Consider the following 110,884-nt stretch of genomic DNA (forward strand, 5'->3'; position numbering starts at 1 on the left):
CACCCGCCTCGGCCTCCCAAAATGCTGGAATTACAGGCGTGAGCCACCGCACCCGGCCATCCTTACCTATTATTGATATATCATTGTATTTCTTAAAGAAAACAAGAAAAACCAAGTGTGGATAGACCAGTTAGAAAGTTCTTGCCTTCCAGGACCGTGATGATTTGTTTGCACTGGAATTATCACAGCAGGAATTTCAGTAAATATGTGGATTTATGACTGGGAGGTAGGCTCAGAAGAAATGCTGATGGAAGTTTGGCTTCCAGAAATATCTGACTAGGTTGTTTTAGACTAAACTTCTCACCGTTAATTAAAAAACAAAACAAAACAAAACAAAACTTTAGGCCAGGCGCGGTGGCTCACGCCTGTAATCCCATCACCTTGGGAGGCCGAGGCAGGCAGATCATGAGGTCAAGAGATCGAGACCATCCTAGCCAACATGGTGAAACCCCTTCTCCACTAAAAATACAAAAATTAGCCAGGTGTGTTGGTGGGCGCCTGTAGTCCCAGCTACCCTGGAGGCTGAGGCAGGAGAATCACTTGAACCCGGGAGGTGGAGATTGTAGTGAGCCGAGATCGCGCCACTGCACTCCAGCCTGGGCAACAGAGCGAGACTCCATCTCAAAAAAAAAAAAAAAAAAACTGTAAAAGATGAACAAAAACCAAAGAACATCTGTCTGTAGAACTTGGCATGCTTCCAAGGCAGAGAGAATTTAGGGTTCCAAGACATAAAAGAGGAAGGAAACCAAGCAAGGGGACTTTATCCTTTGAGGTTAGTTTTATGTTAACGGTTTGCTGATTCTGAAACTAAAGGCAGCAGATGAGAGACCAAAAAGCTGAGTAGGAGCAGGATGAAGAATTTCAACAAAGAACTAGCAAATATAAGAACAAACACAGCCGGACGCGGTGGCTCACACCTGTAATCCCAGTACTTTGGGAGGCCACGGCGGTTGGATCACCTGAGGTTGGGGGTTTGAGATCAGCCTGACCAACAGGGAGAAACCCCATCTCTACTAAAAATACAAAATTAGCCGGACTCAGTGGCACATGCCTGTAATCCCAGCTACTCAGGAGGCTGAGGCAGGAGAATCGCTTGAACCCAGGAGGCGGAGGTTGCAGTGAGCCGAGATGGTGCCACTGCACTCCAGCGGGGCAACAGAGTGAGATTCCGTCTCAAAAAAGAAAAAGAAAAAAAAAGAAAATACGGGACGTGGTGAAAACACTTAACATATGTACAACTGGAATCCCATAAGGGGAAGAAAGACAGAGAAAGAGAATGAGGCAGACACAATATTGGAAGGGTTACTGAGCAATATTTCCTAAAATGAATCAAAAACATCAAGCCACACAGTAGATGTCCAGTAGGAACTTAAACCTCACATGTTTATAACATGTTATAATATAAGTTTCTTATATTCACCCCCAAATCTGCTCCTCCTAAGGTCTTTCCCATCTCAGTAAATGAGAATTCCAGCCACTAGTAATTGGGGCAAAAAAAAAAAAAAAAGTCTTATCCTTGACTCCATGTTTTTCCTCATATCCCACAGCTGTGAGTACATTATCAGACATTTCCCTTTGAAATATCTCCAGAATCGTATCATTTCTCTCCACCTCTTGGAGACCACCCGGGCCTGAACCACTGTCTGCTGTACCTGGATCATTGCAAGAGCTTCCTAACTAATCCTTCTTGCATCTAACATTCCTTCTCTGTTCTCCACACAGTAGCAGAGTTGTCTTGTAAAAAGATAACGATTCTCCCAAGGATCACAGCCAATAAGACACAGCAATGGCTGCTCCAAGCCACAGGGATGCCTGCTCACGCACCGTGCCAGCCAAGCTCGTTTCTGGAGTTTTGGGTGGGTTCGGATGAGAGAAGACAATAGCTAACTTTATGGCTGTCATTCTGGGAAATCATTCCCTTGAGAACAGAACTTTGTCAAAAGAAGGTGGATTCTACAAAAGATTAAGCAGTAAATGACTCAAAAGATGATCAGGCAATGGGGGAAAATTAGCCAAGAGCTGATTCCTATGAAATGTTTTATTATTCCTGTGAAATTTTTGCATCAATCAAGACCATGGCTTTGGAAGGAGCCCTTCTTGGAGAAGACCTCTTCGTTGGAAGCAATGGTCCCTGTACAGGTGGCTGAGAGGAACACAACAAAAGCAACGTCCAGGTAGAGCAGGAAGGATGCCCCTCAGGAGCAAGGAGTGGTCATCAGGTGAAACCCAAGGTGTCTTCTTAGAAAGTGAAGGTCCCGGGTACCTGCTGCCAGGTCCTAGTGACCAGCCCCCAGAGTGGAAGTACAAGGGTAATGCCCAGCTACTCACACCGGGGGGTGATGTCCTGGAGAAAGGGCTGACGGCAGCTTACCTGGATTGCTGGCATCACTACCACATGCATGCCACATGCCTTCATGAAAATCAAAGTCTCCCTCCAAAGTGCAAGTCCAATTCCATAAAATAAGGCATGCTGATCATAAAATACGATTTGGCAATAAAATGGCAGTATAGCAAAAGCACTGGCCACTTTGTGTCACTCCTTAGTATGGTTTGGATCTGTGTCCCCACCAAATCTCATGTCGAATTGTCATCTCCAGTGTTGGAGGTGGGGACTGGTGGGAGGTGATTGGCTCATGGGGGTGGCTCCTGCGTGAATGGTGGGGACTGGTGGGAGGTGACTGGCTCATGGGGGTGGCTCCGGTATGAATGGTGGGGACTGGTGGGAGGTGACTGGCTCATGGGGGTGGCTCCGGTATGAATGGTGGGGACTGGTGGGAGGTGACTGGCTCATGGGGGTGGCTCCAGTATGAATGGTGGGGACTGGTGGGAGGTGATTGGCTCATGGGGGTGGCTCCAGCATGGATGGTTTGTCACCATCCCCTTTGGTGCTGTTCTCACGATAGTGAGTGAGTTCTCATGAGATGTGGTTGTTTAAAAGTGTATGGCACCTCTCTCCTCTCTCTCTCTCCCTCCTGCTCCAGCCATGTAAAGTGTTTGCTCCTCCTTTGCCTTCCGCCGTGACTGAAAGCCTCCTGAGGCCTCCCCAGAAGCCGAGCAGAAGCCACTGTGCTTCCTGTACAGCTTGCAGAACCATGAGCCAATTAAACTTCTTTTCTTTGTAAGTTTCCCAGTGCCAGGTATTTCTTTACAGCAATACAAGAACGGACTAATACAGAAAATTGGCACCCGGGATGGACTAATACACTTTTATGCCCAAAAGCGTTCCAGGACTTCCCACCAAGGTCATATTGACAAGACTTTGCATCTTCTCTCCCCCACCCACCTCTTGGCTTAGCACTCTGATTGTATCTCCTCCCACTCTCCCCTTCGTGACTCTGATCCAGCCACATGGACATCCTTGCTGTTCCTAGAATACACCAAGCATGCATCTGCCTCAGGACCTTTGCATGTGCCATGCTTTCTGCCTGGAACACTCTTCCCCCAGAGATGCATGGGGCTCACTCTCTGCCTCCTTCACTCTTGACTCCAATATTCCCTTCTCCTTCAGGCCTTCTTGGACCATCCTGTCTAAAGTTGCAACACTCCCTCCAGATTTCATATCACCTCTCGCTGCCTTTTTTTCTTTCTTCAGCATATATCACTAATCTTGCATATATTTTATTTATTAATGTTGTTTATGATCTGCCTCCCCACTAGAATATATCCCCATGAAGTCACAGATTTTTTTTCTGCAGTGTTTCCTATAGTGTCCCTGCACCTAGGACCGTCCCTGGCACACAATAGATACTCAATAAATGTTTTTGAATGAATATTTGTTGAGTATCTAAAATCTCTAAACTTATGAATGAATAGACATATACAGTATATAGGAAGTACAAGGAAGGCTACAAGGGCATGATTACTGAGTACAATTCTAGAAGCCAGATCTCTAGCTTTTAATTACGGTTGTACCAGTTATAAGCTTTGTGACTTTAGAGTAAGTTTACAAACCTCTCTGTTCCTCTACTTCTTCCTCTGTAAAACAATTTTTTCAAAGTAATGGTACAGACCTCATAAAATTTTTGTGACTATTCGGTGAGTTACTATGTTAAAAGTAATCAGATTGGCTGAGGCAGGAGAATCGCTTGAACCCGGGAGGCAGAGGTTGCAGTGAGCCGAGATCACACCACTGCACTCCAGCCTGGGTGACAGAGCGAGACTCCATCACAAAAAAAAAAAAAAAAAAAAAAAATTATCTAACGGATACAATGTATGTCACTGAGTTAGTTGATCCCTGAAAGCCCTAACTTCATCATTCTGGAATCTATCCATGCAACAAAGTTACACTCGTACCCCATAAACGTATACAAATAAAAAATATTCGGCTGGGCATGGTGGCTTACAGCTGTAATCCCAGCACTTTGGGAGGCTGAGGAGGGCGGATCACCTGAGGTTGGGGGTTTGAGACCAGCCTGACCAACAGGGAGAAACCCTGTCTCTACTAAAAATACAAAATTAGCTGGGCGTGGTGGCACATACCTGTAATCCCAGCTACTCAGGAGGCTGAGGCAGGAGAATCACTTGAACCCGGGAGGCAGAGGTTGCAGTGAGCAGAGATCAAACCATTGCACTCCAGCCTGGGCAACGAGAGCAAAACTCCATCTCAAAAAATAATCATAATCATAATCATAAATATAAGGCAAAAGTAAGCATGCTTTCTTTAAAAAAAGTAGTCAGACTGAGCCTGTCATCTGGTAAGAGATCTAATGTTTATCGTTAATATGATTGTTGTTATCGCTGTTATATTTTCATTATTGGTGTTGTCATTATATGTACAAAACAGCATCAGCAGAGAATCCACATCCTTTTCAAGAACAAATGAAGCATTTACAAAAATTGGTGACTTATTAATCCACCCAGGAAGTCTCAAAATCTTCCAAAAACTTCATATAATACAAACCATGACTGGGCACAGTGGCTCATGCCTGTAATCCCTGCACTTTGGGAGACCGAGGAGGGCGGATCACCTGAGGTCAGGAGTTCGAGACCAGCCTGGCCAACATGGCAAAACCCCGTCTCTACTAAAAACACAAAATTAGGCGGGCGTAGTGGTGCATGCCTGTAATCCCAGCTACTCGGGAGGCTGAGGCAGGAGCATTGCTTGAACTTGGGAGGTGGAGGTTGCAGTGAGCCGAGATTGTGCCATTGCGATCCAGCCTGGGCAACAGGAGCAAAACTCCGTCTCAAAAAAAAAAAAAAAAAAAAGAAAGAAAAGAAAAAAGAAAGAAAAGAAAAAAAGAAATACAGACCATATTCTGTGACTACAAATTTATGTAAAAGATTAAATATTAAAAGATTTAAAAATACATTTTTAAAACTAAAAATTCAGTACAACTTATGAGTTCAGACTTAAAAAACACAGGAGATATAAAATATTTAGAAATGAGCAGAGACAGTGATTCATATCGAAACTTGCTGAATGCAATAAAAGTCCTACGTAGGGGAAAATGTACACTTTTTTTTTTTAGAAAACACGAAGTTTGGGAAATTACTTACTGAGCATGCAACTTGTGGAGCTGGAAGGAGAAAGGAAGTCAAGGGGAGGTGCGGGAAGGGTCCAGAAAAGCGGCAAACACAAGGGTAACAGAAGAAATGCCCCAGTAAGTGCCCAAGGAACTCACCCAGGTGCATTGTCACGACGCTTTCAGAAAACAAAAGAAAAAGAAAATAAACATATTCTAGGTGAGAGAAAACAGACAACTGTGCACTAAGTTTCTATTTTTTTTTTTTTTTTTTTTTGAGACGGAGTCTCGCTCTGTCGCCCAGGCTGGAGTGCAGTGGTGGGATCTCGGCTCACTGCAAGCTCCGCCTCCCGGGTTCTCGCCATTCTCCTGCCTCAGCCTCCCGAGTAGCTGGGACTACAGGCGCCCGCCACCACGCCCGGCTAATTTTTTGTATTTTTAGTAGAGATGGGGTTTCACCATGTTGGCCAGGATGGTCTCGATCTCCTGACCTCGTGATCCGCCCGCCTCGGCCTCCCAAAGTGCTGGGATTACAGGGTGAGCTACCGCGCCCGGCCGGTTTCTATTATTATAATCACATCAGACTTCTCATCAGTCACTCTGGAAGTTGACAAGGGAGAAATGCGTTTGAAAATAGCCTGTAGCCGGGTGCAGTGGCTCAGGGCTGTAATCCCAGCAAGTTGGGAGGCTGAGGTGGGCAGATCACAAGGTCAGGAGTTCGAGATCAGCCTGGCCAGCATGGTGAAACCCTGTCTCTATTAAAAATACAAAAAAATTAGCCGGGCATGTCTGTAGTCCCAGCCACTCCAAAAGCTGAGGCAGGAGAACTGCTTGAACCCGGGAGGTGGAGGTTGGAGTGAGCTGAGATTGCACCACTGTACTTCAGCCCAGGCAACAGAGTGAGACTCTGTCTCAAAAAATGAAAGAAAGAAAGGAGGGAGGGAGGGAGGAAGGAAGGAAGGAATGAAGGAAGGAAGGAAGGAAGAAAATAGCCTATGTATTCCTATGGAGAGATCCCAGAGTGTATTCTTAGAGATTAAACGACATCAGGATGTCATCTGTATTGTGCCAAGAATTGGGGGAATCAGAATATACATTCATATTGACTCCTATTCACCCAGAAACAAACACTGGAAGGATTAATATGAGAAAGTTAAAATTGTGGCTCTCCCACGTTTTCTTCCCCGTCCACCCACCTGAACAAGCTGCGGTCCTAGAAATCACCTCGACTGCTCCTCTTTCTCACCCTCTCCCCTTGTTCTACCTTCAGAATCTGTCCTCATGCAGACACGGCTTGCCAGCACCACGGCGCCAGGTTCACCCTCTCTCTCCTCGTCCAGGGAACGTTCCGTAAGTGGTGTCTCTGTGTTCATTTGCTGCTTCTTAGCTGTTCTCCTCATTGTAGCCAGGGTGATGTTTTCAAAGGGTCAGTCAAATCATGTCTCGCTACCATTGAAATCTCCAGTGATTCACGATGTACTTCGCCCAAAACCCAAACTCTGTGACCTAGGGGACACTCACTCACCTCTCCAGTATCACCGTTGGTCCCTGTGTCCCTCACTCCCTGCCCTCAGGCCACATGACATTCCTGCTGTTCCTTGAAGACACCAGGTCCCTCCCTGCCTTGGGCTCCGCGTCTCTGCCTGGATGCCCCGACCTCCTGCTTTGCACAACAGCCTCCAGGTCTCTGCTCAGCATCATCTTAGCAAGAAGGGCCTTCTCAGATCACTCTGTTGAAAGAAGTCCACTCCCCTGACACCCATCCCTTTGCTAAGAAGATTTGTCTTCATTCCCTCTTGACGTTCATCCTCCTTTCTAATTATCTAATCTTTGACTTGTATGCTGTCCCTCTCTCCCCATTAGAATGGAGACTTCACTTAGCCAGGGACGTTGTCTGTCTTGATCATCACTATCACCGGTACTTAGGGCCTGGCACTTCATAGATGCTCAGCAAATACTTGTAGAACGAATAGTGAATCAGAAACAATATTGGCCATTGTTTACTGGACATTTAAAGGTTAAATAATGGCACCCCTATGCAATGAAATACCGGATGAGCATTAAAAATGATGCTGCTGGCCGGGCACGGTGGCTCATGCCTATAATCCCAGCACTTTGGGAGGCCAAGGTGGGCGGATCACCTGAGGTCAGGAGTTTGAGACCAGCCTGACCAACAGGATGAAACCTCATCTCCACTAAAAACAAAAAAAATAGCTTGGCATGGTGGCGCACACCTGTAATCCCAGCTACTCAGGAGGCTGAGGCAGGAGAATCACTTGAACCCAGGAGGCGGAGGTTGCAGTGAGCTGAGATCGTGCCACTGCACTCCAGGCTGCCCCACACAGCGAAACTCTGTCTCAAAAAAAAAAAAAAAAAAAAAAAAGGATGATGCTGTTTTACTTTTATTGATATGAAAGATGTCAAGGGTATTGTTGAGTGAACAAAACAGGAAAAAAACATGTATGTAGAGGTTACATACATTAAGTTATATATGTACATTTACGCACATGTTTATGGAAGGAGAGATTTCTGAGAAAGTGTTAACAGAAATGTTTGCTGTGATTAACATGAGGTAATGAGGGTTTCAAATTCTCTCACTTCATTTTTTATGAGTTGTTTTATTTGGATTTTTTTTTTTTTTTTTTTTTTTTTGAGACGGAGTCTCACTCTGTCGCCCAGGCTGGAGTGCAGTGGTGCCATCTCGGCTCACTGCAAGCTCCGCCTTCCGGGTTCGTGCCATTCTCCTGCCTTGGCCTCCCAAGTAGCTGGGACCACAGGCGCCCGCCACCACGCCCGGCTAATTTTTTGTATTTTTAGTAGAGATGGGGTTTCACCGTGTTGACCGGGATGGTCTCAATCTCCTGACCTTGTGATCCACCAGCCTTGGCCTCCCAAAATGCTGGGATTACAGGCATGAGCCACTGCGCCTGGTCCCTGGACTTTTTTTTTTAAAGAAAGCGTCTTGCTCTTGTCACCCAGGCTGAAGTGCAGGACACGATCATAGCTCACTGCACTCTCAACCTCGCAGGGCTCAGGTCAACCTCCCAACTCAGCCTCCTGAGTAGCTGGGACTTCAGACGTGTGCCACCCACACCCAGCTAATTTTTGTATTTTGTATCTAACTCCTGGGCTCAAGCGATCCGCCTGCCTCTGCCTCCCAAAGTGCTTGGATTACAGGTGTGAGCCACCATGCCTGGCTGATTTTTTTTTTTTTTTTTTTTGAGATGGAGTTTCACTCTTGTTGCCCAGGCTGGAGTGCAATGGTGCAATCTCGGCTCACCACCACCTCCGCCTGCCGGGTTCAAGTGATTCTCCTGCCTCAGCCTCCCGAGTAGCTGGGATTAGAGGCATACGCCACCACGCCCAGCTAATTTTGTATTTTTAGTAGAGACGGGGTTTCCCCATGTTGGTCAGGCTGGTCTCAAACTCCCAACCTCAGGCGATCTGCCCACCTCAGCCTCCCAAAGTGCTGGGATTATAGGGGTGAGCCACCGTGCTGGCCGAATTTTTTTACATTAAGCGTGTGTCAGTTGTAACTAGGAAAAACAAAATTATTTTTAAGAAAATAAAACAAAATGGCCACCTATGAGGAGCTGGGAGTACAGGCTTAGGTGGAAACAGATAAGGTGTCAAGACCTCCTTCTGTGACTGACCCCTTCAGATTTTCTCCCTAGAGTTTCAGTCATGCAAGATGAGGAGGTCTCAGAGCCTCCTGTGCAGTGTAGTGCCAGCAGGTAACAATACAGTATTGTGTGCTTACACATTTGCTGAGAAGATAGATCTTTTGTTAAGTGCTCTTATCATCACAAATTGATATGTGGTCATAAAAATAGTATCAAACAATAATAATATACAAATAGACGGGAGGAACCTGTGAGAGGTGGTGGATGGGTTTATGTCGTAAACTGCGGTGTTGACACATAGGGCATACTCATCTCCAAACTCATCAAGTCGTATATGTTAAATACATACTGCTTTTTATATGTCAATTATTCCTCGATAGAGTAAGGTTTTTTTTTTTTTTTTTTTTTTTTTTTTTTTTTTTTTTTTTTTTTTTTTTTTTTTTTTGTAATTGCAAGTGTCTGCAGAGAGCTTCTATAGGTTTGGGGGTCCGGGAGACTCCCATAGGTGTGCCCCGTGAGCCTCAGCACCTAGGGTGTGTGTAGTGGCTATTCTGCCTTTATCTGTAGTAAATTTTTTTAAAATTATTTTCCCAGGCATTCCACAACCGCTCAACTTTTCGCCCAAGTTCAAGTTCCTGTTTTTTTCTTCACAGAAATCGATTGTGGGCGCCAGTTCCCACATTGCTCTCATCCTAAGTAGCAGCAACTTGCGGGCTGATGCCTGTGTCCAGCCCCAGAAGAGCCTCCGTACCTAGAAGAAAACCTCCCCTCCTGGGAGTCACGGCGCAAGGCTGGGCTCCCATCCTCGCAGGGAGGGGCGGATGCACCTGCCCCTGCAGATCTGCGCCCAGATCTGTGTTATCCACACCCACATCTGCGTCTGCAGGAAGAGGCTCCGCAGCAGGCAACAGCTTCCATCTGCGAGCCTCATTTAATCCCCACGAGGATCCTGTAGAGGGTTCCTATGTTCACCTCTGTTTTATAGACGAGGACGTTGGCTCTGGGAGGAGTAAAGCCGTGCAGCAGTAACTCCCGTGCAGCAGTAACTCCCGTGCAGCAGTAACTCCCGTGCAGCAGTAACTCCCGTGCAGCAGTAACTTCCGTGCAGCAGTAACTTCCGTGCAGCAGTAACTCCCGTGCAGCAGTAACTCCCGTGCAGCTGTAACTGCAGCCGTGCAGAGTAAACTCCCAGCACAGAACCCGGCCTCCCCGGTTCAGAAACAAAAGTGAGCTCCCTCCTCCCCGCTTGCGGGCGAAACTCTCGCTGCCTGTTGAACGTCTCCACCTGGATGCCACGGCTTCCCCAGACTCTCAGCGCCCCCGGGCAACGCCTTCCTCTCTCCCCACCTTTCCAAATTTTCTCTGCAGCAAGTTTCCCTCCTCCAAGTTTCTGCCCCTTCTCCAGCCTTCACGTTCAGTCCCGTGTCTCTGTGCCGTACAGGACTCAGCTGCCATAACAGCAGCTGACGTCTCAGCACCCCCGAAAGCTGAGACTTTCCAGGACAAGAACTGCTTTGGAGTCCTCTCGGGCCCCGGCATGACCTGCTACACTGCAAACTACTGCAAAGAACCTTTCAAGACTGGAGAGATGGAGCACCCCAAGTCTGTTTTACAGATGGAAAGGTGGTGGGTCATAGACGAGATACCACAATAACAGACAGTGGCCATGAAGCTCTCGCTTTGTCAAGATACAGTTCAAAGCACTGGGCATGCACTGACTCATCTCAAGACCCCTAAAACACTCACGTTGGATACTATTGTTACTCCTCTTACCAACACAGAAACGGCGTCACAGCAAAGTTAAGCAACTTGCCCAAAGATCCTCCGCTAGGAAGGGAAGAAGGTGGCCTTTGAACTTGAGCTCCCCATCCACAGTCTGCAGTCCTTCAGACTGGAGCACATTGTAGAAATTAACAATGTCATCCCAACAACCCTTATAAAACACTTCTGGGCCGGGCGCGGTGGCTCACGCCTGTCGTCCCAGCACTTCGGAAGGCCGAGGCAGGTGGATCACCTGAGGTGAGTTCGAAACCAGCCTTACCAACAAGGTGAAACCCTGTCCCTACTAAAAATACAAAAATTAGCCGGGCGTGGTGGCTGGCGCCTGTAGTCCCAGCTACTCGGGAGGCTAAGGCAGGAGAATTCCTTGAACCCGCGAGGTGGAGGTTGCAGTGAGCCGAGATCGTGCCACTGCACTCCAGCCTGGGCGATGGAGCGAGACTCCATCTCAAAAACAAAACAAAACAAAACAAAAAAACACTTTTGAGTTCTGACTTTATTTCTTGCTGTTTTCTTATTTTTCATGGAACTCATCTTAATGATTTCACGTTTACCGATCACGTATATTTGGACGTGATTACAGGGCCACAGGGCAACCTCCAGAAGCATGATTCCTTTCCTAAGAATGAGGAAGGATGTGGTCAGTGTGTTCCTAAAATTATGATACTGCTTTGTAAGATAACATGTTTTGTTCGTTTTATTTCGTCTTTTTATTTTGAAACAGGGTCTCACTCTGTCACCCAGGCTGGAGTGCAGTGGAGCAATCTCAATTCACTGCAGCCTCTGCCTCCTGGGCTCAAGCCATCCTCTCACCTTGGCCCCCCAAGTAGCTGGGACTATAGGCACACATCACCATACCCAGTTAATTTTTGTATTTTTTGTAGAGCTGGGGTTTCACCATGTTGCCCAGGCTGTTCTCAAACTCCCAAACACAAGCAATCCACCCACCTTGGCTTCCCAAAGTGCTGGGATTACAGGCGTGAGCCACTGCACCTGGCCCAATTTTATTTCTTATTATTTTGCATGCCATTGTGAATGTATGAACTGTTTCTCTCTTTATTTAGATCTTTAATTTCCCTCAGCAATCTTTTGTAGTTTTTAGTGTACACAACTTGCATTTCTTTATTAAATTTGTTTCTATTCATTTTATTATTTTTGAGGCTTTGTAAATAAAATTGCTCTCCTAATTTCATTATTGAATTATTTTTGTCAGTATATAGACATATGATTGATTTTAGTGAATATGTCTTCATCGTGCTAGGATTTTTGTTGTTGTTGCTGCTGTTATTGTTATTGTTGAGACAGAGTTTCACTCTTGTTGCCCAGGCTGGAGTGCAATGGTGCAATCTTGGCTCACTGCAACCTCCACCTCCCAAGTTCAAGCAATTCTCCTGCCTCAGCCTCCCGAGTAGCTGGGATTACAGGCATGCACCACCATGCCTGGCTAAGTTTTTGTATTTTTAGTAGAGATGGGGTTTCACCATGTTGGCCAGGCTGGTCTCAAACCCCTGACCTCAGGTGATCCACTCCCCTCAGTCTCCCAAAATGCTGGGATTACAGGCATGAGCCACCACATCTGGCCCTTGCTAGAAATTTATTGTACTTTTCAGCTTCATAATTTCCATTTAGCTTTATGCTTTAATAATTTCCCAAGGTAACATTATGGTCACTTTCTGTAACTAATATTTCTTACTCTGTTGATTTATCAGGGTCTGGATTACTCTCCTTCAAGTTTCCTGTGCTAGCCGAATGGCTTGGATGTTGTTGTTCAATGCAATTTTCCTTTATTTTTGTTCCATTTATTTTTAGCAGCTTTGTTTAGCTATAATTGTTCTACTAAAAAACCCTCTCACTTAATGTACACAATTAGATGAATTTGGACACATGCAATAACCCCTTAGAAGACATTCACGTGCATGCGTTGTTGGGTTTTTGCTTCTCACAAGAACGTATTTCAGGCATTTCCATCTCCACGCTACACATGGGGAAATAGAGGCTCACAGAGGAGAAAGGACGTGGTTCAGGTCACACCTGTCCCTGGTCCTCCAGGCTGAGGAGCAGAGACCACCCACCTTAGTGCTGGAAGGGTTTAACACATAGCTTGGGCTCCCTCTTGTGGCCACAGTGGAGAAACTCCCTGCTTAGTTCATTTTTATTTTTTCCATCTGGCATTCATTTTTTTCATTCAGTAAGTATTTGTTGGTCCTGTCCTGTGTGCCAGACACTGTTTGAGGCTCTAGAGGTCCACCAATATAGAAAACAAACACCCTTTCCATGGAAGAGCTTATATTCTTGCAGAAGGAGAGGGGCAGTAACCCACAGGCATTATACAGTCACAGTCAGCTAGAAGGTGAGAGTGATTTGGATAAATGAGAAAGTGCAGCGGTGGTCCCGGGGGTCTGAAGGGTGCAAAGCTCAGCAGGGGGAATAGTGTGGCAGTTGCAGACAGAGGGGTAGGAAGAGGGAAGTGGCAGGAAGAGAATGCAGAGGGATGAGGGTTGGGGCCACAGGTCCTGTGTAGAGCCCTGTTGGTCACCATGATTACCCTGAGTGAGCTGGGAAGTAACACAAATGACTCCAAATAGAAGCGCCTTCATGGAGCCTTCTTCTTCCCAGACTTCCACTAGAAACCTGAGCTGCCTGTCACAGCAGGGGACGTGTCATCCCATTAGACTTCAAACGTCCTCAGCAATTCCCTGCCCCCTTCTCTCTAGGAGTCAGGATTCCTCAGCCTTGCTCTAGACCTGCATCTGGTGACCCCTAGAAACCTGTCCTGGAAGCCTCACAAGGATCTTCACAGTCACAGTTTGTGATATGATGACCCCAGAGTTGTGCAGTGCACAACCTACACAGCTGGACATGATGGGCCTGGCACTCTTCCTCTGTGCTCCCACTGCACTCTGTGCTGACTATGTCATTCCACTAGGTGGTGCCATGTCAACTTCTCTCCTCTCCTCTCAATATCCTGTAAGGATAAGATAGGATCAAAGTTCTACCCACGTCCCTGGTACTCAGAAGAGGAGCTGAAACATTGGCGACCACTCATTAGCACTCTACTTAACAAAACAAATTGCCCAGGTAGTTATGATTAGATTTCTATAAAAGGCTGAATAATTACAGAAAGGCTCTAGAAACTAGTGTATAATTATGTACAGGTGCTGGCAGTGTGTAGAGTCATGGAAATCAGCTAAGGAATCACGGTGCAGTCTCAGGAACCAGCTGGATAATTGCACCAGGAGCTCCCAAAACCAGCTGGATAATTATAGTGGAGTCCCTGGAACTCAACGGGTAATTACCATGTACTCATGGAATCAGCAGTAATAATAGAAAGGTCCCAAATGCAGACACTAGGGAAAGTCTGGAGACACTTTTGATTGTCACAACCCAGAGGAGAGGGGGATGATTCTGGGTGGTGGTGGATGGAGGCGGGAGATGCACAGGACAGCTCCTCCCCCAAGGAATAACCTAGCCCCGAAAGTCAACAGTGTTACCCAGAAAAAAACAGGGTTCCTTTGCCTGTTGAGCAGCAAACAACTCTCCTGAGAATGCAGGTGATGTGGTTTGGCTCTGTGTCCCCACCCAAATCTCACCTGGTATTGTAATGATCCCCACGTGTCGATGGGGGGCAGTGACTCACGCCTGTAATCCAAGCACTTTGGGAGGTCGAGGTGGGCAGATCATGAGGTCAGGAGATCGAGACCATCCTGGATAACACAGTGAAACCCCGTCTCTACTAAAAATACAAAAAATTAGCCGAGCATGGTGGCGGGCACCTGTAGTCCCAGCTACTCGGGAGGCTGAGGCAGGAGAATTACTTGAACCTGGGAGGCGGAAGTTGCAGTGAGCTGAGATCACACCGTTGCACTCCAACCTGGGTGACAGAGCGAGACTCTGTCTCAAAATAATAATAATAATAATAATAATAATAATAATAATAATCCCCACGTGTCATGGGAGGTGACTGAATCAAGGGAGCAGGTTTTTCCCATTCTGTTCTCATGATAGTGAATAAGTCTCACGAGATCTGATGGTTTTATAAACGGGAGCGCCCCTGCACACTCTTTCTTGCCTGCTGCCATGTAAGACATGACTTTGCTCCTCCTTCATCTTCCGCCATGATTGTTAGCCCTCCCCAGCCAAGTGGAACTATGAGCGCATTAAACTTCTTTCCTTTGTAAATGAACCAGTCTCGGGTATGTCTTTATTAGCAGCATGAGAACAAACTAATACAGAGGTTTTGATCAAGAAGAGTTTCATGACTTGACACAAGTAAGGAAGGCACTGGGCGTATTCTTCAAAGCAGTGTCTCCCTGAGGAAAAGGGACAGGAGGGCTCTATGGGGTGAGGGAGCAGGGAGAGGGCGCGTCATTGTATGTGGAGGAGGGTCCCAGTCACGCAGATGCAGCGAGTCATCATACCAGCACATGGGTCTCATGTTACGGTAACGAGACTACAGCTCCTCCCGGGATGGAGACTTGAGCACAGCAGTGAAGAAAGTTCACTCGGGTTCATCTCTAAGTTGCCAGGGCCTGTCAGAAGCTGGTTCCAACCAACGAGTGGCCGCATTCCACACAGGGTTTGGAGAAAAACAGGCTGCAGGGCAGAAGGCTGTAAAACAGGCTGATTGCTCAAGTTGATTAAATTCCTATAATCCCTGGAGACCCTCCCTGTCTCCCTACAGTAGTGCTTGGGTTGAGAAATTTTCTTTAAAAGACTATTTTTAGCCGGGCGCGGTGGCTCACGCCTGTAATCCCAGCACTTTGGGAGGCCGAGGCGGGTGGATCACGAGGTCAGGAGATCGAGACCATACTGGCTAACACGGTGAGACCCTATCTGTACTAAAAATACAAAAGAAAAATTAGCCGGGCGCGGTGGCGGGCGCCTGTAGTCCCAGCTACTGGGGAGGCTGAGGCAGGAGAATGGCGTGAACCCGGGAGGTGGAGCTTGCAGTGAGCCGAGATGGTGCCACTGCACTCCAGCCTGGGCGACAGAGCGAGACTCCGTCTCAAAAAAAATAAAATAAAATAAGAATAAGAAGAAAGAAGAAAGAAGAAGAAGAGGAAGAGGAAGAGGAAGAAGAGGAAGAGGAGGAAGAGGAAGAAAAATTTTTTTGAAAGACTATTTTTAGAGCAGGTTCAGGTTCATAGTAAAATGAGGGGAAGGTAGAGATTTTCCATGTACTCCCTACGCTGACACCTACATAGCTTCCCCCATTACCAGCGTTCCCTACCAGAGCGGTATTTTTATTACAATTGATGAGCCTGCATTGACACATTGTAATCACCCAAAGTCATATTAGGGCTCGCTTACTCTTCCTGTTGTACATCCTATGAGTTCAGGCAAATGTCTAATGACAGGCATCCACCGTCACAGTGTTAGACGGAGGAGAGCCATTGCCCTAAAATTCCTCTGTGCACCACCTATTCATCCTTCCTTCGCCCGACTCCTGGCAGCCCTGATCTTTTCCTGTCTCCACACTTTGCCTTTTCCAGAATGTCATATTGTTGGAATCAGACAATGCGTAGCCTTTTCAGATGGGATTCTACCACTTGGTAATATGCATTTAAGGTTTCTCCGTGTCTTTTCATGGCTTGAGAGCTCATTTCTATTTATTTACTTATTTATTTATTTTTGAGATAGAGTCTTGCTCTGCTGCCCAGGCTGGAGTGCAGCGGCTGTGATCTCGGCTCACTGCAAGCTCCGTCTCCCAGGTTCAAGCGATTCTCCTGCCTCAGCCTCCCGAGCAGCTGGGATTATAGGCGCCTGCCACCACACCTGGCTAATTTTTGTATTTTTAGTAGATGGGGTTTCACCATGTTGGTCAGGCTGGTCTCGAACTCCTGACTTCAGATGATCCACCGCCTCGATCTCCCAAAGTGCTGGGATTATAGGCGTGAGCCACCATGCCTGGCATCATTTCTTTTTCTTTTCTTTTCTTTTCTTTTCTTTTTTTTTTTTTTGTTGTTGTTGTTATTGTTGAGGCAAAGTTTCAGTCTTGTCACCCAGGCTGGAGTGCAGTGGCACGATCTCAGCTCCCTGCAACTTCCGCCTCCCGGTTTCAAGTGACTTTCCTGCCTCAGCCTCCCAAGTAGCTGGGATTACAGGCGCCTGCCACCACACCTGGTTAATTTTTGTATTTTTAGTAGAGATGGGTTTCCCCATGTTGGCCAGTCTAGTCTCGAACTCCTGACCTTGTGATCTGGTTGCCTCGGCCTCCCAAAGTGCTGGGATTACAGGCGTGAGCCACCACACTTGGCTAATTTTTGTATTTTTAGTAGAGATGCGGTTTCGCCATTTTGGCCAGGCTGGTCTTGAACTCCTGACCCTGTGATCTGTGGGCCTTGGCCTCCCAAAGTGCTGGGATTACAGATGTGAGCCACCGTGACTGGCTAATTTTTGTATTTTTAGTAGAGATGGGGTTTCGCCATGTTGGCCAGGCTGGTCTCGAACTCCTGACCTTGTGATCTGCCCGCGTCGGCCTCCCAAAGTGCTGGGATTACAGGCATGAGCCACTAGAGTCTCTTTGTGAAAAGGAATGGAAGGATGTGGTGTGATGCAGCACACATCACCAGGTCCCTGTCATAAATTTGCTTTCGTGGCCGGGCGCGGTGGCTCACGCCTGTAATCCCAGCACTTTGGGAGGCTGAGGCTGGCGGATCACCAGGTCAGGAGATCGAGACCATCCTGGCTAACATGGTGAAACCCCATCTCTACTAAAAAATACAAAAAATTAATCAGACGTGGTGGCGGGCGCCTGTAGTCCCAGCTACTTGGGAGGCTGAGGCATGAGAATGGTGTGAACCCAGGAGGCGGAGCTTGCAGTGAGCCGAGATGGCACCACTGCACTCCAGCCTGGGTGACAGGGCGAGACTCCGTCTCAAAATAAATAAATAAATAAATAAATTTGCTTTCGTTGCTACCATTTTTCGGCCTGGGATAAGTTGTTTCAAATCCAGTTGTACTCCCATCACTCAGTTAAAACTTACCCTCTGGCTGGGTACGGTGGCTCACACCTGTAATCCCAGCACTTTGGGAGGCTGAGGCAGGCGGATCCCCTGAGGTCAGGAGATCGAGACCAGCCTGGCCAACATGGCGAAACCCCATCTCTACTAAAAATACAAAAAATTAGCCAGGCATGGTGGCAGGCACCTGTAGTCCCAGCCACTCGGGAGGCTGAGGCAGGAGAATCGTTTGAACCCGGGAGGCGGAGCTTGCAGTGAGCCGACATTGCTGCACTCCAGCCTGAGCGACAGAGCGAGACTCTGTCTCAAAACAAAACAAAAAAAAGCTTACCCTCCATGATGCAGCAATCCCACTATTGGGTATATGCCCAAAGAAACTGAAACCAGTGTGTGGAAGAGATGTCTGCACACCCATGTGTATTGCAGAGTTATTCACAATAGCCAACATATGGAATCACCTAAGTCTCCATCAGTGGACAATGGGTAAAGGAAATGTATATATACACAGTGGAAATACTATCCAGCCTTAGAAAGGAAGGAAACCCTGTCATTTACAGTATGGATGTAATTGTCAACCTTCAGGACATCATGCCACATGAAATAAGCCAGATACAGAAAGACAAATATCACACAACCTCACTTATACATGGAATATTAAAAATTTGAACTCAGGCCTTCGAGACTAGCCATGGCCAACATGGCGAAACCTACTCAGGAGGCTGGGCGTGGTGGCTCACGCCTGTCATCTCAGCACTTTGGGAGACCAAGGCGGGCAGATCACCTGAGGTTGGGAGTTCGAGACCAGCCTGACCAATATGGAGAAACCCCGTCTCCACTAAAAATTCAAAATTAGCCGGGCGTGGTGGTGCATGCCTGTAATCCCAGCTACTCGGGAGGCTGAGGCAGGAGAATGGCTTGAACCTGGGAGGTGGAAGTTGCAGTGAGCCGAGATTGCGCCACTGCACTCCAGCCTGGTGACAGAGTGAGACTCTGTCTCAAAAAAAAAAAAAAAAAAAAAAGAAGTTGAACTCACAGAAGCAGAGAGCGGAATGGTGGTGACCAGGGGCTTGGGAAGCGGAGTAGGGATTGGGAAGATCGTGGTCAGAGGGTACACAATTTTAGACAGAAAAAAATAAATTCAAGAGATCTGTTGTGCAACATGGCGACTAGTGAAAATGTATTATGTACTTACACATTGTTAGCAGAATAGATCATAAGGGCTCTCGCCACACACGCAAAAATGACAACTATGTGGCCACGAACGGTGGCTCACACCTATAATCCCAGCACTTTGGGAGGCTGAGGCAAGTGGATCACTTGAGGTCAGCAGTTCGAGACCAGCCTGGGCAACATGGCCAAACCCCATCTCTACAAAAAATACAAAAATTAGCCAGGCGTGGTGGCACACACCTGTAATCCCAGCTACTCGGGAGGCTGAGGCACAAGAATCACTTGACCTGGGAGGTGGAGGTTGCCGTGAGCCGAGATCGCACCACTGCACTCTAGGCTGAGTGACAGAATGAGACTCTGTCTCGGAAAAAAAAGTGAGGTGATGGATATGTTAAACATCTTGATTATGGTAATTATTTCACAATGTATACATATGTCAAAACATCGTGTTGTACACCTTAAATATATACACTTCTTTTTTTGAGACGGAGTCTCGCTCTGTCGCCCAGGCTGGAGTGCAGTGGCGCAATCTCGGCTCACTGCAATCTCCGCCTCCTGGCTTCACACCATTCTCCTGCCTCAGCCTCCCAAGTAGCTGGGACTACAGGCGCCTGGCTAATTTTTGTATTTTTTTTTTGGTAGAGACGGGGTTTCACCGTGTCAGCCAGGATGGTCTCGATCTCCTGACCTTGTGATCCACCCGCCTCGGCCTCCCAAAGTGCTGGGATTACAGGCATGAGCCACCGTGCCGGACCAAATATATACGCTTTTATTTGTCAATCATATCTCAATTAAGCCAGGAAAAAATTGGTAAGGCTACTTTTGGAAACACTTTGACACTATTTCAAAAAATTGAAACAACAATTGCTAACAATCCCTATAGCGCAATCATTCCATTCTTATATGTATACTCTTTAAAAATTCTTGCACATATGCACCAAGAAACATGTAAAAAATGTCTGTTACGTAATAGGGAAAGTAAAATAAATAGAAATAGAAAAGTAACTAAAATAAAAGAAGCCCATGTGTTCATCAACAGGTACAAAAATACAAAAACTGTGATATAGACCTATATTGGAAAGCTTCAAACTATGGCATTGAAAATGATTTCACGAATCATTTCAAAAAAAAATTCATGGTTTCTGTTGTCATTTTTACCAAGTTCATTCCAATATATGGTTTAGAGACACTATTTTAAACAAATAAGGGGCCAGGTGCAGTGGCTTACGCCTATAATCCCAGCACTTTGGGAGGCTGAGGCGGGCAGATCACCTGAGGTCAGGAGTTTGAGACCAGCCTGGACAACATGGTGAAACCCCGTCTCTACTAAAAATACAAGAATTAGCCAGGCGTGGTGGTGGGTGCCTGTAATCCCAGCTCTTCGGGAGGCTGAGACAGGAGAATTACTTGAACCTGGGAGGCAGAGTTTGCAGTGAGCCGAGATCATTCCTCTGCACTCCAGCCTGGGCAACAGTGTGAGACTCTGTCTCAGAACTTAAAGTAGAATAAAATAAAGTAATAAAATAAAACAAATAAGGGAACGACAAGCACAGTTACTTCTGCAGAGGAGGAAAGTGGAGGATGAGAATGGAAGGAGATTCCAGGTAGATGAGGTGGTCGGGATGAGATTGTAGCTCTTAATTGGATGGTGGGGTAAGTGAGGCCGTTTCGTTAATGTTTCATGGTTCAAGCTGTTTTATAAATTCTCTTTTATTTATGAAAAATACATAATACATGTTTGGTAAAGTGATCAAACTTTCTTGATCAAGATATCAAAAGAAAGACCCAAGATTTTATTTTCTATTTCTCTCTTTTTCTTTTTTTGAGACGGAGTCTCACCCTGTCGCCCAGGCTGGAGTGCAGTGGCTCGATCTCAGCTCACTGTAAGCTCCACCTCCCGGGTTCACGCCATTCTCCTGCCTCAGCCTCCTGAGTAGCTGGGACTACAGGCACCCGCCATCACGCCTGGCTAATTTTTTGTATTTTTAGTAGAGATGGGGTTTCACTGTGGTCTCAATCTCCTGACCTCCTGATCCACCCGCCTCGGCCTCCCAAAGTGCTGAGATTACAGGCGTGAGCCACTGCACCCGGCCTCTCTTTATTTCTATATGTATCAGTTAGCTATTGCTGTGTAACAAATCACCTCAAAGGGAGCAGCTTCAGACAACACACGTTTATTATCTTGCGATTTCCGTGAATCAGGGATCTGAGCACAGCCCGGCCGGGTCTCCAGCTTCAGGGTCTCTCCCGGGCTGCAGTCAAGGGGCCAGCAGCTTTGTGGCCATCTCAAGGTTCTGTTGATTTCATGGTGTTGCTGGCAGTTCAGTTCTTTGCTGACTTTTGGCCAGAAGCCACCCCTCAGTTCCTTGCCATGAAAGTTTTCTGCAACAGGATAGCTTTGTTTCATCAAAGTATGCAAACTAAGCAGGCAAAAAGAGTCTGCTAACAGAATGCAAGTCACACAATCATCCTTAAAAGGACGGGATTACATGACGCTATAAATACCAGGAGGTGAGGATTATTGGGGACCATCTGGGAGGCTGCCTACCACACCGCACAAGGCAAACCTGATGAATATGTATGGATTATATAGGTTGCTTTCAGGCTTCCACCAAAAATAGGATTGCCTTACAGCTCTACCAGCCTAGGACCCACCCCAGCAGGTGTGGCTTGCTTGTTTTAAGGGAGCAGAGACAGAGGGTTCCTTATATCCCACAGCCAAGCCCTACAGGCACAGCAGGGCAGCTGCTTAAGGTGGAGAGGGAGTCTAACCGGTTTTCTTACCATGCTTAGGGCAGAAAGCATGAGCTCTATTTTGCCATGTGAGACTCACCACTGAGCAGTCCCTCTCTTTCCTCTGTATTACACTGACACTTCACATAAACCTCTAAACCTCATATAACCTCTAAGCAGAGATAGGCTTCATACAGGAATTTAGCCAGAATGCCACATTATTTTTCCTTGTTGCAGAGAGTAGCATCTATCTTATGGGAAGAGTCATAGAAAGGCGCTGCAGAATTTGCTGTAAGAAAATAGTCAGGCCGGGCCAGGCGCCATGGCTCACGCCTGTAATCCCAGCACTTTGGGAGGCTGAGGCAGGTGGATCACAAGGTCAGGAGATCGAGACCATCCTGGCCAACATGGTGAAACCCCATCTCTACTAAAAATACAAAAAATTAGCCGGGTGTGTTGGCGGTTGCCTGTACTCTCAGCTACTCAGGAGGCTGAGGCAGGAGAGTGGCGTGAACTCGGGAGGTGGAGCTTGCAGTGAGCGGAGATCACACCACTGCGCTCCAGCCTGGGCCACAGAGCGAGACTCCATCTCAAAAAAGACAAAAAAAAAAGAAAAAAAAAAAAAAGAAAAGAAAATGGTCAGGCCGGGCGTGGTGGCTCATGCCTATAATCCCAGCACTTTAGGAGGCTGAGGCAGGTGGATCATGACGTCAGGAGTTCGAGACCAGCCTGGCCAACATGGTGAAACCCTGTCTCTACTAAAAATACAAAAAAAAATTAGCCAGGCATGGGGGCAGGCGCCTGTAATCCCAGCTACTTGGGAGGCTCAGGCAGGAGAATAGCTAAAACCTGAGAGGTGGAGATTGCAGTGAGCCGAGACCGCGCCACTGTACTCCAGCCTGAACAACAGAGGGAGACCCCATTTCAAAAAAAAAAAAAAAAAAAGGCCGGGTGCGGTAGCTCACGCCTGTAATCCCAGCACTTTGGGAGGCCGAGGCAGGCGGATCCCCTGAGGTCAGGAGATCGAGACCAGCCTGACCAACACGGAGAAACCCCATCTCTACTAAAAAATACAAAATTAGCTAGGCGTGGTGGTGCATGCCTGTAATCCCAGCTACTCGGGAGGCTGAGGCAGGAGAATCGCTTGAACCCGGGAGGCAGAGGCTGCAGTGAGCTGAGGTCGAGCCACTGCATTCCAGCCTGGGCGACAGAGCAAAACTCCATCTCAAAAAAAAAAAAAAAAAAAAAAGGCTGGGCGTGGTGACTCACGTCTGTAATCCCAGCACTTTCGGAGGCCGAGGTTGGCGGATCATGAGGTCAGGAGATCAAGACCATCCAGGCCAACATGATGCAACGCCATCTCTACTAAAAATACAAAAATTAACTGGGTGTGGTGGCGCATGCCTGTAATCCCAGCTACTTGGGAGGCTGAGGCGGGAGAATCACTTGAACCAGGGAGTCAGAGGTTGCAGAGACGGGAGATCTCACCACTGCACTCCAGCCTGGGCAACACAGCCAGACTCCATCTCTTTAAAAAAAAAAAAAAAAGGCCCACATGGGGCCGTGTGATGGGGGATCCCACTCTCCACCTCAAAGGATAGAATGGATTCCACCTTTCCCTCCACAGAGGAAGGCAGAACCAGACTTCCCACTAAGACTCAGACTGACAGGGACCTCTTTCCAAGTAGCAAAAAGGTTCATACACGGAAAGCGGAAAATGACAAATTATGACTTGCCACGGTGCATAGCAGCCAAGGTGGTTCCCAAAATAAAACCTCTTCCCACACACTTTGTGCCAGGTGCCCCACGTCTTTTTTTTTTTTTTTTTTTTTTTTGTAATTTAAGGAGATAGACAAATCTGGGGTGAGAAGGTTGGTAGAGGATGAGTTTTTCCTTCAACATCTTATTATAAAAATTTTTCAAGCATAGAGAAGAGTTGAAAGAATCTTAGAATGAATACCTCATCCACACCACCCAGACACCCAGACTCAACCATTCACGATTTTTTTTCTTTTTCGAGACAGAGTCCCGCTCTGTCGCCCAGACTAGAATGCAGTGGCATGATCTTGACTCACTGCAACCTCTGCCTCCCGGGTTCAAGCGATTCTCCTGCCTCAGCCTCCCACATAGCTGGGATTGCAGGTGTCTGCCACCATGCCCAGCTCATTTTTTTTTTTTTTATTTTTAGTAGAAACGGGGTTTCACCATGTTGGCCAGGCTAGTTTCGAACTCCTGACCTCAAGTGATCTGCCCGCCTCGGCCTCCCAAAGTGCTGGGATTCCAGGCATGAGCCAACATGCCCAGCTAATTTTTGTATTTTTAGTAGAAACAGGGTTTCATTATGTTGACCAGGCTGGTCTTGAACTCTTGACCTATTGATCTGCCCACCTCGGCCTCCCAAAGTGCTGGGATTTTCAGGTGTGAGCCACCACACCCAGCCGTTGCACACATCTTAAGTACACCATTAACTGTGTGGGTTTTTTTGTTTGTTTTATTTATTTATTATTTATTTATTTATTGAGCCGGAGTCTCGCTCTGTCACCAGGCTGGAGTGCAGTGGCACGATCTAGGCTCAAGCGATTCTCGGGTTCAAGCGATTCTCCTGCCTCAGTCTCCCGAGCAGTTGGGACTACAGGTGCCTGCCACCACGCCTGGCTAATTTTTGTATTTTTAGTAGAGACAGGGTTTCACCATGTTGGCCAAGATTGTCTCGATCTCTTGACCTCGTGATCCGCCTGCCTCGGCCTCCCAAAGTACTGGGATTACAGGCGTGAGCCACCATTCCCGGCCTAAGCGTGTTTTAAAATTATATACTGAAGCCCCTATGGAGACATAGAATATGGCCATTGTCACAGCAAGCTCCCAAATGCACCTGCCCAGTCACATCCTGCCTTTACTCCCCTGGAGGCCACCACTCTTCTGATATTATTATTATTTTTTCACTGTAGACTAATTTAGACTGTTCTGGGACTTCACGCAAGCAGAATCATAAACTCTCAGAAAACTGAACTCTCCTCTCTGGCTTCTTCCACGCAGCTCAATGTTTCTGAGATTCACCCGTGCTGCTGCGTGTGTCCACAGTCCGTTCATTTTCACTGCGGGGCAGGATTGCATTGTACGGGGTTCCGTGGTGTATTTATCCTTTCTTCCGCTGATGAACACCTGGCTGTTTCCAGTCTTGGGGGCTCTTGTGAACAAAGCTACTGTTAACATTTCTATTTATTTATTTATTTTTGAGACAAAGTCTTGCTCTCTCGCCCAGGCTGGAGTGCAGTGGTGCGATCTTGGCTCACTGCAACCTCCGCCTCATGGTGCAAGCGATTCTCTGCCTCAGCCTCCCGAGTAGCATTTGCCACTGCACCTGGCTAATTTTTTTTTTTTTTTTTTTTTTGTATTTTAGTAGAGACGGGGTTTCACCATGTTGGCCAGGCTGGTCTCCAACTCCTGACCTCAGGTGATCCACCCATCTCAGCCTCCCAAAGTGCTGGGATTAGAGGCGTGAGCCACTGCACCTGGCCAACAAGTCTTTCAATCACACCTTTCATGTGCAAACCAACCAGCCCAGAGCCCAGCCCCCAGCCACCTCCATTTCTGAGCTCTCACACTCAGGGCTGCTGTGCACCTGCCTTCATCACCCAGGGCCAGGACTCAGACCACTAGAGTAGGCCCAATGCCCCAGGCCCTGCTGAAATTATTCAAATTAGCTAATCATAAACCTGTTTACCCTGCCCCACCCACTCATTCCTGCAAAAACCAAATCAAGCTCTTGCCCTCTCTCCGCCCTCACTCCCTCTGCCTCGTGCTCCCCCGTGTGGCCTGCATGCTCCCTCGGCCCTGGTGCTCTCTGGGTGGCCTGCCTGGCCTGGCGTGTCCCTTCCTCTTGAGAACTGTGACAAACTGTCTTCTCAGTGGCCCATCTCATCTGCTGGGCCCCCCATACCTATGTATGAAAACATCTTGAAGCCGGGCGCGGTGGCTTATGCCTGTAATCCCAGCACTTTGGGAGGCTGAGGCAGGTGGATCATGAGGTTAGTGTCACGCGAGTCCGTGTGAAGAGTCCACCAAACAGGCTTTGTGTGAGCAACAAGGCTGTTTGTTTCACCTGGGTGCAGGCGGGCTGAGTCCGAAAACAGAGTCAGTAAAGGGTGGTGGGATTATCATTAGTTCTTACAGGTTTGGGGACAGGCGGTGGAGTTAGGAGCAATGCTTTGTGGGCAGGGGGTGGATCTCACAAAGTACATTCTCAAGGGTGGGGAGAATTACAAAAAACCTTCTTAAGGGTGGGAGAGATTACAAAGAACCTTCTTAAGGGTGGGGAAGATTAGAAAGTACATTGATCATTTAGGGTGGGGCAGAAACAAATCACAATGGTGGAATGTCGTCAGTTAAGGCTATTTTCCCTTCTTTTGTGGATCTTCGGTTGCTTCAGGCCATCTGGATGTATAGTTGCAGGTCACAGGGGATAGGATGGCTTAGCTTGGGCTCAGAGGCCTGACAGGAGTTCAAGAGCAGCCTGGCCAAGATGGTGAAACCTCATTTCTACTAAAAATACAAAGAATTAGCCAGGTGTGGTGGCATGCACCTGTAGTCCCAGCTACTCAGGAGGCTGAGGCAGGAGAATTGCTTGAACCCGGGAGGTGGAGGTTGCAGTGAGCTGAGATCGCACCATTGCACTCCAGCCTGGGCGACAGAGCGAGACTCTGTCTCAGAAAAAAAGAAAAGAAAGAAAGAAAGAAAAGAAAAGAAAAAAGAAATACATTGGGTTTGGAAGGCCGAGGAGGGCAGATCACAAGGTCAGGAGTTCAAAACCAGCCTGATCAACATGGTGAAACCCTGTCTATACTGAAAATACAAAAATTAGCCAGGCGTGGTAGCGCATGCCTGTAGTCCCAGCTACTCAGGAGGCTGAGGCAGGAGAATCGCTTGAACCCGGGAGGCGGAGGTTGCAGTGAGCCAAGATCATGCCATTGCACTCCAGCCTGGGCTACAGAGTGAGACTCTGTCTCAAAAAAAAAAAAAGAAAGAAATACATTGGTGTGGTTCAGAAAGGTGGAACAACACAAAGGGTGGGGTGAAAGGTGCAATTTAAACATTTTCTGATTGACAATTGGTTGAGTTTTCTCTGAAGACCTGGAATCAATAGAAAGGAAATGTTCAGGTTAAGCTAAAGGACTGTGGAGACCAAGTTTTATTGTGCAGAGGAAGCTGACTTCAGAGAGAGAGGGCAGGGTGTAAAATGCTTCTTACAGGACCTAAAAGAGTGCCTGGGCCGGCCACGGTGGCTCACACCTGTAATCCCAGCAACTTTGGGAGGTCGAGGCAGGTGGATCACCTGAGGTCGGGAGTTCAAAACCAGCCTGGCCAACATGGAGAAACCCTGTCTCTACTAAAAAATACAAAATTAGCTGGGCGTGGTGGTGCATGCCTGTAATCTCAGCTAGTTGGGAGGCTGAGGCAGGAGAATTGCTTGAACCCGGGAGGTGGAGGTTGCGGTAAGCCGAGATTGTGCCATTGCACTCCAGCCTGGGCAAAAAGAGTGAAACTCTGTCTCAAAAAAAAAAAAAAAAAAAAAAAAAAGACTGCCTGACTCTCCTGGGCCTGGAAAGGAAGAAGGGAAAACAAAGGGGAAAAGGGGTTCTGTAAAGAATGTGGATTTTTCCCACAAGAGACTTTGCAGGGCAATTTCAAAATATGGCAGAGAAACATGTTTTGGGGTAAAATATTTTTATTTTCTTCCTTGTGTTGTAATGCTATGCCAGAGTCAGATTGGAAAGTAAGTCACACCATAGAGGATTAAATACAACCCATCTGATGAGAATTTATGGTTTGTAAGGCATGACTCCTCAAATGCCTTAGGTAGGAATTTGGGCAAGATAAAAAAATCAGAGCTTAGTTCTCAGGGGTCATGACGGGACAACAGGAGAGAGCGTCTCACCCATATTTAAAAAAAAAAAAAGTGCAATGCAGGCTGGGCATGGTGCCTCACGCCTGTAATCCCAGCACTTTGGGAGGCCGAGGAGGGTGGATCACCTCAGGTCAGGAGTTCAAGATCAGCGTGGCCAACTTGACAAAACCCCATCTCTACTAAAAATACAAAAATTACCTGGGTGTGATGGCATGCACCTGTAGTCCCAGCTACTCGGGAGGCCGAGGCAGGAGAATTGCTTGAACCCAGGAGGCGGAGGTTGCAGTGAGCTGAGATGGTGCCATTGCACTCCAGCCAGGGTGACAAGAGTGAAAACTCTGCCTCAAAAAAAAAAAAAAAGAATATTACAGTGAAAACCTAGATAGTTATCACCTGGATTCCAGTCTACTGTTAATCTTTTCTCCTTCCTTCCTTCCTTCCTTCCTTCCTTCCTTCCTTCCTTCTCTCTCTCTTTTTCCTTCCCTTTCTTTCTTTCCTTCCTTTCTCTCTGTTTCTTTCCTTTCTCTCCCTTCTCTTTTTCTCTTTCTTTCTTTCTTTCCTTTCCTTTCCCTTCCCTTCCCTTCCACTCACTCACTCCCTCTCTCTCTCTCTCTTTCCTTTCTTTCTTTCTTTCTTTCTCTCTCTCTTTCTCTCTCTCTTTCTTTCTTTCTTTCTTTCTTTCTTTCTTTCTTTCTTTCTTTCTTTCTTTCAAGACAGGGTCTCGCTATGTTGTCCCGGCTACAGTGTAGTGGTTATTCACAGGTGCAATCATACCCACAGAGCAGCCTTGAACTTCTAGGCTCCAGTGATCCTCCTGCACCAGCCTCCTGAGTTGCTGGGAGCACAGACTCATGCCACTGTACCTTGCTTAATATTTATCTTCATTTGCCTTATTACCTATCCCTCCATCCATCCGTCTTATTTTCTTTTGTGATTAACTTCAAAAAGAGACTGCAGACACCACTACACTTTCTCCCAATACTAAGCATGCACCTCATTAACATTTTTCAGTAAAATTTTTATAGATTGGAGTGCACAAATCTTTTTTTTTTTTTTTTTTTTTGAGATGGAGTTTCACTCTTTCTCCCAGGCTAGAGTGCAGTGGTGTGATAGCTCACTACAACTTCCACCTCCTGGGTTCAAGCGATTTTCCTGCCTCAGCCTCCCAAGTAGCTGGGATTACAGGCATGCACCACCACAGCCGGCTAATTTTTGTATGTTTAGTAGAGACGGGGTTTCGTCATATTGGCCAGGCTGGTCTGGAACTCCTGACCTCAGGCGATCCACCTGCCTCGGCCTCCCAAAGTGCTGGGATTACAGGTGTGAGCCACCGCACCTGGCCAGAAATGCACAAATCTTAAGTGAGCGGCAAATGCAGACACTGGTACAAAACGAACCCTCATCAAGACACCGAACGAGGCCCTTTATCCCAGGAAGTTCCCCCAGCCCCCTTCCCAGTCACCCTGACCCTACTCACCCAGAGGCAACCACTGTTTTTATTATTTTTGCTACCATATGTTAATTCTGTCTGTTTCGAAAATCATCTAACTGAACTCATACAGTGCATCCTCCTTTGTGTCTGACACTCAGCACAATAATTTTGAGACCGACCCATATTGCTGCATGCATTATTAGCTTGTGCCTTTTCATTGCTACGTAGTATTCCATTCTGTGGCTATATTACCTATCTTGGTCCATTCCCCTGTTGATAGGCATACAGGATGTTTCTAGCCTGAGGCTATTATGAATAAAGCTGCTGTAAACAGTCTTGCAAAATTCTTGGTGTGGATAAATATTTTCTTTTCTTTTGGGTAAAAGTAGAATTGTTGGCCGGGCGTGGTGGCTCACGCCTGTAATCCCAGCAGTTTGGGAGGCCGAGGTGGGCAGATCACGTGAGGTCAGGAGTTTGAGACCAGCCTGGTCAACATGGTGAAACCCCGTCTCTACTAAAAATACAAAAATTAGCCAGGCATGGTGGTGTACACCTGTAGTCCCAGCTACTCGGGAGGCTGAGGCAGAATAATCACTTAAACCTGGGAGGCAGAGGTTGCAGTGAGCCGAGATCATGCCATTGCACTCCAGCTTGGTGACACAGTGAGACTCCGTCTAAAAAACAAACAAACAAAAAAGAGTAGAATTGTTGGGTCATGGGATAGGTGTGGGCTTAGATTTGTAAGAAGCTGCCAGGCCTTTTCCTACAGGGTTTGTACCCTTTACTCTCTCATCAATAATGTATAACACTCGGGTGCTTCATTCCTGGAATCTTTGGATCTCAGGCCTGCTTTGGGCTGTTGGTATTTCACTGTGGTTGAATGCAGCTCTATTAGTCAGATTTGTCCAAAGAAAGAAAACCAAAGAGATATATAAAGAGATACCAGCAGAGGTTTATTATGAGAACTTTTCTTACACAGTTCTGGAGGCTGAGGAGTCCCATGACACGCTGTCCATAAGCTGAAGAAGCAGGAAAGCTGGTGGTGTCATTCGGTCTGAGGCTAAAGGCATGAGGACCAGGAAGTTTGATGTCCTAGGGCAAGAGAAAATGGATGTGCCAGTTAAGAAAGCACAGTGAATTCGCCCTTCCTCTGCTTTTTGTTCTATTCGAGCCTCCAGCAGATTGGATGAGGCCCGCCCACATTGGTGAGGGAGAACTTCTTTACTCAGTCTACTGATTCAAATGCTCACCTCTTCCAGAAACACCCCCACAGACACATCCAGAAATAATGTCTTACCAGCTATCTGGGCATCCCTTAGGCCAGTCAAGTTGATGCATAAAATTAACCATGACATCAGCTTATTTAATAAACTGGCTATATCTGCATATTTGCTCATTTGCCTAATGAGTTATCTCTGTCATGCTCTGTGAAAGCAGAGATTTTCATTCCTTTAGTTCACTGCTGAATTCCCAGGGCCTAGAACAATGCCTGGCACCTAGTAGCTGTCCAATAAATAAATACTTGGGGAATGAACAAACCAATGAATGTACGGATTCTTTTTTATTATTAATAGATCCCAGGGCTTACTTAGCACAGCCTGGCAGCTATTAAACATGTAATCGAAAGAAAGGAGGGGAAAAGGAAGGAAGAAGGAAGGTAGCAATGAAGGAAGAAGGAAGGAGGGAAGAAAGGAAGGGAGAGAGAGAGGAAGGAAAGAAGGAAGAAAGGGAGGGAGGAAGGAGGGGAGGGAGGGAGGAAAGGAAGGAAGGAAGGAAGGTAAAAAGGAAGAGAGGGAGGAAGGAGGAAGGAAGGAAGGAGAAAGGAAGAGAGGGAGGCAGGGAGGGAGGGAGGAAGGAAGGAAGGAAGGGGGGAGGGAGGGAGGGAGGAAGGAAGGAAGGGAGGGAGAAGGAGGAAGGAAGGAAGGCCAGAAGTCAGGAAGGGGGAGAGAGGGAGGGAGGGAAAGAGGAAGGAAGGAAGAAAGGTAAAAAGGAAGAGAGGGAGGAAGGAGGAAGGAAGGAGAAAGGAAGGGAGGGAGGCAAGGAGGGAGGGAGGGAGGAAGGAAGGAAGGGGGGAGGGAGGGAGGGAGGAAGGAAAGAAGGGAGGGAGGGAGGGAGGAAGGAAGGCCAGAAGGCAGGAAGGGGGAGGGAGGGAGGGAAAGAGGAAAGAAGGAAGGAAGGAAGGAGGGAAGGAAGGAAGGGAGGCGGGGAGGGAGGGAAAGATCATAAGGATGACTGAACATCTGAAGGCTGAACAGCTTTACGTATTTATGCCTTTTCTGGTCATTTTCTTATGTACTTGTGAATTCATTCACTTACTTTGCTTTCCTCCTATTTGGGAGATGTCACTGTAGTCATTTTTCAAAATCAACAACTGTCACCCTCGTAATAATTCGCGAGCACTTGTTAAGCACTTTGTCAGCAAACACTTCCCGCGTGTTCACTCGATCTCCACAACAACCCTGTGGAATTAGTTAAGGTTGCTCTTTCTTTCTTTCTTTTTTTTTTTAAACAGAGTTTCACTCTTGTTGCCCAGGCTGGAGTGAAGTGGTGCGATCTTGGCTCACTGCAACCTCTGCCTCCCGAATTCAAGCGATTCTCCTGCCTCAGCCTCCTGAGTCGCTGGGATCACAGGCACGTGCCACCATGCTCAGCTAATTTTCGTTATTTTTAGTAGAGACTGGGTTTCGTCATGTTGGCCAGGCTGGTCTCGAACTCCTGATCTCAGCTGATCCCCCCCGCCTTGGTCTCTCAAAGTGCTGGGATTACAGGCGTGAGCCACTGGGCCTGGCCAAGGTTATTATTTTCATCCTATTTATGTGAACCAAAAGCACAGAGTTGAGAAAATTGTCTAAGGTCACCGAGCTAAGAAGGAGCCAAGCCAGGGTTGAAACCAGATAATGTGGCTGCAAAGCATGAACTCTTAGTCATGCCAATCATGAACTAAAGAGCGTCCTTCATTTGTGTCTCTGTTCAAATATCATCCAAATGGAGACAGAGACATTCCCTGAGCACCTTCTATTATATAAGTAGCAACCACCAGACATGGTGGCTCACGCCTGTAATCCCAGCACTTTGGGAGGCCGAGGCAGGTGGATCATGAGGTCAGGAGTTCAAGACAAGCCTGGCCAAGATGGTGAAACCCAGTCTCTACTAAAAATACAAAAAATTAGCTGGGTGTGATGGCAGGCACCTGTAATCCCAGCTACTTGGGAGGCTGAGGCAGATAATTGCTTGAACCAGGGAGGTGGAGGTTGCAGTGAACCAAGATCACGTCACTGCACTCCAGCCTGGGCAACAGAGCAAGACTCTGTCTCAAAAAAAAAAAAAAGTAGTGACCACCTCATCCCCACCACATCCACTCACATCTATGTGTTGCTTCCTCTTACCTGATAGTATAGACTCAGCTCACCTGTTCATTCCTCAATTTTCTACCTTCTGTACTCCAGCGGTTTTAGTTGTGCCAGCTGGAGACTTTGTCTTTTCTGCTTATGCCCATTTCTCCAGAACATGCAGCAGTGCCTGGGACATAGTAGGCACTCAATATGTGTGTGGGGAACAGATACATCATTGAAGCACAGCTGTTAGCACAGCACACATGGTCCTGATTTATTGAGAACCTACTATGTGCTAGGCACAGGACCAAGCAGTTGGAAATCTCTCCTGGCATTCTTACAGCCACTCAGTTAAGCAGGCAAGTCTCCCAAAGCTTAAGCCGTGGGAAGCACATGCTGAGTCCTTCAGCCAGGAGCTGTCCTTGCCTTCTGTCAGCTTCTAGAAGCTGGTCAGGAGGCCTTCCTGGAGGAGGCAGCATCACTGCCTCCCCCAATCTTCCCTCCCATCCCTGTGGCTGCTCCTTCTCAGTCTCATTTTGGGCCCCTCTTTCTACACTTGTCCCTTTCATGCCTGTACTACTCCATGTCTGGCTAGACCAGAGCTTATAAACCAGCCAGCTCCAACCCACAGACAGGTTTTATTTGGCCCACACAGCATTTTTTTTTCATTTGAATTAGTTTTAACATTTAAAAGCTGAGGGATTTTGCTTTTAAAAATATCCAGATTTCTGCCTTCTCTTGGAAATTTGGAACATCTGGTGGTGCCAGGTCCCTCTTCCCATATGGCAAGCGTTGGTTGAAATGAAATAGCAACAGCCATGTTCTCTGAGCTACCCTCTACCAGGGGGTTTGCATGCGTCCCAAGCCATGAATGAACACCTGTAGAGCTTCAGATGGTTTAGGTATTCAGCCAAGGGCTCTAGAAATACCCAAGGGCCACCTGGAATGACCGTTTGTTTCCCTCAGCAGAAACAGACCCAGGGAACCACGGCCGGAGAAGGTAGAGATAATACATTTCTGTCAGGCAGCATTGCAGATGTCCCATGCAGAAGGATGGATGTCCTGGGTTTAATCGATGCAGGCTAAGCCATTCTCTAAAGAGGCTTGCCTTCTGGGGCCCAAAACACATGTGAGGGAGACAGAGAGGTGGGGACAGAAACAGCCAGAGTAAAGCAGAGAGAGAGAGAGAAAGAGATAAAAAGAGAGAGAGAGAGACAGAGAGAGAGACAGAGAGAGAGACAAAGAGAGACAGACAAAGAGAGAGAGAGAGAAACAGAGAGAGACAAAGAGAGAGAGACAAAGACAGAGACAGAGAGAGACAAAGAGAGAGACAGAGAGAGAGAGAGACAAAGAGAGAGAGACAGAGAGAGACAGAGAGACAGAGAGAGAGACAAAGAGATGAGAGAGAGAGAAAGAGAGAGAGACAGAGAGAGATAGAGAGAGACAAAGACAGAGAGAGACAGAGAGACAAAGAGAGAGAGAAAGAGAGACAAAGAGAGAGAGACAGAGAGAGGGAGAGACAGAGAGAGTGAGAGAGAGAGAGAGAGAGAGAGTCCATCAATTTAAAGTCTTTTTCTAGGGGAATGAAGGGGAATGGCGTATGTGGTGACTATGGGGGGTGCGTGTGTGTGTGTGTGTATTTCATGTAAGAAAGCAGCATGCTGAGGACACAGCAGCAAGAACAAAGCAATGAGCTCCCCCTGGAAGCCAATATAACTTACTTCTACTTAGTAACATTTACCCGTTTTCTTTTTTAAGACAGAGTCTCACTCTGTCGCCCAGGCTGGAGTACAGTGGCACAATCTCAGCTCACCGCAACCTCTGCCTCCCAGGTTCAAGCTATTCTCATGCCTTGGCCTCCTGAGTAGCTGGGATTACAGGCACACATTGCCATGTCCAGATAATTTTTTTGTATTTTTAGTAGAGACAGGGTATTTTTTTTTTTTTTTTTGAGACAGAGTCTTGCTCTGTCACCCAGGCCGGAGTGCAATGACACAATCTTGGCTCACTGCAACCTCTGCCTCCCAGGTTCAAGCAATTCTCCTGTCTCAGCCTCCCGAGTAGCTGTGACTATGGGAGTGTGCCATCACACCCAGCTAATTTTTGTATTTTTACTAGAGATGGGGCTTCACCATGTTGGCCAGGCTGCTCTCGAACTCCTGACCTCAAGTGATCTGCCCACCTCCACCTCCCCAAGTGCTGGGATTACAGGCTCGAGCCACTGTGCCTGGCCCCCAGTTACCCCTTTTCTGACACCAACCCAGATTGTTCTCTGCAATTCAGGATTCATGTTTCTCAGGTGGCAATCCAAGATCCATTAGCCAGCTACAAAACAATTTAGAAGGTTGTGACCAGATTTGAATTATAAAATAGAAGTAACAGAGGATAGAAATTATCCAAGAGCATTGCACATAGTGGTCAGAAACTTTTTACTTCGTGTGTGTGTGTGTGTGTGTGTGTGTGTGTGTGTATACTAGATCATAATGTAAAATGTATTTCTCACTGTGGGTTGTGGCCCTATAAGTTGGAAACCACTCATCTAGAATATTATCCATATGGAGAGGGCTGAGGCAGGGCCAAATGATGGAGGGTATGAACTCAGGGCTGAGGGTGTGACTTGATTCTATGGGTAACGTGGAGCCACTGAGCTCTATTGGGTTGCACAGTCACCACCAGCACCTCACTGTCCTGCACTCTGATGTACACATGCCCAACTGTGCACATCATGACGTTTGGAATTCTTCCCACTAGCAAATCCTGCTGCTACAACAAACACTGGCTGTGGACACGATGCAAGAGATTGTCAGAACAAGAGTTTTAGAATATATTAATCTTAGCCCTAAAGGGTTAAGCCTTCATTTTACAGACAGAAAAAGAGAGACTCCAAGATGGAAATCTACTTTCCTAGAGTCACTTAATACGCCTCTAACTGCTCATCTCGGGATCTTCTTCATCCCCAAGCCCCATGTAGACCACCTGGTTGGGAATGATGGAGAACATGACTCTAGCCAGAACCAGAGAAAGCTGAAGAAAACCTAGGGTAGTGATGAGAGGGTGTGTGTGTGTGTGTGTGTGTGTGTGTGTGAGAGAGAGAGAGAGAGAGAGAGATAAGGCGCCTATTCTCACTCTCCCATTTCATCATCAATACCTTCACCAATATCACTATCCTCCTCCTCACCATCATCATCATCGTCCTCATCACCATCATCACCACCATCATCATCATCATTATCATCATGACATGTCAACATAATCTTGTCTTCACCATCATCATCATCATCACTATCATCATCATCATATCCTCATCTTCACCATCATCATCACCATCACCACCACCACCACCAGCATCACCACCACCACCACCACCATCACAACCATCACCATCACCAACATCATCACCACCATCACCACCACCATCACCATCACCACCACCATCACCAACATCATCACCACCATCACCACCATCACCACCACCAACATCATCACCACCATCACCACCACCACCATCACCGTCACCATCACCAACATCACCACCATCACCACCACCATCACCATCACCACCACCATCACCAACATCATCACCATCACCACCACCACCACCAACATCATCACCACCATCACCACCATCACCACCACCACCATCACCAACATCATCACCACCATCACCACCATCACCACCACCACCATCACCAACATCATCACCACCATCACCACCACCATCACCGTCACCATCACCAACATCAACACCATCACCACCATCACCATCATCACCACCGTCACCACCATCACCACCACCACCATCATCATCATCATTATCATCATGACATGTCAACATAATCATGTCTTCACCATCATCATCATCATCACCATCACCATCATCACCATCACCATCGTCAACACCACCACCACCATCACCATCACCACCATCACCATCATCACCATCATCATCACCACCACCACTATCATTTTCACCATCACCATCACCACCATCACCATCATCATGACATCATATCACCAACATAATCACCACCATCATTGTCATCACCACCACCTCCACTACCACCAGCATTCCTCTTTTCCCTAGCCCTTTCTTGCCAATCTGGAGCAAAATATGGAAATGGGGTAAGTGGAGAAATAATCTCCCTTTCTTCCACTCATCCCAATTCCCACAAGAGAGGCCACGTGTGTGGTTTCCAGATGGCAAAGTCTCACCCTGCCCTACAGCAAGAGGGGACCCCTGGGGCCAGATTCCTGAGCACCTAGTTTTGGCTGCAATAGTAACAGTCTGGGTGATGATGTCAGGGTGGCCAGGTCCCCTCCCAGGGTTGGCACTTCCCCATCTATCGGTGTGGCATCGGAGGATTCCAGTGAGATGTAACATGGGGAGTGGCTGGAAAAATACTCTGTAACTGTATGGCGAATGCCAAGGGGCAGGGGTCCTTGTATACACCGAAGTAATCCCGAGTCAGTTTACAGGATGGGAAGGGCCCCTATATAGATGACCAGGGTCCTTATGCAGGTAGAAGGGGTCCTTATGCAGTATGAAGGCTTGCTACACAGGCATGTGGATTTTTCCATGCATCCTGGAGTGGCCTCTACACATAGGAGGGTTTGTGCTTAGAAGCTGTGTCCTTATGCAGGCTAGGAATAAAAGTGGGACGGAGATTTTACACAAATACGGGCATCTTTTACAGGTGGGAGCACTTTCGTACACAGAGGACTTTTTATCCATGGAATTGGCCGTTCTTTGTAAAACGCTCTGTACTTACTATCAACCTTTACACAGACATGAAGTTTCTCCATAAGGATAAAGGGATCATTATGTTTTAGGGTGAAATAACAGTATGAGTGGCCTCGTATGGACAAGGAGGGCTGTTTTCAATCGCGATGCAAGCCAGCTGTCCGGATGCCGCCGACGCCAGCAGCGCGGTACCTGCGCGGGCAGCAGGTGGGAGCCGCGACCGGCGGGGGGCGGAGCGCTGGGGAATCTCCCGACTCCCGCAGTCCCCGCCGCGACCACCAGGGGCAGCACCGTCCCCGCCCGGCCCGCGCCTCCCTCCCCCCAATCTCCGCCCCCCACCCCCTGCCTCCCCCCCGCTCCCGCTCCCCTGAGCCCAGCCAGACCCCGCGCCGCCCGCGCCCCGCTCGACTCCGGAGGCTCCCGCAGCCCCGGCGTCCGCCCCGCTGCCCCCTCCCCCGGGGGCCATGGGGGCGCCCCCGGGCTACCGGCCCTCAGCTTGGGTGCATCTCCTCCACCAGCTGCCCCGCGCCGACTTCCAGCTCCGCCCGGTGCCCAGCGTTTTCGCGCCCCAAGAGCAGGAATACCAGCAGGTGGGACCGGGCGCCGGGGCCTGGGGGCCAGGGCTGGGGGCCGGAGCTCCTGGGTCCCGAGGGAGAAGGGGGCAGGGTCACAGATTTCCTGAGCTCCGCCGGAGGCTGGGGGCCGGCCCGGACTTTGGGGTTTCGGAGGGAGGAGGATCCTGGGGCGCCCATGCCTGGAGGTTCTCCTGGGACGCGCGCTGGGGGTCCAGACCTCGAGCTCTCTAAATAAGGGAAGGCTGGGGACCCGCACCCCTGAGTTCATGGAGAGGAGGGGAGGGGGGCCCGGATTCCCGGGTGTCTGATACCTGCCTGGGAAGCCGGCCTCCAGGGTCATCGGGAGGGTAGGTCTACTCTTCCTGCCCTAAAAGATGACCCAGCCCTACAGGATCAGAGCAGGTGAATATGTCCCAGATAAGGTGGGACCCAGGAGACAGCGGACCTGATAACGGTGGAGGGGAAAACGCTGGCTTCTGCGGTGCTGGGATGGGATTGAGAGTCTGAAATGGGGAAGGGGGCTCCAGGGGCTGAGGGCCAGGGCTGCAAAATGAAGGGGCTCTGGGAGAGGAAGCTTCTTGCCCGTCCCAAGAAAGAAGGGGTGGTCAGGGCGCTGCAGGGGTGAGGGCCGAGATGAGGCTGGGTTTGGGGAGCCTCGGGATGACAGACCCGGGTCCCGAGCGTGGGGCCGGTGTGGGAACCTCACAGAAGCCGGTGTCCCTGGGGAAGGGGCCCGGCTCGGGGCAGCTCCAATGGGCGAAAGAGCTGTCCCCTGACCCAGTTTAATTCAAGTCCTTGACTTCGAGATTAATGAGGAGAAAGGCTTGGCTGAGCTGGGGACGGGTGGGGGTGCTGGGAGTCCCGATGTGGCCCCAGGACGGGTCCTGGCCCTGCTGATGGGGCCTGAGCCCCTGGGCTCCGTCTTGGGTTGCTCCTGGGAAAAGGGGGCTGGGATTGGAGAGCTCAGGGGGCGTGGAGGGGGTCCCAGAAAAGCGCGGAGGGGATGAGTGCTGTGTTCTGAGCTATTTGGGTCACGGCTGGCACAGCCCTGAGCAGCTCTTCCCCGCCTGCTCCTCGCCGCCCCCTCTCCCCACACACGGGGACCGCCGTCCCCTCGCCCACAGCCTCGCGGTTACACAACGGCCACCTCCAACGCCGCCGCTCCACCGGCTCCGGCCTCGGCCCAGACTCACGCCCGCTCTGGCCCGGAGACCTCCCGAAGCCGCACGCGGGGATCCGCGGCCCCAGTCACCGCCAGAGGCACGGGTTTGGGGGAGCCTCACTCCGCCCCCACGGTCGGGGGTCAGGGTCAGGGTGGCAGGGATGCGCGGGCAGAGCCCCACAGCCGAGGAGAGCAAGGGGGACCCCTCCAGGGACGCGACCACCATGGGTACAGCTGCAGACACAGCCAGGGCCTCTGGGACACTGGCCCGGGGGAGGCACACAGCCACACGCACACACTCACCGGCATATGCACAGCACACACACACGTCCACTTACTCCCATTACACACTCACATGCAAACACATATGCACAGACACACACACACGCCCACTTATTCCAACACACTCACATGCACACATACATGCACAGACACACTCAGACACGCCCACTTACTCCAATTACATACATGCACACACACATGCACAGACACACTCAGACACGCCCACTTACTTTCATTACACACATGCACACACACACACATGCACAGGTACACACACACGCCCACTTACTCTCATTACACACTCACATATGCACACACACATACCCATTTACTACTCCCACTATGCACTCACACCCACATACAACACACGCATATAGACACATGCATACACTCACATGGATATACCCACTTACACATACACAATCACACATATGCACACACACATTGCACACAGTGACTCACAACACACACATACACATGTATAAGCATTTACTCCCATATACAAGCACACACTGCACTTATATATATATGCTTACACACTCATGCATGCACGTCACATACACGTTTATACTCCCATATACACACACACTCACACACACGTACATTCCACATTCACATCTACACACACATGCACACACATATTGACTATAGCATTCATGTGCACACACACACTCACATGCAGTCACGCATCCACACACACACTCATCCACACTGTTACACACACACAACCGGACCCACTCACAGACCCAAGGAACTGTGCCCAGAACACACAAATGCCCACAGATGTTCTCACTTGCAGACAGCAGTGCACCCAGGAGACACACTCAGGTGCAACCTCATCTCATGGAGACAGCCCAAAGATAAAAACATCCAGTCTCAACCAGAAACACAAACACTGCACACACTTGGGACACACACACATGCACCACTGTGCCACTGTGTGTGTGTACGTGTGTGGACAAAGGCAGAAACACCGTGGTTTAGGGGAAACAGCCTTGGCAAGTCCAGAGGTGTGACTCTGATCCCAATGTTGTCCCTCCATGCTCCGGGGCTCAGTGCAAACCCCCTGGGCCACTGTGGGCCTCTGGGCCTCTGGGACCGCACAGGTCAGCTGTGAAATCCCTGCCACGTGGAGAGCCCTGTTATTCTGCAAGGCTCTGCCCACCGCAGAACGTTTCCGCGGCCTGCCTCTGTCTTCCGGGCCTTGGCTCTCTCCGCCTCTCTGTCCTTGTGTGTCTCTCCTGTCTCCATAGTGTTCTCACGCTCTCTCTCCCTTACTCTGCTCTTCCTCTCTGATTTGATCCCTTTTGCTCTCTGCCTTTTTCTGACTCATGCCCGAACCTTGTCTTATCTTTGTCTCTTTTTTTGGTTGTGTCTTTCTGCCTGTGCCTCCCTCCATCTCTCTCTCTCTCTCTCTCTCTGTTCTGTCTTCACTCTTCCAGTTTCCATTTCTGAGTCTTGCATACACACACACACACACGTTGCCACACAGCCCCTCGCCCCGTCCCTGGGTGACAAGCTCAGGCGCTGTGGGGTGTGACGCTCAGCAGCAGGGGAGACAGTGAGCAGGGAGGAGAGGGGGAGGAAGCACGCCTCCCCCAGCCTGGCCCGAGGCACCAGGAACAGGTGCCCCCACACCCCCACCCGCCCCCTGATCCCACACGATTGTGGAGGGGCCTTGGCAGGTCCTTGGGAAAACCTCCATTCCAACTGCTGGCTGCAGAGAGAAGGAAACCCAGGCTCGGAGAAGGGGCGGTTCGTGCTAAAGACTGCACAGCCAATGGAGGGCAGAGCAGAACTGGGACCCAAGGCTTGGGGCCCCCAGTTGGAAGCTCCCTCCAGCAAGCTGGCCCTGACACCTGGAGCCCCAGCTGCCAGCCTGGGAGGGCCTGGGACCCAATCTCCCCCAAGATTAGGCCAGGGATGCCTCCCATCTTCACTCTGACATCCCAGACCCCGACCCCCCAGCCACGCAGGAAGGGGGATCTGAGTGTGGAACACACGGGTGCCCTCGGAGGTCTGATGTCGCCCCCTTCCCCAGGCCTTGTTGCTGGTGGCGGCCTTGGCGGGCCTGGGCTTGGGCCTGAGCCTCATTTTCATCGCTGTCTACCTCATCCGCTTCTGCTGCTGCCGGCCCCCCGAGCCCCCCGGGTCCAAGATCCCCTCGCCCGGGGGAGGCTGCGTCACCTGGAGCTGCATTGTCGCCCTTCTCGCCGGCTGGTAATGGGGCCCCAGGGTGGGTGGGCGGTGGGGACAGGGCTCCCCAAGCTCTTTGCTGGCCTTCCTGGGGGTGTCCTCCGGGGACATGGAGGAAGCAGACAGGAAGGAGGAAACTCCCTCGTTCCTGTCCCTGCCATTTGCAAGCCCACTTCAGCGCACAGCAGGAAGGACTGTCCCATTTGATGGATGGAGAAAGTGAGGTTCTGGAGAGGAAGTGAATCAAGGGCAGCCATCTGGTGAGAAGGCGCAGGGGCAGTCAGATGGCCTGGTTTTGGTGGCTCTCCCATTGAATAGCTGTGTGACCTAAGGGAGTGATAGTCTCCCTGGGCCTCAATTTCCACATCTGTAAACTGGGCATTATCATCTCGCCCACCTCCTGCAGGGGTAAGATGGAGAGAAAGCACAGTGTCTGACTTGCAGCTACTCTCAGCCAACATTAACTGGTGATGTCTGTCATTCCGTCATTCACCAGCTCATTCATTCGACAACTGTTTATTGAGTATTTACTATGTGCCAGATAGTGACCAAGCCAGGCAAGGAGCCCCTCGTGCAGCTTATGTTCTAATCAGGGAGACGGACGATAAATAGATATAATCACCCTCCAAGAGCACCTCATCTGTGCCCAGACCTGAGCTGGTCTAATTCCTTCTCACAATAACGCTGCTGGATTCCGGGGTGTCAGGCCCAGTTTCCAAAGAGGAAGGCTCAGGGACAGAGGGGAGGTCACCTTTCAAGGCCATGTGGCTTAAGAGGCAGCACAGAGATTCAGACCCAGGTTAGTAGGACCCCCTCACACCCCTCAAAGCGAGCTTAGGGGGCTTCCAATGTGAACACACCACCTACCAAGAACGAGCTCTGAGCACAGCCCCCTCCCCGGCAGGGCAGCACCCACAGGTTACAGACAGCTATCCTCTTCCACAGACGGGGGGTCCCAGAGGGCCAGACGCCTGCCCCGGACCCACAGCGGGCAAGGGGAGGGACCTGTAGGGGTGGCCTGTATTCAGGACGCTTCCTCCTCCGGCTCTCTGGTGTGGGGGGAGACAGGGGAGGTGGACAAAGGCCCAGTGGGGGAGAGACATGGCCCCAGCCCCCGCAGCCTGGGAACAAGAGGAGCTTTGTAGGACTCTGAACAATGGGGCGGGGACACTGGGCGTCCGACCCGAGGGATGGGGGTGGAGGCCCAGCCGGGGCTGGGAACCGGGAGGGTGTCAGGCTCCCGCCCCCTCCACTGCAGGACACCAGCCGGGGGTGGGGACGGGAGGGGTTGGGGCCCCACATTCAGGCCCCACAATGGAGCTCTGTGTGTCGGCAGGGCCGGGGCGGGGGCACGGCTTCTCGCCCATCCTCCAGCCTCCCTCCCACATTCCCTTACTTCCCTCCCAGCTGGCCAGACGCTTGGGTCCCGGGTGGGGGAAGGCCGAGAGCTCCAGGCTCAGCGTCCCCCCAGGAGATGGTGGCAGCTGCCCCCCTCGTACCCTTAGGAACCCCCAGGAGGTGGGGGCGGAGAACGTCTCAGCACTGAAGGGTCGGCACTGCAGGCCCCAAGGACCCTAGGGCACCCTAGGGCAGGTGCCAGGAGGGCTGCCTGCCTGGCAAAGGATGCGGGGGAAGGGTGTGGGGCAGACAGTCATAGGGAGGGGAAGACGGCCCATCCCGGAGCTGGGTGTGACTGGGGTTCTGCTCCAGGGAGGTGCGAGTTAAATCAGGGGCTCCCTCCCCCCCACCACTCCACCCACCATTAACATCACAATGACGTCCCTCCGCTGGGGGAGTGAGGCCTTCCCGTTCCCTTGGCAACCGACGGGGGCCAGGCTGAAGTCGCCCTTTTCCCACGGGCTGGACCAATGAGGTGGGGCTGAGAGATGGGAGGGGTGGATAAGAAGGCGAGGTGGAGGGGATGGGGTGGGAGGGGACGGTGGCCCCCGGGGTCCTGGGACCCGCTGAGATTCCTCTCCCTCCTCCTCCGCTCAGCACTGGCATTGGCATCGGTTTCTATGGCAACAGTGAGACCAGTGATGGGGTGTCCCAGCTCAGCTCCGCGCTGCTGCACGCCAACCACACACTCAGCACCATTGACCACCTGGTGAGGGGCCAGCAACCAGTGGGACCCCACACCCATACCTGGACGGGCTCCCCACACCCAAGGACAAAGGGATCCAAACTGAGAGCTAAGACCCCAGGCTTGAAGCTTAGGAACCCAGATTCAGAACTTCATCCTGCGACCCACAGACCTCAGACTATCCACCTAACTAACCCCCTACCCTGGCTGCAAATTGAGGACCTCACACCCAGGCCCAGCCCTGGACCTTACCTGGAACCCCCAAGCCACACAGAAACCAAGCACCAGCGACACCAGCCCCTGTCCACGGGCCAGATCCAGGGCCCCAGACCTGATTCTTGGCCCGTAAGCAAGCTCAGGGACCCCCGCCCTGAGGCCCAGGTGCCCGACTTGAGGCTTCAGCTCTGACGTCAGCTCCAGGATTCTGTGCCCTGGGGCTGAGGCCTGGCCCCATCTCATGCCTTAGATTCTATGTCCAGCTGCAGACTCTAGACCATGGGACCCAGACTTGAGACCCCAGATTCTGGAAGGCAGATGAAAACTTCAGACCTAAAGCTCCAGACTTAATCTCAGTCCTGGGGCTGGACTCACTACCCTGGGCTCAAGCTACCAACCATCCAGAGCTCTGGATAGAGGCCACAGAACTCCATGAACTTGATCTTGAAGCCCCTCCCCAACCCCTTCCCTTCCTCAATCCTCAGATGTCCCAGACTCCAGATCTCAGACACCCGCTACTATGCACCCCTCCTTCACTTCTAAAACCCCATGCCTCGACCGCGGGCTCCCCCCAGGATGTCCTTCCAGACCTCAGCCCCTGTCCTATCCCCAGGTGTTGGAGACGGTGGAGAGGCTGGGCGAGGCGGTGAGGACAGAGCTGACCACCCTGGAGGAGGTGCTCGAGCCGCGCACGGAGCTGGTGGCTGCCACCCGAGGGGCTCGACGGCAGGTGGAGGCTGTGGCCCAGCAGCTGCAGGGGCTGGCCTTCTGGCAGGGAGTGCCCCTGAGCCCCCTGCAGGTGGCTGAAAATGTGTCCTTCGTGGAGGAGTACAGGTGAGACGCTGCTCTTCTTGCTCTCTGTGCCGGCAGCTCTCAGGCGGAGTCCCCAGGGGGACAGTTGGCAATGCCTGGAGGCAGTTTTGGTTGTGACAGCTGGGGAGTGTGTGTGCACTGCTGGCATCCAGTGGGTAGAGCCCAGGGACTGTTCAACACCCTGCAATGCACAAGACCCCCCTCCCCACCCATTGGCAGGGAATGATCCAGCCACCATGACAATTATGACGAGGCTGGCCAGGCGCAGTGGCTCAGGCCTGTAATCCCAGCACTTTAGGAGGCCAAGGTGGGTGGATCACCTGAGGTCAGGAGTTTGAGACCAGCCTGGCCAACATGGAGAAACCCCGTCTCTACCAAAAATACAAAAATTAGCTGGGCGTGGTGGCAGATGTCCGTAATCCCAGCTACTCAGGAAGCTGAGGCAGGAGAATCCCTTGAACCCGGGAAATGGAGGTTGCGGTGAGCCGAGATTTCACCATTGCACTCCAGCCTGGGCGATAGAGTGAGACTCCATCTCAAAAAAAAAAAAAAAAAAAAAAAAAAAGATGAGGTTGAGAAACCTACTGTGGAGGGACAGATCACCAGACCCCATGGCCATCCTGACACCCATGTCCTCACCCATTCACTCACTCACCCCCTCCACGTCACTCCACTCACTTATTCACACATGCATTCATTCCTTGACTCACTCATTCAGCAAGTCACTCTTGGACTCAGTCACTCCTGGACTAACCCAGAAGGCCACTCACTCACTCGTTCATCCGTGTGACATGTGTATTTGTTCAGCACTATTTTTTTTTTTTTTTTGAGATGGAGTCTCACTCTGTCGCCCAGGCTGGAGTGCAGTGGCGCGATCTCGACTCACTGCAACCTCCGCCTCCTGGATTCAAGCGATTCTCCTGCCACAGCCTCCCAAGTAGCTGGCATTACAGGCACGCGCCACCACGCCCGGCTAATTTTTGTATTTTTAGTAGAAACGGGGTTTCCCCATGTTAGCCAGGCTGGTCTCAAACTCCTGACCTTGTGATCTGCCCACCTTGGCCTCTCAAGGTGTTGTTCAGCACTATTTATTTAGCACCCTCTGGTGAAAGAGGCAGCGTACCTATAGATCAGGAACCTGAGCTCGAAAGCCAGCCAGCCCCTCCCTAACCACGCGGCCGCAATCAAGTTACTTTGCAGGCCTCTGCCTTGGTTTCCCCATCTGTGAAATGGGAATCGGGGCAGCGTCCCCCTTGTTGAATTGGTTCGAGTTGTTGAGTTGGCATCTGAATGCTGAGAAGGACGATTAGCACAGGGAGAGCACCGCAGAGGTATGAGTGTAGTCGCCCCGGTGGCAGGCAGGGCAGTGAGCAAGTGGCAGAAATCCCTGCCACGTGGCTGCATCCTCCAGGGGGAACCAGTAAGGGACAAACGCAGAGAAAAACATTGTAAGGTGTTGGGCCATGAGAACTTTGGAGAAAATTACAGAGGGGACCGGGCACGGTGGTTCACGCCTGTAATCCCAGCACTTTGGGAAGCCGAGGCAGGTGGATCATGAGGTCAAGAGATCGAGACCATCCTGGCTAACACGGTGAAATCCCGTCTCTACTAAAAATACAAAAATTAGCCGGGCGTGGTGGTGGGCGCCTGTAGTCCCAGCTACTTGGGAGGCTGAGACAGGAGAATCGCTTGAACCCGGGAAGTGGAGCTTGCAGTGAGCAGAGATCGTGCCACTGCACTCCAGCCTGGGTGACGGAGCGAGAATCCGTCTTAAAAAAAAAAAAAAGAAAATTATAGAGGGAGATGAGGTGGGACAGAGTCTGGCAGTTCATCAGGGGGACTGAGAAGGTGGCATTTGGAGGAGAGGAGGCAGTGAGCTGTGCAGTGTCCAGGCAGCCACCCTTCCCAGCGGCCACCATGACGGTGTCCTCATTGCTTTGACCATTAGTAACCATTCATTCATTCATTCATTCATCCGACGTCAGCTGGGGACCCTGCCCGCGGGCATGGGCTGAGATTTGGGAGGCCTTCCGGGATGCTGCGCTCCAGCGGGGAAGGCCGACTGGGGCTGAAAAAACTGGAGGTCAGGACACACCCGCAGGGCAGCAGGTGCAAGAGACAGACAGGCCTGGGTTTGAAGAAGTCCGGGTTCTGCATTGTGGTCAGGCCCAGGGGCTGCACAAGCCGGGCCTCAGCTCCTTCTCCTGGGGGAGGGCAGGGAAGTGGGGGGAGCCATAAGGGTGATGCCAGGGTGAGGCAGACCCACCATCGCTAGAAAATATCTTCCGGGTGCACCACTGCGAAAGCACCCCACACTTGGGAGTCCCTCGACAGACAAATCAGGGGCCTCCAAGGGAGTCTTGCTGGAGGGGGCACTTGCGAGGCTGGGTGGAAGCAGCCAGAGACCAGGGTAAGGAGTGAAGCCCAAGCTTGCGGGGCCTGCAGAGAATGGCAGGAGGATTAACTGAGCACTTACTATGTGCCGGGCACTGTGCTGTTGTTAGGGCGGGTCCTTGCTCCCGGAGCTCCCAAGATCGTGGTGGCCACTTCCAAGATGGCGGCAAGCCTCGTGTTCTCTGACCTGGGGTTCTTGGCCTCACGGATTCCAAGGAATGGAATCTTGGGCCCTGCGGTGAGTGTTTTAGCTCTATTAGAAGCTGTGGGTCACGGAAGAGAACCGTGGAACCCAGCGACCAGTATTCAGCTCGATCAGGACGAACCCAGGCAGTTAGCTGTGCAGGAACAATGGCGAGCCTCTAGCCCGACTGGGAGCGGCAATGGGTGCCTCCCTGGATCACGCGCACAGCGGACACCCTGACGGATCCGGAGGGTGGAAGTCAGCGGCGGATCTGCGACGGCGGCTAACAGCAGTGATGGACGGCGAGCGAAAGCTCAGCTCAAGCCGTAACAGACACGGACCAGAAGAGTGTGCAGTTTCAAGTTTTAATAGAGTGAAAACAGAGCTCCCATACAACGGGAGGGGACCCAAAGGGGGTAGTCGTTGCTGGCTGGAATGCCTGGGTTTCTATCCCGATCATTGTCCCTCCCCCTGTGCTCTCAGGTGATAGATGATTGGCTATTTCTTTACCTCCTATTTTTGCCTAACTAGCACTTTAGTGAGCTCTCTTTACTACCTGATTGGTTGGGTGTGAGCTAAGTTGCAAGCCCCGTGTTTAAAGGTGGATGCGGTCACCTTCCCAGCTAGGCTTAGGGATTATTAGTCGGCCTTGGACATCCAGCTAGTCCTGTCTCTCACTGTGGCTTGCATGCTTGCACCTCCTGAATCATGGTGGTGGGCCCTTCACTGATATTTAAGTATTAACTTTTTTTTTTTTTTTTCATTTTTGAGACTAAGTCTCACTCTTGTCGCCCAGGCTGGAGCGCAGTGGCGCAATCTTGGCTCACTGCAACCTCCGCCTCATGGGTTCAAAGGATTCTCCTGCCTCAGCCTCCCAAGTAGCTGGGATTACAGGCGTGCACCACCACGCCTGGCTAATTGTTGTATTTTTAGTAAAGACGGGGTTTCACCATGTTGGCCAGGCTGGTCTCAAACTCCTGACCTCAAGTGATCCACCTGCCTCAGCCTCCCAAAGTGCACGGATTACAGGCGTGAGCCACCTCGCCCGGCCAAGTATTAACTATTAAATAACATCTCAGTTTCCTCGTTCACGCTCAGGCTAACCTCTAAGTGTGTCCACGTGCTTGGCACTCTCCTAAGCACTTCTAGTCACGCAGCCCACTCGAGGCAACATTCTCAAGCCAGTGTTGTTGTGCTCCCCACGTTACATGTAGGGAAACTGAGGAACGAGAGGCTAAGGTTACTGAGACAGAGTTACCCGGCCAGTTAAGCAGAGGGGCTGGGGTTGAGACCAGGCAGCCTCTGCCTCCAGACGTCATGCCCTCCGGGGATGCGATGGGATCTTTGTTGCAGTCTTGGGAACGAGTATCTCCACTCTGCAGGGGGGGTCGGGGATGGGGAACTCGGAGAGGACACATCACGTGTCCCTGGTCACAGGGCACGTGCGTGCGGCCCGGCCAGGGGATAGTCCCAGGTGCTCAGGACTTGTATTCTAAACTGCTCCAGTGTCCTGTCTCACGATAACACTATTTCACAGAGGACCTGGGCTGTGGCCCAGACACAGTAAACAGCAGGAGGCTGAACTTGGAGGGTGGTGAATGTGAGGCTGAGCTGGCGGGCAGGGTGAATGTTGGTGGGGGGCTGCTGTTCCACCGGGGTGCCTGGAGGCAGGTTTGTGGTTTCAGCCCTACCCTCTCCCCTCCCAGGTGGCTGGCCTACGTCCTCCTGCTGCTCCTGGAGCTGCTGGTCTGCCTCTTCACCCTCCTGGGCCTGGCGAAGCAGAGCAAGTGGCTTGTGATCGTGTAAGTGCAGGCAGTAGGGGGACCCAGTGCTTGCCTGGCACTCTCCTGGCAGGCAGGACCTCAGTCTTACAACTCTCCTACACGGAAGACCGTGGTCCTTCAGGGCCGGGTACACACGAAGAAAAGAGAGTCAGAGCAGCCCAAGAGGGAGGCGGGGACAGACCTGAAAACAGGCAGCCCTAACAGTATGAAGTATGCTGGAATCATGGCAGAAATAATCATTGTGTTTGCAATAAAGATGAGGATGAGACCAGGCGCGGTGGCTCACGCCTGTAATCCCAGCACTTTAGGAGGCCGAGGTGGGTGGATCATGAGGTCAGGAGTTCGAGACCAGCCTGACCAACATGGAGAAACCCTGTCTCTATTAAAAATACAAAAATTAGCTGGGTGTGGTGGCATGCGCCTGTAGTCCCAGCTACTCAGGAGGCTTAGGCAGGAGAATCGCTTGAACCCGGGAGGTGGAGGTTGTGGTGAGCCAAGATCACACCATTGCACTCCAGCCTGGGTGACAGAGTGACACTCCATCTCAAAAAAAAAAAGGCTGGGTGCGGTGGCTCACCCCTGTAATCCCTTTGGGAGGCTGAGGCGGACGGATCACGAGGTCAGGAGATTGAGACCATCCTGGCTAACACGGTGAAACCCCGTCTCTACTAAAAATACAAAAATTAGCCGGGTGTGGTGGCGCGCGCCTGTAATCCCAGCTACTTGGGAGGCTGAGGCAGGAGAATCGCTTGAACCCGGGAGGCGGAGGTTGCAGTGAGCTGAGATTGCACCACTGCACTCCAGCCTGGGCGACACAGTGAGACTCCATCTCAAAAAAAAAAAAACAACAACAACAAAGAAAACAGATGGGGATGATGATCTATTGAGGGTCATGCATGCTGAGTCCTTCAGTTGCCTCCACCCCATGAAGGAGCTACCATAAGGCTCCATGTGGCCGGTCAGGGACCTGACGCAGAGCGCAGAGGGTGGCCAAGTCCAAGACTGAGCCGTCCTTAAGTGTCGTGGCAAAGCCGCAGGACCACACTGATTTCACAGCTCGCTCTACGCGCCTGACACTCTTGTCTGCACTCCCTGGAGCACCTCATGCCCCCTGTGAGGAAGGTGCTTCCTTCTGCCTGTTTTTTATTTTTGTTTTTTATTTTGAGAAGGTCTTGCTTTGTTGCCCAGACCGGAGTGCAGTGGCATGATCACGGCTCACTACAGCCTCTGTCCCCTGAGGCTCAAGTGATTCCCCCCACCTCAGCCTCCAGAGTAGCTGGGACCATTGGCTTACGCCACCACTCCCAGCTAAGTTTGTTTGTTTTTTTTTTTTGGAGCTGCAGTTTGGCTCTTGTTGTCCAGGCTGGAGTTCAGTGGCGCGATCTTGGCTCACTGCAACCTCTGCCTCCTGGGTTCAGGCGATTCTCCTGCTTCAGCCTCCCAAGTAGCTGGGATTACAGGCGTATGCCACCAAACCTGTCTAATTTTGTATTTTTAGTAGAGATGGGGTTTCTCCATGTTGGTCAGGATGGTCTCAAACTCCTGACCTAAGGTGATCCGCCCGCCTCAGCCTCCCAAAGTGCCTGGATTACAGGCATGAGCCACCATGCCTGGCCTAAGTTTTGTATATTTTTGTAGAGATGGAGTCTTGCTATGTTGCCCAGGCTGGTCTCGAACTCCTGGCCTCAAGTGATCAGCCTGCCTCAGCCTTCCAAAGTACTGGGTTTACAGGCATGAGCTACCACGCCCGGCCCTTCTCCCTGTTTAACAGAGAGAGAGACTGAAGATCAGAGAGGTTGGGCCACTTGCTCAGGGCCACACAGCTAGAAGTGCTAGAGCTGGGATTTGAACCAGACAGGCCATTCTCATTGGAGGAGTCCCTGAATTCTCTCTGGCCCTGGTGGGGTGAGGCGGAGTTGAACCTGTACCTCCATTGCCCCTGAGAGAGTGGGAGAGATCCCGCGAAGGCTTGCAGACCCATAAACCTAGCCAACACAGGGCAGGTCTGGGACTGGAAGCCAGGCCTTCAGTTTGGGGACCCCTGGGTGCCCTTCTTGCTTATTGGTCACCCTACCAATGCTGACATGCCCCCTGCACCCCTCCCCATCCGGAAAGTCCAGAGACTTTCAGATTTCAGCCCTGGCACTGTCTCCCATTCTCAGAGGAGACAGGACAGAGCCAGAAGCTGATCAGGCTGTGGGTGGACTTGGGGGAGCCTTCGGGAGAAGTGAGCCCAGAGGTGAGCAGTCACCGTCCCAGGGTCCTGGAGCTGGGATCCAAGCTGCGACCACCCAGCCCAGGGCCCTGCTCATACCCCACACCCTGCTCATCTGGGCAGGAGCCAGATGTCCAGCTGGACATCAGCAGCCACTGGCCTATCCCCAACCACTGAACTTGTGTGTCCCTAATTCTGATCCTCCAGGCTGCAGAGGTGGGTGGAGGTGGGGGGCGGCTGTGATGGGATTTGGGGTGTGGAAAGAGGCTAGGCTAGGAGATTAAGAACCCCGGGCTGATCCTCCCTCCCCCACTCTAGGATGACAGTCATGAGTCTCCTGGTTCTCGTCCTGAGCTGGGGCTCCATGGGCCTGGAGGCAGCCACGGCCGTGGTGAGTGCCAGGGCCGGGCCATTGGGCTCTGGGACTCAGGGGGCCTGGAGACTTCGACTTCTGGATCTCGGGATGGCATGGCTTAGTAGAGAAAGGAATTGGGGGGCACGATCACAGCTCTGAGGTTTAGGGCTTGTTTCCTGGGTCCTGAGTGGGTACAGATTGGTGTCCTGGACGTTTGAGCTGTAATGGAGGAGGGGCTGGAAACCTGGATTCCTAGGTCTGAGGGAGGAGGGGCTGGGGGTCAGGACTCCTGGGTGTGAGGGAGGAGGAGCTGGGGGCCTGGACTCCTGAGTCTGAGGGAGAAAGGGCTGGAGAGTCTGAACCCCTGAGTCTCAGGGACGAGGGGCCTGGGGCCTGGACTCCTGAGTCTGAGGGAAGAGGGGCTGGGACCTGGACCCCTGGGTGGGGAGGGGAGCTGGGGAGCCAGGCACTGGGTGCTGTGGGAGTGTGGAATCGGGGCAGTTTTGGGTTTGAGCCCCTTTTCTGCTGCCTCACGCAGGGCCTCAGTGACTTCTGCTCCAATCCAGACCCTTATGTTCTGAACCTGACCCAGGAGGAGACAGGGCTCAGCTCAGGTGATTTCCAAGGGCCCGGTGGGTCCGCCGGGTTGGGCAGTGCAGGCCCTGGCTTCCTCAGGCCTCCTCTGTGCCCCGTCCTGCCCAGGGTGGGGTGGGGGTGCAGCCCGCCAGGCGAGACCCAGCCCTCTGGAAAGGAAGCAGGGCTCCTGGCCACTCCCCAGCTCGGAGCCCTCCTGGAGCCCCGCCACCCGCTAGACCCTCATCCCTTCTGCTCCAGCTGGCAGCGCCTCTCCTGGTGGGCTGGAAAAGAGGGCAGGATAAAGATGCTGGTGCCAGGAAGAGAGAGGAGGGTCAGGAGAGGGTGCTCCTGGGCGTCAGGAATGGGGAGTTTGGCCCCCTGGAGAAAACTGGGGAGCACCATTTAGTCAGAGGTTCCCAGGGAGTATAGGGATGCCCACCAGCGCCTGCTCTGGCTGTGGCAGGAGCAGAAGGGACGCGGGGCTGGCGGGTCTCTGAAGGTAAGGCCATCGGGCTCCAGGAGGGCTCCAGGGCTGGGCTGAGGCCCCTAACCCTGCTAACCCCCCAGTGCCCGGCCTTCCCCCGGGAGATCCCTGGGGGCCCAGGCTCATGGCCTCCTCCCCTCTCCTCCTCCCACTTCAGACATCCTGAGCTATTATTTCCTCTGCAACCAGGCCGTCTCCAACCCCTTCCAACAGGTTAGGGCTGCGGGCAAGGGACACGGGTGTTGAGGGAGCCAGAAATCTGGACTCTGAAGGGAGGGGGCGGGGCTGGGGCTGGGGCCTGGACTCCTGGGTTCCGGGGAGGATGCAGGCCAGGGGCCCGAGTGCTGTGTCCGGAGGAGAGGAGAGAGGGCCGGGGGCGTATACTCCTGGGTCCTCCTCCCTCCCTTTCTCTTTCTGCAGAGGCTGACTCTGTCCCAGCGAGCTCTGGCCAACATCCACTCCCAGCTGCTGGGCCTGGAGCGAGAAGCTGTGCCTCAGTTCCCTTCAGCGCAGGTCGGTGGGTGGGCGCTCCCCAGACACGCGGACCCCACAGGGAAGGCGGACGGGGCGGGATGGAGCTGTGGGGCGTGGGCGGGGCTGCAGAGCTAGGCGGGGCCTTGTGCTGTGGGCGGGGTCGCAGGGCGGGGCCAGGGCGATGGGCGGGCCTGAAGAGTTCGTGGGAAAACGACCCCTCCTCGCCCCGCAGAAGCCTCTGCTGTCCTTGGAGGAGACTCTGAATGTGACAGAAGGAAATTTCCACCAGTTGGTGGCACTGCTACACTGCCGCGGCCTGCACAAGGTGAACCCCTTCCCCCTCCCAATTTCTTCTCCCACGGGGAGCCTCCGCCTCGGCCCACGGAACTACCTCCTCCTTCTCCTTGGACCCCTGCCATTGCGCCTGAGGATATCTCTGTATCCTCTGTTTATATGATTTATCTGTCCTATATCTATTCTCTACCTATTTATAACCTGTCGTCTACCTACCTATCAAGCATTATCCATATTCCTTCCCTCCTCCCTCCCTTTCCCCCCAACTCCCGCACTCCCCGCTGGGTCCCCATCTCACCCTCCCCGTCCATTCCTGCCACCGTTTCCTTCCTTGTCTTCTCTCCTCTCTCCGTCCTCCTGCCTCTCCCTCCCTCCTAGAGGCTGCCGCTTAGTGAGTTCTGGAGCAAGACTGCCTGGGTTCCAGTCCTACCTCTTGACCAAGGGCAAGTCACCTAACTTCTCTGTACCTCAGTTAGTTCCCTCACTTATAAACCTGGGATTGCAAGAGTGGGCACCTGTCCAGCTCCCCTGCGGCGTGTGCTGTTCATACACTGGACATGCAGGGGCGGGCAGGGCGCCCAGGAGGAAAGATATCTGGTGTCCTGCGGGCTCCAGTTTGGGCTCTGCCGCAGGCTGCACGGCCATAGGCAGGTGAGCATGGCTGACTCTGCTTCCCACCCGTACCGTGAGGAAGGACGAGTTTTTTTTTTTTTTTTTTTTTCCACTGGATGGCTGTGAGGATTGAAAAAAAAAATCCCCTTATAAAACAGTAGGAGCTGGCCGGGCGCGGAGGCTCACACCTGTAATCCCAGCACTTTGGGAGGCCCAGGCGGGTGGATCACCTGAGGTCAGGAGTTCAAGACCAGTCTGGCCAACATGGTGATACCCCGTCTCTACTAAAAATAGAAAAAGTTAGCCGGGCATGGTGGTGGGCGCCTATAATCCCAACTACTCGGGAGGCTGAGGCAGGAGAATCGCTTGAATCCACGAGGCAGAGGTTGCAGTGAGCCGAGATTGTGCCACTGCACTCCAGCCTGGGCAACAAGAGCGAAACTCTGTCACAAACAAAACAAACAAAACCAGTAAGAGCTGTTCTAAAACACACACCCGAGGATGCCTTTCCCCGGCCAGTCTTCCCATCAAAGACCTCACATGTGCATAGCTTCACCAAGTACCTGACCCTGTTGCATTTCACAGATGGTAACTCATCGATGCCTCATAACAATGCTATGAAGAAGGAACTATGATTATCCCACCTAACAGGTTAGAAGATGACGAGCAGAGTTGAGGGACCTTCCCAAGGTCACACGGCCAGCCAGCCCGTGCACACTGAGGAGAGAGGGACCTTCCGGAGGGCCCCGCCCTCTGCCCCCCACAGCCAGGCAGTTGCCCAGTTTTGTCCTTTCTGCTTCTGGAATGTCTTCATCCATCTACTCTCAATGCCCAATGCCCAATGCCCAATGCCCCCGCTGCAGCTGAGGTCTCGTTCTCTCGCCTGCAGAAGGAAGCATGGCCCCCTCCCCATCTGTCCCCCCATGGACCCTAGAATAGGGCTGCCAGATTCAGCAAACAGCAAACCACTCTGCTATAAGTACGCCCGGTGCAATGCTGGGGAGATACTTATACTAGAAAATTATGTATTGGGCATCCGATATTCAAATGTAACTGGAAGTCCTGAATTTGATCTGGCAACCCTAACCAAGAGGGATTTGTCTACACCATCGCATGGATCTGAGCTTTCCCTGGTCCGGCTCAGACAGACCCCTTCTGTGGCTCCCACTGCCCCCCACCCTTCTGGAACTGGCATTCCAAAAAGGGAGTGGGGAGTAAGCACTGAAGCCATGCTCAGAATTGCTGACTATTGAGCTGAGAAAGGCTGGGCCCCCACCCAGCCCAGGGCTGCCCTGATCTTTTGCATAAGGATAAACTGGGGTTCAGGCACTTTTCTGTGGCCTAGGCAGAAACTGGGCTGGAATACAGGCCCCCAGACTCCTTTGTGGAGGGAGGGAAGGGAAGGAAGAGGACAGATCACTCTACCCTTCCCTACTACTGCACCATGAGATCCTGGGTCTCCATCTCCCCTGTCAGGGTGTCAGGGTCCTCACAGATGAAAATCAAGAATAAGCAGCGGGGCGGGCACGGTGGCTCACGCCTGTAATCCCAGCACTTTGGGAGACCAAGGTGGGCGGATCACCAGACGTCAGGAGTTTGAGACCAGCCTGGCCAGCATGGTGAAATCCCATCTCTACTAAAAATACAAAAAAACTAGCTGGGCGTGGTGGCGCACCCCTGTATTCCTAGCTACTCAGGAGGCTGAGGCACGAGAATTGCTTGAACCTGGGCGGTGGAGGTTGCAGTGAGCTGAGATCGAGCCACTGCACTCCAGCCAGGGTGACAGAGCGAGAATCCGTCTCAAAAAAAAAAAAAAAAAAAAAAAAATAGAAGGGGGCTGGGGATGGGTGCCTCGTGCCTATAAACCCAGCACTTTGGGAGGCCCAGTGGGGCAGATCAGAACTCCTTGAGCTCAGGAGTTCAAGACCAGCCTGGCCAACATGGTGAAACCCCATCTCTATTAAAAAAAAAAAAAAATCAACAATAAGGGACATCAGGGTTGAGGAGGAAGGAGGGTGGGCGCTGGAGCCTAAGAGAATCAGCTCCAATATCACTTCTGCCCCTTCCAGACAGTGTGACTCTGGGCAAGTAGCTTGCCTTCTCTGGGCTGCAACTTCTTTCCACCATTGCAAGAGGCGGCAGCGTGAGAGGGTCAGTGTCTGCCTGGCAGGGCTGTTGTGAGGATGAAGGACAGTGTGCATGTACCAATACTCTCAAAACAGAGCCTCCATTGCCCCGACAGGTCCCTACCCCCACCCTCACTGGCTTAGTAACAGACACCCCACCTCAACCAGGTGCTCCTGCCAGAAACTCAGGCTCTTAGCTCCCACAACCATTCTCAGAACAAGTTCTGTTGGCCCTTCCTCTGAAACCTATATGGACTCCCACCGCTGCTCCTACCACCATTGCTGTGCCCCGGTCCCCGCATCCTAGCCACCATGACCACAGGGGCCTCTTCCCTGTCCCCCCTCGCCTACCCCCGTCTGTCCTCCATGCAGCAGCCAGCCAGCCGGGTGATCCTTTTAAAACACAATCCGATCAAGTTCTTCCTCTGCTTAAAACGCTCAGTGATTCCCCTTAGACATGGATTAAAATCCCTGTTCCTCGCCCTGACCTACAAGGGCCTGGGTGGTCAGTCCTGGATATGTCTGCCTCTGGCCTCAGCCCCTCCCAGCTTCCTCTGCACAGCCCTCTGCCTGGCTCTTTCCTGGAGGACCCATCCCTGCTAGTGGGGTCACCCGACCTACCCCTGCCCTGCACTGACCCCCGCCCTCCTACCTCGTTGCACACCAGCCTCTGAGATGACCTTCTCGGTCCTGTTTACCAAAGTTTCCTGGTACTGGGGGCAGCGCCTGGGGCAGAGCAGGCTCTGTCAACCCCCACTGAATACATACGCTGTGCAGGTGCTTAGCACTCGGTGAAGGCCGTTTCTGCTGATTTCTTGGGACGACAGTCATCAGAGCCAGCATTTGTTGGCATGTTGAGTGTGTATTGTGTGTGCGGTGTCATCTTGAGCCACTGGTTGGTTCTCCTACGTGCTGTTCCACGTGCTTTAGGCCAGTGATTCTGCCCCCAGGGACACCTGGCCGGGTGAGGAGTTCTGCCCCCAGGGACACCTGGCCGGGTGACGAGTTCTGCCCCCAGGGACACCTGGCCGGGTGACGAGTTCTGCCCCCAGGGACACCTGGCCGGGTGAGGAGTTCTGCCCCCAGGGACACCTGGCCGGGTGAGGAGTTCTGCCCCCAGGGACACCTGGCCGGGTGAAGAGTTCTGCTCCCAGGGACACTTGGCCGGGTGAGGAGTTCTGCCCCCAGGGACACTTGGCTGGGTGCCGAGTTGCTGTTGGTTGTCACACTGCGGGAGGGGGTGCTCCTGGCATCTGGTGGGTGGAGCTGAGTGGGGCTGCTCAGCACCCCACAACACACAGGGCAGCGCCGTCACCACAGAGAATGATCTGGCTCGAAATGTCAGCAGGGCCCAGGTTATGAAGCCCTCGCCCCTGGACCAAGGCGGAGCTGGCGGTGGCTGGCCTGTGGGCGCTTGGTACAGGGGAGGATGCTCTTGCAGGAGGTGCCGCTGCCGGGAGGGAGAAGGGAAACGGGAGTAGCAGTTCTCAGGTTCCTGGGTAGATGAAGATGGAGGAGAGGGCCCAGGGCTGGTGGGAGATGCTGGACTGGTTCTGGATGTGGGGTGCTGACTGGGGAGGACCCCATGTGAAAGGGAGATAGGGGCCTGCAATGACAAGGGCGGGTGCAGCTCAGGAGAAGCCAAGTCTGGAGGCTGGGCAAGTAATTCCTGAGTGCCAGGCCTATCACACCAAAGACCCCACTGTACCCACTGTATTCTCAGAACTGCCCTTTGACAGGGGAAACTGAGGCACAGAGTGGTCAGTTGACGTGTGCAGTACCACAGCTGGGAGGACAGTCAGACTGGTGTGCACAGTGTGTGCCGATGGGGGAGGGGGTGGGGGCGCATGGCCTGATGACGCCCTCCCCTCAGGACTATGGTGCAGCCCTGCGGGGCCTGTGCGAAGACGCCCTGGAAGGCCTGCTCTTCCTGCTGCTCTTCTCCCTGCTGTCCGCAGGAGCGCTGGCCACTGCCCTCTGCAGCCTGCCCCGAGCCTGGGCCCTCTTCCCACCCAGGTCAGGAGCGGGGGAGGGGAGGGTCCTGGGGAGGGAAGAGGAGGGGCAGCACCTGGGGACCACGGTGGCAGTGGGGGTGGGGGGTGCAGCCTCCTGATGGGTCCCCATCCCGCCTCTCTGCCATGCCCCGCATCAAACCCCAGTGACGACTACGATGACACAGACGATGACGACCCTTTCAACCCTCAGGTACTGGATGCCTGGGTCTGAGGGAGGAGGGGCCAGGGGCCTGGATGCCTGGGTCTGAGGGAGGAGGGGCTGGGGTCCTGAACTCCTTGGTCTGAGGGAGGAGGGGCTGGGGCCCGGACTCCTGGGTCTGAGGTCCCACAGTACAAAGCCAATTCCCACTCCATTCCCTCCTCTCCCCGCTACCCCGAATCTCCTAGCAGGAATCCAAGCGCTTTGTGCAGTGGCAGTCGTCTATCTGAGCCCCTCCTCCCGGCTGGACTGGAGCCTGGCTCCCCTCTTCGGTGAGCTTCCAAGGGCCACCCCAGCTCCTGCAGCTGGGCCTCTGCCCCTCTCCCGCCCTCCGAGCTGCTCCAGGCATGGGCTGCGTGCCTCCTGCTGGGTGGATCGCACCGGGCAGGCCCTCCAGCCTGCATCACTGCCCTGTCTCTCCCTCTCTCCGCAGTTCCTTCCCTGGCTGCCGGAGGAGACCCCACTAACCCAGCCTGCCTGGGCTCTGACCACTAACACTCTTGGCCATGGACAGCCTGCACAGGACCGCCTCCCTGCTCTTGGCCACTGTGCTCCCATTTCTGTCCTTGGCCTTGGGAGTAGCTGAGGGGGCAGACTAGGGAGTAGGGCTGGCAGGGGACGGGGCAGACAGCCTCGCACCCTTCATCCCTGGCTGCCGGTCCCATCCTTGGAGGGACTAAGCTGGGGGCGGGGGACATGAGTTCCCCTGCTGCCCCTGCCACATCCCAGTGGGCTCTGACCCCCTGATCTCAACTCGTGGCACTAACTTGGAAAAGGGTTGATTTAAAATAAAAGGGAAGACTATTTTACAAGCAGCTGGGTCCCCCTTATTTCTCCTCTCCCTTGATTCGGCCTCCTGGCCAGGGCTGGGACATCCTCCCTGCTGTCCTCTCTCCCCTGGCCTCCCAGCTGCCAGGAATTTCTGCACCTGTCCAGGCTCAGCAAGGGGTCCAAAGACATTGTTCTTTTTTAAAAAAAAAAAAAAAATCAAAAAACAAAACGCTTTCTTCTGATTCTAAAAGTAATACACGTGTCCTGACACAGGAAGACACAGGCATCTCTGGCACAGAATAGATGGCCTAGAAATAGATCTAACTCTGTGTGTGTGTGTGTGTGTGTGTGTGTGTATATATATATACACACGCATGACAGAAGACAGATTTCAAGTCAGTGTGGAAAGGACGGTTGGTTTAGCAGCAGTAGTGACATATCGGCTCTCCATCTGGCCAAAAACTTCTATAGATAAGATGGGTGGAAGATCTAGATGCATGCAAGTAAAGGCACAGAAGAATTTCTAGAGAAATTAGGAGGGTGGGCATGGTGGTGCATGCCTGTGGTTCCAGCTACTCGGGAGGCTGAGACTCCTTGCTTGAGCCCGTTTCGAGGTGGCAGTGAGCTGTGATCGTGCCACTGCACTCCAGCCTGGGCAACACAGCAAGACCTTGCCTCTTGAAAAAAAAAAAAAAAGACAAAAAACAGAGAGAGGCTGGCTGCGGCGGCTCATGACTGTAATCCCAGCGTTTTGAGAGGCCAAGGTGGGTGGATCCCTTGAGGCCAGGAGTTTGAGAGCAGAGTGGCCAACATGGTGAAACCCCATCTCTACTTAAAAAAAAAGAAAAAAAAAATTAGCCGGGCATGGTGGCACAGGCCTGTAAGCCCAGCTACTCGGGAGGCTGAGGCAGGAGAATTGCTTGAACCCGGGAGGTGGAGGTTGCGCCACTGCACTCCAGCCTGGGAGATCAAGTGAGACTCCATCTCAGAAAAAAACAAAACAAAACAAAAAAAAACCAGACAAATTAGGAGAATATTTGTATATTGTCTGCACGTCGTGTATCTGGGTAGGGAAAATGGGGAGGGAGGAGTTTAAGCAGGAGATCATAAAACCAGAAAGGAAAAGATAGCTTAGTTGGCAAATTATAGATTGAAAAAAATACCGTAAAGTCAAATGGCAAATTGATAGACTGGGGAACAGTGAGTGTGTGCGTGCATGTGTGTGTGTGTGTGTGTGTGTGTGTGTGTTAACAGTTATGATGCAGAAATATGTTATTCTTAAAAGATATAATCTACAAAAGCTTTCATAAACTAAGAAAAAGACAACCCATTTAAAAGTAATCAACTGAGTTGAATATTCAATAAAGTAAAAATTCCAACATCAGTAAACAGACAAAAAGATTCAAACTCTAATAATTGGGAAATGCAATTTGAAAGAATGAGAATCTACACTTTTTCACTACCTAGATACAATGAAATTAACAAGAGTGGTGACGTCCTGGGCGGGCGAGGACCTGGAGGAACAGGCACTCAAAACACTTCTCCTGAGGCTGTGAACTGCCACCATCCCTTGGAAAAAAAAAAAAATGCGCTTGTATGTGATCAGATCAAAACTGCATACACCCCATGCCCCAACAATCCTGCTTTTGGGAACTGATTTACAGAAAAAGACACACAGGCTTCTGAAGACTTATATTTAGAGCTGCCTGTTACAACGATACCACTTTGATCAGCTAAACCCTGAAAACAAACATCCAAAAAAAGAGAAGTCCAATAACTCACTGCACAGCAGGGCTCTCTGGAAGAAACCAGCTCTTGGCTGAGCTGAGGATGTGAGGGAAAAGCCTGGCAGAGAGGAGCTATCAGAGCAGGGTGTGGCAGACAGCAGCGGCAGAGAGGACTGAAGGAGAGGGGCCTGCACAGTGAAGGGCCCAGCTTATCATTCAAGACACCCCAGGCCACCATCCTGGTCCTGCTTCTCACGACCTTCACGGATATGGGAAAGTCACTTGACCCATTAGACTTTGGTTGCCTCTTTGATCAAATGGGTATCACAGATCCAAAATTCCAAAATCCACAGATCCAAAGAGCTCCAAAGTCAAGCCATCCCCAAGCTCATTGGGCAGGAAAACCTGACCTGTGTTGGTGGGAGATGACTTACAGACATGACTGACCCGCTTGGTGTGAATGTTCACATACTTCCCTGCAGAAAAGTTAACCAGGCTGCTGCACACTGCTGTGCTGAGCACTGAGGGTGTCGTGTGCCCTATGGAGTAGAGATCATATTGCCTTTGCAGCTGAAAAATCCTGACTCTCAACACACACCTGGCTCCGAGGGGATCGAGTTGGTGCTTGGTGACCCACAGTGCCAGATGCTGGTGTACAGCGTGGGGCCTGCCGCTGCTCTGTGCCTGTCAATCATTTCTATTTTGTGCACTGCAAGGAGCGTTCAGAGGAAGCTTTAGATATGTGGGCCTGACGGTGGGAATAAAAATCAACTGCAATTTCAGGGAGGGGTTCTGGGGGCCACATGCGTTCACTTTTTCCTGACCATGTGGGCTGTCTGCCCCAGGCCCGACCCTGCTGCTATGCTGACTTCTTTCCTCTCAAACACTGCCCTCTAGTGCCCCTGAGCCCATTTCCCAAGCACAGGCATCCGCTGACTGTTGCGCGGCTGCAAAGTACCTTGAGACTCAGCTGCTTGATCTCCCATGCCAATGAGCCTGGGGGTGATCTCTCATCAAGAAGTTGGCCAGGCGCCATGGCTCACGCCTGTAATCCCAGCACTGTGGGAGGCTGAGGCAGGCGATCACCTGAGGTCAGGAGTTTGAGACCAGCCTGGCCAACACGGTGAAACCCCGTCTCTACTAAAAACACAAAAATTAGCTGGGCATGGTGGCGGGCGCCTGCAATCCCAGCTACTCAGGAGGCTGAGGCAGGAGAATCACCTGAACCTGGGATGTGGAGGTTGCAGTAAGCCGGGATCGCACCACTGCACTCCAGCGTGGGCAACAGAGTGAGACTCTGTCTTAAAAAAAAAAAAAAAAAAAAAGGCATTTTACCCAACCTTTACAAAAGGAAAATCCAGTGTTATTTTTGGAATGTTACCTATGGGGGCTTCCACTGCGACCAGGATGGAGTCACAGAGACTGGACTTGACCCCCCAAAAATAGAGTAAATACAAGAAAACAACAGTGGTCAAGACTCTACCAAGAAAGTGATCCCTGAGGGGCGGGAAACATCAAGGCAAGCCCTAAAATTGCCGCTGGGTCCTGTTACAAGTTTCTAGACCACGGGACAGGGAGGGAAGACTGAGGCAGAGCTGGGAGGACTCTGTGAGCAGAGGAGACAAAGCAGTAAGTCTGAGCTTTGTTCTTGAGCTTTGTTTTGAGAATGCGGTTAAGGGCCGGGCGCAATGGCTCACGCCTGTAATCCCAGCACTTTGGGAGGCCGAGGTGGGCAGATCACCCGAGGTTAGGCGTTCAAGACCAGCCTGACCAACATGGTGAAACCCCGTCTCTACTAAAAATACAAAAAATTTCCACGGGCGTGGTGGCTCACGCCTGTAATCCCAGCAATCCCAGCACTTTGGGAGACTGAGGTGGGTAGATCACCTGAACTCAGGTGTTCGAGACCAGCTTTGCCAACATGGTGAAACCCTGTCTCTACTAAATATACACAAATTCCCCGGGTGTAGATGTGGGTGCCTGTAGTCCCAGCTACTCGGGAGCCTGAGGCAGGGGAATCTCTTGAACCTGGGAGGCGAAGGTTGTAGTGAGCCAAGATCGCGCCATTGCACTCCAGCCTGGGCAGCAGAGCGAGACTCCATCTCAAAAAATAAATAAATAAAAATAAAAATAAATTATCTTGGACTTCCCGCCTCCAGAACTGTGAGAAATAAGTGTTTGTTGTTTTTGAGCCACCGGTCCATGGTTCTCTGTTACTGCAGACTAGAATGCCAGGGAAAGAACCACCTGGAGGGACTGAAGGAAATAGCGCCCGAGTTCTGGGGACTCACACAGGGCTTGACAAGGCGCTGTTCCTGCCAGAAGAACCTCATAACTGAAGGAACACTGGGTAGAACACGGAGAGGGGAATAAGCAGCCCTAACCTGTTAAACACAGTTCTGGTCCTGCCTGAGGAATCTTAAAAGCAAAACCTGAAAGGATCAAGCTGCTTCCAAGTAAGGTGACTGCATTCTCAAACAAAGCTCAAGAATATTTACAGGCGTACAAAAGTAACGAGTGCTCGACAAGGTAATACTGACATTGTCTAGTATCCAATAACAAAGTCACCAAATATGCAAAAAGCAGGAAAATAGGGCACATCGTGAGGATAAAAATCATTCAACTGAAATGGACCCAGGAGTTAGAATTAGTAGGTAAGAACATTAGAACAACTATTATACTGTACTCCACACGTTCAAAAAGTTCTTTACAGATACGGAAGATATAAAAAAAACCCAAATTGGATATCGACAGATAGAAATTACAATGTCTGAAATAAATAATGTACTGGCTAGAACAGCAGATTTTTGTTTTTGTTTTTTTGGGGAGAGTCTTGCTCTGTTGCCCAGGCTGTAGTGCAGTGGTGTGATCTCAGCTCACTGCAACTTCCACCTCCCAGGTTCAAGCAATTCTCATGCCTCAGCCTCCCAAGTAGCTGGGACTACAGGCACCTGCCACCACATCCAGCTAATTTTTGTATTTTTAGTAGAGACGGGCTTTCACCATGTTGGCCAGGCTGGTCTCAAACTCCTGACCTCAAATGATCTGCCAGCCTCAGCCTCCCAAAGTGCTGGGATTACAGGTGCGAGCCACTGCACCCAGCCCTAGAACAGCGGATTAGACATTGCAGAAAAAAAAAAAAAATTCTGGAAGACAACATTAGAAACTGTCCAAATGAAACATTTAAAAAAATGATTTATTTATTTTATTTTTTAGACAGGGTCTCACTCTGTCACCTAGGCTGGAGTGCACTGGCGTGATCATGAGTCACTGCAGCCTCAACCTCTCTGGCTCAAGCAATCCTCCCACTTTAGCCTCTCGAGTAGCTGGGACTACAGGTGCACACCACCATGCTTGGCTAATTTTTAAAAATTTTCTGTAGAGATGAGGTCTCACCATGTTGCCCAGGGTGGTCTCAAACTCCTGGGCTCAAGTGATCCTACTGCCTTGGCCTCCCAAAGTGCTGGGATTACAGGCATGAGCCACCATGCCCTGCCCCAGAGGGAATGAATATTTCTTTTTTTAATGGAAAGAACACTGGTGAGCTGTGGGACATTCTAATATATGTGTACCTGGAGGCCCATAAGGAGAGAGAAAGAAAGGAACAGAGAAAGTGTTTAAAGAAATAATAACCCCAAATTTCCCAAATTTGATACAAACTATAAAACCAAAGATACAAGAAACTCAACACACCCCAAGCAGAAGAAACACAAAGATAAACCAAGATACATCATAATCAAATTTCTTAAGACCAGTAACAAAGAGAAAATCTTGAGAACAGCCAGATGAAAAACAAAAAGATTTTATAAACAGAGGAACAAAAATTAGGATGACACCAGATTTCTGACTGGAAACAATGTGAGAAAGCAGTGTAAGAAAATTCTTAAAGTAGCAAAAGAAAAAAGTAGTCAACCTAGAATTCGATACTCACTGAAACTGTTTTTCAAAAGTGGGCCGGGCGCGGTGGCTCACACCTGTAATCCCAGCACTTTGGGAGTCAGAGGCGGGCGGATCACGAGGTCAGGAGATCGAGACCATCCTGGCTAACACAGTGAAACCCTGTCTCTACTAAAAATACAAAAAATTAGCCGGGCGTGGTGGCGGGCGCCTGTAGTCCCAGCTACTCAGGAGGCTGAGGCAGGAGAATGGCATGAACCCGGGAGGCGGAGCTTGCAGTGAGCTGAGATCGCGCCACTGCACTCCAGACTGGGCGACTGAGCAAGACTCCCTCTCAAAAAAAAAAAAAAAAAAAAGTGAAGACAAGGCCAGGCACAGTGGCTCACACCTGTAATCCCAGCACTTTGGGAGGCCAAGGCGGTTGGATCACGAGGTCAGGAGATCGAGACCATCCTGGCTAACACGGTGAAGCCCCGTCTCCACTAAAAATACAAAAAATTAGCCGGGCGTGGTGGCGGGCACCTGTAGTCCCAGCTACTCAGGAGGCTGAGGCAGGAGAATGGCGTGAATCCAGGAGGTGGAGCTTGCAGTGAGCCGAGATCACGCCACTGTACTCCAGACTGGGGGCAACAGAGCGAGACACCATCTCAAAAAAACAAAACAAAACAAAACCCTCTGCTCTTTGAAAAACATTTTTAATATAATGAGAAAAGCTGCGGCCTGGGAGAAACTATTTGCAAGAGACCTATCTCATGAAGGACTGCTATCCAAGATTTACAAAGGGCTCTTAAAACTCAGTTAACGGGAAAACAATCTGATTAAAAAACAGGAAAAGGGGCCAGGCATGGTGGCTTACACCTGTAATCCCAGCACTTTGGGAGGCCAAGACGGGCAGGAATTTGAGACCAGCCTGGCCAATATGGTGAAACCCTGTCTGTACTAAAAATACAAAAATTAGCCAGCGTGATGGCACGTGCCTGTAATCCCAGCTACTCGGGAGGCTGAGGCAGAAGAATTGCTTGAACCCGGGAGGCGGAGGTTGGAGTGAGCCGAGATGGTGCCACTGCCCTCCAGCCTGGGTGACAGAGGGAGACTTGGTCTCAAAAAAAAAAAAAAAAAGAGGATTGTTTCTGGGTGTGTCTGTGAGGGTGTTGCCAGGGGAGACTGACACTTGAGTCAGTGGACTGGGAGAGGAAGACCCACTCTCAGTGTGGGCGGGCACCAGCCAGTCAGCGCCAGTGCGGCTAGAACAGGCAGAAGGTGGGAGGGGCTGGCTTGCTGAGTCTTCTGGCCTTCATCTTTCTCCTGTGCTGGATACTTCCTGTCTTTGGAGATTAGACTCCAGGTTCTTTGGCCTTTGGACTCTTGAACTTCCACCAGTGGTTTGTCGGGGACTCTTGGGCCTTCCGCCACAGACTGAAGCCTGCGCCGTTGGCTTCCCTACTTTTGAGGCTTTTGGACTTTGAGACATGACTAGCTTCTTCCTTCCTCAGCTTGCAGATGGCCTATAGTGGGACTTTGCCTGATGATCCTGTGAGCCAGTTCTCCCTAATATACTCCCTTTCAATATATACATATATCCTCTTAGTTCTGGCTCTCTGGAGAACCCTAATACAGATGGCAAAAAAACACAGGAAAAGATGTTCACCGTATGTCATTAGGGAACTGTCCGTTAAAACAAGACACCACTGGCCGGACGCGGTGGCTCACACCTGTAATCCCAGCACTTTGGAAGGCCAAGGCAGGTGGATCACGAGGTCAAGAGATCGAGACTATCCTGGCCAACATGGTGAAACCCCGTTTCTACTAAAAATACAAAAATTAGCTGGGCATGGTGGCGCACGCCTGTAGTCCCAGATACTCGGGAGGCTGAGGCACGAGAATCGCTTGAACCCAGGAGGCGGAGGTTGCAGTGAGCCGAGACCATGCCACTGCGCTCCAGCCTGGAAGACAGAGTGAGACTCTGTCTCAAAAAAAAAAAAACCAAAAACCAGACACCACTACATACCTATTAGAATGCCAAATCCAAAATGCTGGCACCACCAAATGCTGGCAGAAATGTGGAGCAACAGAAACTCTCCTTCATTGGTGCTGGCAATGCAGAATGGTACAGCTACTTTGGAGGACAGTGTGGCGGTCTCTCATAATCCTAAACATACTCTTAGAATATGTGCTCCCAGCAACAGTGCTCCCCAGGATTTACACAGATGGGTTGAAAACTTCTGCCCACAAAGAAATCTGCACGTGCACGTTTATGGCAGCTTTCTTTATCACTGCCAAAAACTTGGAAGGAACTAAGATATCCTTCAATAAATGTCTTACTACATTCTGGTTGTTGTAACAAAATACCATACACTGCGTAGCTGAGGCAGGAAGATCACTTGAGCCTGGGAGGTTGAAGCTGCTGTGGGCTGAGACAGAGATCACGTCGTTGCACTCCAGCCTGGGTGACAGAATGAGAGACCCTGTCTCCAAAAAAAAAAGTACAGTTTTGGTTTTTGCTGTGACTGGGCTCCTGGAGTGAGAGCTCTGGATCCTAGCTGCAAGATGAGGAATCTGGAGCCGAGAGAAGGGAAACGAGTTTTCCAAGTCATACGGCTGGTTAAGTAAAAGAGCCGGGATTATGACTTAGGTTTCCTGCCACCCAAGATTATTATTTTTTGAAACAGAGTTTTGCTCTGTCTCCCAGGCTGGAGTGCAGTGGCATGATCTGGGCTCACTGCAACCTCCGCCCCCAGGGTTCTAGCGATTCTCCTGCCTCAGCCTCCTGAGTAGCTGGGATTACAGGCATGCGCCACCACGCCCGGCTAATTTTTTTGTATTTTTAGTAGAGACGGGGTTTCGCCATGTTGGCCAGGCTGGTCTTGAACTCCTGACCTCAGATGATCCACATGCCTCGGCCTCCCAAAGTGCTAGGATCACACGCATGAGCCACCGCGCCTGGGCCACCCAAGATTATTAAAATAAGTTTTCAGAAGCAACCCCCTACCGGCCAGGCACAGTGGCTCATGCCTGTAATCCCAGCACTTTGGGAGGCAGAGGCGGGCGGGTCACCCGAGGTCCGGAATTCCAGATACTGTGAAACCCTGTCTTCACTAAAAACACAAAAATTAGCTGGGCGTGGTGGTGCACGCCTGTAGAGAGAATTGCTTGAACCTGGGAGGCAAAGGTTGCAGTGAGCTGAGATCGTGCTACTGCACTCCAGCCTGGGCGACAGAGCCGTCTCAAAAAATAATAATAGATTTTTTAAGAAAAGCAACCCCCTAGTGACTTCTTAGAGCAAATCATCAGACAGTTGGGGTAAAATTCTGAAGTGGGTTAAGGGAGGGGTGCTGGTTTGCCTGGATGGCTACATGAACATAGCCCTGGAACCAACCAAATACGTAACTGGACAACAGAAAAATAAGTACAGGGTGCATTAATCAGAGGCAACAATGTTTTGTACTTAAGTACACAGAAGACACGATGTGAAGACACCAAGAGAACAGTACTTTTCATGGTTAGACACATTTCTTAGGTATTTTTTCTACTTTGGGGTTCTTTTGTGATATAATTTGTCCTGTTTTCATAATTTTTTTTTTCCTGACATGTAAGATAAATGTATCTAATTGTGGGCTTACTTGTAAAGAGTTTTCACATTTAAGTTCCAGTCATTTCATTTTGTCGCTGTATCTGTGTACAGAATGCTAAAGAATAAGACATAAAAAATAAAAGTACAGTTATAAACACCTCTTTTAAAAGGCAGAGACTGTTCGCTTGGGCAAAAAAAAGCAAGATCCAACTACATGCTATCTACAAGAAACCCGCCCTAAATACAACAGGTAAAAGGAAGCTAAATGGAACGTGGGTCCTGGCTTGTACTCTGGCATGTAAAGAAAACATTGGAGGAAAAGGTGGTGAAATCCCAGTAAAGTCTGGGTTTTAGTTACAGTAATGCATCATGTCAGTATCTACAACAAACCACTTTTGTTGGTGCTTGTGATGACTGCATCAGAAGAAACTGGGCATAAAACATGCTGGACCGCGTATGATCTTTGCAACTTTTCTTTTTTTTTTTTTTTTGAGACAAGAGTTTCACTCTTGTTGCCCAGGCTGGAGTGCAATGGTGTAACCTCGGCTCACTGCAACCTTGGCCTCCTGGGTTCAAGCGATTTTCCTGCCTCAGCCTCCCGAGTAGCCGGGATTACAGGTGCACGCGCCACCACGCCCTGCTAATTTCTGTATTTTTAGTAGAGACGGGACTTCACCATGTTGGCCAGGCTGATCTTGAACTCCTGACCCCAGGTGATCCACCCATCTCGGCCTCCCAAAGTGTTGGGATTACAGGCGTGAGCCAGCGCGCCCGGTCTTTGCAACGTTTTGAATAAATCCAAAATTATTCCAGAACAAAAAGTTTAGTACCAAAAAGAAAACAAAAAACAAAACAAAACAAAACAAACCCCCACCCCACACAGTAAAATAACGGAAAAAGATCTACTATGCTAGCACTAACAAAATAATACGTAGTTATGAAAATGGTATGTATTTTTCAAGCTAAAAGTTCATAATGGTAGAACATGAGGAGGAAAACTGCCTCTTAAATCCCACCACTTACTGTGACACAGTGACCGGTCCCTGCAGCGGACTGGATAGTTGTATCAGAGTCCTGGACGGAAACAGATGGCACTCAAAAGGTGGCGCGCAGTTCAGAGAAATGCCTATGTACGGATTTGGTCCAATGCCTCAGCCTGACCTCAGGGACCTTCGGGGGTCTGCTCCGCGCCCACCCTTACACATCTGTGACCCCACACACTTCCACCCCAGCGCCACTGCCAACTGCTACACCCATCCCCCTCCAACCGCGTCAGCTTCCAGCCTCGGTCCATCTGAACTCGCCGTGCCCCCTCCACTGCGCCCTTGCAGATTCATTTGCTAGGGAAGCCCGCTCTTCCGGGTGGAGCTGTTCCTCACCCCCTTTCTTTAACTTTATCATTCTCTCCCCAGGGCTTCCACATCACCGTGCTGTGGACAATCCCGGAACTCCTGTCACGCCAGTTTACATTTAGGAACAGTAATGGCTCCCACTGACTCAGTCAAAACAAGGCTGCGGCCGGGCACGGTGGCTCACGCCCGTAATCCCAGCACTTTGGGAAGCCGAGACGGAGGGATCACGAGGTCAGGAGTTCGAGACCAGCCTGGCCAACATGGTGAAACCCCGTCTTCACTAAAAACACAAAAATTAGCCGGGCATAGTGGCGCGCGCCTGTAATCCCAGCTACTCCGGAGGCTGAGGCAGAATTGTTTGAACCCAGGAGGCGGAGGTTGCAGTGAGCAGAGATCACGCCACTGTACTCTATCGTGGGCGACGACAGAGCAAGAGCAAGACTCCGTCTCCGAGAACAACAACAACAGCAACAAGAAAACAACAATAAAAAAATAAGGCTGCGTGGGAGGCAGAAAGAGCTAATGCGGCCACGCTTGTCCCCTCGGGGCCACCGTCCCCACCCAGACTTCCGGCCTGCCTTAAAATGCTCATGCGTAAGTGCGTGGGCAGGAGGGCGGGCTCAAGCTTAGCTCGTGGCGTTCATTGGCTGTGCAGGGCCGAGGGAGGCGGTGCAAAGCCGCCGCGTGACGTCAGGACGCCGCGGTCAGGACGACGAAGCCAAAGAAGACCAGAGCCAGCCGGGTGGCACAGCGGTGTCGTTTCCGTGTTCCTGATCGCCTGGGTGGTTGTTGGCGTGTCCCTGCAGTGAAGGGTCCTGGTTGGTAAGGGGAGCGGCGGGCGAGCAGGCGGGCGGGGATAGCATCTCCTTTTGGTGTTGCACCCCGTGAGCCCCGAGGCCTTCTCGGCCGTCGCAGCAGCAGACGCCGCGCGCGAGCGTCGACAGGGTGTGGCGGCGCAGGGGCAGCCACTGCGCCTGCGCACCGGGCCTGGGGCCGCGCGTTCGGGCACTAGCGCGCGTGCGCCGTCGTCTTCTACTTTCCGTTCCTCTCCCTTGGAGTTCTGGGGGCCGCGGGGCGCCCCTCACTCGCCGTTGACCGGGTGTTGCCCCGGGCGACGGGCGGCTCCTGCGCGTCTTTCTGGGGCGTGGTGCGCAGGCGCGGCCTGGGCAGTGGCTCCGTGGCTAGTCGTGGGGATCCGGGCGGCCTCCTCCACCCGGCGTCCTCCTTTGCCTTCGCCCAGCCTGCGGGACGGCCAGGTGCTCCCGGGACCTCAGGCCTCGCGTCTGATGCCTGTCTCTGTTCTTGAGACCCGTCCGGGAGTCCTCTGTCCAGCCCCCAACTGCTGACCTTACCTCTAATCTCCCTTCTGCCCTGGGGCTCCTCTTCCTGTGTCCCCGCCACGATCCCTCGTCTCCACCCACGCCCTGTGTCCTGTTTAAGTTAAGCCTTTGCGTTTCTAGCGTTTCTAGGGCTTTTCCCCAGCTCCAGACTCCCGTTCCTATCCCGTCAACTCGTGAGAAATCCGGTTTTCCTGCGGGATGAATTATCCTACTTATCAGTTACTCCCTCTCGGGAGTTTAGGCTCCTGAATCCTTGCTCCGGAGACACTCCGCGTTTCTTCCAGTTCTCTCTGTACCCCACTCTTAATTCGTTGAACATGTTTTGGGTCTTCTTTGGCATTCCCAAAGCTTTATGTCCAGACACCCAACCAAGGTGATCCCTTTTCTTTCCCAGCCCTACCCCGGCTTCCGGGAACCTCCCGTGGAAGGAAGCAGGTAGGGGTAGTCCCACTGAGGACTCCCACGTAGGTCTCTTTACTGCCCTTCGGAGACCTTTTTGAAATCAGTCTGTCAGTGCTAAGAACCCATTTCTTCACGTTGGGGTTCACGTTGGCATTCTCAGGAAAGCTCAACGACCACTTGCTTCTACGGTTAACTTCCGGAAAATCCCCTTTTCCTCTCAAAATTTTCTTCTCTTCTCCAATATTCTTCCAGCCCCCTCGATGCTCCCTGAAAGGCCTCCCTTTTCACAGAGTTCTCGGAAACCTTTCCACCCTCTCAGCCTTAAGGGTTCCCTCAGACTCTTCTGATTATAGCATCCATTCTCTTGGTTCAGGTTCCTTTCACAACCCGTATTCCCTAGCTTTTTTTTTTGAGACAGAGTTTCGTTCTTGTTGCCCAGGCTGGAGAGCAATGGCGCAGTCTCAGCTCACCGCCCTCTGCCTCCCGTGTTCAAGCGATTCTCCTGCCTCGGCCTCCCTAGTAGCTGGGATTACAGGCATATGCCACCATGCCCAGCTAATTTTGTATTTTTAGTAGAGACGTGGTTACTCCATGTTGGTTAGGCTGGTCTCGAACTCCCGACCTCAGGTGACCTGCCCGCCTTGGCCTCTCAAAGTGCTGGGATTACAGGCGTGAGCCACCGCGGCTGGCCCCTAGAATTTTTTTTAGACTTTTTCCCCTTGATGGAGGCACCCCTACCCTCTGGACCTTTCATCACACCCTCTCTTTGCTCACATGGGTTTCAGACCCTTCTCCTTCCCTTTGGGAAGTCTGCTCTGGCTTCCCTGTTTCCAAATCCTTCGTTTTCCACCTGCAGCTCTACAAAGGGGCCAGGGGCTTCCCCTCACTCCAGCCTTTCTAGTCCACACCCAGAACTCTTCAGATCTTTGACCCCAGTGGCTTTTCAGTCAGCTTCCCCTTTTCTGCCCGGCTTCTCTTGAGTCCGTCTACTTTTCTTCCCCACTTTGTGACGTGTTTTTAGCTCCCCCCTTAAGTCTCCCTAACTCATTCTTTTTCTCATAGACAGTGAAAAAGCAGTCTGGCTCCCGAGGTCCACCCCTTATACCCCAAGGTCCAGATGGCGGCCAACGTGGGTGATCAACGTAGCACAGATTGGTTAGTGAGGCGAGAGGGACGGAGGCCAGTCGGGAGGGAAAGAGGAAGCAAGACCCAGTGCTGTCCTCTGGGGTGGGACCTCCCGTGGCCTTAGAGGAAGTGATGCCACAATCCCTGTGGGTGGGGGTGGTGGTGAGGCAAACACAGAGGGAAGCATTTGGTTGTGGTGTGGAGAGGGGCAAGCCTTCACCTCTCTGAGCTTTCGTTTTTCACAGTACAGCGCTTGCTTTGCAGAATTGTGATGATTCATTCAAGCAAGTGTAATTAGGAGGCAGCTTCCCAACACTCAATACACAGTCATTTATTTGTTTTTCTGCTGATTCCTTATTTTTTCTCAAAATAGTGTGATAACCTGCCGACTGGGGTGATGTCAGACAGAATTCATTGATTCATGAAAGACATAGCCCTAGGAGGTGCCAGGGCCTGTGTTCAGTTCTGTGGGTTCTGTTAATTGTTTTGTTTGTTTGGTTTTAACAACTGCTGTGTGCCAGGCTCTGGGATAAGTACCTTAAGTAGGTGATCTCATTTATCCCTCCCAGCAGACTCTGAAGCAGAAACCCTTTATCAGCATAGTACAGATTAGAAAACTTAGACTTAGACTGGTAGTAACAGTTAGATATGGGATCCAGGGGCTGGAATTTGCCTCCCAACTTGCCCACCTGTGTACAGTGGGGAGAACAGGTGTGACTTGATGTCCTCTCTCTCTGCAGGTCTTCTCAGTACAGCATGGTGGCTGGGGCAGGCCGAGAGAATGGCATGGAGACGCCGATGCACGAGAACCCGGAGTGGGAGAAGGCCCGCCAGGCCCTGGCCAGCATCAGCAAGTCAGGAGCTGCTGGCAGCTCTGCCAAGTCCAGCAGCAATGGGCCTGTGGCCAGTGCACAGGTGAGAAGGCCTTATGGGGCTGGGGTACCCTGAGCCAGAGGTTGTGGGAGGGACACAGTCTGGCGTCCTGTTGTATCACTCAGACGGGGTGCTCTGAGGGGAAACATAAAAAGACGTTCCAGGGTATCTAAATCTGAACGGGAAAAAGTTCTGTTTCCTTGAGGAAATTAGGGCGTGATGTGGTTCTGAAGAGGGAGGCCATGCCCATGCCCCTGGTCTCTAACGTGCGTGAGTCTCATGGTAGAGACAGTGGCTCACTTTGCAGATACATGGACCCAGTTTCATCCCTTGGCAATTGGCCGCCAGTAAACAGGCCGTGTGCCTGTGGATTTGGGCTGCTGACGGCACATGTGCCTCTCTACTTCCACAGTACGTGTCCCAGGCAGAAGCCTCAGCTTTGCAGCAGCAGCAGTACTACCAGTGGTACCAGCAGTACAACTATGCCTACCCCTACAGCTACTACTATCCCATGGTGAGTGCCCAGCCGGCGGGGCGGGGCGGGGTGAGGTGGAATCTGCTGGGGTGGGGCGAGGTGAAGTGGAGTCTGCCGGGATGGGGCCGGGTGGTGGATGGACTGGAGATCGCAGTGATAACTGCTCAGAAACCCTCTAACTTGCCCAGGAGGTAAATTCCTAGGTCCCCGCCATGAGCCACAAGGTCCTACATACCCGGTTCTGGTCCCTTCTCTCCTCCTGCTCATTCTGCCGTGGCCATCGAAGCAGAGACCTCCTTGATGCCCGCACCCGCCAGGCCCGCTATCACTTTGCCCTGGCTGCAGTGCTCCCTGTGTTGCCGCCTCTTGGAGGTCTCTGCTCAGATGCCGCCTTCAGAGAGCCTCTACCTGATGCACTGATTGAAAGTAGCATTCCTGCCTCGCAGCCTGTCCCTCTCCCTTTCTTTGCCATCTTACTGTTTCATGATCCTTATTGCTGGATGTATTACATGTTGATGTCTCCAGCCGGACATGTAATTCCAGCACAAGCTTCATTACAGCATGGGTTTTCCTTTTGTTCTGTCATAGTGCTTAGAAGAGTTGGCACTCAGTATCGTTGATTATATTCTTCCGAGAACTAGCTAAGTGAGATGTGGGATTGATAGAGGTTTTTCTTTTCCTAATATATGAGAGGATGTGGTGCATTAATATAGTGGAGAGAGAAAGGGGTGAGGGATTGGTAGAGGGTCATGGCTGGTGTAGTTCCTGAGCAGGCTGGGGAAGCGGAAAGGGTAGGCCTCCCACTAAACCCTCCCTCCCTGCACCTTTGCAGAGCATGTACCAGAGCTACGGCTCCCCTTCCCAGTATGGGATGGCCGGCTCCTATGGCTCAGCCACACCCCAGCAGCCATCCGCACCCCAACACCAAGGGACTCTGAACCAGGTAACATCCTAGCCCAGCTCCCATACCCTGCTCAAGCAGAGGAAGCGTAGATTTTTGAATGAGCTGTCAATGAGGAATGGCTTGTACTCCTTAAGCTGCTTTTTTCCTTCCAAGCAACTCCTGATCTGAAAATGAGGAGGACAGAGCATAGTGTTTGAACCTGGGGTGGGTTTAAGGCTGAGCCAAGGCCAGGGCCGAGATGTTGAAAGACATCTCATCTTTTTCCCTAGCATGGTCACCCACAGGCGTGCACACACGGGCTGGGTTTTGCATTGAAGGTGCAGCTTGGAGGAATGGCCGGGCTGGTGCACAGGAGGCAGGTAGACCTGGGTTTGAATCCCAGCTGTCCCACCCCTGGTGTAATTATGCATCTCAGTCAGCTCTCGAAAGCGGGAAGGATGGTAGCTTCATCCTCGGGCTCCGTGAGTGTGTGTGCTCACGGGTGTCTTGTGCTCAGATGGTAGCGCTGGGGCGGGTGTGTTGTCGGTGGCTGTTACTCCAGCATTGAAACGCTGCCGGCTGCCGCTTCATAGCTTAGGGCCCTGGGAAGTTGCTTAGTCTCTGAGCTGGAGCCTTGTCAGCTGTGAAAAGAGCTGTTAACAAATGTTAACCTCACAGAGTTACTGAGGACTCGGATGAGCACATTTGGGAAGGTCACGGGAGGGTTGAGTGCTGAGTGCTGTGACCACCACGTCCTCACAGTGAGGGCTGAGTGCCACTCGCCAGCCCCAGAATCTGCCTCCCGTGCTCAGCGCCTGCTTCCTTCTGCAGCCCCCAGTCCCCGGCATGGATGAGAGCATGTCCTACCAGGCTCCCCCTCAGCAGCTGCCGTCGGCTCAGCCCCCTCAGCCCTCAAATCCCCCACATGGGGCTCACACGCTGAACAGTGGCCCTCAGCCTGGGACAGCTCCAGCCACACAGCACAGCCAGGCGGGGCCCGCCACGGGCCAGGCCTATGGGCCACACACCTACACCGAACCTGCCAAGCCCAAGAAGGGCCAACAGCTGTGGAACCGCATGAAGCGTAAGTTGGCAGAGCTACGTGGAGGTCCGAGCGGTTGGGCCCTCACAGAGCTCCTGGGTGTGAGGCCCATGGTGTGTGCTGCTCCTTGTTTCTGGGTGTTGTGATCACCAGGCTGGGGGTGGGGCTGCTCTGGACCAGGCACATGTGTGCTGGAGCCCTCCTCTAGAACCTGACCGCTCCTCCCTGCATTTCCACTTCCTCCCGTCCCCTGGGGACCCCTGGATGTGCTGGGGAAGGGCCTAACCATAGCTTTCGCTGCCCTCACAGCAGCCCCTGGGACTGGAGGTCTCAAGTTCAACATCCAGAAGCGACCCTTTGCTGTTACCACCCAGAGCTTTGGCTCCAACACAGAGGGCCAGCACAGCGGTTTTGGCCCCCAGCCCAACCCTGAGAAAGCTCAGAACCACAGGTGACGTCTGCCCCCTTGCCCTGTCGCAGCCCCACACTCTGCACTCAGCGTCTATGGTCCAGTCCCACTGGCCAGCTGCCCACCCTGAGCCTCAGTGTGCGCCTCTGAAAAGGGCAGAAGGACCCTCTCTTGGGGGTTGCTGTGAGCACTGAAGGAGACAGAAGGAAAACTTGGGGACTGTGTCCCGCTGTGTCAGCTCAGAGTGGTGGTGGGGATGGTCTTTTGAGTTTGGGATCCTCTCCAACTGAGCCCCTCATCTGTCCTCCCGCAGCGGATCCTCTGCCCGGGGGAACCTGTCTGGGAAACCCGATGACTGGCCCCAGGACATGAAAGAGTATGTGGAGCGCTGCTTCACCGCCTGTGAGTCGGAGGAGGACAAGGACCGCACGGAAAAGCTGCTCAAGGAGGTGCTGCAGGCGCGGCTGCAGGACGGCTCGGCCTATACCATTGACTGGAGCCGGGAGCCCTTGCCGGGGTTAGTCTGGGTGGGGGACATAGGTGGGAGGGTGGTGCTGTGAGAGGCATGGGCTGGGTATGGAGGTAGGAGAGTTGCGGGTCCCAGGTACCAGGAGCTCCAAAGAGAAATGAACCGGAAAGTTGGATCCTGGGGGAATGAAGTCCTGGTTGGAGGGAGGCCGGTGGGGTGGGGTGGGGACCATGGATGCTGGAGAGGTGTGCATTGCTCAGTGGTTAAGCGCACCCTCTGGAGACGGAAAACCTGGGTTTGCGTCTCATTTCTGCACTATAATAGCTGAGCCGCCTGGGGTAAGTGCCTTTCCTTTCGGAGGTGGGTCGGTACATTGAGGGAGGTGGTGGTGGCTGTCCTGCCAGTGTCTGGCGGGGTTGGTGACGCCCTGCCCTGCTGTATTCTCAGGCTGACCCGGGAGCCTGTGGCTGAGAGCCCTAAGAAGAAGCGGTGGGAGGCCGCTAGCAGCCTTCACCCTCCTAGAGGGGCAGGCTCGGCAACAAGGGGCGGGGGTGCCCCGTCCCAGCGAGGGACGCCCGGGGCTGGGGGTGCCGGTCGAGCCCGGGGCAACAGCTTCACCAAGTTTGGCAACCGCAACGTCTTCATGAAGGACAACAGCTCTTCTTCCAGCACAGACTCCCGCTCCCGCTCCTCCTCCAGGTCCCCGACGCGCCACTTCCGCAGAAGGTACTGAGGCTCCCGGCTGGGGGGGTGTGTGAGGGAGGGGAGAGGCGTTTCAGGCCTGACCCTCCTGCTTCTTCCTGCAGTGACTCCCACTCAGACTCCGACAGCTCCTACTCAGGGAATGAGTGTCACCCTGTGGGCCGCAGGAACCCGCCCCCTAAGGGCCGGGGCGGTCGAGGGGCCCATATGGATCGGGGCCGAGGCAGGGCGCAGCGTGGGAAGAGGTGAGACTGTGTGAGGGCTTGACACACAGGCCAGGGTGGAGGAGGGTACTGGGGGCCCATGGGAGAAGGAGGAAAAGGGCCGGACAGGTGGACAGCCAGCTGCCAAAGAGGCAGGGCTGGAGGGTGGCTGGAGACGCCTGTCGCGCTCACTGCCCCTCCTCCCTTCCTAGGCACGATCTGGCGCCCACCAAGCGCAGTCGAAAGAAGATGGCGGCGCTGGAGTGTGAGGACCCGGAGCGAGAGCTGAAGAAGCAGAAGCGGGCAGCCCGCTTCCAGCACGGACACTCCCGCCGCCTGCGCCTCGAGCCCCTGGTGCTGCAGATGAGCAGCCTGGAGAGCAGTGGGGCTGACCCTGACTGGCAGGAGCTGCAGATCGTGGGCACCTGCCCTGACATCACCAAGCACTACCTGCGCCTCACCTGTGCCCCCGACCCGTCCACCGTGCGCCCTGTGGCAGTAAGTGCCCAGCAGGGCAGTTCTGCTCTGTGACGCTGTGCTGGCTCAGGACTTGGAGAGCCAACCCAGGGAGGGTGGCAGAGGCCACACGGGGGCTCTGGTATGGCAGGGGAAGCTCGGCCAGATACGCCTCAGCTGGTCGGCGTTCTGAGAGGAGCGCAAAGGCACTCTGCTGCCCTGGAGCCCCGCGTGGTGGGTGTGCAGCTTGGCCGGCGAATCGCTTGACCTCTGGGCCGTGGTTCCTGGCTTAGGTGACACGGAGCATAAAGCCTTCTCCCAGGCCCGTGGGCTGTGGGGCGTGGGGGGCTGTGCTTCCAGTGTTTGGCGTAGTCACTGTTCTGCTGCAGAACCTGTGAACAGCCATGTGCTTATAGGGAAATGGGTGTGGAGGTGGCCACTCTTAACCCATGTCTTGTGGGGTTTTTTTCTCTTTTTTTGGGAGAGAGTCTGGCTCTGTCGCCCAAGCTGGAGTGCAATGGCGTGATCTTGGCTCACCGCAGCCTCCGCTCCCCGGCTTCCAGCGATTCTCCTGCGTCAGCCTCCCTAGTGGCTGGGATTACAGGCGTCTGCCACTACGCCTGGCTGATTTTTGTATTTTTAGTAGAGACGGGGTTTCACCATGTTGGCCAGGTTGGTCTCAAACTCCTGACCTCAGATGATCCACACGCCTCGGCCTCCCAAAGTGCTGGGATTACAGGCGTGAGCCACTGCGCCTGGCCTTTTTTTTTTTTTTTTTAATGTTGCAACTCTCCCACCAAATAAGTGGAAGCCGTTGGCCACGCTACCTGAGTTGTACTCCGAGTGTGAATTCAGTTCCCTTTTTCAGGTTTTGAAAAAGTCGCTGTGCATGGTCAAGTGCCACTGGAAAGAGAAGCAGGACTACGCGTTTGCCTGCGAGCAGATGAAGTCGATCCGGCAGGATCTGACGGTGAGGCTCACGCTGGGAGGGGCCTGGCCTCAGCCAGTCCTGCCTCCCGCTCCTTGTGACTCTTGTTCTCGCCCCGCTGCCGCAGGTGCAGGGCATCCGCACCGAGTTCACGGTGGAGGTGTACGAGACCCATGCCCGGATCGCCTTGGAGAAGGTGAGCTGGCCTCTGTGGGCCTCCCCAGCCCCTTTCCTGCTGCCGTTCTGCCCTCAGCACCCTCACTCTGCTCTCCTCCCTCCGTGCCTCTGCCTTCCAGGGTGACCATGAAGAGTTTAACCAGTGCCAGACGCAGCTCAAGTCGCTGTACGCCGAGAACTTGCCTGGCAATGTGGGCGAGTTTACTGCCTACCGAATCCTCTACTACATCTTCACCAAGAACTCGGGAGGTGAGGCCCAGTCCCCACGACAGAGGCCATGGTACCCAGGGTTGAGCCCGGCTGACTTCACCCTCTTTGTCTTGGTGCTAGACATCACCACGGAGCTGGCATACCTCACACGAGAACTGAAGGCAGATCCTTGCGTGGCCCACGCCTTGGCATTAAGGACAGCCTGGGCCCTGGGCAACTACCACCGCTTTTTCCGGCTCTACTGCCATGCACCCTGCATGTCTGGCTACCTCGTGGACAAGTTTGCAGATCGGGAGCGCAAGGTCGCCCTCAAGGCCATGATCAAAACGTATGTGGTGCCAAGCTCCCTTTCTGCCTTTGCTCTTCCCATCCTTCCGCCTTGCACCGCCCCTCAGACCAGCTCCTGGCCGCAGGCCTCCCCCAGCCCCCAACCCTTGTCCTGGTCCTTGCTTCCCCATCATCTTTCTCCATTCAGCCCTCCCCTCTCCAGTTCCTCTTGCTCTCCTTGTTGGTCACCTCTGTGTTCCGGGTCACTCCTCTCCCTCTCCCCACTGTTCCCAGCTCACTGCCTCTGGGGCCTCTTCTCCACCCCATCTGTGTGTCTCTTCCTCCTGTTCTCTCCTGCCTGGACCCCCTAGTTCACTCCTTGCCCTGGGCTTCCTCAGAACCCTGAGGTCTCTGCTTTCTCAGCTTGTCGCTCTAGACAGCCTCTGGTCCAACAGGACAAGGCCCAGTCCCACTCAGCTCCTTTGAGAGCACCAGAAACGCTTAGGGAGACACCTGTGTTGAGGCCACACTGGGCACGGTGCCAGAGGCCCCTGGTCAGGCCATGCCCCTGCAGTGTCCTTCGTTCACTAGACATTGTGCCTGGCTTGCTGTGGGTGGGGTTGAGTTGCTTGACTCATGTTTAGACGCATGGTTCTGTCTGGTGATTGAGGTGCCCAGGCGACGTTGGGCAATGTCAAGAGAGGTTTTTGGTTGTCACAGCAAGGGGATGCTCTTGGCATCTAGTGAGTGGAGGCCAGGGATGCTGCTCTGCCACTGCCATTGGGCCTCAGAGCTCAGTCTTGTCAAGGTGGAGAAATTCTGGTCGAAGAGGTTGACCGGTAGACTGAAGAGGCCTTGAGAGCCTGGCCAGGTGGCTGTCCACGTGAGGTCATAGTCACAGCATGGGGGCCTTGAGTGCCTGGCCAGGTGGCCCTCCACGTGAGGTCATGGTCACAGCATGGGGGCCTTGAGAGCCTGGCCAGGTGGCCCTCCACGTGAGGTCATGGTCACAGCATGGGGGCCTTGAGAGCCTGGCCAGGTGGCCCTCCACGTGAGGTCATAGTCACAGCATGGAGGCCTTGAGAGCTTGGCCAGGTGGCCCTCCACGTGAGGTCATGGTCACAGCATGGAGGCCTTGAGAGCCTGGCCAGGTGGCCCTCCACGTGAGGTCGTAGTCACAGCATGGAGGCCTTGAGAGCCTGGCCAGGTGGCCCTCTGTGTGAGGTCATAGTCACAGCATAGTTTGGAGCTAGGGGAGGGATCGTCAGCCTGGAGGTTAGGAGACTCATTCTGGAATCTAGTGTGGGTCAAGCCAACTTCAGGGAGAGGCTGAGCCAGGGTAGGAGTCACAGGAGCAGATGAGGATGTGGGGTGCCGTGCACAGAGCTCCATGACCGGCTTGGGAAGTTAGAAGGAAGGGGAGGCAGGAGGCTGCTTAGTCTGCTGCCATGATGGGCCCCATGAATGGCGGCTCTCAGGCTTCTGTGCTACACAGGGGTGTGTGGTTGGGCGAGTGTCCTTGTTAATTGATACCTAATTGGCCTTGGTTGGGAACATAGCCATGAGTGCCCCTCGTGAGTGGGGCACTAGTCTGTCATTGACCTCATTGTGTCAGCACCTTCCCCCCAAGGAGGCTGACCCTGCCCTGCCAGCTGAGACTGGGAGATGGTGTGGGCTCTGATCCCAGGGCCTCCATGAAAGCTCTGGCTTTGGAGCAGAAGCGGGTTCTAGGACTTAGTGCCCCTCACTCGGTGCCTGGGTTCCTGTGTGTGTGGAAAGGGTAGGGCTGCGCCCTGTGGAAGAGGGTTCAGGGAGCTCTGAGGACCTGGCTCGTGCTAGATGCTCAGTCAGTAGTGTCTTTTAGCAGCAGCCGGAAGTGACTGCTTTCAGTGTGTAGTGGTGAGTGCTAGCTGGCACCCCTGTGCCTGGCTTCCCAAAGACACTGTAATGCAGGGCAGGGGAAGCAGCGAGGGCTGGGTCCCCACGGTGGCCCTGGCAGCCCTGCCATCCCCATCCCCTGCCGCGTGCTGCTCCCTCCATCTGGCCCCTGCCCCTCAGCCAGTGGAGGAGCCCGCTGGGCCCTTCCCTGCCTGTCCCCTCTCCTCCCTGGCCCCCTGCACAGGTAAGTGAGGGTGAGGGGGGGCACAGCTGGGGACTGGGGCCACTAACCCCACCCCGGGCCCCCCCGAGCCCCTGAGGTGGGGAGGCTGGGAGGCGGGTGGGGAAGCCAGCAGGTACTGTGCTGAGGAAATCCTGTGGGTACCCGAATGGGGGGGCCTCCCCGCTCGTGGGGCCCTCCCCTGCCCTCCTGCCCGCCCGCCTCATCACCTTCTCCTCTTGTCTCCATAGCTTCCGCCCTGCGCTGCCAGTCTCCTACCTGCAGGCCGAGCTGGCCTTCGAGGGCGAGGCCGCCTGCCGGGCCTTCCTAGAGCCCCTGGGCCTGGCCTACACGGGCCCGGACAACTCCAGCATCGACTGCCGCCTCAGCCTGGCGCAGCTGTCAGCCTTCTGAGCACCCAGCGAGGAGGGGCGGGGGCAGGGGCTGCAGCCCCCAGCGCTGCCTTTGCGGATTCTGTTTTTGAGCCGTGGACTTGGGTTGTAAATTTATTTGTGGGGAGTGCGCTCCAGGAAGAGCCACCATCCCTGCCCCCGTTTTCCCACCGGGGAGTCTGTACAGAGATTTTTCTACGTTTTTATTTTTTGCCTCAGAGGGATGGGATTGGGGAGGAGGGGATGGGCAGCGGAGGGTTGGGGGCATGGTCTGCAGGCTCATCTGTGTCCGCCTTTCACTCCACTAATGCTGTCTCAGTGTTTTCTCTCTCTCTCTTTCGAGCTTGCACTCCGGTACCCGACCCGGCGCCCTGGCCCATCCCATGCCGGGGGGGCCAGTGGAAAGAAGACAGGCCGTCCAGCCCGTGCCCGCCTGCGGCGGGGGCACCCAGCAAGCCCGCCCACCGCCCGCTGCCTCACCTGCTTCGCCACAGACTCTTGTTCCCAGCCCCTTGGGGCCTCCGTGTTTGGGGTGAGGGGAGCTGCTTAGAGACTGTGCCCGTCCTCGGCCCCCCACCCTGAAGTGCCAGCACCACCAGCACCAGATCCTCCGCCGCCACACCGCACTGAGGACACGCCGGCCGGGCCGCCTCGTCTCAAGTTGTATAAAGTTGTCTCCGTGTCCCCTCCTCCCTCTGCCCCCAATGTTTCTTCTGATTTTTTTTTCCCCTTTCCCTCCCTCCCTCTCCGCATTCTTCCCTTGGTTCAGCACAGGTAAAATGGTTCCCCTCCCTCCCTGCCTTCATGGATCACCAGCTCACGTCATGTTGCCTTCTCTTTTCTTTGTGTGTGTGTTTATTTAAGTTATTTTTCTTCCTCCTCTCCCTTTTCTTTTTGGCCCTCCCTCCCTCCCTCTTCTGCCATGTAACTGGAGGATGTGCTATGAGTTTGCAAACAGCTGGACTGTCAGGCTGCTTTTTTTCCAGATGTTCCTCCTCTGCCTCCCCTTCCCCTCCTCTCCCCTCCCTTTCCTTCCTTCCTTCCTTTCCTTGGAGCACTGAGCACCATTTGGAAGCTTGAGAGAAACCAAAATTAAAGAGAGAAAGAGAGAGCGTGCACGTTCCTGCTTTGTCTTTCCTGTGTGGGCTGTTTGCATCCATTGTCTCCTCCAGAGGTCTGGGGGTGTCACTCCAGGGGGATCTCAGCCACGGGCTGGAAAGGCCCCCCTGTCCTCCCTATACGGCACAGCCAGAGTGTCTGCAGGGGCTGGCACCCCACTTCCTGGCTGAGGGTGAACTCCAGCTTGGGGAGGTGGACCTGGGAACCATGGGGCACCTTGGCCACGGTGAGGTGGGGGTGCAGCTGCCCTGGAGACTGTAGCGTACTCAGCCCCTCGGCTTCCAGCCTCTGGCTCAGCACTTGTGCCATGCTTTCCAGTGTGGGAGAGGGTGGGGCACACAGCACATGCGGGCCCAGGAGGACCAGCTTTCTAAAGCTCAGCCGAGGGGGTGCATTTAGCCCCGGGGCCAAGAGGGCCCGTCTCAGAGCTCCAATGGCAGCAGCCTCCTCCCCAGCTCCTGCCAGTCGCAGCAGGGCCAGGGTCAGGTGTAGGTTCTGAGAGGGCACTAGGAAGTTGGCGCAGTGTGGGGCCACGTGGACCAGGTATTCCTGGGCCTTGGTCACTTCTGCTTGTAGCCCAGGCTCGGTCACCATGAGGGCCACAAAATGTGTGGGGCGGGGTTGGCAAGGGGCTGCAACACTAAGGCGGGCCCTTTTGTCCTCGGGCCAGGCCCCAGGACCCCACTCGGCTTCTGTCGTCTCAGCGGAGCCCCCCGGGACTCCCAGGGCCTGTGCTTCCTGGCCCCCCAGCAATGTGGTCCTGGTGGCTGCTGTTGGCTTCAGTGCCCCTTCAGTCACTCCGGCGAGGCGTCCTCTTGGGGCCAGTGTTCCCAAATCAGCAGCTGTGCCCAGCGCCCTCTCCTGGGCCGCCTCCAGCTCTCCGGGTTCCTCCACTCCTGGTTCCTGGTGCCCTGTGCAGAGAGGCCTTGTGCTCCCTCGCTTGGGGGCAGCCTGGGCCTCCTGACCTGTCCCCGCCAGTGTCCACTCGGCATCCTCCGCCCCTTGGGCGCCCTCGGTGTTCGGTGCGTCCAGGATGGTGGGCCCGCGTCCCGCCGCCGAGCCAGAGCCAAAGACGAGGTCGGTGCGCGAGGCGCGGTCCCACACAAGGCGGCCACGGAAGCGGAAGAAGCGCACGCGGTGCTGGGGCACTGCCAGCACGCCCGGCCCGAGCGCCGCCAGCGGCGGGTCCCAGCAAAAGGCGCTGAAGGGCTCCTCGCGCACACCCAGAAAGCGGTCGACGTAGCCCACCGAGAAGTCGGCGGGGTCGAGGCGCGGGTCCCAGCGGATGCGCTGGATGACGTCCGCGGCTGTGCGCAGCGGCGGCTTCTTGGCCCCGGCCTCCGGCTGCGCCTCGCGGCCAGGCGGCGCCGGCGCCCCAGGGTGGGGCTGGCGGCAGCGGGCGCCGAAGCGGCAGCGGCCTTCCAGGAAGAAGCGGCAGGCCGGCGGGGGCGCGGGTTCCGTGGCGGGGGCTTCCTGCGGCAACTCCGGCTCTCTGGCCGCTGCCATGGGTGCGGGGAACTGGCACGCCCGCCGCGCAGACCAGGTCGCCCCGCACGGAGGGCGGCTCCCCTTGGATGCACCGAGCCTCACCCGACAGTGGCGTCAACGGCCCGCGCTCCGGCCCAGCTCTGGGGACCACGCCGCGTGCCCTCGCGAGGACTCTGGCCCAGTCCCTCCTTGGTGGAGAGCCTGACACCGCTGCTCTGGGACTTCCCGGCTGCGCCCTCCCCCAGCGCCAGGAAAGCAAGCTGCGTAAAGGCTGCGGCGGTCTCGGTCTCCTGGAGCTCTTGGGAGCCTGGCCCCGCCCCTTTCCCGGTGATTGATGTGTGCTGCCTCTTTCTGGGTGATTTACATGTAATGCCCCGCCCCTTTCAGGATGATTACGTGTGCCTCGACCTTTAGGTGATTTACATGTAGTGCCCCGCCCCGCTCCCGGTGATTTACATGTGGTGCCCCACCCCTTTCCTGGTGATTTTTTTTTTTTCATGTGCCTCTCCCCTTCCCAAGTGATTTACATGTGTTCCCAGCTCCTTTCAGGGTAATTTACATGTAATGCCCCGCCCCTTTCCTGGTGATTTACGAGTGCCTCTCCCCTTCTCAAGTGATTTACATGTGTCCCGCCCCTTTCCGGGTGATTTACATGCGTGCCCTGGCCCTTTCCCAGTGATACTTTTGTGCTGCCTCTTTCCGGGTGATTTACGTGTGTGCCTCTCCCCAAGTGATTTACATGTGTGCCCTGTCCGTTTTAAGGTGATTTACATGTGGTGCCCCGCCCCTTTCCGGGTGATTTACCTGTGTCCCATCCCTTTCCCGGTGATTTACATGTGGTGCCCCGTCCCTTTCCCGGTGATACCTGTGTGCCCCGCCCATGAGGGGACGTCTTTAAAGAACCTGGACCCGCCCTCAGTCCAAGTGATTTACATTTGCGGCCCCGCCCCTCTGGGAAACTTACGAGAACCTGGCCCCTCAGTCCAAATCATTTACATGTTCGGCCCCATCCCTCTGGGGCCTTAAAGAACCAAGATGCCTGCGGACCCTTCCCCCATGGAGACCAGGCCCCTACTGCTCTAACAGTGTTCTCAGACACTTCCCTCTGCAGCCGCTCCCAGAGTAAACGGCGGCTCCGCCCGGTCGGAGTCCACCTGAGGCGTTCAGGGCCAGAAGAACTCCTGGGGCTGCAGCACTCTACAGCTCCGCCTCGGCTGGCCCCGCGGTGGCTGAGTCTGGCCCGGTCCCAGGACCACGTCCGGCCGGCGGTGGCGCTCAGTATTTGATGAACGGGACTGCGGGAGCGGCCTCCTCTGCAAGGGGCACCGCCTGGCCACGCCCTCGGGCTCTCTTAAAGGAGCCGCACCCCCACCCCAGGGCAATCATCGGACCCGGACCAGGCCTCCGGGTGACACTTCCGGCTCTCAGAGGCGCCAGGACCCTATCATTCATCCCTTTCCACGTGCAAAGTGAAAAGTCAGAGCCCGGGCACACACCTTGGCCGTTTATGTATACAGAAGTAGGGTGCCGGGCGGGAAGGGCGCGGGGAATGAGGGAACCTAGAGGCCGATGACGTCGTCCAGCTCGAGGTCCGCGTTGGGGCGGCAGCGGGCCTGGGGGGGCTGCGTCCCGGGGCGGGGTTCCGCGTCGGGCTTGGCGGCAGCCGCCTCCGGGCGCGCCGCGTCCATGACGCCCAGCACCGCGTCCAGCATGGAGGGCCCCAGATCCAGGTGGAAGGACAGCAGCGGGTCGGCAGAAGAGGGCGCTGCGGACTGCGGGACGGCGGGCGGCGGCGGGGAGCGCGGGGCCCCCGCGGGAGGCGCCCGGGGCTCGGGGGGCGGCCCGCCGCCGTGGCGGCTCAGGAACGAGGTGTCCCCGAAGGCGTCGCCGCCGCGCCCCACGTGCAGCGTGTGCCGGAAGTCGCCGAGCGGCGCGGAGATGGACAGGGCGCCGCGATCAGGCCGCTTCTTGGGCTGCGCGGGGCCCAGCTGCTTCAGCACGGGCATCTGCGAGGGGCACGGGAGGGTCAGCGCGGCCCCAGCCCGGGGCTCGCAGCCACGCGAACTGCTCAAAGGACGATGGGGGACGGTTCCCGTTTTTTTGTTTTTTGTTTTTGAGACGGAGTCTCGCTCTGTCGCCCATGCTGGAGTTCAATGGCGCCATCCCGGCTCACCGCAACCTCCGCCTCCCGGGTTCAGGCGATTCTTCCTCCTCAGTCTCCCGAGTAGCTGGGATTACAGGCACCCGCCACCATACCCAGCCAATTTTTGTATTTTTGTAGAGACGGGGTTTCACAATGTTGGCCAGGCTGGTCTTGAACTCCTGACCTCAGGTGATCAACCCGCCTCAGTCTCCCAAAGTGTTGGGATTACAGGCGTGAGCCACCGCGCCCAGCCTCCCGTTTCACAGATGGGGTAAGATGAGATTCCAGGAGGTCCCATGCGCACAGCTGCTGAGCTCACATTTGGATCGAGGTTTGCCTAACCTGACTCCAGAATGCCTATGAACACCACGCTATGCCGATCCTCCTGAGAGCGAATACTTGAGCCTTCCTAGAGGCCAAGTAAATATTTCACAAACCCTTCAGAGTGCTTCCCAGACTTGACTGATAGAAAACTCCAGCTTGTTGGCCCGGGTGCGGTGGCTCACTCCTGCAATCCCAGCACCTTGGGAGGCCGAGGCGGGCGGATCGCTTGAGGCCAGGAGTTCGAGACCAGCCTGAGCAACATGGCGAAACCCCATCTCTATAAAAAATGCAAAAATTAGCGGGGCATGGTGGCGCATGCCTGTAATCCCAGCTAAAGTAGGAGAATCGCTTGAACCCCGGAGGCGGAGGTTGCAGGGAGCTGAGATCGTGTCACTGTACCGGCCACTGCACTCCAGCCTGGGCAACAGGAGTGAAACCCTCTCCCAATAAAAAGAAAAACAAAACTCCAGCTTGTCAAAGATGGAAATTCGCAGGCTCCTGTTCTGAAGACAGGGCTGACTCTGTCCATTAAGCAAAGCAGATCCTGCCTAGAGCCCACCACGCACACGAGGAAGAGGCCCAGGTGGGCTTTGCCTAGGGTGCATTTTATGATTTGAATTACAGTCCTTGGTATCTGTGGGTTCCACATCAGCAGATTCAATCAACTGCTGATAAAAAATACTGGGGAAAAAATACAGTAATAAAAAACGAGTACAAGTTTCAAACAATATAACAATTATTTGCAAAGCATTTACATTGTATTATGCATTATAAGTAATCTAGAGATGATTTAAAGTGTAGGAGAGGATGTACATAGGTTATATGCAAATACTAGGGCATTTATATAAGAGACTTAAACATCTGCATATCTGGGTATCCATAGGGGTCCCAGAACCAATCCCATCACTGCTACCAAGAGGCAACTGTACCTGATCTTTTTTTTTTTTTTTTTGAGACGCTAATTTTTGTATTTTTAGTAGAGACAGGGTTCACCATGTTGGTCAGGCTGGTCTCGAACTCCTGACCTCGTGATCTGCCCGCCTCGGCCTCCCAAAGTGCTGGGATTACAGGCATGAGCCACCATGCCTGGCCAACTGTACCTGATCTTGAAAGACTACAACCTAACAATATGATGTCTTATGTTTTCTAAAATAATAATAATATAAATTCCCTAGCCAGGCATGGTGGCTCACACCTGTAATCCCAGCACTTTCGGAGGCCGAAGCGGGTGGATCACCTGAGGTCAGGACTTCGAGACCAGCCTGACCAACATGGTGAAACTCCATCTCTACTAAAAAAAAAATACAAAATTAGCTGGTTGTGGTGGTGCATGCCTGTAATCCCAGCTACTTGAGAGGCTGAGGCAGGAGAATCGCTTGAACTTGGGAGGCAGAGGTTGCAGTGAGCTGAGATCACGCCATTGCATTCCAGCCTGGGTGACAGAGTATGACTCTGTCTCAAAAAAAAAAAAAAAAAAAAAAGCCCTATGTTAAAAAAATGGGAAGAATTGCATGAATTTGAAGCTGGCAGCATCTGCATTGTAAACTAGGTGCTTTATTGCCCATAGCTGCACCAAATTCTTTTTTTTTTCTTTTTTTGAGATGGAGTCTTGTTCTGTTGCCCAGGCTGGGGTTCAAGCGATTCTCCTGCCTCAGCCTCCTGAGTGGCTGGAATTACAGGTGTGCGCTGCCATGCCCGGCAAATTTTTGTATTTTTAGTAGAGATGAGGTTTCACTATGTTGGCCAGGCTGGACTCAAACTCATGACTTCAGGTGATCCGCCTGCCTTGGCCTCCCAAAGTGTTGGGAATACAGGCATGAGCCACCACGCCCGGCCTAAATTCAATGTGAAATAGAAACGCAGCCACAGAGTCTGCCCATATCCTGGTCATTGCGTGTTTTGTATGGAACTTCTGGGAGGGACTTTGATGACCTTGTACTTTTGTTTTAACAGTCACTGTTATCGCAATAATAAAAACCTATTTCAGTTGAAGCCCTACCCTTTGCCAGCTGTATGAACTGGAATAAATTACTTTATTTCCCTGTCTACTCTTCTATCTGTAAGATAAATAAAATAACACTACCTTCCTTTCAGGATACATAGAAAAGTCTGATCAAAGAAAACTATACTTGTAATAGTGCTAACCAATGGGTAATGCTAGCATTGGGGGGAAAATATTTCCCTAACAATAATTGTGGAACAAAAATTAGGTTGGATAGAACACTATGAGAAAGACAAAGCCGCTGACATTGTTTTCACCGTAACAGGCACCCTGGGAAGTATTGGTGATAATATGGAGGGAAATGAAAGCCAAAGGGATTTAAAATAATTGTAGATGGCTAGATTCTGAAGACTGGCCTACACACACACACACACACACACACACACACACACACACACACACACACACACACACACTCTTTACATTGATTTCCATGGGGAAACCAGTTTTGATTTACTACCTCTGCAGCATTTATCAAATTTCTCTGACCTCAACCTAGATGAATAAATATATTTTTATCATTACCTAGCACACAATCTCCACTCTCTCCTTCCCCATAATGGAAACAAAAATTTTAAGAAACAAGATTTGTCTTGTTTTGAGACAGGGTCTCACTCTGTCACCCAGCTGGAGTGCGGTGGTGAGATCTTGGCTCACTGCAACCTCCGCCTCCCGGACTCAAGCGATCCTCCCACCTCAGACTCCTGAGTAGCTGGGACTACAGGCTCATGCTACCATGTAGTGTTATTTTTGTATTTTTTTTTTTTGTAGAGATGGGGTTTCACCATGTTGCCCAGGCTGGTCTCAAACTCCTGAGCTCAAGCAATCTGCCCGCCTTGGCCTCCCAAAGTGCTGAGATTACAGGTGTGTGCCAGTAAGCCCGGCCAATACTTGTCTTACAACGTGGTAGATACTCTGATTCCTTCCTTCCTTCCTCCTTCCTTCCTTCCTTTCTTTCCTTCCTCCCTCCCTCCCTCCTTCCTTCCTTCCTTTCTTTTCTTTCTTTCTCCTTCCTTCCTTCCTTTCTTTCCTTCCTCCCTCCCTCCTTCCTTCCTTCCTTTTCTTTCTTTCTCCTTCCTTCCTTCCTTCTTTCTTTTCTTTTTTGATGGAGTCTTGCTCTGTCACCCAGACAAGAGTGCAATGGCGCGATCTCGGCTCACTGCAACCTCCGCCTCCCAGGTTCAAGTGATTCTCCTGCCTCAGCCTCCCAAGTAGCTGGGATTATAGGTGTACACCACCATGCTTGGCTAATTTTTGTATTTTATAGTAGAGATGGGTTTTCACCATGTTGGCCAGGCTGGTCTCGAACTCCTGATCTCGTGATCTGCCCGCCTCAGCCTCCCAAAGTGCTGGGATTAAAGGCATGAGCCACCGCACCCAGCCCCTACTCTGATATTTTCTGTTGTAATCTCTTTTATTTTTAAATGTTGAGCTCAGCTCATTAATGTATCTTCTGGATCCACAGTTTTAAAAAAAATCCTCTCTAGCTGCTAACAGAGCCTATGATCTCAGCACTTGCTCTGCTGTGAGTCAGAGGTGAAAAAGTGGAATTCAGAAAGTCCATTGCACAGGTTTGAATCTGGCTGTGCTGATCGCTCTGTGGCTTTGAGCAACTTACTTGACCTGTCTGACCTCATTTCCTTATCTTGAAAATGGCATGATATTAATCGAATACTTCCCAGTCCTTTTGCAAGAATTGGTGGAGTGATATGTCCCTGCAAGTCTTGGTACAGTGCCCAGCGCACAGGGAACGTTCAATTAACATATGCTCAATGGAGTCACACCTCGGATCATTCTCCCAGTGTTCCAGAGAAGGAAATGGGTGATCCGAGACAGGACGTGACTGACCAAGATCACAAAGCCAGCTCTAGGGAACTCCAGTGTCTACAGCTGGCTCCCTCCACTCTCTGCTGCCTCTTGACTCGTGGACAGCTCTCAGCCCCTGCCTCTGGTCAGACCCAGCTCCCAGCATGCATCTCGCATCCCCCTTCCATTGCCCTATCCGTTGCCACCACTTTTCAGCACCTGGCAACACACATAAAGTCTTGGTTTCTGACATCAAACACATCTGGGCTCAAATTTTGCCATTTCCTTCTTGTGCGATCCCAAACTGGCTTCCTCAACCTAAAGCTCAGTTTACTCCTCAAAAAACAGGGGTTGGAACTCTTGTTTGTGGCTGGGCGCCGTGGCTCACACCTACAATGCCAGCTCTTTGGGAGGCTGAGACAGCAGGATCACTTGAGCCCAGGAGTTTGAGACCAGAATGGGCAACAAAGTGAGATGACCTCTCTACAAAAATAAAAATAAAAAATTAGCCAGGTGCTGTGTCATGCATCTGCAGTTCCAGCTACCTGGGAGGCTGAAAAGGGAAGATCCCTTGAGCCCAGGAGTTTGAGGCTGCAGTGAGCTATGATCGTCCCACCGCACTTCAGCCTGGGCAACAGAAAGAGACCCTGTCTCAAGAAGAAAAGAAAAGAAAAGGAGAGAGAGAGAAAAAAAAGAGAGAGAGAAGGAAAGGAGGGAGGGGAGGGAGGGAAGAAAGGAAAAAAGGAAGGAAGGAAGGAAAGAGAAAGAAAAAGAAAGGAAAGGAAGGAAGGAGAAAGAAAGGAAGGAAGGAAGGAAAGAAGGAAGGAAAAAGAAAGAAAAAAAGAAGGAAAGAAAGGGAAGAAAGAAAGAAAGACTACACTGAGGGTGCCGAAATTTTATTTCCCAAGTGCTTATCCTGGGCCAGGCACCAGCCTGAGTGCCTCCCCATGAATGAACTAATTTATTTAATCTTCAGGACAACCCCATTTTACAGATGTGCGATGGCTGAGACACAGAGAGGTTAAGTCACTTGCCCTGGGTCACACAGTAGCAAATGCTGCGCGCCAGATCTGGAATCCAGACGAACTCTTAGCTCCCCACAGGAGACTACGGGCACGCCACTCCATGGAAAAAAAAAATAATAATGTTCTGATTTGATATGAAGGCGAGAGATTTCCTGACACCCTTGATTGTCTTTTTTCCTCTCCAGTCCAGACCAGAACAACGAGTTGGAAGTCGTTTTCGAATGCCACCTCTGCACCCTAGCTCTGAGACCCTGGGTAAGTCGCTTCACTTCTGCCAGCCTGGGTGTCCTCTTAAATAGAAGCCTCTGACCTCCCTCTGGTTGAATTGTGTTTAAAGCAATGAGGTCATGCTCGGAAAAAGTCCCTCACGCTGCCAGGGCTCGGGACAGAGGGGCTGTTGTTTGTGACAACGTGGAACAGGCAGAAAGCGGGGCGCGACCGTGGAGCCCGGGGAGGCCCGGGCCGCGCGTTCTCCCCCCGCCTCCGCCCACCCCTCTCTTTCCTGCTGGGGCAGGGCCACGGCTCCAGCTGCAGGGTGGCGGGCACAGCTGGTTCACCTCTGTCCTCTCTCAGTCCCGGCCCCGCCAGGACGGAAATAACAACCCACTCTAGATCCGGCCCGACTGGTTCTCAGACCCGTGGGAGCTGCGGTGCAGCGGGGTCGGGGGACCCCAGATGGGGAGACCCCCGGCCCGGCGAGGGCTTCACTGCGCGCTTCCTGCAGCCACGTGGCTGCGGCCGGGAATTCAGCGGCCCTTTTCCCTCCCGACCGGGACCCAGGACCCCTGTCCCCCACCGCGCCTTACCTCGCGGTCCTCCCAGAGCGGGGCAGGCGCGCGCTCACGACTCCGGCTCTAGCCCGGACCCCTGGTTCCCTGGCTCCGAGTCCGCCTCCGTCTCCTAATCCCCGGCCCGCGCCTTCCTTCTTCCTCCGGGCGGGTTCTCACCTGGTAAGGAAAGTGTCACGTGGAACCCGGAGGGAGATTCAGGAGCCAGGCATCCGGGTCCGTAGAGCCACCTCCTCCTTCGCCCTCAGGTCCTAGGCGTCCTAGCTCTTAGCTTTCTTAATCCCACCCCAGACCCGACAGTCAGGGGCCCCCAGCCCCTTCTTCCTCAGACCCAAAAGCCAAGGGCCCAGCCCCTCCTCCCTCAGACCCAGGAGTCCAGGCCCCAGCCCCTCCTCCCTCAGACCCAGGAGTCCAGACCCCCAGCCCCTCCTCCCTCAGACCCAGGAGTCCAGACCCCCAGCCCCTCCTCCCTCAGACCCAGGAGTCCAGGCCCCCAGCCCCTCCTCCCTCAGACCCAGGAGTCCAGACCCCCAGCCCCTCCTCCCTCAGACCCAGGAGTCCAGACCCCCAGCCCCTCCTCCCTCAGACCCAGGAGTCCAGACCCCCAGCCCCTCCTCCCTCAGACCCAGGAGTCCAGACCCCCAGCCCCTCCTCCCTCAGACCCAGGAGTCCAGGCCCCCAGCCCCTCCTCCCTCAGACCCAGGAGTCCAGGCCCCACCCCTGGCAAGCCCTGGCATAAGGTCCCTTTACCTGCACCGGGAGCTAAAGTGTCAGCCCCTCTCGGGGGCCATGGCAGGAGCCCAGGCAGAAGCGGGATCACCGCCCAGTCCCCAGGCAGAGAGGGTTTTGGCACAGGCCCCTCCCAGCCTTTCTTATCCCCCAAAAGTTTGCCTCTAGGAGTTAAAGGACTAGAAAGCAGTGGTGGAAAAGCTGAGGCCCCTCTGGGCGGAGTGTGGGGGCGGGAGGAGGCCAGGACTAAGTGTGCAGGGGAAACTGGCAGAGGGGGTGGGGCTGGACAGGGCGCGCCCCCAGCCTGGCCCCTCCCCTGCACAGCTTGGAATTTCCTGAAACTGGGGAAGTCTGGCTGTTTAGAAGAGTAATTTCTTCCAGATTGCAGCTGTATGGAGAGAGAGAGAGGGAGAGAGAGAAAGAGAGAGAGAAGAGAGGGAGGTCAGACAGTGAAGGCAGCAGGAGGATGAAGAGCATGGAGGGTGTCTGAGAGGGGCAGCTCTGGCTTTGCTGCGGCGTCCCCTAGATGAACCTCCCTGCCTGGAGCCACTCCGTCATAGAAAGCTAATATCTCATTCTAAGCACCAGTGTCTATTGATGACAAGAGAGTGAGGTTTGAGTGTTAGGGCAATTCCTTCAGGGCGGTGCGGGCAGGGAGAGAGAGCGGAGGGGGAGAGCAGAGTCCCAAGGCAGGATGCAGCTCAGTGGGAAGAAGGTGGGAAGCCCAGGTGGGAGTCTAGGTCTGTGGGAGGGAGGTGGAGGCCCAGGTGGGAGGCTGGGTCAGCGGGAGGGAGGTGGAGATCCAGGTTGGAGCCTGGGTCAGCATCAGAGGGAGAGGGAAGCCCAAGTAGGAGGCAGCTCAGTGAGAGAAAGGGGAGGCCCAGGTGGGAGGCTAGGTCAGTGGTTTTACCCCTAGCTGGGGCTGGGGTTGTAGTGCTGGAGAGAAGATAGTCAATTTGCGATAACAGGAAGCAGCCTTGAGCTGGGTCTTAAGGATGAGTGAGAGTTGATGGAGCCCAGGAGAGGAGGATGGATATCGGAGCAGAGTGGGGAAGCTGGGTGGGGCAGAGGGTTCTCAGACGCCAGGTGGAGTTTGATTTGCCTGGAGAAGCCAGCTTGAAAGCCACTGGGAGCTTCAGTTTGCCCTGCAGGCGTGGGGGAACCGCAGAGGAATGGCAGGGAAAGATCCAGGTGTTAGAAAGTTCCCACTGGGGTCCCTGCAGGGGATGGAGTGAAGCAGGTCAGGACTCAGCACCCACAGCAAAATTTAAGGGGGGAGGGGGCAGTGGTCACCAGAAACTCAGTAATCAGAAAAACTATATATATATATATATTTATATATATGTTACACTTTTATTGTTTTTTTATTGATGTAAAATTCACATAACATAAAATTAACCATCTTTTTTTTTTTTTTTTAATTGAGACGGAGTTTTGTTCTTGTTGCCCAGGCTGGAGTGCAATGGCGCGATCTCCACTCACTGCAACCTCCACCTCCCGGGTTCAAGCGATTCTCCTGCCTCAGCCTGTTGAGTAGCCGGGATTACCGGTGCTTGCCACCACGCCCAGCTAATTTTGTATTTTTAGTAGAGATGGGGTTTCTCCACGTTGGTCAGGCTGGTCTCGAACTCCCGACCTCAGGTTATCCGCCTGCCTCGGCTTCCAAAGTGCTGGGATTATAGGTGTGAGCCACTGCATCGGGCCAGAATTAACCATCTTAAGGTGTACAGTTCAGTGACATTTAGTACATTCCCAATGGAACGTACCTAATTGGTACACTGGTAATTGTGTAGCCATCCTTTCTATCAAATTCCCAAACATTTTCATCACCCCTAAAGAAAACCCTATTAAGCGGTCACTCCCATGCCCCACTCTCTGCAGCGCCTGGAAACCACTCCCCTGTTTTCTGATTCATGGATTACCTCTTCTGGACATTTGCATAAATGGAATCACACATCCTACAGCCTTACCGATCTGACTTCCTTCACATAAGCAGGTTCATCCGTGTGTAGCATGTGCCAGTGGTTCATTACACGTATTATGTACATACGTTAAGATATATATAAAGGCCAAGTGCAGTGGCTCACGCCTGTAATCCCAGCACTTTGGGAGGCCAAGGCGGGTGGATCACTTGAGGTCAGAAGCTCAAGACCAGCCTGGCCAACTTGGTGAAAGGCTCACTCTACTAAAAAAAATACAAAAATCAGCTGGGCTCAGTGGTGTGTAGTCTCAGGTACTCGGGAGGCTGAGGCAGGACACTCGCTTGAACGCAGGAGGCAGAGGTTGCAGTGAGCCCAGATCGAGCCACTGCACTCCAGCCTGGACAACAGAGCAAGACTCGCTCTAAAAAAAAAAAAAACGAAAGAAAGAAAAAGAGATATGTATATAAGAGATCTATTTGTCACGTGTGTAATCCCAGCACCAGCACTTTGGGAGGCTGAAGCGGGCAGATCACGAGGTCAGGAGATCGAGACCATCCTGGCTAACACGGTGAAACCTCGTCTCTACTAAAAATACAAAAAATTAGCCGGGCGCGGTGGCGGGCGCCTGTAGTCCCAGCTACTCGGGAGGCCGAGGCAGGAGAATGGCGTGAACCCGGGAGGCGGAGCTTGCAGCGAGCTGAGATCTCGCCATTGCACTCCAGCCTCGGCGATAGAGCGAGACCCAAAAAACAAACAAACAAACCAAAACAACAACAACAACTAACCATCACGCCAGGATAATCTGCCTGACGTAAGATCCACAATTTTAAGTGCATCTGCAGACCTATTCACGGGTCGCAGGGATTTGTGCGTGGACATCTTGCATGTGCGGGGTTGGGTGGGGCTATTCTGCTACCACAGTGCCCCTCAGAGGTCAGGTCCTGGGAGGGGGCGGGGCCAAAGCTGGGCCAGCTTCGTGGGTTGCCCAGTGACCATGCTCGGAGGGCCCTGCATTTTTCTTTTTTTGTTTGTTTTTGAGACAAAGCCTTACTCAGTTGCTCAGGCTGGAGTGTCAAAGGCAAGATCTTGGCTCACTGCAACCTCTGCCTCCCGGGTTCCAGCAATTCTCCCGCCTCAGCCTCTCCAGTAGCTGGGATTACAGGCACACGCCACCACGCCCAGCTACTTTTTGTATATTTAGTAGAGACGGGGTTTCACCATATTGGCCAGGCTGGTCTTGAACTCCTGACCTCAGGTGATCCGCCCGCCTTGGTCTCCCAAAGTGCTGGAATTACAGGCGTGAGCCACTGCACCTGGCCTTTTTGTTTGTTTTTTAGACAGAGTCTCTATCTGTTGCTCAGGCTGGAGTGCCAATGGTGAGATCTCAGCTCACTGAAACCTCCACCTCCCGGGTTCAAGCGATTCTCCTGCCTCAGCCTCCTGAGTTGCTGCAATTACAGGCATGTGCCACCACGCCTGGCTAATTTTTGTGTTTTTAGTAGAGACGGGGTTTCACCATATTGGCCAGGCTGGTCTCGAACTCCTAACCTCAGGTGATCGGCCCGCCTTGGCCTCCCAAAGTGCTGGGATCACAGGAATGAGACACCGCGCCCAGCCACCACACTTCTTTTAATGCTCAGCTGTCACCAATTTGAAATTCCTTACGTTTTGAAGAAGGGATCCTGAGTTCTCATTTGCAATAGACCCCACCAATTATGTGGCTGGTTCTGGATGGAACAGCGGGAAGGGCAGAGGCCTGGGAGAAAGCGGCCAAGAACAGCAACGATGGAGAGATAAAAGGGAAAGGAACTCTGGATGATACCCTGGCAGCAGCCTGGGAAAGCAAAGAGGGAGGAAGAGAGAGGGGTGTCCCAGAAGCCTGGAGTGGGAGATGCACCGTCCCTTCCTTGTGGACTCAAAAGCAGGCCAAGTATGATTTAAAAAAAAAAAAAAAAAAAAAAAAAAGAGGGAGAGAGGTCCACTGGACTCAGTAGAATCCAGAGTTCACTGGGGGCCTGGGTGAGAGCAGACCCAAATGGGGTGGGCAGGGAGAGGTCAGATTGCAGTGGAGAAGGCCAGAGAGAGAGAGACTGGAGGCCAGGAAGGGCGGAGGGGTCAGCAGATAACCCAGGGTGTCCTCTGTGAAGGGAAAGAGAGATAAGGTATCTGGAAGAACAGGGAAGGTCAAAGAAAGGTTTTAGGTTTTTTGGTTCATCTGGATACATTCCCAACTTTTTTTTTTTTTTTTCCGAGACAGAGTCTCAGTGTATGACCCAGGCTGGAGTGCAGTGGCACAATCTCAGCTCACTGCAACCTCTGCCTCCTGGGTTCAAGCAATTCTCCTGCCTCATCCTTCTGAGTAGCTGGGACTACAGGTGTGTGCCAGCATGCTCAGCTAACTGTGTAGAGATAGGGTTTCGCCATGTTGCCCAGGCTGGTCTTGAACTCCTGGACTCAAGCAGTCTACGCGTCTCAGCTTCTCAAAGTCCTGGGATTACAGACCTGAGCCACTGTCCCCAGCTGGTTCCTGAGACTGCACCATGATTCCTTAGCTGATTTCAGGGACTACATACTGCCAGTGCCCCTACATAATTATACACCAGTTCCTAGAATCTTTTTGTAATTATTCAGACTTTTATAGCAATCTAATCATCACTACCCGGCAATTTGTTTTCTTAAGTCTAGTGCTATTGAGGGGGTTCTAACGTTTCCCTTTTAAATGTTTCAGCCCCTCTTCTGAGTAGCAGGGACGTGGATGGAACTTTGATCCTATCTTATCCTTAAAGAGCTTACAGGATATTGAGAGGAGAGGAGGGAAGTTGACATGGCACCACCCAGTGGAATGACATAGTCAGCACAGAGCGCAGTGGGAGCACAGAGGAAGAGGGCCAGGCCCATCATGTCCAGCTGTGTAGGTTGTGCACTGCACAACTCTGGGGTCATCATATCACAAACTGAGTGTGAAGAGCCTTGTGAGGCTTCCAGGACAGGTTTCTAGGGGTCACCAGATGCTGGTCTAGATCAGGATGGAGGAATCTTGACTCCTAGAAAGAGGTGGGCAGGGAATTGCTGAGGATGTTTGAAGTCTAATGGGCTGAGCCTTCCCTGTGGTGAGAGGCAGCTTAGCTTTCTAGAGGAAGTTTGGGAAGAAGAATCCTCAGTGAAGGGGTGTTCTACTTGGAGTGATTCGTGTTTCCTTCCAGCTCACTCAGGGTAGTCATGGCCACTTCCCTTTCCCTGGCTCTCAGTCTGCATCCACCACACTGTTCCCCCTGCTGACCTTTGCACACTCCAGACCACTGGACCACTGCTGCACTTTGTCATTTATCCAAATCATTTTCACCTTCTAGTAAGCTGTGAATGTGCTTATTATGCCCAAGGGTTACTGTCTGTCTCCTTCTGCAAGAATATAGGCTCCTCGGCTGGGCGTTCTGGGTCAGGCCTGTCATCCCCAGCACTTTGGGAGGCCGAGGCGGGCAGATCACGAGGTCAGGAGATGGAGACAATCCTGGCTAATGCGATGAAACCCCATCTCTACTAAAAACACAAAAAATTAGCGGGGCGTGGTGGTGGGCGCCTGTAATCCCAGCTACTCGGGAGGCTGAGGCAGGAGAATCGCTTGAACCCGGGAGGTGGAAGTTGCAGTGAGCCGAGATCGCGCCACTGCACTCCAGCCTGGGAGACAAGCGAGACTCCATCTCAAAAAAAAAAAAAAAAAAAGAATATGAGCTCCTCGATGGCAAGGATGTTTTGCATATTGATGGACCGCTAGAGCCTCAAACAGTGTCTGGCACACAGGACAGGACCAACAAATACTGAATGAGAAAAGTGAATGACAGATGGAAAAGAACAGAACTAAACAGGGAGTTTCTCCACTGAGACCACAAGAGGGCGCTCAAGATACGTGTCAAACCCTTGAAGCCCCAAGGTGGGTGGTCTCTGCTCCTCAGCCTGGAGGACCAGGGACAGGTGACCTGGACCACGTCCTTTCTCCTCTGTGAGCCTCTATTTCCCCATGTGTAGCGTGGAGATGGAAATGCCTGAAATATGTTCCTGTGAGAAGCAAAAACCCAACAACGTATGCACGTGAATGTCTTCCAAGGGGTTATTGCATGTGTCCAAATTCATCTAATTGTGTACATTAAGTGAGAAGGTTTTTTAGTAGAACAATTATAGCTAAATAAAGCTGCTAAAATGTAAATAAAATAAAAAATAAAACTTGCATTGAACAACAACAGAGCCGTTAGGCTAGAGAAAGAAATCTGAAGGATGGCTATCCAGACCCCAATAAATCCACAAAGGTGTGTGTGTGTGTGTGTGTGTGTGTTTTTTTTTTTTTTTTTGAGACGGAGTTTCACTCTTGTTGCCCAGGCTGGAGTGCGATGGCGCGATCTCGGCTAACCTCAACCTCTGCCTCCTGGGTTCAAGCAATTCTCCTACCTCAGGCTTCCGAGTAGCTGGGATTACAGGCATGTGCCATCACGCCTGGCTAATAGAAATATTAATTACATTAAGCAACCAGTGAGCACAATGCTATCCTGTGAAATTATTAAAACTTAAAACTAAATGGAAGCTCTGGTTGAAAAGTGCAATACATTCCTAGCAGGATGGGAGATATATGCAGCAAAATCAATCATGTGTCTGTATACTAATGAACAATAATTTAAAAATGAAGTGAGGAGAGGAATTTTATTTACAAAGCCTCCAAAGTAATAAAATGAGTGGGAAGAAATTTAATAAAAGAAATAAAGGACGTGTATACTAAAAATTACAAAAGATGCTGAGAATTTAAAGATCTGAATAAACGGAGAGGCTGAGCGTGGTGGCTCACGCCTGTAATCTCAGCATTTTGGGAGGCCAAGGCAGGCAAGTTACTTGAGATCAGGAGTTGGAGACCAGCCTGGCCTACATGGGGAAACTGGTCTCCACTAAAAAACAAACAAACAAAAATTAGCCAGGCATGGTGGTGCACACCTGTAATCCCAGCTACTCAGGAGGCTGAGGCAGGAGAATCGCTTGAACCTGGGAGGCACAGGTTGCAGTGAGCCGAGATCGTGCCACTGCACTCCAGCCTGGATGGCAGAGCCAGACTCCATCTCAAAATAAATAAATACATACGAAAATAGAGAAACAGTTCATACATTCACAATAGCATCCAAAATAATAAATATAAGAAATAAAGATTAACAAAAAGTGTCATCTTGCAAAGCAGTAACATAATATGAAAAAACCTCACTGACCACATCCTTCCTCATTCTTAGAAAGGGAATTATGGTCATAGTGGTTGACCTGTGGCCGTGTAATTCTGTCCAAATATCCCTGAATGGTAAATGTGAAAACAGTATAGAATGAATTCCATTGAAAATAAGAAAACAAGAAGAAATAAAGTCAGAATGCAAAAGTTTTTTTTTAAGGGTTATTGGGATGGAATTTTGTTTGTTTGTTTTTTTGAGATGCAGACTTACTCTGTCATCCAGGCTGGAGTGCAATGGTGCGATCTCAGCTCACTGCATTCTCCACCTTCCGGGTTGAAGCCATTCTCCTGCCTCAGCCTCCTGATTAGCTGAGATTATAGGCATGTGCCACCACGCCCGGCTAATTTTTGTATTTTTAGTAGATGGGGTTTCACCATATTGGCCAGGCTGGTCTCAAACTCCTAACCTCAGGTGATTGGCCCGCCTTGGCCTCCCAAAGTGCTGGGATCACAGGAATGAGCCACTGTGCCTGGCCATCACACGTCTGTTAATGCTCAGCTGTCACCAATTTGAAATTCCTTACGTTTTGAAGAAGGGACGTCGAGTTCTCATTTGCAATAGACCCCACCAATTATGTGGCTGGTTCTGGATGGAACAGCGGGAAGGGCAGAGGCCTGGGAGAAAGCGGCCAAGAACAGCAACGATGGAGAGATAAAAGGGAAAGGAACTCTGGATGATACCCTGGCAGCAGCCTGGGAAAGCAAAGAGGGAGGAAGAGAGAGGGGTGTCCCAGAAGCCTGGAGTGGGAGATGCATCGTCCCTTTCTTGTGGTCTCAAAAGCAGGCCAAATATGATTTTTTTTTTTTTTTTAAACTGCCGGGCGCGGTGTCTCAAGCCTGTAATCCCAGCACTTTGGGAGGCCAAGGCGGGCGGATCACGAGGTCAGGAGTTCAAGACCACCTTGGCCAACATGGTGAAACCTCATCTCTACTAAAAATACAATAATTAGCTGGGCGTAGTGGCGCGCGCCAAGATGGAGCTTACTCGGGCGGCTGAGGCAGGAGAATGGCGTGAACTGGGGAAGCGGGACTTGCAGTGAGCCAAGATCAGGCCACTGCACTCCAGCCTGGGCGACAGAGCGAGACTCCGTCTCAAAAAAAAAAAAAAAAAAGCTCCTCGATGGCAAGGATGTTTGTTTTGTATATTGATGGACCGCTAGAGCACAGGAGAGGACCAACAAATACTGAGTGAGAAAAGTGAATGACAGATGGAAAAGAAATGAACTAAGCAGGGAGTTTCTCCACTGAGACCACAAGAGGGCACCCGAGATACGCGTCAAACCCTCGCAGCCCCAAGGTGGGTGGTCTCTGCTCCTCAGCCTGGAGGACCAGGGACAGGTGTGACCTGGACCACACCCTTTCTCCTCTGTGAGCCTCTATTTCCCCATGTGTAGCGTGGAGATGGAAATGCCTGAAATACCTTCTTGTGAGAAGCAAAAAGCTAACAACGCATGCACGTGAATGTCTTCTAAGGGGTTATTGCATAGGTCCAAATTCATCTAATTGTGTATATTAAGTGAGAGGGTTTTTTAGTGGAACAATTATAGCTAAATAAAGCTGCTAAAAAGTAAATAAAATAAAAAATAAAACTTGCAATGAACAACAGCAACAGAGTCATTAGGCTAGAGCAAGAAATCTGAAGGATGGCAATCCAGACCCCAATAAATCCACGAAGTTAGAATTTTTTTTTTTTTTTTTTTTTTTTTTTTTGGTGACGGAATTTCGCTCTTGTTGCCCAGGCTGGCTTACAATGGTGCTATCTTGGCTCACCGCAACTGCCGCCTCCCGGGTTCAAGCATTTCTCCTATCTCAGCTTTCTGAGTAGCTGGGATTACAGGCATGTGCCATCACTCCCGGCTAATAGAAATATTAATTACATGAAGCGACCAGTGAGCACAGTGCTATCCTTGAAATTATTAAAACATAAAACTAAGGCCGGGCGTGGTGGCTCACGCCTGTAATCCCAGCACTTTGGGAGGCCGAGGCAGGTGGATCACGAGGTCAGGAGATCCAGACCATCCTGGCTAACACAGTGAAACCCCGTCTCTACTAAAAATACAAAAAAATTAGCTAGGCGCGGTGGCGGGCGCCTGTAGTCCCAGCTACTCGGGAGGCTGAGGCGGGAGAATGACGTGAACCCGGGAGGCGGAGCTTGCAGTGAGCCGAGATCGCGCCTCTGCACTCCAGCCTGGGCGACAGAGCAAAAACAAAACCCATAAAACTAAATGGGCCGGGCGCGGTGGCTCACGCCTGTAATCCCAGCACTTTGGGAGGCCGAGGTGGGCGGATCACGAGGTCAGGAGATCGAGACCACGGTGAAACCCCATCTCTACTAAAAATACAAAAAATTAGCCGGGCGCAGTGGCGGGCCCCTGTAGTCTCAGCTACTCGGGAGGCTGAGGCAGGAGAATGGCGTGAACCCGGGAGGCGGAGCTTGCAGTGAGCCGAGATTGCACCACTGCACTCCAGCCTGGGCGACAGAGCGAGACTCCGTCTCAAAAAAAAAAAAAACAAAAAAAACAAAAAAAACTAAATGAAGCTCTGGAGTTGAAAAGTACCACACATTCCTAGCAGGATAGGAGATATATTCACCAAAATCAATCATGTGTCTGTATACGAACGAACAATAATTTAAAAATGAAATGAGGAGAGCAATTTCATTTACAAAGCCTCCAAAATAATAAAATGAATGGGAAGAAATGTAATAAAAGAAGTGAAAGACGTGGATACTAAAAATTACAAAAGATGCTGAGGAGAAGTTAAAGATATAAATAAATGGAGAGGCCGAGTGCGGTGGCTCATGCCTGTAATCTCAGCACTTTGGGAGGCTAAGGCAGGTGGATTACCTGAGGTCAGGAGTTCGAGACTAGCCTGGCAAACATGGGGAAACCTGATCTATACTAAAACAAAACAAAACAAAACAAAACAAAACAAAACAAAAAACTTAGCTCCAGCTTAGAGCCAGACTCCATCTCAAAATTAATAGATAAATACATACATGCATGCATACATAAATGGAGAAAGTTTATACATTCACAGTAGCATCTGACATAATAAATGTAAGAAATAAAATGAACAAAAAGTGTCATCTTGCAAAGCAGTAAAATAATATGAAAAAACCTCACTGACCACATCCTTCCTCATTCTCAGAAAGGGAATCATGGTCATAGTGGTTGACCTGTGGCCGTGTAATTCTGTCCAAATATCCATGAATGGTAAATGTGAAAACAGTAGAATGAATTCCATTGAAAATAAGAAAACAAGAAGAAATAAAGTCAGAACTCAAAAGTGTTTTTGAAGTGTTATTGGGATGGGTTTTTTTTCTTTTTTTTTTTTTTTTTAGACGGAGACTCGCTGTGTCGCTGAGGCTGGAGTGCATGGTGCGATCTCGGCTCACTGCAACCTCTGCCTCCTGGGTTCAAGCGATTCTTCTGCTTCAGACTCCTGAGTAGCTGGAATTATAGGCACCCACCATCATGCCTGGCTAATTTTTGTATTTTTAGAAGAGACAGGGTTTCATCATGTTGGCCAGGCTGGTCTCGAACTCCTGACCTCAGGTAATACGCCCACCTCGGCTTCCCAAAATACTGGCCTTACAGGCATCAGCCACTGCGCCCAGCCTATTTGTTATTATTTGATAATATTTATATTATCACCTATCAATTTATGATGACAAGTGCACTTAACATAAGATCTATCTTAGCAAATTTGTAAGGGTACAAGGCAGTCTTGTTCCCTGCACACACTAAGCCGCACAGGAGACTCTAGGCCTTCCTCATCTCGCATGACTGAAACTCAAGAGGGAAAAATGAGGAGGTATCAGTCATAGGAAAGAGATCTTGATACCTTGCCTGTTCTTTCTAAGCCAATACTCTCAGCTCCTTAAAGGGGGCACTTTTATTTCATTTTATTTTTTTCCCTCAGGTATAAATAATTTAATTTTTTTCAGTTATAAGGCTAACACATACTCAATTTAAAAATCCAAATAAAAACACCTCAAAAAATGAAGAGCCATTTAAACTCCCTTGACCTAATATTAATTGCTACAAACATCTTGATTAATATTTTCCTACAAATCTCTCCTTCCATAAACATGTGTGTAAATATGCATATGTAATTTAACTTACACGTGGCTTCTATATACATGTTTTTTTTCCTGTTTTGTTCACTCAACAAAATCCTCGGCATCTTCCATGTCAATGAAAGTTAAACAGCACCATCATTTTTAATGACCACACAGTATTCCACTGCACTGGGAGGGTGGGGGGGCAGGGTATTGTTTATTTAATATTTAAGTGTCCATTAAGTGATGGGCAATATGTTTCTAATTCACTGCTCTTCATTCTACAAGTGTTTGCTGAGCATCTATTATGTGCCAGGCCCTAAGTACCAGTGATAAAGTGATGATCAAGACAGAAGAGCCAAGACTTCCCTGGCCAAGTGAAGTCTCCGTTCTAACGGTGGGAGAGGGACAGCGTACAAGTCAATGAGTGGATAATTAGAAAGGAGGATGAATGTCAAGAGGAAATGAAGACGAATCTTCTTAGCGAAGGGATGGGTGTGGGGGGAGTGGACTTCTTTCAACACAGTGGTCCAGGAAGGCTCTTCTTGCTGAGATGAGGCTGAGCAGAGACCTGGAGACAGTGGTGCAAAGCAGGAGGTCGGTGCATCCAGGCAGAGACGCGGAGCCCCGAGGCAGGGAGGGACCTGGTGTCTTCAAGGAACAGCAGGAATGTCATGTGGCCCGAGGGCAGGGAGTGAGGGGCACAGGGACCAACATGAAATTGGAAAGATGAGTAAGTGTCCTGTAGGTCACAGAGTTTGGGTTTTGGGCCATGTGCACTATGAAGTCACTGGAGATTTCAAAGGTAACAAAACATAATCTGATTTATGCTTTTAAAGGATCACTCTGGGGCCGGGCGCAGGGGCTCATGCCTGTAATCCCAGCACTCTGGGAGACTGAGGCGGGCGGATCATGAAGTCAAGAGATCAAGACCATCCTGGGCAACATGGTGAAACCCCGTCTCTACTAAAAATACAAATAAATTAGCCAGGCGTGGTGGTGGGTGCCTGTAATCGGGAGGCTGAGGCAGGAGAATCGCTTGAACCCGGGAGGCGGAGGTTGCAGTGAGCCAAGATTGCACCACTGCACTGCAGCCTGGGCGACAGAGCGAGACTCCGTCTCAAAAAAAAAAAAAAAAAAAAAAAAAGATTATTCTGGCTACAATATGGAGAGGCGCAGCTGAGTAGCACGAAATGAGCGTGGAGAGACCAGCTAGGGGATGTTCCCTGGACGAGGGGAGAGAGGGTGAACCTGGCACCGTGGTGCTGGCAAGCCGTGTCTGCATGAGGACAGATTCTGAAGGTAGAACAAGGGGAGAGGGTGAGAAAGAGGAGCAGTTGAGGCGATTTCTAGGACCGCAGCTTGTCCAGGTGGTGGACGGGGAAGAAAACGTGGGAGAGCCACAGTTTTAATTTTCTCATATTAATCCTTCCAGTGTTTGTTTCTGGGTGAATAGGAGTCAATATGAATGTATATTCTGATTCCCTGAATTCTTGGCACAATACAGATTTAATCCCTAAGAATACACTCTGGGATCTCTCCATAAAGTACATAGGCGATTTTCTTTTTATTTTCGTTTTTTGAGACAAGTCTCACTCTGTTGCCCATGCTGGAGTACAGTGGTGCGATCTCAGCCCACTGCAATCTCCACCTCCCAGGTTGAAGCAATTCTCCTACTCAGCCTCCCGAGCTGAAATGATGGGCACCAGCCACCAGGTCCAGCTAATTTTTTTTGTATTTTTAGTAGAAACAGGGTTTTACCATGTTGGCCAGGCTGGTCTCGAACTCCTGGCCTCAGGTGATCTGCCCGCATCTGCCTTCCAAAGTGCTGGGATTACAGTCAGGAGCCTGGCCCATGGGGTATTTTCAAATATATTTCTCCCTAGTCTTCTAAATTCCAGACTGACTGATGAGAAGTCTGATGTAATTATGATAATAGAAACTTAGTACACCGTTGTGTTTTTTCTCCCACCTTTGGGGTCTTCTTTATTTTCTTTTTCCTTTGAGATAACGCAGCTTGGTGAGTGCGGTGAGCCCTTAGGGAGGCATTTTTTCTCTCTCCCTTGCGTCACTGCTGGCTAGCTTCCTCCTCTCTGCCCTTTACTTCTTTTTTTTCATTCCAGCTCCTCAAGTTGCAAGTTCAGTGATTAATTCTCCAAACTTCATAATTTCTTTTTTTTTTTTTTTTTGAGATGGAGTCTCTGTCACCCAGGCTTGAATACGGTGGCGCGATCTCGGTTCACTGCAACCTCCGCCTCCCGGAATCAAGCGATTCTCCTGCCTCAGTCTCCCGAGTTGCTGGGACTACAGGCGCCCGCCACCATGCCCGGCTAATTTTTTTAGTAGAGACAGGGTTTGGGGTTTCACTGTGTTAGCCAGGATGGTCTCGATCTCCTGACCTTGTGATCCACCCAGCTCATCCTCTCAAAGTGCTGGGATTACAGGCGTGAGCCACCGTGCCCAGCCCCAAACTTCATAATTTCTAAAAAAAAAAAAAAAAAAAAAGTGTGCTTAAAACAATACACATTTCACTTTAAGTGTGATTTTTATTGCATCGAAGTTTCGATATGAATAACATTGTTCATTTCTAAATATGTCACAACTTCTGTGTTGTTTTTTTTTTAACAGTCACTCAAAAGTTACGCAGATTTTTGTTGTTGTTTTAAAAATGTGTGTTTTTTAAACGTTTAATTTTTGGTCTTTTATGTAATTTTTGCAGTCACAAAATATGGTTTCATTATATTAAATCTTTGGAATATTTTGAGACCTTCTTGGTAGATTAAGAAGTGGTCAATTTTTGTAGATTTTTCATATGTTCCTGAAAAGAATGTGGGTTCTCCACTGGTGCTGTTTTGTACATATAAATATAACAACACACCAATAATGAAAATAACAATTATGATAACAATCATTAATAATCAATATTAGGACGGGTGCGGTGGCTCACACCTGTAATCCCAGCACTTTGGGAGGCCGAGGCGGGCGGATCACCTGAGGTCAGGAGTTCGAGACCAGCCTGGCCAACATGGTGAATCCCCATCTCTACTAAAAATACAAAAATAGCTGGGCGTGGTAGCAGAGGCCTAGAAGCCCAGCTACTCAGGAGGCTGAGGCAGGAGAATCACTTGAACCTGGGAGGCAGAGGTTGCAGTGAGCCAACATTGTGCCACTGCACTCCAGCCTGGGTGACAAGAGTGAAACTCCATCTCAAAAAATAAATAAGTAAATAATAATCATCAATATTAGAACCCTTAGTAATGTCAGGCTCAGTCTGACTACTTTTTATATTTAAGAAAGCATGCTTACTTTTGCCTTTCATTTTTCGATATTTTTAAAAAACTTTGTAAACCTTTATGGGGTACAAGTGTAATTTTGTTGCATGTACAGATTGCCTAGTGATGAAATCAGGACTTCCAGGGTATCCATTCCCCAAATAATGTGCGTTGTACCCATTAAGTCATTTTCTTTTCTTTTCTTTTTTTTTTTTTTTTTTTTTGAGACAGAGTCTTGCTCTGTCGTCCAGGGTGGAGTACAATGGTGCAATCTCGGCTCACTGCAACCTCCATCTCCCGTGTTCAAGCAATTCTCCTGCCTCAGCCTCCTAAGTAGCTGGGATTGCAGGTGTACACCACCACACCTGGCTAATTTTTTGTATTTTTAGTAGAGACAGGGTTTCTCCACATTGGCCAGGCTGGTCTCGAACTCCTGACCTCAGGTGATCCGCCCACCTCGGCCTCCCAAAATGCTGGGATTATAAGCGTAAGCCACCACACCCGGCCCCCCTTCCTCATTCTTAGAAAAGGAATCATGGTCATTGTGGTTGACCTGTGGCCGTGTAATTCTGTCCAAATATCCCTGAATGGTAAATGTGAAAACAGTAGAATGAATTCCATTGAAAATAAGAAGAAATAAAGTCAGAACTCAAAAGTGTTTTTGAAGTGTTATTGGGGTGGAACTTTTTTTTTTTTTTTTTTTGAGACGGAGACTGCTCTGTCATTTAGGCTGGAGTGCAATGGTGCAATCTTGGCTCACTGCAACTTCTGCCTCCTGGGTTCAAGTGATTCTCCTGCTTCAGCCTCCTGAGTAGCTGGTATTACAGGTGCGCACCATCATGCCTGGCTAATTTTTGTATTTTTAGTAGAGACGGAGTTTCACCATGTTGGCCAGGCTGGTCTTGAACTCCTGACCTCAGGTGATAGGCCCACCTCGGCCTCCCAAAATGCTGGCATTACAGGCATGAGCCACTGCGCCCAGCCTATTTGTTATTATTTGATAATATTTATATTATCACCTATCAATTTATGATGACAAGTGCACATAACATAAGATCTATCTTAGCAAATTTGTAAGGGTACAAGGCAGTCTTGTTCCCTGCACACACTAAGCCGCACAGGAGACTCTAGGCCTTCCTCGTCTCGCATGACTGAAACTCAGGAGGGAAAAATGAGGAGGTATCAGTCATAGGAAAGAGATCTTGATACCTTGCCTGTTCTTTCTAAGCCAATACTCTCAGCTCCTTAAAGGGGGCACTTTTATTTCATTTTATTTTTTCCCTCAGGTATAAATAATTTAATTTTTTTCAGTTATAAGGCTAACACATACTCAATTTAAAAATCCAAATAAAAACACCTCAAAAAATGAAGAGCCATTTAAACTCCCTTGACCTAATATTAATTGCTACAAACATCTTGATTAATATTTTCCTACAAATCTCTCTTATTACTAAATTACTTAATAGCCAGTTATTGAGTAATTTCAATCTGAGTACCATTAACATAATTACTCACTGAATAATCACAACAGTTCTATGAGTTAGGCACCATTGATTTTTTATTTTACAGAGGAAGAGGCAGAGAAATAGAGAAGTAAATAAACTTAGTTTAAAGTGAGAGAGCTTATAACTGGCACGACCAAAATTAAAATCTAGAGATCTGGCCTCTGGAATTGTACTAGATAAATAAAGTTATGGACTCATAACTTTCCCCATACTCCCTATATACTATGTCTATTCATTCATCATTCATTCAAAAATATTTATTATGTACTATGTGCTAGGGAGTGTTCCAGGTGCAGGGACACTACAGGAACACTGCAGAAAAAAAATCTATGGTTTCATGGGGATACATTGTAGTGGGAAGGCAGATAGTCTACAATATTAATAAGTAAAATACGTGCACATATGCTGAAGATTAATGATATATGCTGAAGAAAGAAAAAAGGCAGCAAGAGGTGATATGAAATCTGGACGGAGTGTTGCAACTTCAGACAGGATGGTCCAAGAAGGTCTGAAGGATAAGGAGATACTGGGGTTGACAGTGAAGGAGAGGGAGGCGTGAGCCTTGTGCCTGTCTGGGTGAAGAGCATTCCAGGTCGAGAATGGCATGTGGATGAGCCCTGAGGCAGATGCATGCTTGATGTTTTTTTAGGAATAGCAAGGAGGTCACTGGGACTGCATCACAGTCAGTGAAAGGCAGAGTCGGAGGAGATGCTATCAAAGCACTAACCCAAGCTGGGGGACAGAAGACGCAGTCGTGTCAATATGACTGAGGCGGGAAGTCCTGGAAAGTTTCTGATCAGAAGAGTGGCACAGAGTGGCGAACGTTTTTATTGTATTGTGTTGTTATTTTACTACCCAATTGCATTTTATTATCAGCGTACCTTATTTTATGAAATTAGACCTGCATTTTGGAGGGAGAGTCTGATTTTCATGAAGGCATGTGGTATGCTTGTGATGATAACGCCAGCATTCCAGGTAAGCTGCCGTCGGCCCTATCTCCGGGACAGCTTGATGCAAGATGCTAATCAAATTAATTAACTCCCTGAGCGTCACTGTTCTCATCTGTAAAACTGGCCTACTGATGAAAACATCTTCCCAAAGTTGTGAGAATTAAAGAAATTACCCATAAGGGATACTCGGAGCAGTGTCTGGCATAGAGCGAGAGCTCAGAAAAGTTATCTCTTCCTTTGATTGCCTTGTGCAATTCTGACTTCAGGAAGGTCTTACCGATATGTTTTAGACAAAAACATGATGATGCCACGCTTAGGCTCAAAACCTGTCCCACTCTCGTGAGGGTAAAATACCAAAACTCTACTTGGCCTTTTAGAGACTCCTGCTCAATCAATGCACATATTCTTCTTCATTATTTTTCCATCTGGAGTCCACTCGACTCACAACAGGCAAATTATCTCCTGATGGGGACTTTCACAGAAGCTGTCTCCTCCGTCCACGTCTCCCCCCAGCTGCTCTTCCCGTCGCCAGCTCGTCAGTCCTCAG

The 110,884-nt window shown here is 51.5% G+C and overlaps 4 protein-coding genes and 1 long non-coding RNA gene across 20 annotated transcripts; 2 read left to right on the top strand and 3 right to left on the bottom strand.

Annotated features, from left to right (window-relative positions):
• The first annotated feature begins 37,471 nt into the window (after nt 1-37,471).
• TTYH1 (tweety family member 1) lies at nt 37,472-58,993 on the top strand. Of its 8 annotated transcripts, none has more exons than XM_019014806.4 (14): nt 37,502-37,729; nt 41,200-41,378; nt 43,350-43,461; nt 44,267-44,487; nt 48,751-48,846; nt 51,362-51,434; nt 51,937-52,012; nt 52,616-52,671; nt 52,879-52,971; nt 53,165-53,257; nt 57,838-57,980; nt 58,124-58,169; nt 58,367-58,450; nt 58,612-58,993. In XM_019014806.4, the coding sequence occupies exons 1-13, from the start codon at nt 37,604-37,606 to the stop codon at nt 58,406-58,408; spliced, it is 1,356 nt and encodes a 451-aa protein (XP_018870351.2). In that variant the 5' UTR covers nt 37,502-37,603; the 3' UTR covers nt 58,409-58,450; nt 58,612-58,993. The 8 variants fall into 8 exon arrangements, 7 of the variants coding, with proteins under 7 accessions (XP_018870350.2, XP_018870351.2, XP_018870352.2 ...); XM_019014807.4 differs by having other exon boundaries at nt 58,370-58,450; XM_019014805.3 differs by lacking the exon at nt 58,124-58,169 and having other exon boundaries at nt 37,472-37,729; nt 58,370-58,450.
• Nucleotides 58,994-64,915: 5,922 nt separating this feature from the next.
• Nucleotides 64,916-70,092, bottom strand: LOC134757704 (uncharacterized). The gene is made up of 3 exons (XR_010132061.1): nt 69,168-70,092; nt 66,582-68,259; nt 64,916-66,181 (listed from the first exon to the last, which is right to left on the bottom strand). It is a non-coding gene; the product is annotated as an uncharacterized lncRNA (long non-coding RNA).
• A 94-nt stretch (nt 70,093-70,186) lies between these two features.
• On the top strand, nt 70,187-83,059 carry LENG8 (leukocyte receptor cluster member 8). Of its 9 annotated transcripts, none has more exons than XM_055370481.2 (16): nt 70,187-70,314; nt 72,301-72,393; nt 73,104-73,278; nt 73,649-73,750; nt 74,544-74,654; nt 75,426-75,678; nt 75,946-76,087; nt 76,359-76,562; nt 76,962-77,240; nt 77,321-77,461; nt 77,632-77,917; nt 78,744-78,845; nt 78,931-78,999; nt 79,100-79,229; nt 79,311-79,518; nt 81,807-83,059. In XM_055370481.2, exons 2-16 carry the CDS (start codon nt 72,356-72,358, stop codon nt 81,967-81,969), a joined length of 2,403 nt encoding a protein of 800 aa, XP_055226456.1. In that variant the 5' UTR covers nt 70,187-70,314; nt 72,301-72,355; the 3' UTR covers nt 81,970-83,059. The 9 variants fall into 9 exon arrangements, with proteins under 9 accessions (XP_055226456.1, XP_055226459.1, XP_063557708.1 ...); XM_055370484.2 differs by having other exon boundaries at nt 75,949-76,087; XM_031003959.3 differs by having other exon boundaries at nt 70,204-70,318.
• On the bottom strand, nt 82,770-84,849 carry LENG9 (leukocyte receptor cluster member 9). Its single transcript, XM_031003960.3, has one exon. It carries the CDS (start codon nt 84,570-84,572, stop codon nt 83,133-83,135), a length of 1,440 nt encoding a protein of 479 aa, XP_030859820.2. The 5' UTR covers nt 84,573-84,849; the 3' UTR covers nt 82,770-83,132.
• A 1,189-nt stretch (nt 84,850-86,038) lies between these two features.
• On the bottom strand, nt 86,039-93,888 carry CDC42EP5 (CDC42 effector protein 5). The gene is made up of 3 exons (XM_031003961.3): nt 93,393-93,888; nt 92,661-92,801; nt 86,039-86,560 (listed from the first exon to the last, which is right to left on the bottom strand). The coding sequence occupies exon 3, from the start codon at nt 86,558-86,560 to the stop codon at nt 86,114-86,116; it is 447 nt and encodes a 148-aa protein (XP_030859821.2). The 5' UTR covers nt 92,661-92,801; nt 93,393-93,888; the 3' UTR covers nt 86,039-86,113.
• Between the last annotated feature and the right edge of the window lie 16,996 nt (nt 93,889-110,884).

This window comes from Gorilla gorilla, chromosome 20 (assembly GCF_029281585.2).
Source record: "Gorilla gorilla gorilla isolate KB3781 chromosome 20, NHGRI_mGorGor1-v2.1_pri, whole genome shotgun sequence".
Taxonomy (NCBI): domain Eukaryota; kingdom Metazoa; phylum Chordata; class Mammalia; order Primates; family Hominidae; genus Gorilla; species Gorilla gorilla.

What these genes read in the sequence shown, in the direction of transcription:
- TTYH1 (XM_019014805.3), top strand. Translation starts at nt 37,604, where the DNA reads ATGGGGGCGCCCCCGGGCTACCGGCCCTCAGCTTGGGTGCATCTCCTC. An exon ending in CTCAGTTCCCTTCAGCGCAG is followed by an intron (nt 52,972 to 53,164) that starts GTCGGTGGGTGG and finishes CTCGCCCCGCAG; the next exon opens with AAGCCTCTGCTGTCCTTGGA. An exon ending in TGGGCCCTCTTCCCACCCAG is followed by an intron (nt 57,981 to 58,369) that starts GTCAGGAGCGGG and finishes ATCTCCTAGCAG; the next exon opens with GAATCCAAGCGCTTTGTGCA.
- LENG8 (XM_063701638.1), top strand. Translation starts at nt 72,356, where the DNA reads ATGGCGGCCAACGTGGGTGATCAACGTAGCACAGATTG. An exon ending in AGGGCGCAGCGTGGGAAGAG is followed by an intron (nt 77,462 to 77,631) that starts GTGAGACTGTGT and finishes CTCCCTTCCTAG; the next exon opens with GCACGATCTGGCGCCCACCA. An exon ending in CCCGGATCGCCTTGGAGAAG is followed by an intron (nt 79,000 to 79,099) that starts GTGAGCTGGCCT and finishes TCTGCCTTCCAG; the next exon opens with GGTGACCATGAAGAGTTTAA.
- LENG9 (XM_031003960.3), bottom strand. Translation starts at nt 84,572, where the DNA reads ATGGCAGCGGCCAGAGAGCCGGAGTTGCCGCAGGAAGCCCCCGCCACG.
- CDC42EP5 (XM_031003961.3), bottom strand. Translation starts at nt 86,560, where the DNA reads ATGCCCGTGCTGAAGCAGCTGGGCCCCGCGCAGCCCAAGAAGCGGCCT.